We start from the raw sequence: 144,179 nt of genomic DNA, 5'->3' as shown, positions 1-144,179 counted from the left end.
AGATCTCATGAAGGAGCTGGTCCTACAGATCCAAAGTTACAGGATCTCCATAACATGGGGCAACAACAGGATACCTGAGAGGAGTTCCAATGAGGGCCCAATATTGATAGGTGGAATAAAACCAATCCACTTCTCCATTCATTGGAAATTTCCTGAATCTTTTGTTCTAAATAGCTACTTTCAAACAAACAAAGAAGTCTCAACTTTAAACAACCACAATGGCAAACGTAAGAAGCATGGCATATGTCCTAACCCTTGTAGAAAGGGACAAAAGTGTTATTAAGAGGGAAGTATTCTCACTCAACCTAGAATGAGCAGATAAGCCTTATCCTGGCTATCATAGGATAACTTACAACATTAAACCTCACTTTGAAAAGTTGTACTCATTAATATGTAATACATAATACATAAGAAAATAATCACCAATAAAGTTAATATAAGCATTATGTAAAATATTGCAAATAAACTGACTACATTCTGACCTTTAACACGCCAATCTCACCCATTATTACCAGCAAATCTGCCTTCTTTTAACACAGATCCATATTTGAAGTAATAGCATGATACTCAAAGAGTTTAGGAATTGCCTAAAGGTCTTGATATGGCAGCTTTGTTCAAACCCATGGGAGGCCTGACACTTTCTGAATGGAGCTGGAAAAGTGGATGGGGAGAAGAAAGATGAGAGTCAGGGGGGTGGACAGGAGGAGAGGAAGGAGGAGAAACTATGGTCCATATGTAAAATAAATTTTAAAATGTAAATAAAATAAAACAAAATTCATCGAGACTCCAGCAGAGAGGGTAACTAAACACCTGCATGGCACTATTTTGGTTTATGGATGATTGTTCTCATAATTTACATTTATTTGTGTCAGGGACCATTGTCCCAAGGATGTTTGCAGAAAGACCCACTACCTTGAGAGCTGTTTGCTAATGGAACCTGCCTCACATCCCAACTATCTTGATAGCAGGGACCATTGTCCTAAGAATGTTTGCAGAAAGCCCCCACATCCCAACTCAAAGAAAGTCCTTCCATTGTTTACTGCCGAATGTATTGATAGGTAGAAGGTCTAGACAAACAGATTGCAAAACAGATGGAAGACCAGCAGCTCTTTAGAAATCTTCTGTGACTCCAGCACCAGATTGGGACTGCTATGGCATCCAGTGTTTGTGGACCAAACGACAATGGAATCCTTGGCCTTTCCATCAGGAAACATCCATTATTGGGCTACTCAAATTACAGCCTGTAAGCCCCTATAATAAATCTCATTTACGATTAAAGAAAAGAATTGCCTAAAAGTGCTCAGCCAAAGAATAATGAAATCCCTCTTCCCACTGAAGATTCTGTAAGTCGTGATTTATCTTCCTTTGATCGGTCATCATTTAAAACAGCTGCCTTAAGGTATAAATCAGACATCTAATTGCTAAAGTACATAAAGAGAATGAAAATGAGTTCAACTCTGTGCCAGGAAACCTCATGAAGCATTGCTCTTTTGGGAAGCCAAGTGTCAGGTGCAATCTGTGTCACTGACTTCAGCTGTCAGCCCCAACCTGAAGCTGAGGCTTGGAGCTCCTAGTTTATCCTGATGCTTTGTGGCTTCTCTGAGAGAAATCTTTCCCAAAAGCTCCCGATCTGGCCCTCCTCTCTGTTCAAGGCCTTCCTTTTCTGGGGGGCCTAGAAAGTAAGAAAGAAAGTTGGGCTATCAGAAATGATGGAACAACTCTGGAACTCCCTCAGCTGGCAGGCAGAATCAGGACAACTGTGAGGTCCAGGCCAATTTGTCTTAAAAAATGCAACAAAAATATAAATAAATAGATAGATGTACAGATAGATAAATGATAGAAAAATACACCAGACACAGAAAAACAAATATTGCATTTTTCTCTCATATTGGCAACCTAAATTTAAAATTATGTGTGCAGACACACCCATGTATATTTATGTTTGTGTATAGGACATGAAATCAGAAAGGGAATCACAAAAGGGGCAGAAGAGATATTAAGGAAAGTGGGAAATAGGAACGGAAAGAAAATTTCTTGAGTGGAGAACTCACTCATAGAATTACAGAGGTGCCCTCTTTTTCCCTAACATTTTTAGTATTAATTATTATCTTGACGTTTGAGCTAAGATTGTCATATATACTTGAAAAGTAATGTAAGGAGCTAATATATTTTAATGACTGTTTTAATTCACTCTAAAATATTTACCTAAAACCTAAATAAGAAAAGAATAATATTATTATCAATTTCTTTCCAAGAGCTTGCCTGTTATTCCATGTTAATAGTTCACTGTAGCTAGGTGGTGGTGGAGCCACATGCCTTTAAACCCAGCTCTGTGGACACAGACACAGGTAGATCTTTGTGAGTTCAAGACCAGCCTGATCTACAGAGTGAGTTCCAGACAGCCAGGCCTACACAGAGAAAAACCATCTTTAAAATAAATAAATAAATACAAAAAATTAATATAGTGTCATTAGCTCATGATAGTAGAGCTAAATAGAAAAATAGTTTCCATTTGACCAAGGTTAAATATTTCCGGTGGGGAGGAATGGCTGATAGGCACTCTGTTTTACCACTGTTACTCTGTCAGGAGACTGCACACAGAAGTGTGTGCAATCTGGAGCAGAGTTCAGTAGCGCAAGAGTATGGCTCTTTTAAATCCCCAGAAACAATGGGGAAGTGGGCAAGTTTAGCGATGATCATGAGATATTAGTTTGATTTGGTTTGGTTTAAAAGTGTTCCTTTGCAAATAGATATTAAAACCAAAAGTAAGTTCACAGAGTCAGGATAATCACACTTGCTTATCATTAATAAATGAATTTCCAACAACCCATAGTACTGGGAAGGAGGGGAAACAGTATTAGCCCAGAAAAAATAAAGAGATGGAAATTCATAGTGACTGAATTATTGGCTGTTTTTAATGATCAGGACTTGAGGCCTGGGTCTCACTAGAACTAATGGACAACATTTGAATAAGTAGAAATAAGAACAGTACAGTAAAGAGCCAGCTAGAAGCAAGCAGAAATAGGGCTGGCAAAAAGGAAGGATCTTGGGAAGGTTGATGTCTTAACTAGGGTTTCTATTGCTATAAGAGATGTCATAACCATGGAAACTTTTATGAAGGAAGGTATATAACTGGGCTGGCTGACAAGTTCAGAGGTTGAGTTCATTGTCGTCACGGAGGGAAGCATTGTGGTATGTAGGCAGACATGATGCTGGAGAGGTAGCTAAGCTTTCTACAGCCTAATCTACAGGCAGCAGACACACAGGGAGAGAGAAAGGGGGAGACTGGCTGGGCTTGAGCATTTGAAACCCCAAAGCCTTCCCTCAGTGGCACACTTCCTCTAACAAGACCACATCTCCTCCAACAATGTGACACCTCCTCATAGTACCACTCACTGCTAACTAAGCATTCAAATCTACGAGCCTATGGGACAATTTTTATTTAAACCACCACGGTCCATTCCTTGCCCATCCCCCATAGGCTTGTATAATATAATACATATAATAAAGAAAAAAATGCATTCAGTCCAACTTCAAAAGTTCCCATAGTTTGTAACAGTCTCAACATTGTTTAAAAGTCCAAAGCCCAAAATCTCTTCTGAGACACAGGCAATCTCTTACTATGACACCCTATAAAATCAAAAAATGTAGATCACATACTTCCAACATGCAATGGCACATAATATATATTACCATTTCAAAGGGGAGAAAAGGGAGCATCATGAGTAAATACTGCACCAAAACAAACCAAAAACTAACTAGGCAAACTCCCCACTTCATATCTCCATGTCTGATGTCAAAGTACTGTTCAGATCTCCATATCCTTTCAGCTTTGTTGATGACAACACTGTTCTTTCTCTTGGGCTGACTCCACACCCTGTTAGCATCTCTCCTCAGCAGGTATCCCATGACTCTGGGATCTCTAATAACTTGAGGTCTTTAAAGCTTCACAGCTTCAAACTATGAACTTCCTAGGGTTCCATGTAGGAATACCCTGGGCATATGTCTGGCCTCAGTAGCTTTCCTTTGTCAAGGAAGGAGATTCCATATCCCTTTCTTGTATTGACTGTAAAGCCAGAACCACATGGCTGAAGCTGCTTGCTAAGCCCAGAACAAGGTCTTTTTTCTTATTTTCACCAGCTCTCTGTTTTCTATGGTTTCCTTCATATTGCCAAAGCTTGACTGTCCTAGAACTCACTCTGTAAACCAGGCTGGCCTTGACCTCAGATACCCTCCATCCTCTGCCTCCTGAGTGCTGGGATTGAAGGTGTGCACCACCATACTAGGCTCTAAATTTTTATTTAATTTGCCTTTACAAGTTGGAAGCTTATTTTGATGGGGTCTTGCCTATTGGTGACCAGCTTTGACAAAAATATCATTTACCAGGGTAGGGGCATGGGGGTCAGAAAAATAGTAAAGAAGACAAATACATTAGTGAAAATAACAAAACAGAAACACAGGATAGTATCAGGAAGGAGTTCCAGTGAATACTGAAATCCCTTGCATTTAATTTTCCCTACACTTTTATACCCCAATACAAGAGGGAAGAAGACAAAAGACTGCTTTAACATGATACAAAGGACAACTAGAACAGTTGTTTGCTTCAATGCTTTGAGTTATCAAGTTGTTAGCATTCTACTGTTTAGGCAGTGAACCCACCCTAAGCCAAGTATCTTGAAGGCAGCCACTCCCATGATTAAACCTCCTATTTCAAAAGAAGAAGCAGAAGTATTCTTGAATTTCCTGACCATTGGTCAGGGTTGAGTGGATCTACCTGACTGGGCCATCTTAATGACAGAAACACCAAGTAACCACACCTTAGGTCAGGGTGTATAGCCCTAGTTATTGTCAACAATTATGAGCAACTTCAAACACTCTGACCTCCAGACAAGGTGAAAATAGGCTCACATTTTTGGGCCTCCACACTTGCCCTTAAGCCACCACTCCCTTTATTCCACATAGAATCAGGCCTTTCTTAAAACTTTTCTCTGATGTTCTTTTTCTCCCCAAACTGTACATTTTGTATTTTCTTTGCTCAGCCTGCTCCTTTTCATTATAGCTCTATATAATATTGGCCACTATTAACCAAGCAATTTATCCAATAACTAGATTTTCTTCTCTGAAAATTCTCCAATTTAGCTTCAAGCAGATTTATTTTGGACAAGGGGAGAAAACAGCCGCATTCTTCACCAAAAGTTTCCAAGAAAAGTTTCTAGGCCACATACTAATATTTTTCTTCTCCAAAACCTCTTGATCCAGGCCCCACAGTTCAAATCACCCAGTGGTGGTTTCAATTAAAATGGCCCACATAGACCTATAGGGAGTCACACTGTCAGATGATGTGGCCTTGTGGGAATAGGTGTGGCTTTGTTGGAGGTAGTTGGGTATGGGCTTTGTGGTCTCAGATGCTCAAGCCAGGCCCAGCATCTCATTCTCTCTGCCTGCTATCTATGAATCATGGTATAGAACTCTCATCTGCTTCTCTAGCAATATGCCTTAGGAGTTTTCTTGCTGTGAAGAAACACTATAACAGTAACTCTCATAAGGAAAGCATTTATTTGAGATGTAGCTTAGAGTTTCAGAGGTTCAGTCGATTAGGGAACATGGTGGCCGGCAGGTAGACATGTTATTGGAGAAATAGCTGAGAGTCCTACATCTTGCAGTGTTGTAAGTGGAGCGGTGGACTGTGTTCCTGCCTCACCGGTTCCCAGCCACCGGCTAGCTTTACCTGAAATAATTACACAGAAACTGTATTCTTTTAAACACTGCCTGGCCCATTATCTGTAGCCTCTTATTGGCTAATTCTCACACCTCGATTAACCCATTTCTGATGTGGGAGTGTCATATATCAATCTGTTGATTTCATTGGTTAAGCAATAAAGAAACTGCTTGGCTCTGATAGGTTAAAACATAGGTGGGAGGAGTAAACAGAACAGAATGCTGGGAGGAAGAGGAAGTGAGCTCAGAGACGCCATGCTCCCCTCTCCCGGGCACATGCGATGAAGCTCTGACCCAGGATGGACGTAGGCTAGAATCTCCCTGGTAAGCCACCTCGTGGGCTACACAGATTATTAGAAATGGGCTAGTCCAGGTGCGAGAGTTAGCCAAGAAGAGGCTAGATATAATGGGCCAAGCAGTGTTTAAAAGAATACAATTTGTGTGTTGTTATTTCGGGGCATAAGCTAGCCAGGCGGCCAGGGTTCCAGGGACGCAGCCCCGCCACTCCTATTACTACACATTTCTAATAATCTGTGTAACACCACAAGGTGGCTTACCATGAAAGATTTTAACCTGCATCTTTCTGGAGTGGGAGAATCATGGTGACTGCCTGACTCGGCTTCTTTCTCCTAGCATTCTGTTCTGTTTACTCCACCTACCTAATTTTCTGTCCTATTAAAGGGCCAAGGCAGTCTCTTTATTTAACCAATGAAGTTAACACAAAAACAAAAGACTCTCCCCCATCATTGCAGTCAACAGTAAGTCAAATGACAGTCCCACTGAGGGAAGATTGAGCAAAAGAGACCTCAAATCCCACCCCTACAGTGACACACTTCTTCCAAAAAGACCACATCTTGTAGCCCAAATAATAAAAACCCAGAGACTGATATTGGAGTTCAAGTTGAAGATCAGAAAAGCAAAGTAGCCAAGCCATTAAAGAATTCTACCAAGGCTCAGACAAACAAACGAGCTATCCTGTCCTGAGAGTGACTGTAGACTGCAATGCTCTCCATCAAACTTCAGACTACAGACTGAGATCCTGAGTTCCTGTCTCCTCCCATTTTATAATGCTGTCTAGTGCTGGGATTAAAGGCATGCACCACCACCACCACCACCACCACCACCACCACCACCACCATCACCACCCAGCCTCTATGGCTAACTAGTGTGGCTTCTGGGATTAAAGATGTGTGCCACCACTGCCTGACCTGTATGAATGACTAGTGTGGCTAACTCTTCACTCTGATCTTCAGGCAAGCTTTATTTATTAAAACACAAATAAAATACTACTATAACATCTCCTAATAATGGTATTCCTTTTGCTGGCCATTTTCCTTAAAACTACCACACACTATGTGTACCTGTATGCTGCCATGCTTTCCACCATGATGACAATGGACTAAACCTCTGAATTGTGAGCCAGTCCCAATTAAATACTTTATATTATAAGAGTTGCCATGGCCATGGTGTCTCATCACAGCAATAAAACTCTAACTGAGATACTCTCAGCACTGGCCCATTAAGCCCCACCTAAAGCATCCAACTGCTTTTCTAATTGTAAATCCAAAAGTCCACATTCCTCCAAACAAAAACATGATAAGGCGTATCACAACAATACCCCACTACTGGTACCAGCTTCTTTCTTAGGTTTTCTATTGTTGTGAAGAGATGACGATAGCAAATCTTATAAAGGAAAGCATTTAACAGGGGCTTGCTTATAGGTTCATAGGTTTGGACCATTGTTATCAGGGCAAGAATCATGGTGGTATTCAGGCAGACATTGTACCTGAGAGTTCTACAAGGAATATATATATATATATATATATATATATATATATATATATATATATATATAGAGAGAGAGAGAGAGAGAGAGAGAGAGAGGAAAGACTGGGCCTGGCTACAATATTTGAAACCCTAAAGTCCAACCCCAATGGTACACTCCTTTAACCATACCACACCTACTTCAATGAGGCCACACTTTTTAATAGTACCATCATCTGGTGACAAAGTATTCAGATCTATGAATGAATGACAGCCATTCTTAATCAAACCACCACAGGTGGTGGTTTGGTGGTTTGTAAACAAAGTGAAATCTCAGGGAAAATTGTGAGAACCAAAGTTAAGACCTGGAAGCTATTTATGTTTTTGTTCCCCTAAACAAATTTATTTGACCAAACTGAAACAGATGTCAGATGTGCTTGATCCCACATCAGCAGGAGGTTCTCATGCAGGAAATACTTCAGGATATATGCTTGAACCTGATTGAACCTGATATGGTGGCCTTGTGATTTTTGCCTATTTAAGACTCTGGAAAAAGTGATCATAGTTATTTCTTGTGAACTCTGAAAGAAACTTGGAATGAACAGAGTCCATCAATCTGGCCAGTATGTAATTAAAGCTTCCTTCAAATTTAGCTCAAGGATTGTGGTAGTGAACGTATTATCTATCAACTAGTGAAACTAACAGAATTAACTTTAGGGTACCCCTTGGTTAGAGACTGCCATCAAAGAGCATGTCAAAGATAGCCCAAAAGTCACACAAAATTCTCACTTACATAAAACTCAAGCAAAAGTTAACAAGAACACATCCACAGTAAAATTTTAGATCATGTGACCTGAGGGAACTTTCTGTTGAGGAGTCTCATTAGAACCCACTCTATTTTGGTGTGGTGGGGGATGGGAGGAAGTTTCAAGACATCAGCTGAGCCCTAAGATGAAAGATGCACCTTCTTCACATAAGCTGAAATATTGTCAATCAATAACATTCTCTCTTGTTTGTAGATTCTGTAATTGCAAATAAGGTTTTATTGTTGAAAAATATCTGATTTTTGTCCTTTATGGAGTGGGTCAGAATGACAGTAATTAATCACATAACCAAGTAGAGAATGATGTGAGGTGAGGCTTTGGATTTTTGTCTGGAGGGTGGCTTTGTCAAACCCAAATGGGCCACAGAAAAAAAATGTATTTGCCAGGCATAGTGTAATTAAACCTGTAATTACAGCACATAGGATTTTTAAGAATAATCGTGAATTTAGGTTCAGCCTGTCAAAATAATTTTTTCCCCCTCAGGAGACAGAAGTAGGTAAATCTCTGTGAGTTCAAGGCCAGCCTGGTCTACAAAAGCTAGTTTCAGGACAGCTAGGACTATTACACAGAGGTTGTCTCAAAAACCAATAAATAAGTAAATATTTTTCCTTGTTTATTATTTTTCCTTTGTAATGAAAATCATTGGGAGTTTTTTTTTGTTAAGAACTATCTGAAGACTAAGGATATAATTCAGGGATTAAAAAATCTGCTGGCATGTAGGAGTTTTTGTATGTGTGCACATGTGTTACACATGTACATATGTGTATCAACATGTTGATACATTTGTGTGTGTACAGGTGTACATGAAAGCCAAACATTAACATCAGATGTCTTCTTTGTTTATTCTCTACCTTATATGTTAAGGTACGAATTCTCACTTGAATCCAGAGTTCATCTATTCAGTTTTCCTATATATTCCCCTATCTCCACTCTCAAGTGCTGGGGTTATAGGAAAAATGTTTCTTCTGTCCCATGTTTGCATGGCACTGGCTATCTAAGCGCATGTCTTCCCTAAGCTACCACTCCACCAGCACTTTATTTTACCAGCTGGAGAGATGACTCAGCACTTAGCCACAAAGAGCATGTACTGATCTCAAAGAGGACTTGAGTCTACTTCCCAGCACCCATGTTCAGTGCCTCACAATCACCTGTAACTCCAGCTCCAGGGGATCTGATGCCCTCTTCTGGCATCCATGAGGACTGCACTTACAGACACACATACTCATAATTTAAAATAAAAATAAAATCACATGGTTGTTTTCTAGTATAAACCTATCTAGCACCAGGCAGTGGTGGTGCATACCTTTAACTCCAGCACTCAGGAGGCAGAGGAAAAATCCATCTAACTACAGCTACACTGTTCCCTTCATACAGTAAACAACATGTCCAATCACTGTTCAAATCTCTGGAAATCAACTAATGAGCAAGATATGTGCCATGTCCACTGCCATGCTGGATTTTATGTCTGAATAGTTTTTAAAAGACAGCCATTCTGAGAGCAATAGAGGAAAACCAGATTTTAGGCCATTTTTTTTCACTTCAGCTAGGGCTTCCTTGCACAGTGCAATGAATACAATATCCATAGTGTCTCTGATGTGGGAAGGTCATTTGTTATCTGTTGCTTTCATAGGTTAATTAAAAAAAAAAAAACCCTGCTTGGCCTGATAGGTCAGAACATAGGTAGGCAGAGTAAACAGAACAGAATGCTTGGAAGAAGGAAAGTTAGGCAGACGCCATGCCTCTCCTCTCCAGGTCAGATGCAATGGAGCCAGCCTCCAGGTCAGACATGCTGAATCTTTCCCGGTAAGCCACCACCTCGTGGTGCTACATAGATTATTAGAAATGGGTTAATCAAGATGTGAGAATTAGCTGATAAGAGGCTAGAACTAACAGACCAGGTAGTGTTTAAATGAATATAATTTGTGTGTTGTTATTTCTGGAGCAAAACTAGCCAGGCTCCTTCTAAAATGCCTCTAAACAAATGAGTTGACCTTAAGGGGCTTGCCTTTTAGTGGAAGCAGAAAATTAATAACCAAGCTATGGTTGTTTGAATGAGAATGGTCTCCATAGACCCGCATATTTGAATTCTTGGTCCTTAGGTGGAAGAGGTGAGTCACTGGGGGATGGGCTTTGAAGTTTCCAAAGTCCATGGCAATCTTACTTAGCTTTCTTTGTTTCATGGCCTGCCTGCCTGCTGCCATGTGCACCATTGTTAAGTTTTCAATTCCTAGGTTTTAAAAAATCCAGCCAAGCAGCGGTGGCACATGCCTTTAATCCCAGCACTCGGGAGGCAGAGGCAGGCAGATCTCTGTGGGTTCAAGGCCAGCCTGGTCTACAGCCTGGTTCCAGGACAGGCTCCAAAACTACAGAGAAACCCTGTCTTGAAAAACCAAAGTAAGTAAGTAAGTAAATAAATAAATAAATAAGTAAATAAATAAATACACCCACCCCCCAATGTAATAAACCAATCAAACCAAATTGAGCAGAGGATTCTTGGGAAACCCCAAGGGAAGTTGAGGAAACCACAAAGGGAACCCACAAGGTGGGGACTTTTAATGCCCTCAGAGGTGAAGTCACCGATGGTGGTGGGGCTTTCTCAGGGGTGGAATCCATACTGAGGCAACTCCAGGGTAGGGGCTTTGGGTGGAGCCTCTACCAGAACACCTACCATCATGGAAATAGACCCAAACCCTCTGAATTGTGAATTCCCAATACTTTTCTTTTCTATATTACCTTGGTCATGTTGTCTTATTGGGGAAGTGAAGAGAAGAAAATCGAGCAGCGTCTTTGGAGAGGCTTAATTTTAAGAAGCAAGTAAAAATGATACAATATTGCCTCAGAGAGCAAGAGCTGCCCCTCCAAACACTCAGGACCCTGGGACTAAATCTGCTCCCTTGCTGCTCAATATATTTAACCTCTCTGAAGGTTGCATTGGAAATGCAAATTACCTGTCTCACCAGGTTCTATTGTGGCATGGGTCTGGATTCACATGGGTCCATGGTAGAAAATACAGGGCATGTTAAGGATGATTTCAGCCTTTCCAGTTGCAGAGGGACTCAACTTCTCACAGACTGAGACACCTTCCCTTAGTCAAAGGCCTTTTTTGTTGTTCTCCAATTTACACCTTTAGCAAGTTGATTTCCATATTCCCAAAACTTCCTAACTAAGCTTTCAAAGGGACAATGCCAAATACAAATTCTCAACTAAGGATTATTGCAGTGTGTGCGATTCTTTCCAATCAAGTTTTCCATAGGCCTTGTACCCATTGGGAAACTCTTAGACACAATTTACATATTAACACATATGGCATATGCACAGTTCTCTGAATGTAAACTGATAAGGACTAGATAAGAGTCTTAAAAGGTCAGAATTGAAGAGACAGCTAAAGAACAAAGATGGCCAGTGACAGCAAATTCCCAAGAGGGGTCAAGGAGAAGGAGCCAGAAAATCGGCCACTGACTTTGCCAATCTATCAAGAATAATTTCAACATGATCATTGTTGTGGAAGCATAGTGATTAGCCTTTGAGGAAATACAAGCTATGGGAATAGAGACAGAGTTGACTCTACTCTGGGATGAGGTTCAGCTAAGAGAGGAAAAAAAGAGACCTCTACTAGAGTGGAGAACAGAAGTACTCCTGCTTCTTTTCCAAGGTCAGATCATTTAAGTATGTTTACATTTCAATGGGAGTGGGAGTGGGAGTTGAGGGATGTTTGAATGGAGAATAGAGGTGCTCATTGAGAGGGTAGAGGTCATAGGATCTAGAACCCAGGTGGTGGGAACATACCTTTTGTTGTAAGGCTATGTGGTGGTTTAAATAAAAATGGCCCCCCATAGGGCCATGTAAACTGTATGTGTTGAAATCTGAAATCTGAGGGGCAGGCTGAACTGGCCCTGCCCTTTGCTGGCTCTGGGAGATCGGGCCCTGCCCCTTGATAGCTGCTATAGCAGGAGAACTGGTCTCAATCCTTTCCACAGGCACAGTAGAGCTAACCTACAGTATGGATACAAAAAAAGATAGTTTTGTCCCTTGCATGAAGGGATAGTCCCAGTGTAGGCTCAGACTGACCAACTCACGTACCACTCAGGCCCACCTCAATATCTACCCCATCTATGACCTGCTGGAGCATGTGAAGGGAGTGGTCCTGTGGAACCAGAACTACAGGATTTCCATGACTCAGGGCAACAGCAGGGTACTTGGAAGCAGTTTTGGTGAGGGTCCAGTATTGATGGTGTACGAAAAACTAGAGGCCTTGAACCAGACCAACAACTCATTACAATGAACAATTGCAAGTAAAGCTATTTGAGTCTACTGTGTGATACACTGCACCTCCGAATGCCAATAAGAAAAATGAAGAAATGACAGGAAAGATGGAACAGTGAAATGTTTTGTTTTCTTAATTAATTTAAAAAATTTTTCTTTTGGTGGGAAAACTGCAAATATGAAGGGTAGATATGGAAGGACTGGGAAATCCATGGGATTGGGGTGCTTCATGTGAAATTCCCAAAGAAACAATAAAAAATTATGTTTTAAAAAAGGACCTCCATAGACTCTTAGGGAGTGGTGTTATTGGAGGTGTGGACTTGTTGGAAGAAGTGTGTGACAAAAGAGTAGGCTTTGAGGTCTGAGATGCTCAAGCTAGGACCAATGTGTCATTTGCTTCTTATTGCCTGCCAATCCAGATGTAGAATTCTCAGCTACCTCTCCAGCACCATGTCTGCTTTACCACCCCTGCTTCCCACCATAGCAATAATGGATTAAACCTCTGAACTGTAAGCCAGCCCCAGTTAAATGTTTCCTTATAAGAGCTATCCTGGTCATGGTGTCTTTTTACAGCAATAGAATGTAAATCAAGACTGCTCATTCATTTCCCGGCCGCCCAGACCCAAATAATCACACAGAAACTATATTTATTAAAATTCTGTTTGGCCAATGACTCAGGCATATTTCTAGACAGTTCTTATATCTTAAATTAACCCATTTCTTTTGACCTGTGTATCACCACAAGGCTGTGTTTTACTGGGTAAGGTTCCATTCTGGTACCTTTCTCCTTCAGCAGCTACATGGCTTCTCCTTGACTCAGCCTATTTTCTCTATATCTCTGTTCGGATTTCCCACCTAGCTGTATTCTGCCCTGAAGCAGCTTCTTTATTAACAAATGGTAATAAAACATATTTACAGCATACAAAGGGGAATCCCACATCAATAGAAACTCTAAATAAGACAGATAAGAAAATATGAATGAGGATTTGTGATGGTTAAGCTTCAATGTCAACTTTACTGGATTTTAGAAGCAACTAGGAAACACAATTCTGGGTATGTGTGTAAGTTTTTTGAGAAGTCTAACTGAGATGGTAAGACTAACTGTGAATGGAGGCAGCACTCTCCCATGGACAGGACCCTAAACTGTGTATAAAAAGAGCAAGCTGAGCAGCAGCATTCAACTCTCTCTGCTTCCAGACTCAGGAAAGAAGAAAAGGAAAATAAAGAGAGGAGGTAGGGGGGAAAATCGAAGGAGTAAAATGTTTTTAAGTATAAAGGAACTAGAACTCTTTCAAACAGTTCTTAAAGCTACCTTTTTAGAAAGTAAAATTTTAGACCCAAGTTTTTCTGACAAAAACAAAAAGAAACAAACAAACAGAAACTGTTAATACACACATGGAGGATGCTGTCCCTGGCTAGGGACCCTGCATCTCTGTTCAAGACTGAGCTACAGAAAAACCGCCCTCTGACTTCCGCTTTAGTCAGTTTGCTTTGTGACAGCCTTTGCTGCAGACACCCTTATGCCCTTGGGTAGGAAATTCGTAATCCAATGCCATATCCAGAAAATTGTTCTGAGAATCCTTCAGTACTGCTAATCAACCCTCTTAAAGGTCATTTTAAATTAAGAGTCTGTCATGGCTCATTGTAAAGTGACCCTGACCTCATCTCTGCTCAGCAAGGGCTCTTAAGTAGTGCATAGGCATCAGAGCATTTTATAACCACATTGGGAGACTCATGAGCTGGATAGAAATATGAAGATGTAGTCATTTTCAAGGTCATTGTTATAAAGAAAAAGTATAATTGAAGAAAGCTGATTCTTAGAAAGTTTTGATGATTCTTATGGTCCTTCTCTCTAACTGGCTGAGCAAAACATAAATTATTCACGTGTATCAATGAGATATTCTGATTTTCCTGATGAGATGTTGGCTATCATATCATGCCCAGCTCATCCACATCTATTCTAGAAAGAGCACTCTGGACCTCATGTGCAAAACTGTAGCTGAGCTTCATTACAGCACTCTTTCTTTCTTTTTTATTCTTTTTTTTTTTTTTTTGGTTTTTTCGAGGAAGGGTTTCTCTGTGGTTTTGGAGCCTGTCCTGGAACTAGCTCTGTAGACCACGCTGGTCTCGAACTCACAGAGATCCGCCTGCCTCTGCCTCCCGAGTGCTGGGATTAAAGGCATGCACCACCACCGCCCGGCACAGCACTCTTTCTTTAAGCCACAAGGTGTCGCCTGCAAACTTCCTTGGTGCTGAACAACCTGGTGGCTGAATCACAACCCTTGGGGGATTCTAAATCAAGAGATGTCAGAGAAAGATCACCTAATCCAATTGATGTATTTTGCAAACGAGCGCATTGAAGCCTAAAAAATGTAAATTACCTAATCCAAGTCACACTTCCAGTTCAGAGGAGGCAGAATCCACGTTCAAATTCTCAAACCCACTTTCATTTCACTAAGAGGCAGTGCTTCCAAAGCAAAACAATACACTATTTTTTTTCTAACACTCTTACAAATAAAATCTACTGCCGCTATCCCTTCCACCACCCTCCATCAGGAGCCAATCTGATAGAATTGAGCTTGTGGCATTGCTGAAGAACCACCAGATTCACAGACAAGCTTGAAATGATTGATGAGTAGCATAACCGATGTGGGAGTCCTAACACATGCTTGCCATCCTGACTGTCCCTTCCCGCAAACCCCCATGGCATATCCATCTAAACCTACCTATAAACGTTCACAAGGTACTTTAGTTCAGATAACTGGGAACCTTTAATGAACCCCTAATCCGGCAGCCCTTCCCTGGACCAAAATTAAATAGCCTCAATTATGAATGTATTTGGCCTTCTTCAGCCACTTGTTCCATCTCCAATTTTATGGCCGTCCTCTGCTTCTCCAGCTGCTGAATTCTGCCAAAAGAATCAACAGGAACATTTGCTTCTACTGTAAAATCATGTCCAGCTTTCACTGACCCTGACCCTCATCGACAGCTCCTTTGCAGTTCTGGTGGCCCACATCCTACAGAGGATGCCATGCTATCAAGCCCTGTCCTTGATTCTATTATTGCTGACTCAAAACAGAGATCTTACCGCTGTCAAGGGTTGTTCTGGAATAGTCCATGTACTAATAAAGAATTATTATGTTTAGTCTTCACCATGGTCCTATAAAGATTGGAAGGGGAAAATCCCCATTTTGTAGATAAGAATCTTAGCAACAGAGATCAAGAGCTGGAGAATGGCAGAAGAGATGGAATTCTAGCCTAGGTGATCTGGCTCCAAATCCTGAACTCCTGGTCAAAAATGTGTGTGGCCTTCAGTGGGTATGCTGGCAGCTTGACTTAAAAGCAGAAGCCCAGGCATCAAGCTCTTCATTCTCACCCATGTAGCTAATGATTTGTTTCTATTCCCAATTGTACTTGTTAGTTTCTCAAGTGCCCCATTCCCTTCTATATAATGATGGTATCTACATTCCCAAAGTATTAGTTACTTTCTCCGTGCCATGACAAAAATCACTGATGACAAACACAACTCAAAGGTTTAAGAAGGGATACAATCATAGCAAGGTGACTGTTCACACTGAGTTAGGAATCAAAATCCAGACAGGAAATAGGACCTGGCTTAAAAGCACACCCAAGTGACTAACTTCCTCAAGTAAAACTCTACTTCCTAAAGTTTCCATGACTTTTGAAAATCATGCCACCAGTTGGAAACAGAGCATGAGATACTTTACATTTACCACTATTGTTTGGAGGTATTTTGTTTTCAAGTGTAGGAATGGAACCCAGGCCGTGGAGCATAATGGAATAGCCCCTTTACCAACAGTTTTGATCCCAATTTCTCTACCATTCCAGAGGACTTATTCTGCCAGATTCCTCTTTTATTGCTGCATGGGAAATGCTTTGTCAAGGCTTCTTATAAAATACCACTTTCAGATCCCATGACTGCCCCTTGATCTTTGTCCTTCCCCACTGGAAGCTTTTATGTTACCGTGCACACTTATTCTTTCCTGTGCTTTTTACAGCAAAGATCCTCACGTGCTACTTTACTTTTAATAGGTTGATCTATTTTGCAACTGGCAGGTAATTACATATTTATAAAAATCATATGATTATTTTGGTATACGTACACTACATAATATCAATTTGAGCTAGTCAGGTTATCTACCATTTCAAACATCTTTCACTTCTTTGCAATGAGAACATCCAAAACCCTCTCATCTATCTTGATAATTGTAACTACATTCTGTTATAGAGCATGAGAACTATCTAGCAGTCACTACTCTCCCAACTTGCTTTTTTTTTCAGTGCAGGTGTTTGATCCTATGGTGGTTTGAAAGAAAATGGTTTCCCATAGGCCCATAGGGAATGGCGCTATAAGAAGGTGTTGGGTGGCCTTGTTGGAAGACTGTGTCAGTAGGGACAGGCTTTGAGCTTTTAGATGCCCAGGCTAGTCCAGTGGCTCATAATCTCTTCCTGATGCCTTCGGATGCAGATATAGAACTCTCAGCTATGTCTCCAGCACCAAGTATACTGGCATCCCACCATGATGACAATGAACTAAACCTCTGAACTGTTTTGTTTTTTTTTTTTTTTTTTTTTTTGGTTTTTCGAGACAGGGTTTCTCTGTGGCTTTGGAGCCTGTCCTGGAACTAGCTCTGTAGACCAGGCTGGTCTCGAACTCACAGAGATCCGCCTACCTCTGCCTCCCGAGTGCTGGGATTAAAGGCGTGCGCCACCATCGCCCGGCCTAAACCTCTGAACTGTTAAGATAGCCTCAGTTAAATGTTTTCATTTATAAGTGTTGCCATGGTCATGGTGTCTCTTCACAGCAATAGAAACCCTAACTAATTCAGAAATTGGTACCAGGACTAGGGTTTTGCTGTGATAGACTATTTTTTTTTTTTAATGAATGGGGACTTTCAGATTTTAAATTAGGAAAGCTGTGAAATGGTGGTGCATGCCTTGAATCCCAACACTTAAAAGACAGAGGCAGATGGATCTTTGAGGTCAAGGCCAGTCTGACGATGCTAGCGTCATCATCATGGCTTACCATTTTGGTTGGTTTGGTTGGTTTATTGGCTAGCTAATTGGAAAGCTGGGATAGAGTATTAAGTCCAGGAGTTCCAGATCAGCATGAGCAACACTGAAAGATTGTGGAGGGAAAGATGGGGAATGAAGAGGACAGAGGCTTAGAGAGGAAGAAGAAAGACAGAACTTGCAGAAGAGGAAGGGAGAGAGGAAAGAAGAAAAAGTGATATATCCTTTCTACTATGAAGCAGGTAAAGTCTCCTCTATCTTTTTTTATGTCATGGTGATAAGTCAGTAGATATTACAGTACAGTGATATTTATTTGTGTTTTAATAAATAAGGCTTGTCTGAAGAACAGAGTCCAGAGCTAGCCACACTAGTCAGTTGTATAGGCCAGGCAGTGGTGGCACACAACTGTAATCCCAGCAGCTACACTAGTTAGCCTTAGTTCCACACCAAAAGTCCCTATAGTCTATAAGCCTCAACAATGTTTAAAAGTTCAAATTTCAAAGATTTTCTGAGATTCATGCACTCGCTTAGCTGCAATCCCCTGTAAGATCAAAATAAATAAAACAGATCATACACTTTCAACATATAATGGCAAAGGGTATACACTGCCATTCCAAAACACACTAAAGGGAACATACTGAAGAAATACTGGACCAAAGCAAGATCGAAAGTCAATCGGACAAACTCTGAATTCTGCATTTCCGTGTCTGATGTCAAAATGCTCTTTAGATTCCCAACTCCTTTAAGCTTTGTTGATTACAACATATTTCTCTCTCTTGAGCTGGTTCCACTCTCTGTTAGCAGCTTTCTTCAGCAGGCATCCTATGGTGTTAGCATCGCCAGTATCTTGGGGGTGTCCAAGGCAATCCAGGCTTCAACTTCATAGCTTTATGCCTCCACTGACGAACACCCCTAACACATGCCTGGCTTCAACCATTTTCCTTAATCACAGAAGGCAATTCTAGAATCTTTTCCTTCTATCTTTAAAGCAAGAACCACAAGGCCAAAGTTGCCAAGTTCTTCTACTTACTGGGGCCAGAATAAGCACCTTCCCTTGCTCAATTACATCTTTACCAACTTTCTGGGTTTTTTTTTGTTTGTTTGTTTGTTTGTTTTTTTTTTTTTTTTTTGATTTTCGAGATCCCAACACTTAAGAGACAGAGGAAGGTGGATCTCTGAGTTCAAGGCCAGTCTGGTCTACAGACTGGGTTCCAGGACAGCCAGGGCTACTCAGAGAAACCCTGTCTTGAAAAGCAAAACAAAACAAAACAAAAACAGTTTCTGTGTAGTTTTTGGTGCCTGTCCTAGAACTAACTCTTGTAGACCAGGTTTGGCCTCGAATTTACAGAGATCCCCCTGCCTCTGCCTCCTGTGTACTGGGATTAAAGATGTGTGCCACCACCGCCCAGCTAACTCTCTGTTTTCAATAGTTTCCTTCATTGCTTAAATTTGGCTGTCCTGAAATTGGATCTGTAGACAAGCTGGCCTCAAACTCAGAGACCCACCAGTCTCTGCCACTGGAGTGTTGGTATTAAAGGTGTACACCACCACACTCTAAGCTTTTCTTTAATTTCTTCTCAAAAGTTGGAAACTTGGCTAGGTAGGATCTTGCTCTAAGGTCACCACTCTCTTTATTCTATTTCTTAATCCGTGTATCTCTTTGAACACAGGATTTAGCTCCATTCCTCCTCCTGGTATGCCTTTTCTTCTCAAATTATACATTTTGTATTTTTTTCTTGCTCAGCTTGCTCCATTTCGTTTTAGATCTTTACTAGCACTAACCCGAATAGCCACATGACTGAGTCCATACTCTGGAATTAATCCAAAACTCTTCACTTTAGCCTCAGGTAGACTCTTCGGACAAGGACAAAAAACCAGCCACATCCTTCACTAAAATATTCACAGAAATGATCTTTAGGTAATATACTAAAATTCTTCCCCTCTGAAACATCTTGAGCCAAACCCCCACAGTCAAATCTTCCCTACTTCTACTAGTATGGCCCATTAAGCAGTGCTTAACACATTGCACTGCTTTCATTACTCAAAGTACCAAAGTCCAAATTCCTCCAAACAAAAACATGGTTAGGCCTATCACAGCAATGCCTAGTCCCTGGTACCAACTTCTGTCTTAGGGTTTCTATTGCTATGGAGAGACACCATGACCACGTCAACTCTTATCAAGGAAAGCATTTAATGGGGTGGTTTATAGTGTCAGAGGTTTAGTCCATTAAAATCATGATGGGAAGTGGTGACATGTAGGCAGACATGGAGCTGGAGAAGGAGTCAAAATTCCTACATTTGTTCCTCAGGAAACAGGAAGTAAACTGTGACATTAGGTGTAGGTTAAGCATAGGAGACCTCAAAGTCCAACTTGTCAGTGACATACTTTCTCCAATAAGGCCATAGCTACTCCCAACATTGTCACACTTTCTAAGAGTGCCACTTCTTACTTATGGTGATCATTGCATTCAAACTACCACAGAAGCTAAAAGACAATGACTTGAAAATTATTAGCTCTACCTGTAACCACTTCCTAAAACTCCAGAGTGGGACAAGTGCATGGCTCAGCTGGTATAGGCACTTGCTGCCAAGTATGAGGGTATAGTTTCAATCCATCCTGGCCCCATACAGTAGAAAGAAAGAAGCAACTTCTGCATGTTTCCCTCTTACCTCCATACACGGAGATCTGCCCATGCTTGTGTGAGTGTGTGTGCATTACTGTACACACACACAAACACATAGAAACACACACATACACCCCACACATACACATATATGCAATTTGTTGTAAGTTGTTTAAAACCTCCAAAGTGGCCTTTACTAAATAACAAGGACCACTAGAGGGCACAACTGAGCTTTAGCAAACAGGTCAAGTGAGAATGCAAGAAACATTAAAATAATTAAACAATGCAACATAAAATTATTAACCTTGAAACAATTTTTTCTGTTAGTTCACTGGTCATCTTTTGAGATAATTAAATTAAAATATATTTTGCACTTCAGTTTTAATATAAAATCAATATTTCAAAGTACATAAAGTAATAAAAATAGGATTTGTTGGATAGAAAAACAAGTGATGTTTACAGTATAAAAGGAGAGATTGTTTTTTTTCCACCTATATTTTTGCTTTCTTTAGACTACCCAGTCTAGGGACAATGGCTTCTTGGTGGTAGGATTCTATTGTGTCTTATTTGGTCAGTCGAGAAACCTGAGATTTCTGAAGAGTTGAGACTAGGAGAGGGGACCAGATGTTCCAAACATCAAGCTGTTACAGGAAGCTTCCCACCCACTCCCAATGTCATGCTGAATTCTTGACAGACTTCCCTTTCCTGTTTCCTTTTCCCCCTTTCTAATTTTTTTCTTCAAAGTATATTCAACGACTACTGTCAAAACCATCTTCCTCTATTGTCCCGATGATGATGTCATTCCCTTTCCTTACTGGAGTTTGCCTTCTTCCCATGAACTTTGCCTATTTGTCCCTTACTTCTTGCTGCTGCTCACCAATTGCTACATTTTGCTTTGTTTGCTTTGTTTGGAGGGTTTGAGGGAGAGGGACAGGAGGAGTGTTCCAACCCAGAATAGTATAATTTTAAGTTTTAAAATGTTTAAGTCTTAGATTGAAGCTAGAGACACGAAATTGCAACACTTTCTTATTTCCACAGCATTCTTTGATGCTATTTTCAAATCGTATCTTTTAAGTGAGCTTCAAATAACTCAGTAATAGCATTGCATCAACAGAGAGACTGTTCCAGTCAGAACAGTGAAAGCAAGAACTTCCAAGGGTTCTCCTCAGCCTTCAACTTGCCATAGAAGTACTGGTATTATAAATACACACAATACTCTGCCAGACTTTACATGGGTTCTGGAGACACGAACTCTTGTCCTCACATTTGTGTAGCAAGCACTTGAGCCACTGGGCCAGCTCCCCTACTCCCACCTACAACTTATCACATCTTTAGACTCTACCTAAAACTGTGCTATCTGTTCTCCAGATCTGGTCTCTGATTTGATAACCCACAGTGTATAACATCCCAGCTACGGTGACTATATGAATCAATTCCTTATGATATGTGCCTATGTGCATTGTGTTGGATCCATTTATCCGAAGAACCTTAGTGGAAGCTTCTTAAAATTCACCTATGAAATTGTCCAAAAGCCAAAAATGAAAAAATAATCACTGTAGCACTCCATACTTCCTCTCAGAAATAATGTTTTTTGCCAGTCGTAACTTCATCACCCACCAAATGTTTGACTTTGAGTAACTCACTCAATCTACCTGTCCTCTTAATTCTTAATTTATTCATTCATGTATCCATTCAACAAACACTGGCAGAATTCCTTTCTTTTGCCAGACACTGAAAGTATTGGGATAGACACAAAAGCCATACGAGTTGATAAAATAAAGTTCATTCTTTAGAAGTTCAGTGCAGTGAAAGCAGAAGGTATTTTATAAAAAAATGTCACATTCAGTGTGAAAGGTTTCATGCTCACTTATTGAACACCACTCCTTCCTACTCTCCCCCTATACAAACTTGAGATTTCTGATATTTTAAACATTATATTTTATGCACATTTGGGACTCAAGCTATACCTATGCCCCCACCATAGGTCTTTCTGGAAAGACCTTTCCAGATTATATTCCACTGCCTTTCAACACTCCCTGCTCTTTCTGCCTAAAATCTAACCCAACACTAAATTACCAATGTTTATTTTCTAGTCTAGAAAAATTAGCTATTATTCATCTTTGTATATATTCTATTGTGGACTGTCTGAAAGTAGGATATATTCCTACATTTCATCCACTTTAAGAATTTCTTAAGTAATAAAAAATTTGCCTTAGCAAGAGAAACTAGGAAATCACTTTACTTCAATGTTCTTTTTTGTTTGTTTTTTGTTTTTTTTATGTGCGTCATGCTTTTATTACTTTTTTATTATTATTATTTATTTATGTGTTAAAGATTTCTGTCTCCTCCCCGCCACCGCCTCCCATTTCCCTCCCCCTTATTTCAATGTTTATTGTCATAAGCTAGACAATATTTCATAATGGAGGTATTTAAGATGTTTATAATTTCTAAGTATGAAAAAGAGCTACTATGTTATAAATATAATTTTATAATATTCTCATAATAAGAAAATTACCATTATTTTGCAGAGAATAAAAATCGGTTCATAATAAACAGTCAAAAGTATTCCATTATGTGAGAATTCAAATTCTCTCCTCTCTTTGGTGCAAGGGATTGAACCCAGGGCCTTGGATATGTTAAGCTAGAATTCCACCACTGAGCTACATTTCCAGGAAGGATCTGGCCTATAGTTAAGACTTAAATTCTCTCTCTCTCTCTCATTCCTCCCCTCCTCTGTCTCTCTCTTCCCTTCCCTTTATCCTTCTCTCAATAAACTGCACACTCAAAAAAAATTAAATTTTAACTTTAGCAGAACTCCTAAGCCACATATTACTTATAGTTACCATTTACTAGTATGTAGTTAAGAAAGTAGGTGCCGGGGTGGCGGGGAGGGACACAACTGCATGGCTGGGAACAATCTATCAGTTAATAGAGGTCATCTTGGTTCACATCCCTAAACCTTTTCCTCAACTTAAACATTTATAAATTAGAATGATATTCCCTTTGTAGTTGTAACAAACGGAATTTTTGACTCTTCAGGCTTTCACTTTTCATTGTTACCTGAAAATAGGATCGGTATAAGGGAACTAAAGTCATTAAAAACTTGCCTGATGTGTGTCAGTTGTGAAATGAATGGTACTTGCCTTTATTAAGAAAAAATAAATGATCAGGAATTCTCTATGTGGCTGGTCACACAGGTTCTGCATACTTTCTACTGGCTAATATCCCTGTGAAATGTGCTCAAAGAAATCTGTAATCTGATTTCCCCAAAGAAGGTTTTACAAACCAGAAGTTCATGTCTCATGATATGCTTTATACAACTTCTTTTTCTCTACATTACTTACACTCTTTGCTGGGATCATTATCTTAAACATAATTCCAAGGAAATACTTATGGAAAATGTGTGGGCGTGGGGAGGGATCCACCTCAGTCTCAGCCAGGAGTCACCATTCCTTTTTAAATTCTGCAAAGGATTTGCAGAATTCTTTCTGGTCTCCTAGACATTAGCAGCCAGATTTAAATTTAACAATTTATAGTGTAGCACTATAAAGGGAATAATAAAGGTTGGAAATGTAGCTCAGTAGAGTAAATGCTTAGTACCCACAAGACCCTCAGTTCAGTCCCAAGCAAACAGAAAATGAAATTAATAAAATACTGTGAAACATTTGCAATTGTTAAATATAAAGTTAAATATTCAAATTTGAGCTGAACCAAAGTTAGATTACATCTTCTAAATGTATAATAGCAAAATCATGATTGCAGGATGAAATATCTAGGTAAATATCTTACATGTGCTTCCAGTAATGCTAACAATCTAAGTGTAGTAAACAAATGCATACAATGTGTGATGGTGTATTCAGAGAGGCTTCAGAGTCCTGAAACAAAGGGAACTGTCATGCATGGCTCGGAGAAACCAATTAGTGGAAGCTAGACTTTACAGTGTCAAATAATTTAACTGAAATTCAGTATGCTCTTGATGAAACAAGAAAACAAAATCTCAGAGTGAAGCCTAATTTAAATCCATCAGTTTTAATAAAGAAGACTCAAGTAAGCTTCTTTTAATTTTTAATTTTTGAGTTTTTGACACAGGGTTTCTCAGTGTAGCCCCAGTTGTCCTTGAACTCATAAATTCACCTGTCTTTTTCTTCCTAAAGGAAAGCAACATCATGCCTGGCTAAGCTTCCAACTTTCAAAACCTCATTATGGAGCCGGGCAGTGGTGGCGCACGCCTTTAATCCCAGCACTCGGGAGGCAGAGACAGGCGGATCTCTGTGAGTTCGAGACCAGCCTGGTCTACAAGAGCTAGTTCCAGGACAGGCTCCAAAGCCACAGAGAAACCCTGTCTTGAAAAACCAAAAAAAATAAAAAATAAAAAAAATAAAAAAAATAAAACCTCATTATGATTTATGTATTATTATTGGTGGTGGTGGTTGGTCACAGATGGAGATCAGAGATAACTTCCTGGGATATGTTCTCTCCTTCTATCATTTGGGTCCTAGGATTAAACTCAGGTCATCAGGCAGGAAGTACCTTTGCTTGCTGAGCCATTTCACCAGGTCAAGTTTCAATTATGATTGCCAAGGGACTGGAAGGGTTGTTGTTGAATCATTACAAGAGGAGGGACATGTGTGCACACTCAATACAGGTATGATTAAAAAGAAGGCAGAGAATTAGGTATTTGTACTTTAAAAAATGTTTCAGTCATTTACCTAAATTTGGTTTTCAATTCTCAAGTATGCTATCATTTGCTTTTTTTTTTTTTTTTTAAAAAAAGCTAATTAGAACAATTCTGATCTCAGTACACACACTGAACTTGCTTGTTGCCAAATTCAGCCAAACTAAAGTTGAAGGGAAAGAAATGTTTTTGAGACAGGTTCTTTCTGTGTAGTCAAAGCTTCACAGCCCTACCTTAACCTCCTAAAGTTCTCAGGTTAGAGATGTATCAGTGTCCAGCTCCTTTTTCTGTGCTAGGGACTGAAGCCAAGGTCTTTCTTTCATTGCACATGATAAGCACACATTCAAATCTTGAGCTCAAAGAAATATACCAACCTCAAAGAAATCTTCATATTAAGAAAAACAGAATTACAGAAGTTGTACTTTTTCTTGAGGAAGAATTCCTTAATACAGAGACACCTGTCACTTTTTTCTTTTTTCTTTTCTTGCTGCTGATTCTCAGTGGAAATCTTAACCCCACAAAGGGCTGATGGGCTAAACTGACTTGAAGGCTATACTTTCTGCATCGCCTTTAGTGGTCTCTCTAATGAGATTTATTGTCTATTGGCAAAATATTGATTTTTTTTAAATAATATTCACCACCAAGCACATGAATTTTATAGGAGAAAAAGGGCTAAACAATTGTATGCCAGTTTTAAACTTAAAAAATATATTGTGAGAACTCTAGATAGAGATGTCACAGTAGTTGAGTGGTAGCTCTAAAAAATGATTTCAGCTCAATTTCAGCTCTCTCCCTTTTGGTGGAATGATTTTTGTCTTAATGATTAATTTTTCTTTCCCTCATTTCCCTACTTCTTGAATGAAGCTTTTTAAATCACTTTCTGCTTCCTAGACTATTGTGAAGATTGACTTAATACATAGAAAGTTGAGAACAATGTCTGATTCATTGTTTAAAAAAATGTTACGTGTGAGCTTTACAAAATACAGTGGAGAATTCAATACTTTCAAATTGTATGTTAAGATAACTAAATTATATAGGAAGTACATCATAAACCAGGTGATATTCTTGGTTTCTAACATTTTTACTGCAATCCATGGTAGAAAAGAAATTACATCATAACTATTACACATATACAAAGAAAGCTAATGTTTTTTACAAAACATGGCATAGAATATAGTTCTTTGCTTCAATCTTCAAAGGATTTTAATTACCACTAAATAAATTGATTTTTTATCATTCATTAAGAAATATTAACATAGTTGCAAAGAATATTTGCCTTGTTCTATCCCTTCATTTTAGAGTAGAAAAAGTGACATTCTAAGAACTGGAACATTTACTTGACATCCTAGAGACAAAGCTACACAAGGGCTATGGATTCTGTGATCAGAATGATTTCAATTGAGATATACAGTAAAATTTACCTTTAAAATTTATAGCTGAGTGACTTTCTCAGTATATTCATAAAGCTAGTCTCATAATATTTTCCTAACCCCAAGAAGCAACTCTGTGCCCACTACAGTGGTACCAAAATTTATTTTACTCAGAATCCAAAGATTTTTTTTCAATGTCATAACCTGCTATCGCTATCCAAATAGATAACCCCAGAGGTAAATAAACATGTCTAAAATATCAAATTTTAATTCCTGTACTTGGGAGGCAAAGGCAGGTGGACTTGTACCTCTTTAAGTTCCAAGATAGCCAGAACTACAGGGAGATATCCTGTCAAAAAACAAAACAAAACAAAAAAACAAACAAAAAACACAAACCAAACAAACAAATCAAGTTTATCAAATAGCTCATAGGATTTTGAATAGCTGTGGGCTAAAAACCATTAAAGATGTCTGTATTTTTCTCCCCCAACCCCATTCCTTCCAATATCTCAAGAGGATGTGGTCAGCACTTAGGAATGGTTTTTGTGTACTTGAAACAGACTCAGGAAATGCTTTGTCCTTTCGACATATATAATCTTAAAGGAATGAAACTGGTACTTTTTACAGGGAATGTGTGAGGTTTTGAGAAAAAGTAGTTTATTCTGGAAACTTTTTATGAAAAGTTTTTTTTCCTGTATTTTAGGGCTTTTAAATAAAATGTATTAGACAAAAAACCCGTAAGAGATTTGAGGGGAACCAAAACGTTTTTTCTGGACAGAAATTCAAATGAATTTTAAATTACTCACCATAACAAAAACTGAGTTTCTAATCTGTGATGATTTTTGTTTTATTTTTCCAAACTATTCATTCCTTTGTCTCTTCTTTTCTTCAGTTTAAACTTACTGGAATTAATTTTACGAGCACAAACATCAATGTCTTTTATGTGCCAAAAATTGTAGTTTTCACAAGACAAATCTCTTATGTGAAAGCCTATCACATCTATGTTATTGGAATAGCATCCTCCAAATTGTGATAGCCATCACATGCAGTTTGAATTGTCAGTACATAGCTGGTAATTCTTTAGAATACAGTTTTGAGAATTCATAAGAATACCTGTTGAATGTGGCAAGGGCCTTTAATCCTAGCACTCAGGAGGCAGAGGCTTGTGGATCCCAGTGAGTTCAAGGCCAGCCTGGCCTACAAATGATTTCCAGAGCAGCCAGGGATACACAGAGAAACCCTGTCCCGAAAAACAAAATATCTAACTGTGAAAATTTGAGTTCAAATAATGTGAAAATTTGAGGATTAGGTAGCCATAAAGACATGAACCATGATGGTAGTAATAAGACTACAGGGCAGTTGAGAAATAATGGCTAGGGTTTTTTTCTTCTTCTTAAAACATAATATTTAAATCATATTCATTTTTAGTGAGTACTTCAAAAAGAAAGCTTTTTGGTTTTTTTGTTTTTTCTGTGTAGCCTTTGGTTATCCTATAACTTGCTCTGTAAACCAGGTTGGCTTACAGAAATCCACCTCCCTCTGTTTCCTGAGTGCTGGGATTAGAGGTGTGCACCACAGCCACCTGGCTCAAAAGAAAAGAAAGTTTCTGCCAGGTGGTAGTGGTGCACACCTTTAATCCCAGGACTCAGGAGGGTGGCAAGAGGCAGGCAGAGCTCTGTGAGTTCTGAGTTCCAGGACAGGTTCCAAAGCTACAAAGAGTTTCGAGAAACTCTGTCTTGAAAACTTTAAAAAAAAGACAAAGGAAAAAGAAAGCTTCTAATGGTCTACAAGCATAGGGTATTAAGTCCTTTTTCTTAAAAAATCTGCTAATTCTTGTTGGTGGTGCCACACATCTTTAATCCCAGTACTCGGAGGCAGAGACAGGTGGTTCTCTGAGTTCTTGAGTGTCTGTCTCACTATCTTGTTTCACTACATTACCCAAAACCACAAAATGGCCGGTTGTGGTGGCACATGCTGGTAGGATTTGCTGAAGAAGGCAGAGGCAGGAGGCTCATGAGTTTGAGGCCAGCCAGGGCTTAAAAAAAATAACTCACAAAATGTTTAATATAGACTAAAATATAATGCAGTAGGTGGTGCTTTGTAAATGTTCTATGAACGAATAAACTGATCTTAAGATATTAATAATATTACTTCATGGGCTGGAGAGATGGCTCAGAGGTTAGCACAGGTGGCTCTTCCAGAGTTCAATTCCCAACAACCATCTAGAATAAGATCTGGTGTCCTCCTTTGGCATGCAGGCAGAACACTGTATACATAAATAAATATCTTTTTTTTTTAAAAAAGAAAATTGCTTCACATGATATTATTAACTGTTATGGGGTCTTATCATTATGGTTATCATGCAAAGTTTAACTATAATCATCTCAACTTGACAGACTAACATGGAAATTTTTAACATTGTATAAAACTGTATATTTTATATACAATTGCTTTTCAGGTATTTGGTTTTTGCTTAAAAAATATGGTTTATGCAGGTTTCAGTAGACATCTGAGTGAATAACTGCAAAATACTAGTAATCAGTCTTTTTTTATTAAAAAGAAACAAACTTTTTTTTCATTTTACATACCAATCTCAGTTTCCACTCCCTCCCCTCCTCCCATTCCCTCCACATACCCCCCTCCCACTCCACCCCCATCCACTCCTCAGAGAGGGGAAGGCACATTGCTTTGGGGAAGGTCCAAGACCCTCCCTACTGTATCTAGGCTGAGCCAGGTATCCATCCAAAGAGAATAGGTTCCCCAAAAGCCAGTACAAGCAATAGGGAATAAATCCTGGTGCCACTACTAGTGGCCCCACAGTCTGTCCCAGCCATGTCAATCACATTCAAAGGGACTAGTTGGGTCCTACACTTGTTCCTTCCCAGTCTGGCTGGTGTTGGTGAACTCTCATTAGCTCAGGTAGACTGTTTCAGTGGGTGTTCTCATCATGGTCTTGACCTCTTTGCTCATATTCTCACTCCTCCCACTCTTCAACTGGACTTTGGGAGCTAAGGCAGTTTCTCAGAAAATTGGGAATCAATCAATCAGGAATCAGCAATAACACTCCTTGGGCATATACCCAAAAGATGCTCAATCACACTATAAGGACATTTCATAGTGGCATTATTTGTAATAGCCAGAAAGTCTTATCTAATATTTTTTAAAAAATATTAGATAACAAACTATAGAAATGATCCCTGAAAGTATAGTCTTTCTAATATTTTTTTAAAAATAGATTTATTTATTTATCCAGGCTGAAGCTTCCTCTCCCTCCTCTCCTCCTAGTCCTTCCCACACCCCCTTCTGATTTCCCACCCCAATTAATTCTTTTAAGATTAGTCTCAGACATTTAAGTTTGTCCCAACCTTTTCTTAGGGATATAGTATCATAACAGAATTTTCAATGAATTTATAGAACCTCACATTTTTCGCTTGCGCATTTATTTTTAAAATCTCGTTTATATTTAAGAGATTTCACTATTATCCCAGACCGGTCCCAGTTGCTGGAATTACAGATGTATGTATCATACTCAGCTTCAGCTATGTACTTTTTTTTTTTTTTAATGAGCAATTTACCTTTGGTTCTAGAATTAGGGAGAAATAATTGTGGTTTTACATGGTCCTGGAAATACTGTAATTCTTGTGAGAATATATTTTGAAATCATTAAGATTCTCAGTACATTTTAGAAAAGCTCCTCTCATTGTGTTTAAGTCCTTCTCAGACTTGAGAGCTCCAAACTGAAAATAAGCCTGCTCACCTCCAAAGGATATTCTGAGGATTCAATGAAAGCTGTAGTCAAGTCCTGTGCGGATAGTGCAGGGATCAATAAAAGACAGCCAATTGTGTGACATTTTATTCTTTTGGCTTTTGGGGAGTCTACCACTCAGCTCTCAAATAAATCACACATGGAGGCTTATTCTTAGTTGTAGGGCCTGGGTCTACCCTTGTTCTTGGGGTTCATCTTGAGGACAGTTTCTGGTTAGCCAGCTAAAACATTTTGTTTGTTCCTGTGCTCCCCCTGCCCAGACTGGTGATTAGCTGTAGGGCATTGCTGACTCCATCTTTGGTGTGGTAATTTCCCATCTGCCTGGGCGGAAATCCTTGTGCAGCAGCTAGGTCTGTAAGGATTTTCCCCAAGGTTAAATAAACGACACTTGGTTGATCTCCTTTTGAATGATCCAGGTCTCTTTCAATCTCCAGGCCCTTGCCCGACTAGCGTAAGGTACAGTGGTGCGCGAACTGTACCGAGGGGGTAACAAAGAATCGGGTGTTACACTTAGTTATGAATGCCTGGCCTTCCCTTGGCTTGTTTCTTGCTAGCTTTTCTTAATTTAAATTATCCCACTACCTTTCGCCTCTAGGCTTTTTCCTTTTCTTACTTGTTTATGTCTTACTTTCCTTCTCACCCTGTGGCTGTCTGGCTGGCTGGGTCGAAGGGCCCCTGACATCCTCCTCCCCTTGTACTTGCCTTCTCCTTTCGTGGTTTCTCCTTCTATTTATACTTTCTGTGTACCAAGCATGCCTATTCTTGTTCTGCTTTGCTATTGGCTGTTCAGCTCTTTACTAGACCATCATGTTTTAGACAGGCAAAAAATAACAGCTTCACAGAGTTAATCAAATGGAGCATAAACAAAAGTCACATGCCAGGCGGTGGTGGTGCAGGCCAAAGCTACAGAGAAACCCTGTCTCGAAAAACCAAATAAATAAGCAAACAAACATCACACACCTTAAAATAATATTCCCCATTGTGTTGCTGGTGTTTTATCAACTTTATTATCTGCATTGCTGATCTGATTAATACATGCATTCACATGACTTAAAACGCAATTCACCAAATATGGGTCTTACTGTAAATAGTTAATATAAATCGATCTCTCTCTCTCTCTCTTTTTCTCTCTTTTCTGAGACAGGGTTTCTCTGTGTAGCCCTGGTAGATTTCTGCCTCCTAAGTGCTAGGATTAAAGGCAAGCACCACTATGTGTTTTAGTAAGAAAAAAACAAAAAACAATTCAACTAATCAAAAGCCCTACTCACATACAAGTCAGAGTGAATACATTTTGTTAAAGGATTAAAGACATTGTAGTTTATGATGAGCCAAGTTTTAAAATTTGGTCAGTCACCAATGAAAAAGTGATCTTTGTAGCTAAAAATGAAATAAAATGTTCAGATTTAGAAAGATTTTTTTTAAAAAAAAAAGTTTGAAAAGCTTAAACACAGTATAAAACCCAAGCTGGCATCACCTAGTAAAACATATTATTATTAAAGAGCTTCCTAATATCAATATTTCATGCTTCATGGTCACATTTAATCAACTTAAAAGACATTGCTTGATTTAGTTTCTTTTCTAAACTATCAGTTCTGGTAAACATTCTAACTTCAACATCTTACCTTCAAGCAAAGTTAGATTCTACTTCTCCTAATCCATGTGTAAAGATCTCCAGAAGTAGCAAGCTGGTACCAATTTAAAGGAGTTTAAACGCAAGGCCAGAAACACTGCCAATATGATTACATACCAGCTAAAGGGATCAGAAAAGCACAGGCCCAATACTCAACAAAGGCTACTCATTCTAGGAATGAGTTGTTATAGGAACTGCAAGTACAGGTTATGGGAGGAGATGATGTCTTTCAACATATTTCAGTTTAGGGTAGCTGCTGTCCAAACTGTGCTGAGCAGGAGTCTGGGGTTGTCATTAGTGCTCAGGGGAAGAGTGAGGCCATGATCTCAAAGCCTTGACTGCTTCAAGTAGGTAAGAGGACTGATGTCAGCTTTATGCCTGGCTAGAAGCACATCAATCTGTGCTGGGGCTCCTGCAAGCTCCTATCTCTACTGGCTGTGCAGCTCCTTTATCCCTCTCTGTGAAAATCCCCTTTAAGTGCCCCACTTCTAGTCTGTACAGAAAGCAGGAAATCCTGCCCTCACAGAGCTGAGGTGACTGACAGAAATACAAAATTGTGTTTTGTTTTCTGGGATTTTTTGTTTCGTTTGAGACAGGAGGAGCCTAGGTTAGCCTGGAACTCAGTATGTAGCTGAGGGTGGCCTAGAACTCCTGACGCTTTGCTTCGGTCTCTCAAGAGCTAGGTTCTAAATTGGGTTTCTCACTTGCAAAGAACAGACTCTGTACTTAACTTAAGCCGAAAGAAATTTATTAGAGTACGTTTAGAGAATTAGCAGGAAGACTAGAGAAGCAGGCTTAGTCAGGAAACAAGGAAGGTATGGGGAATCCAAGTCCAGCTCCAAGAATAATCTGAGTTACTTTCAAAATTCAAAATTCTAGAGGACCAAACAGATGCCTCAGCTGGTAAACATGTTCGCCACAAAAAGTGAGAACCTGCAATCAATTTCCAGGATCCACATGGTGGAAGAGAAACCAACTTCCACAAGCTGTGATCTCACCTTCCAAAGTACCACAGTGCATATCTCTCCCCAAATTAAAAATAAATACTCAAAATTCCAGATTGAAGCCTGCTATTAGTAGTACATGTATTCAGAGAACAGGTTTAAATTCCAGTTACTAGGTAGAGAACTAGTTTTCAGAAAATCTTAGATATACTTTTCTCCCCATATCCTTCTCCTCATCAACCAAGTCTCCCTTACAAGAGGAACTCAAAGACAAAGCAAAGGATGACCTTGAACTCCTCCTCAGCTGCTTCTACCTCTGAGATTATAGGCACACAGGGTTTACCTAGTGCTGGAGATGGAACCTACAGCTCTGTGGCTCTGTGTAGACTAAGCAAGCTCTCTATCAACTGAGCTACATTTCTAGATCCATAGATTCCCTTTTTCAAAAAGCATCAACAACCACTACTTTCTATAGATCACTCTGCAGAGGACACACATAGGATGTCAAGTGTAAATTCAGTGTAGAAGTTGCAGTTAAATGAGCAGAATGAAATGTCAACTTGGAATGAGTTTGAAAATGTAGGCAAGACTTCTGAGAAGAAGCAAGCTGCATGAATAGTAAGAGCTAGAATTGAAAGTGGGGATTTTGTTCTAAGCCTAATCCAAACTAAAAAGAAACTACAAGGATTCAAGTCAGAGACTATGTCAATGGATCCCAAAGAAGATGTAAAAGCAAAAACTAGATTGTTACAAAACAGCCCTGGATCGGAGGAGGTACCACATAACCACAAAGTTAAAAGCCAGAGAAAGCAATAAAAAGTATCAAGAAGACAGGGTGGATTTGCTGAACTTCATATAAATGTGTATTCATTGTAGGGCATGTTCACATGCCTGTTATTCTAGTTCTCTTAGACAGTGGAGAGGAAACAAAAACAAAACCACCAGGTCCAGTACAAGGTAATGAAAATACAAGGTTTAAGAAAATGATGGATCACTGTACTGCTTCAGAGAGCTCAGCACAATGAGCCTCACACTCAAGAAGAAATGCCTGATCCTACAAGTCTTAGCTCTTGTGCTCTTTCTAGATGGGTCCTTGGAGTAGGCATGGCCAGCTGGAAAAGACAAAGTCAAGGTGGTATAGATAACAGCAGGTGCCATGTGGTTACAAGGATATCCTGCTTCTAATGGATAAATGACATCTTGAAAAATCTGTCTGGTGTTTGAGATCATACACTGCATGCACCTTATGCAAAGCAGCTGGCCTTTCAGTTACAGGAAGAGAAAATGACATCATCAGGGCCTTAGTGTGTGTGTGTGTGGGGGGGGGGGGGGGTCAGATCTCTCCTTGAGAGCAGAAGTTTAACCTAAACAAAAACATTTCCAGGCAGAATCACAGGTTCCATTGTGTATCAGTTCAATTACTAATAATTCAAATTTCCAACCAAGTAATTTTAAGCACTAAAAAGCTTTAATAAGAATATCTTAGTTTTAGAAATACCTAGTATAGTTTAAACTTTCCCCTGACCTCCCCTTCTTCCCTAGGGCTCACTTTCCCGGAAGCTTCAAGATAGGTCCTTATCACACCACAACACTGTGCGAGAGGGAACCAGGGACTGAAATCTTTCACTTGTCCATTTCACAAACAGGTTTTTAGCTCAGACTAATTTCTGTAACACCAAACTCAGCAAAACTTTCCAGATTCTGCCACTTTCTTAAAAAATAGTTTTAAATATTTCTAAAATTAATAACCATTAAATGTAATACATAATTTGTAGGTGTGATTTTGATGCCTTCTCCCTACCTTAAAATACAGAAATTGTGTGCGCTGGCACCTACCTGCAACCCCAGGACTGGGAGGTGGAGGTAAAGCAGGGGCTCAAGGCCATCCTCTACACAGCAAGTTCAAAACCAGCCTGGGCTAAACAAGACCCTGTATCGGAAAAAAAAGTAACAAAGCATACAGAACAAATTCAAAGCAGGTTAAACTAACATTGGGAAGGGTTTTTGTTTGTTTTGTTTTTGAGATTGCGTTTAGGGGTACACGTATTTCTACTATACCTGGAGGTTTAGAAACGGAACAGCTCAAATAGGTAAAATTCTAGTTTTAAGAAAAATGGAATAAACATCAATATGAAAAACTTAATGCCCCAAACAATGGCAAAATAAAGCATCATTCTACATTACATGTAGTTGTTCATGTGAACTCCAATACCTTTGTTTTGAAACTTTCAAAAAAAACTTTTTAAGTTTTTTTTTCCGTTTAAGTTCCAAAATACCAGAACAATGACACAGTTGGTGGTGCTATTGAGAATATGCCGAAGATGATTCTGAACTTTGTTGAAAGCCACAAAGGAAACCACAGCAATACTTCGGATATCCCCACCAAACAGGAAATACAAAAGGGAAATCAAGGGTTTGACAAGGCTGAAGTGGCTTTAGCAGGACGCGTCTAGATTTCAGTCTCTTGACCTTGCCTCTCATCTTTACCCCAGTTCCTTCTGAACCCTTCCTTTTCTACAAGGCAAACAAAAAAGATGCATGGCCTTCGGAAAGGGAAAATCCTTTCATCATGGCTTCTCCCCTTTAAGGGGCCCTCGCCTCAGTTTTAACATCTGTCTGTCAAGCAGAGCTATAGTCTGGGTTCCCTCTTAGTAGGATCAAATAATATGCTGTCCCGCACCAAGTGAAAGCCACCATTCCTGGGAGAGTTGCCAACACAACTCAGCTTCGGTTCCTCTCCCGGCAAGGCTGGTTCGACCTACAGTCAACAGGAAGCTTCTGGGGCAGGGACAGGATCCCAGCTTCGGAAAGAGGCCAGACGAGAACGTTTTTGGATCCCGACCAGGGTGTCAGCACCGCCCCGCTGGCTCACGCGCTTGGGCTGAGATTTTACTATCACTGACAAAGACTGCGCAGACACAAGGCTGAGAAACGAAAAGTCAAACTCTTCAAAGAACCTCAACCCCGGCCACCCCATAAAACAAAGCCCCACGCCCCTCGGCGCAACGGAGAACCGGGCCGAGCTCCGTTGTGCCCGTCGCGGTAGTTGGCGCGCGGGAGGGCAGGGCGCCGCAGGCCTGTGCAGCTTTCTCTTCACGCCCCCTCAGGAGCCCGCCTGGCCCCCGCCGCCATGTTGGGCCGGCAGGCGTGACACGGCCTGGCCTCCTGGCCAAGCGCGAACCCCGCACAGAGATCCGGCGCCGGAAGGCGCTCGAAGCAGGCAGCGCGGCCAGGCGCGAGTTCCGGTGAGCGGGCGCGCGCAGGTAGCCGCAGCCCCCGCCCCGCGCTGCCGCCCCCGTCGGGAACGGAGGGGCGGGGCCGGCGGCTAGAGGAGGAGGAGGAGGAGGAGGAGGAGGAGGAGGAGAGAGGGAGGCCGTGGGGTGCGGGCGCCCGGGAATTCCCTCCTCCTCAAGTAACGCGTCCCGGGCCGGCTGTGCCGTCGTCGCTGCCTCCCGGCGCCCCGCGATTAGGAGACGGAGCACGGAGAGAGGGCCGCGCGGGAGTGCGCCTCGGCCGGCCACCGTCTCCCCCAGCGACCCGTGCGAGTGCGGCCAGACGGCAGGTAGGCTCGCGGCGGGCTCTCGCGACGGAAGCTGCTGACCCCGGCCGGGCAGCGCTAGGCCCCGGCGTCCGTCCTCCCGCTCCCCGGCTTCTCGAGGCGCCGCCGTTCCTGCCGCTGTCTGCCGGCGGGGCCAGGAGTCGGGAAGTTGTGGAGAAACTTCTCCCTCCTGCGGTCCGGCGGGCGGGCTGGCGGGCGTGTCTCCCGGGCGCGCTACCTGCTGGCCCCCAGCCTCGGTCCCCCTTCCCGTCTAGTCCTTCCCGATCCTGCGAGAGTCCGACTGGTAGTCTAGTCGACGTCGGGGCCGCTGTTGCACCCTGCGTTCTAAAGGGCTTCGGGTCACTCGCGAGTGAGGACGAGCGGGAGGCAGGGGAGTGGCCCCTTCTTGTCCTAGCGGCTAGAGGTCTGTGTCGCCTGACGCCCGCAGCAACTTTCCGGAGAGAGGACTGGGACGTGGGGCTGGGGTGGGGTAGGGGTGAGAGTTGGTGAGCATCCGTCTGTGCAAGGTTTGATTGAAAACCGCGACGAGTTTATAAAGTTTTCCTTTGTTTGGGGTTGAAGGTGATGGGAATTATTATATTCAGAGGCCTCTTTTAAAGGTGCCCTGACACTCTGCCTCGTGTTGGGTTCGGCTCTTTATTCCGTGTTAATGAAAATTTTGTCTGAGAGTCTGTTTTTCTTTTTGGTAATTATTTCCAGCATTTGCTTTATTGGACACGCGGAAGAGCTGCTTTAAGAAAGTGGGAATATCGTTTCTGGAATAGGGACTTCTGTAGTGAACGGGGCATAGTGTGGGCTTTTTTTTTTTTTTTACATAAGTGATCGAAACAGTCGTGAAATGGTTAATGACAGTTATAATAAAATAAATAAATGAAAAGTCTGCAGTACACCCACAACTTTGCAGCTCTGTCGTTTGTCATGTATGTGTGTCCCACAGCTGTGTTTTCATATAGGTGATTTCCCAGGACACCATGTTGTAGTATATTTTGTGCATTATACTGTAAGATTACTGTACCAAAAGTATCTTGACAATTGAAAGTGTATATTAAAATTCTGTTTAATTTCTAAATTTAAAATGTTACAAAATGTGCATTTGTCATATGAACTTAATGTGAAATACTTGTTCAACTCTATTAAGAAGTCCAGTGACTGTGGACAGAAAACATTTTGAGTGGACAGGTAAGAGGATGTTAAATTAAAAGCCGAAGTTCTTGTATGCATCACATATGAGAGAACACAAACTGCATGAAAGTTGTACACCAGAGGAATATTTCCTTTCTTCTAGCCATGTCAACATTTAGCTATATCTTATTTTTTGAGTACCAGCTAAACCACAGTGAAGAATTTAGATACTGGTTAACATTTCAGAGGGTCCTAAATTTGAAAAAAACCGAAACTATTGCCTTTGATTAAAACAAGACAGTTTGTATTCATGTCTCTAGCATAAAAGCTAGAAGGGCTCTTAAAATATATACTTTGCCATAACCATGGTAATGTTAACATAGCTTTAATTTTGCAGCCTGTTTTTGCTGACTTCACAAACCACAAAATTGACTCCTTTCTGTTAACTGAAAGTGAAATTACAGCCCTGACCTGTCTTCCTGGGAGAGGTATAGACTTTTGTCTTATGGTCAAAGGATAATATTAATATATAGTCAAAAGTTTGTTTTTAGTTGAGGAAACTCCAGAAAATCATTGTCTATGCAAATAAATTTTATTTTTGTGTTTATAAGTGCTGAAAGAAGATTAGTGACCCAGCACAAATGAATTATTACTAGTCTTTATTTATTTGTAGTTCTAAAATTGCATAGTACTAGTGGTAAATAGCTTATTATGGGTAAATTAAAAAAAATACATTTAGCTCCTGTTGCCATGATTTAGGAAAGAGGCATAAACAGATTTTTTAAAAAAAGGCTCTGACATCTAGAAATGGTCTAGAAATGTAAACTTAAGTGATAAAACTAGTATTTAAAAAGAACTACAAGGAAGTAATTTGCATAAAAACAAAGACTCTCGAGAGGGAGGGAGGCAGCTGTGATAAGCATCCCTACTTCTGTAGTAGTAGGAAAAAATTCCCCCTCTTCTCCACAGGGTTTCTCTTTGTAACAGTGATGGCTGTTCAGAAACTGCCCTGTAGACCAGGTTAGCCTGGTACTCACAGTAATCCACCTGCCTCTGCCTTCCCAGTGTTGGAGTTAAAGATGTGCGCCACCATGTGCGCCACCACCGCTTGGTTAGGAAAGTTCTTTTAACCTTGGGGTCGTGGATGTGTTTATCTTAATTCATCAAGTCATATAGTTGTGTGTTTTTCTGTACGTAGGTTTTATATTTTACGTGAACATTTTTAAGATGCCTAGTGTAATGCAGTATAGATGGTGTTTGGATTAAACTAATAATTTGGGAGGATAACCTGGTTTCTTGTCACATCCTTCAATCTTTCCCCTTTTTGTTAAAAAATTTAATCATTGGTGACTCCCTGGGCTCTCCTTTGCTAACAGGTTTAGGCTTTCTGCATCATAACTGTCATGTACTAGCCTGTATCTATAACTGCCTTGAAAATACCACACATTTCCAGATGTACAATAATGAGATAATTTTGAAAAAAAGTATTTTTCATAGAAATACTCTTAGTTTTTGTTGTTATATTGATATTTTGAGAGAAGGCAATATACTTTACTATTTTTAAATGTAAGTAATAGTAAGTAATCAAAATGTTTATTGAATGAATGGATGTTGTTCTGTTATCAAGTACCTACTTTTGAGAAAATCAGGTACCATAACAAAAGTGATTCAGCAAGTCTTGACTTTCATTCTGTTTTTTCTCCAGAGCAGTAATGATTTAACTAAAAAGTTCGTCGGTTAGTTTTGATATTCCCATGAGATTCTTGTTATGTAGTAATTTTTTCCTTATTGACACTTAATGAAGTGGGTAGAGTCTGAAGAAATAATACACTTTTGTTGCAGACGAAAATAGTGACCGTTTGGTTGCGTTTCAGAGACAGTGTAGTTGCTAGACGCTGCTTTATTTGTTCTGTGTAGTCGTGTGCTGTTTTAGCTGTTGATTTTGTTGCTTAACATTATTGTAATGGAGCACTGACAAAGAGATTGCATCTGTGCCAAGTTCTTATGTCACAGGAACTTTGCCTTGTTGTAAAGGTGATGTTTGTTACTCTGGCCCCGTGTGAATATTTACAGGAAGTTTTAGTAAGATCTTCTATTGTTCTGAGGGCTACATGACTAGGTCACCTTTGTTTCACATTTAAACTGGTTTATAATATAAATACAAGTCCTCTAGCAAGATCCAGTTGCTGCTTCTTAAAGGAAATACTTGATTCCTATTAAGGTATCTTGGTGTCTTAACAAGTACTGTGTACAGCCGTTTGTGTGGCTGTGGTAGGGTATATATTTTCTTTTTTCTTTTCTCAGCTGCTCCAGTGCCACAATTAGCTGAGTATTGCTCAGCTGCAGCTGCTGGGTGATTATGAGCCATCTAGCTCCTGTCTAAACTCAGAGGCGGATTTAGCAAAAGGAGCTATAGTAACAGTCGAGATAGAAAAAGAAGAGCCAGTGCTGCTGCCAGTGTCATTTGAGCAAGTCTGTGCCAAGGAATTCTTGGCTGCCGTAGCACTCACTACTATTGTCTTGGAACCAGCCAACTTGATGGCAGCATATCTTGATCTGAGTTGAGATTTACCCTTTAGATTTGGAAGTATACTCCAAGAAAGGTGGAAAGTCCTGTGATTACAAAGTATAGCATCATGTACTGAAGGCCTGAATTACAATGATGAGACCTCAGTGTCTCATCTCCTTGCCTAGCAGCACCCTTTGGTGTCTCTTCTTGGGTTTCGAGAAACATTTAACATATTCCACTCTACTTTAACTACTGTTACTATTTGGGGGAATGACTGGATTTCTGATGTACCAATCTACATTTTTCTTTTCTAATAAAAAGTGGAAGACCCTCAAGAGGAGTTAGTTCTAGAACCAGCTACCCATAGCTTGTCCCCTGCTGTCTGAAATTTGGAAGTAAAAATCCAAAATTCTTATTTATTATTGTTGGTATTTCAGAACATAAGCCTCAACAAGTACAAGTACTAGCGATACATGGTAGTCTGATTCCCACCATCTATTGGGGAGAAGGCTGAGATGGGAGGATTGGGAATTTAAGGTCAGCCTAGACCATTTAGTAGTACCTTATCTCAAAAGTAAAAGAAAAATATCAGCATGCAAATACACTATCAGCTATGTATGGAAAATTTTAGACTGGAAGATGCCATTGGCAAATTTTGTTGCCTCTGAAATGATATTCGTAGCATCTTATACAGCTATCTACTGAAAATGCAGGGACAATCAATTCCTTTTACTAATCCTGATAATACTGGGTAGTTCAGGGTTTGGCTAATTTGAGGTGGGGATTAGAATTCAAACTTTAAGGAAGAAATATATAGAAGACTGAGCATGCTTAAGTGTATGTTGTCATAAGGTCATTTAACAAGAGACTGGTAAAAAGCTCATATGACAAAGATATTTCTTCTAAAATTGTAGTATTTCTTTCTGTGGTTGTTGTTGTTGACAAAATGTTTCTGTAGCAAGGGGCTGTTTCTATAGTAGTCCACAGTAAAGAATTTTTAAAACTTTTACATTTATTTGTTTATTTAGGTGTGTGTGTGTGTGTGTGTGTGTGTGTGTGTGTATGAGAGAGAGAGAGAGAGAGGGAGAGGGAGAGGGAGAGAGGGGGAGGGAGAGAGGATAACCTGCAGGAGACCATTCTCTTCTATCATTTGGGTTCTGAGATTGAACTCACTGTTCAGTTTTATTCACTAATCAGACATTTTACCAGCCTAAGAAATAATCTTTGAATTGTATCAAAGATGTGGTTTGCAGTATAACCATATGACTATAACTGTGGACTTTTTCTTTTTTCTTTTTTTCTGTTTTGGTTTTTCAAGACAAGATTTCTCTGTGTAGCTTTGTAGCCTGTCCTGGAAATAGCTCTTGTAGACCAGGCTGCCCTTGAACTCACAGAGATGTACCTACCTCTGCCTCCCGAGTACTGGAATTAAAGGTGTGTGCTCATAATAAATATTTTTTGTATATCCTTACCAAAATTAATAAAATCAGCTTAGTGCTTTTTTATAGATTAAATTTAAATAATATCAGCTTTCTTTTGCTCTCAAAGTTTTGTTCTACATTATATAAAATAATTTAAAATAATCTTTCAAATGAGAATTTTAAAGGTTTTCTTTATAAACTAAAAATCAGTTGAAGTTAAACTAGTCTTTAGGAACGTTTATTTTAAAGAAATACTTTTTAAAGTTTTGGCATTTTGGTTGTGAGCCTAGCCTTTAATGGAAGAACCACCTCTCGAGACCTATTTTTTACAGTTTTAATGAATATAGATTATTCTTGAGTTATAAAAAGAATCCCGTTTTCGTTAAAATCTGAAGTACATTTGATAATTTATTATACACTAAAATTGACAATATTGTAATTTAGGTTTATCTCTCCCTAGGATGAAAGAAAAGAGATATACTCATTTGCTGTGATGTGTTTGAAGGAATTTATAGTACTTGGGACACATTATGCTGTGGTTTTGGCAGGGTTTAGGAAGTGCAGGAAGGAAAGTGCTGACCACTGAAACTTCCAATGTATATCTAGAGGCTTAAGTTGTTTCAGTAGTCTGTCTGTCTTCCCCTCCCCTCTTTGTGTTTTAAATAATTTTCAGTTCCTTAACATTCAAGAGCAGTTGGAGTGAGATAGGGTTGATGGCTCACATATATAAGTTAATACTTAGGATTGTTCTGTGGCAGACTTATTGAAGTCTAACCTTTGTTCTCATCTCTTTTACAGATAAGGATACCTTAAAGTAATGGCAGTCAGGCCTATGGAAAGGAGCAGAGAAGGAAATGCGGTATAATGAGGAAAGAATAAAAATACATCAACTTTTATAAAGACATGCTTCTTTTTAATTAGTGTACAGGATTCCATTTATAATAGTGACCAATTCCATAGCTTCGTCAATTTAGTAAACTTCTTAGGTAAAAGGTTGTCGAGCCAGATGGTTCCTGATTTTAGTTTGGCTCTGCTGGACTAGGTGTGTCTTTGTTGGAGAAAGTATGTCACTGGGGACAGGCTTTGAGGTCTCAGAGGCTCAGGCGTGGTCAGTGGATCAAGTCTTGCTGCCTGAGGAACTCTCAGCTTCTCCAGTAACCGTGTTTGCCTGCATGATGATAATGGACTAAACCACTGATCTTGTAAGCCATCCCCAATAAAATGGTGTCCTTTATAAGAGTTGCTGTGGTCATGATGTCTCTTTACAGAAATAGAAACCCTAACTAAGATAGTGGTATTAAGTGTGTGATACTTCTGAAACTTTTTTGTTTGGTTGGTTTTTGTTTTTTTGAGACAGGGTTTCCCAGTGAAGCCCTGGCTGTCCTGGAGCTCACACTGTAGACCAGGCTGACCTTGAATTCAGAAATCTTGCTTGCCTCTGCCTCCGTGATGCTGGGATTAAAGGCCTGTGCCACCACCACCCAGTGGAAATTGATTTCTTAACTGACCTTTGAAGCAGTTAAGTTATCAAATAATTCATAGTTATTTGGATGAGGACATTGCCACACTGTAACAGGAAAATATCTACTATCATTATAATTCAGATTTAATTTTTAAAATTTGGTTATTGTGTTTATGTGAATTCATGATGGGAGGAAGCCTGCCTGCCACAGCATGTGTCTGGAGGTCAGAGGACACCTTAAGGAGTGGGTTCTTTCCTCTCACCTTTAAAGGGGTTTCAGGAATTGAACTTAGGTAACTAGGTTTACATGGCAAACATCTTTACCCAATGAGCCATCTTAATTGACAAACACTCCTTGATAAGGGTATTTATTTTTCCTTAAATTAATAATTAATATTTGGAACACAACAAGCATGGGTATTCGAAATCTTCACCTTTCAAGACTTACTAGGGAAAAATAAACCTAAAATTGCAAGTAGGATGTGTTCTCAATTTATTAGTTTTATGAAATTGGAATGTTTCTCCAGAATGCCTTTTCCTGTAGTGTAACCTTTCTGGTTAGATTTCTATGTAGCCCATTAGAATTATCCCGTAAAACTGTAAAAAAACAGTTGTAATAGTGTTTTTCATTTTTTTTGTTTTTAAATATGTACTCTTTGAATTAATAAAATGCTTATTTATAAATATTAAGTATGAGTAGATAAACCTATTGTCTAGCCTGTCACTTCTTTGTACCTTTGCAGCCCCTACTCTTGTTAAGAATCACTAAGAATTCTAGTGAACCTTGAGTAAAGAATTATCCGTAGTCTCTCCCACCTGCTTAGTAAGCTTTTTGATACCTACTGTTCTACTTTTGATGCCTCGTACTCTAGCCCTACAGGATGGAGTGGAGCTTCAGAAAATAAGACGGGGGCTTGGTGTGACTCTGGGTTTTCTAATTTTCCTTTTTATTTTGTCCTTTTCTTTTTTCTATCCATTCCTAGTGTTGGATGTTGAGTGATGACAAAAGCTTGTTCTATAACAGGTTGTTGGGATACTAATATTTAACATGGATTACCATATTTAATATGAATGTTTTTAATATGTTTCCAAATACACAGGAAAATCATGGAGGACATAGTCATTATAGCTGGAGCAACTGATACTTGACTTACTACAGGTGTATGCGCATGATTTAGCAGAACTAGGATTTGAATCTAGACCTTTATTCCTTAGGAATGAAACAGTGGCAGGAAAGGAGAGTCTTATCCTTTTCTATTTTAAACCATACATTTGAATTTGGTAAAAACAAAAATTTTCACTTGAACATTTTTTGTCTTTGTATCTATGGTTTTACAGTGTAACCAGACTGGCCTTGAACTAGTCTGTAGCCCAAGCTAGCTTCAGGTTCTTAGTCTTCTTGCCTTTGCTTTCTGCTTTCTAGTAATGGAATTAGAGACATCTGCCACAGTCTTGACTTTTACACTTTTCTTTTTAATGGAAGAAGCGTTTTGTAGCAGATATGATATAGGAGGGTCATCTGTCTATATCTTACTTTCATTGATTAATAAAGGACTGCCTTGGCCTTTTAATAGGGCAGAAAATTAGGTGGGTAGAGTATACAGAACAGAATGCTGGCAAGAAGGCAATGAGGCAGACACCATGATTCTTTGACCCGAAACGGATGTAGGCTAGAATCTTTCCCGGTAAGCCACCACCTCGTGGTGCTACATAGATTATTAGAAATGGGTTAAGCAAGATGTGAGAGTTAGCCAAGAAGAGGCTAGAGCTAATGGGCCAAGCAGTGTTTAAATGAATACAATTTGTGTGTTGTTATTTTGGGTGTAAAGCTAACCATGCGGGAGCCGGGCGGGACCAAAAGCAGGCCTGCTCCATCATCACTACACAGATACTGTTGTTTGTGGATTTACCATGGAAAATGATTCAAGGATTCTTTATAAATGTCTAGCTCAGGTTAACAGAGACAGTTGTTAGCATGTTTTCCCAATCATTTTTTTTCCTCTCTAAATTTAATTTATTGAAAGAACAAAGAAGCAAGCAAGAAATGATTTATTTTCTCATGCTATCCTTCATGTAGGTTTAGGCCTACATAATTAATATATATGTGTATATATATATATATTTGTGTATATCTGTACGTATATATATACATACACACACATATATGTATAGTCTGTTTATAGTCAAGCTCCCATCATGTGTAATTGTGCATACATAAAATACTTACGTATGTGCACATAGGCTTGTATTCAAATTGAGTCTCTGACTCATATTGCTAATACTCAATGTTGCTTTGGTGGCTAAAATGTATTATTTATTCTTAGATGAGTTAGTAGAAATAGATTGTACAGGCCTCATCACCTCCATGTTTTAGATCATGCTACACAAAGAGGTGCTTGCGAGGTTACCAGTTTTTGGATGGTGATTTCCTATTGTTAGAGATTTATCAAGTGGTCAAGCTACATTTGGAGGAAGCAGTAGTTCTTTTCTACTGGCTCATTATTATTATTATTATTATTAATTTTTTTTACTGTCTTCCATGTAGTTTGTTTCTATAAATAATATCACTATACAAATTCTTCACTATCTTGAAATAATTTCCCATCTAAAGGTCTAAATGGAATTTTTGTTTGCTAACTTCGGCCATGTATTAAATTCTTATGTTGACAGCTTCCTTCACTCCTTTAGAAGTCTCTTTTTGGCTTCCTTTCATGCCTTAAGTTGTAGCTGAGATTATATCTTTGTCCCCCCCTCATAAGCTAGAGCATCGTTTTCTGGTGGGAACACCAGCCAGACTCTATAACATTATTATGCCACAGAGAATACATGCATTACAGATCCGTTATAAATAACTTCAGCAATTCATCACTGCCCATGCTTAGTGAGTTTTCACATGAAGAGTGACAGCTTTTATTTTGTTACTGTGCCAGCTCTAGTTTAGAATGGAAGTTTTATTTTAGCTCCTCAAAGTTTTCATGAGCCCAAGACAGTGCCATGAACCCAAGACAGTGATACTTATGAAGTGTTTTTTTTTTTTTTTAATGTGGGATATGCAGCTGGCAGTGTCTACTTATTACAGACCCATCAACAAATACCTCACTAAAACTCATGCAGCAACCAGATTTTTTTACTTTTTATTTTTAACTTTTTGGCTTGGCAGACTTAATGTAAATTATGGAGGAGACTTTTTCTTTGTGCCACCAACTCACAAATAATGACACAGAGAATTGTTAATTATGAAAGCTCAGCCCTAGCTTATGCTCGTTCCTAGCCAGTTATAACTTAAATTAACCCAGATATTTAAATCTACATTCTTTTACGTGGCTTGGTTATCTTTATGCTGTACTGACTATCCTGTTTCCTCCATGTAGGACTAGCGACCTTGCCTTTCTTTTTCCCAAGACCACTCTGTTCCCAGAAGTCCCACCTAACCTCTTCCTGCCTAGCTATCAGCCATTCAGCTCTGTATTAAACCAATGACAGTGACACATGTTCACACAGTGTAAAGGAATAATCTTAAACAAATTAGTGTCATTGTTTGTTTTCTTCCAAGTAAGTTATTTAACTTGACTGACGTTTGAATTGGCAGGGAGATGTAAAGAGAAGTACTTAATTATTGCTAAACACAGTTGCCCATTTTCAATGAGAGCATTCCGTTTATGTCTAGTGACTGCTTAAAAATGATAACAGGTTCTGTTAAGTTACATTAATGTAAACAAGTCATGATAAGGAGATTTGGGAAAAATAAGTCTGTCAGGCACTCTTAACTGCTCATAACAACTTCACACATTGAAGGAGATGAAATTTTAGTGGACTGATACTTATTTTTGCCTCAGAAATGACCCAGTAATTAAACAAGTTGGATATTGTCAGGTCCCAAAGAAATCTAGGATAGGTCTCACTCAGTACCTGTGGCTCCTCCCAGCAGTTCTCCCTGCACCACCCACTCTAAACTTCTCCTTCCCAGTGGCTGCTGGTCTTCTGTTTCCTTCACCCTTGCTTCAGATTCCTGTATATCTCAGACATGTTGGTTGTGTTGGTCTTCTGGCTCACTCCTGGCCACTTGTTCCATGCCTCTCTTCTTGTTCTGCTTGCTACCTCTTTTCCTCTCTTGCTCCCCTTCCTCACCCTACTCCTCTCATGACCCCGTTAAGTTTCCGTCTGCTGGCTGTACTCAGTCTAGATCCTTCAAGATGCCTCTGGCTGTTCCTCCCTCAGATCTACAATAAACGTTCTCAACCATACCTTGGAGCAATCATGTCCTCATGTTTTTCATACTGATTATCTGTTTAGTATTTGTGGCTTTCTACCTAGAAACTTCGAAAGCTTTATGTAACAGTTTTGATAATCAGAATGTTTGCATTTTTTTTCTCTTTTTTTTTTTGGCCAGGCGGTGGTGGCGCATGCCTTTAATCTTAGGTCTCGGGAGGCAGAGGTAGGCAGATCTCTGAGTTTGAGGTCAGCTTGGTCTACAGAGCTAGTTCCAGGACTGGCTCCATAGATACTGAGAAACCCTGTCTCGAAAAAAAAGTTTGCATTTTTAATAAGAAAGTGTTGACATATATATACAGTTAATACAAATTTTATTATATTTCTTGGTGTGTGTGTGTGTGTGTGTGTGTGTGTGTGTACATGCACCCAGGTAAATACCTGCTAAACTATGTGTGTGGTAACCAGTGGCTAACTTTAAGGGGTTGGTTCTTTCCTTCTACCACGTAGACATGGATCCCAGGGGAATCAAACAAACTTAGTCATTAGGTTTGGTGCCAAGTGCCTTTATTTGCTAAGCCATCTCATCAAGTTCGTTATTCTAATTTTTGGATTCACTCCCTAACACTGCAAAAATTAAAACAACAGCAATTAGATTTTTCCTTTAAGTGCTTATTAGAGGGGAAATTGTTGATCATGTATCACACTTAAAACATTTGGAGCTAGGGGTTTAACTTGGTGGTAACTGTGGTTATCACATGAAGCACCAGGTTCAATCCCCAACATCAAACAAAACATTTAAATAACAATATTTCCATCAAAATAACTATATATACAAAAAACCCTAGTTAGCTTTAACTGTTAACCTGACAGCATTGGCTCTCTCAAAAAGAGATTCTTCCTTCAGTGAGGTATTGCTTAGATCATATTGGCCTGTAGTTTTGTATGTTAGGTATTGTCTTGGTTGTTGATTGATGTGAGAGGACCTCGTCCACTGTGGCAGGTGGTCCTGGGTTATTTAAGAAAGCTAGCTAAACTTGAGCCAGCCAGGAAGTAGTGTTTGAAATGGTTTCTTGTTCATGTTCCTGTTTGAGTTCCTTCCCTCACTTCCCACAGTGATAGACAATGATTTGTAAGCTAAAATAATGCCTTTCATCTCTTAAGCAAATTTGGTGTTTATCACAGCAGCAAAGAGCTAGAATACAAACTATTTCTGGTTATGTTCTATAAAATCACTATAACATTAAGTTACTAGTCACTGAACATTTACTCCTTAGGGGGAAACCCAGAGTTAGGTTTATAGATGCTTTTGTACATACACTGTAACTGTTGCATGCATGCTTCCGTCCAAAAACACCTTAACATGCATTATTAATTTGGTAACATTGAACTCGACACAACACTTTAACTCATGCCTAAATGCTGGCCTTGAACTCACAGAAATCTGCTTCCTGAGTGCTGGGATTGAAGGCATGTGCCACCACCACCTTGTTTAAATGCAGCTTTTCTAACACCTGTGTTTTCTGTTAGACACAGCCTAGACTTCTTACATTTGTATACTTATTTATTCTGAACTTTTTAGACAGGGTCTCTTTCACAGCTCAGTGATTGATTAAATTGGCCAGCAAGTTCTCAGGATCCTCCTGTCTCTTCCTCCATGTTGTATATCAGTTTCTTCTGAGATCAAAGCCTTCCATTTTGGAGGAACCTTAAAATGTAGGATGTAAAAAGGAAAGTGAAACAACAGGATGTTTTAAGAGGAGGTGAAACACTCCATCCTGGAGGGAAGCTCCTTAGCTAAGTAAACTCAAAATAGCAACCGGAATTTCTTGAAACTGACCAGATTCTCTAGGAGTACATAAACACTAAAGTTTCAAGACAAGCCAAGATACTTTATACTGCTAGCTGGGCTGTCTTGAAGAGACTCACACCAACCTAGCTGCCTGAAAGAAACAGACCTACATAGTTGTTTGTAAGAGGCTCAGACTAGTGGACTACCAGGAAAGGACACTTGGTTGAGCTGCCTCTAGACTACGCAGTGTGCTTCAGGTTTCCAGCTTTCTAGCTGGGGTGGACTTTTGGTGATGTAGCTGTCTTTAAGTCATTTCTGGTCTTACCCATAGTTCTATAAGTAACCCCAGTACAACTTATTAGTTTACCAAGTTGGACTTTGATAGTACCTGGACTTGGTTTGTCATTGATTCCCTATTTGGGGTAAGTAGACTTTTATTCCCGTCTTCCCAGGAATAATGCCACACAATACTCCCCAGCACTGAGTGAGATTACAAGCAATGTTCTGCTACCCTGGTTTTTTACATTGATGTTAGAGATCATCATTCGGGTCTTCATGTTTGGGTAGCAAGTACTTTACTGAGTTATTTGAGTTATTTCATAGCCTCATTTTGCACTTATGCATACTTCAGTATTAACCCTAAACACCAGGACATTTAAATTGCAAAATCAGTAAAATGCACAAAAATGTAAAAAAAAAAGCACCAAAGACCACATAAAGGACACTCAGGAAAGCAGTGGGTCACCTTGTTTTACCTGTGCTAGGCATATATGAATCTGTCAACTCAGTTTTTGCAGTCCTTTTGAAATGCCTTTGAGTGAGTGCCAATGTATTTTACTAAGAGAATGGATGACCATGTGTGTGTTAATGACATTTATAGTAGTGAATATTATAGAATGCTTTCTGAGCTAACCATAACAAAAGACAAAGATCCTATTTCAAGTTTCCTAGTTCTTTGAGTGCATTGCTTAAACTTAGCAGTCATCTAGCATCTCTTCTCCACTGTAGGACAAGAAGAGAAGAAGAAAATGCTTCAGTGTTTAGTGGTGTGTCAGAGAAGGAAATCATTCCCACTTCCTCAAATCTCTCATCCTTGAATCATAGTGGTTTGGGTAATTAATTGTTCTGTAGAGGGCAGCCCCCTGCCAGTAAGGGGAAGAGGAATGTGCCATCTCTTACTGACTTATTTCTTCTATGACACATTAAGAAGATTTATAATCTTCTTCATCTCTTGACTGGTGCTCATTGATTTACCTTGAGAGTTAATCAATGAAAGCATCCAAATCTGGACAGGTTGTATTACTTAGTATATAGAGTTATTCATGTCATGGCACATTTTGATTCAAAACATGGTGTCTGGCCCCTAACAGCCCTATGTTATCATTGGGCTCTGTATCCTCAGATACACCCAACTATGTGTCCTATAGGGGCTAGGGATATATCTCAATGGTGGAGCACTTGCTGACATCACCTAAGTCTGGGTTCAATCCTAGTATCACTGGGTGGGAAGTGCTGAAACAAACTACAGCTGTACTGAACATGTGGACTTTTTTTTGTCATTATTATATAAACATATTTTAAAATTATTTATATAGCACTTGCATATTGTTAGCTAATAAAAGTAAAGATAACTTAAAAGTATATGTGAGAAAGTCTATAAGTTAAATGTACATGGTTCACCCTTCTTTTTATTTTATAAGAATAAAGACTTGAGAGCCCATGGATTTTGGCATCCTGATTATAATTTAGATATATTGGTACCATTCCTCCATGGATACTGAGAGACTATATGCTGATTGCTTCTCTGGGCATGGTGGAAGGCAAAATCATGGCTCTGCAAGATGATCATATTCTGTGAATTCCAGGAACATGTGACTATATTACATTGTCTTAATCTGTTTTTGTCACTTTGTTACTAACGATACATTGACTGGTAGTTTATAGGAACTAAGAGTTTAATCAGTGCACTGTTTTGAAGGCTGGGAGTATCCAAGGATGAGGGTTTGTATCTGATGAGGCCTTTGATGATGACCCTATAGAGTTCTGGGGTGGCCCAGAGCATCACATGGGGAGGGGTTTATAAGAGATGAATTGAAACTGGTTCTGATAAGAGACTCACTCTGGGAACAAACCATTAGTTTATTAATGGAGGAATAGTTTAATTCATTCAAAAGAGGAACCTTTTATGGTTTTTCTCAAACATGGTCCTTCTTGGTCTGTACCACCTCTTAATTCCTCACAATTTCAACATGAGCCTTGGTAGAAACATTTAGATATGCTATTTCAGTAACTTTTCCTGTCTATAAAATACCATTACAAAAACAACTTAAAGGGTGTTTATTTTGGTTCATAGCTCAAGGGAACAGTTTTGTTTCAACAGGGAACTCCTGACTGTAGGAGCTTGAGGCAACTGGTCACATTGCATTTGCAGTTAGGAAGCAGAGAGTGATAATGTTTGTTCAGCTTGATTTTTCCTTTTTGAGTCTAGGACCCATGGAATGATACTGCACAGTAGATCATCTCACCTCAACCCGATCTAAATAGTATGCCACTGACATGTCTGGAGGTTAACCTAATCTAGGTAATCATTCACAAAAGGTAGGGTGCAGGCACATGTGTTTGCAGATGCAGGTAAGGTTGCTAATAAACTGAGAGTTTGCTTAAGTTTTGAAACAGTGATTGCCTCCTGGGATATCTGAGTGGACCCAATATTAACAAATATTTATTAACAAAGATTTTATTCAGTGTGTGCGTGTTACCATTTTAAGCTACCTATCAAATTTATTCTTTCATTCTGGAGGTGTTTTTGTGGATTGTTTGTTTGTTTGTTTTCCTGACAGGGTTTCTCTTTGTAGCCCTTCTGGCCTGGAATTCACTGTAGACCAGACCATTCCAGAACTCACAGAAATCTGCCTGCCTTTGCCTCCAGAGTGCTGGCACTAAAGGCTTGTACCAGCATCTGGTTTATTCTGGAGTTTTAATGTGTGATGGGTTGCTTTGCTTTTTTTTTTTTTTTTTTTTTTTTTTTTGAGCATGATAAATTTGAAATTCCTGAGAAAGACTCCAGTGGATGCTTAGTAGACAACTTTACCAGTTTCCAGAGAGCCTTTTGGTTTCTGGAAAAGAATGTCTGTAGGCATTTTTTGTGAATCACACTTGTTTTCCGTGTGTCAAAATACCTAAACTAAATCAACTAAAGGAAGAAAGGTTTGTTTTGATGTATATTTTCAGGAGTTTTAGTTCATGGTTGGCCAGCATTTCTACTTTGGGGCCAACGTGAGGAAGAATATCATGTCTGGAACATATGGTAGAACAGAGGTGCACTCCTTATGGCATCCAGGAAGGAGGAAGAAAGATAAGGAGGGGAGGAGGAAAGAATGCATGTCTAGGAACAAGATAAGTCCTTCCTTGACATTCTCCTTCCTGCAACTAGACCATAGTCGGTTTCTACCCCACTTCTAGTGATATCCTCAAATTATGAATCCATCATTGAATTGATCCAAGATCAAGAGCCAGTCACACAGATTATCTATTAAAACCAAAGGTAAAATTTTAAAACTTTACTGCCAAGCACTCAGAAGTGCTACTACTGATTGCTCAGAATTTTCACTCTTCATCTCATTCCCATGAAGCCTGTACCTCACAAGTCCTCCAAAATCCAAAGGATAGGAGTAAATAGTGTTTATAGTCCTAATGAGAGGAGACTAGGGAAAAAGCCAAAAGCTACATACCCAATATAGAGTACCCTAAAGATCTTGGTCTTCCAAGTTTCTCCAGTAGTAAAAAGTTTGAAAGCTATATGCCCTGCAGGATACATCCACACTAACACAGTGCAACTAAAGAAAACCCAGTTTAACAACAACAACAACAACAAAAAAAAAAAGCATGGGTATGGGAGGGAGAGGATTGGTAGATTAAAATAACAATAAAAACATCCTAAAATGTAAGTTACTTTCCATATCTGTCTCAGCAGGCAGCTAGGCCTTTAGCAAATGAGCCTTCATGGAACATTTTAGATTCAAACTATGTCTTAGTTTTGTTTCCTATTGTAGGGATAAAATACTCTGACAGAAACACATGGGAATAAAAGGATTTATTTTAGCTGACAGTTCCAGGTTATAGTCTATCATAGCAGAGAAATCAGAGTGGCAAACTTGAAGCAACTGACCATGCTATAGTCAGGAACAGAGAGTGGATGTGTGTGTACTTCAGCACACTTTCCACTTTGCCACTCTTTAATCTCTTTTTGTTTCTTTCTTTGTTTGTTTTTTTGAGACAGGGTTTCTCTGTGTAGCCCTGTGACATGGGATTTCCCTCTGTTTGCTGTGAATATGTTTTATTACCATTGGTTAATAAAGAAACTGTCTTGACCTATGGCAGGGCAGAATATAGCAAGGTGGGAAATCCAAGCAGAGATAGAAGAGGAAAGAAGGTGGAGTCTGGGAGAATGTAGCTATCAAAGGAATAGCATGCCAGCACCAGTAAGCCACAGTCTCATGGCAATACATAGATTAATAAAAATGGGTTAATTTAAGATGTAAGAGCTAGCTAGGAATATGCCTGTATGATTATTTGGGTCTGGATGGCTGGAAATGAAGTGCAGTCTCCGTTTACAGCCCTAGTTGCCCTGGAACTCACTCTGTAGACCTGACTGGCCTCAAATTTAGAGATCGGCCTGGCTCTGCCTGGTGAGTGCTGGGTGATAAGTATTGGATCCTCAGTTATTAGGTATCCTTCACCAGTGCAGTAAGCCAGTCAAGTTGAATTAATAAGTCCAGGTTTAATAAACAGAGCAAAGCAACTCCCCGGTGACTCTCAGAAAGGCAGGAGAGGAAATCACATGGTGGGTCTTGGTGTAGGAGGTTCCTTTGTCTATGTGTTGCTTTTATTGGTTGAACAAGTTTCTAGACACAAATACAGAGTTTAACATGGCTTTTTGCTGTTTGCTGGCAGTGTGCCGCACAGAGTTTTTCCCGACTCAGCAGCAGTACCAAAAAAAAAAAAAGCCGCGTAGTTTTAAAACCCAGCTTCCTGGGCTGTACTGCCGGGTGTTTCTGTGCCTGGGAGGAAAGTATCTGAGATCATGCCCGTGGCTGAGCTCTGCCTGCCTGGGCAGACTGCGGGATCAGGCTTGGGCAGGCGGGAGAGCATGGCGGATTCCTGCCACCATACATAAAGATGTTTCCAGGCTGTCCAGTGCTCTGTGTGGCAGATTTGGCTGTAACTCAGAAAAAAAGAGGTTATAAACTGCTGAGCATGGCTCCTACCTGGCAGCCCCAAAGCTAGCAAAAATGTTATGTCCACCATTTTGAAATTGGAGAGAGACAGAGGCAACATCCAGAGCAGCTGCAACCAAGCTGCTTAGCATTTTAAAAGCTCTCCAAGACAGTAGAGAATTACAGACAATTCAATAGGACAGATTCAGACATCAGTGACCTCTAAATGGATCACAATGTTGTATAAATGTATGTAGGCTTGTGAGAGAAAAGATAAAGAGTATACAGAGTCATAGAATAAAGTTAATGCTTTAAAAAAAAGGGTAAAGTCTTTAAAGAGACGAGACACAGTACATACAGTCATAGATTAAAAGGAAGTAAAACAAATAAGCCATGTAAAAAATGAAAAATTCACAGAGAGTCTGGATTCTGTGTATTCTTTAAATTTTTTGACTGTGAAGGAGCTAAGTACAGAGAGATGTTTCATTGTGTGGGCTGCTAAGCCAAACCAGAATGTATATTAAAAAGGTATTATGTCTTCAGAATTTGGGCCTAAGGATATGATGCTTTGAAAAAGAGGTTCTTCTGTTTTCACAGAGAATGAGACCCTGTGGATTGCTTCTAGACCAATAGGGTATGATAGACCACGCCTTCCTGAAAGGTTGCTGTAAACACCCTCAAAAATTTCTTTGCCCAACTGCTGACTGAGATAAACCTAACACACAGGATATACCATAAAAGACCCGATTAACATCGCATACAGCACAAAGCAGTTTGGAGAGAAAAAACTGTGCCCATATTCCCAAATATTGTTTATAAATGTTCTTTTACATTTAAAGGGGGGCATGATATAGATAGGAATAATTTGCATTGATATGAATCTTAATTTACTGATACTAATTTAAGGTCAGTCTTGTTATATGTATATTTCTGCTCTTGATTAAGGTATTGTAATTGTGTATTCATTTAAAAATGTATAATTAGGAAATATAGATTAATAGATAATCATCTATAATAGCCAAAGTTGGTAGTCATGTTAGATTTTCTAGATGTGCATAGATATATTTTAGATAGACATTCTTCATATCTTTCAAAGACTACAGAATATGGCATTTAAAATGTTTTAATAACCTAGGGCTTTTCATGACAATGAGACACATCTGCTCCTGGCAGCACCAGATACTTCAAGAGGAAGATGGGCATCAAGAAGGCTCCTTATGGAGTTTGATAGCCATTTCGGCAAGAAACTGCTCTTGCTTGGACTGTTGCATAAACTGGACCTAAAGAACCCACAGAGAGAGGACTGCTGAACTTGCCTAAAGGTGAGATGGTCCTTTGGAGTTCCTGTTTCATAAAAGAGTCTGCGAGACATTCTGCAGAACACAAAAGAAAGTGACTAAACTGTCTTTGGAATTTCCTGCTTCATGGAAATGTCTGCTGGATGCTATGGGCCTGTAGGCTGAAGATGGATACCTCAACGGTACAAAAGAACTTTGGGTGACTGTCCAGGCAGCGAGATGTCTCTCTCAATTCCAGAGTTTTGGAATTTGCTTACAATGTACTTCCTGTTTACATAGGTAATATATCCTTCTGGAGTCTTTGATGGAGTTATAGAATTTATAGTTACAGATTTCGTTAGTTATAAACTGTAATTCTTGCTTGATAACTGTTTTGTTGTGTGTACTTTTACTATGTTAAAGTTAAAGCCTTCCTTTTGTTTAAACAGTAAAGGGGAAATTGTGTAGGAGGTTCTTCTGTCTATGTGTTGCTTTCATCTGTTGATAAAGAAACTGCCTTGGCCTTTTGATAGGGCAGCACTTAGGTAGGTGGAGTAGAGAGAACTGAATGCTGGGAAGAAGGGTAGATGGAGAGCTGCCATGGAGCTGCCAGGTCAGACACGCTGAATCCTTCCCAGTAAGCCACGACCTCGTGGTGATCACAGATTATTAGAAATGGGTTAATTCAAGATGTGAGAGTTAGCCAATAAGAGGTTAGAGATAATGAGCTAGGCAGTGTTTAAGTGAATACAGTTTCTGTGTGATTATTTTGGGTGTAAGCTAGCTGGGCAGGACGAACAAAGGGCACCGATGCTCCCATCAACGAGGTCTGGCAACCAAGTCTTAAATCCTGTAGGTATGCTCTTAGCAGCCCCAAGAGAGGATCTTTTCTTTTCTTTTCTTTTTCTTTTTCGATTTTTTTGAGACAGAGTTTCTCTGTAACTTTGGAGCCTGTCGTGGAACTAACTTTTGTAGACCAGGCTGGCCTCAAATTCACAGAGATCCACCTGCTTCTGCTTCCCAACTGTTGGGATTAAAGACATGTGCCACAACCCACTAGCTGGAAGTCTTTCTTTGGGCAAGGTCTGGAGAGGGCAGATCCGGGAGCTGCTGTTTGGCACACTGAGGGTAGGATTTGTAATGGGCCCTCCCAACACTGGGCATGGCCCTGTGCCACAGTCTCTCTACTCTTAGAAAGTTCAGGATTCCCTACTGTGCTGGATAGTTTTGTATCGACTTGACACACACTGAAGTCATCTGAGCAGAGGGAAGCTCAGTTAAGAAAATGCTTCCATAAGATTGGGCTGTACACAAGCCTGTAGGGATTTTTTTTTTATAAGGGAGGTTCCCAACCCATTGTGGGCTGTTTTGTTCTGGGTTCTATAACAAAGCAGGTTGTGTAAGCCTTGAAGAAGTAAGCCTTATAATAAGCAGCATGCCTCCATGGTCTCCGCATCAGCTCCTGCCTCCATGTTCCTGTCCTGTTTGACTTCCTGTCCTAGCTCCCTGTGATGATGAACAGTGATACAGAAGTATAAGCTGAAATAAATAAACCTTTTCCTTCCCAAGTTGCACAGAATAAGACACCTATGTAGGAATGCTTGCCTCTCATAGTAGGTAGGTCTTCCCACTATTAAGGCAATCCTCCTATCTCCACCACCCCAACTTGCACTTGCTCTAAACAGTCTTTCATTGAGATTCACTTCTCAGGTGATTTGAGATTGGGTCAAACTTTGAATTAAAACTAACCATCACGAACAAGAACATCTAATAGATTTTGATATTTTAAGTGATCTGAGACTTTGCCCATTAAAGACTAAAGTTGTTTTCTAACAAATAGTTGGAAAATCACTGCTTTCCTATGCTATTCTGTGAACTTTGCTTTTAGGAGAAACTTAGGAGGAAACAAACCTATTTAAAAAGCAAAGTTGAAACTTGCTCTATTTTTTCATTTGTAGGTATCTATAGAATTGTATTAGCATTGATAAAAGCTAAAGAAATTGAACAGTAAACATTTAATGAACACCTATATATAAACCCCAATTTATTATTATTATTTTATTGCTTTAAAAAATACCAATCCAAATTCCCACTCCCTCCCCTCTTCCCGTACCCTCCCACTCCTCCCCCTGCAATCCTAAGAGAGGACAAGGTGATCTGCCCTTGGCAGGTTCAAGGACCTCCTTACTACATCTAGGTTGAGCAACGTATACATTCAAAGAGAATAGGATCCCCAAAAGCCAGTACATGCAGTAGAGACAAATCCCAGTGCCACTGTCAGTGACCCCTCAGTCCGCCCCAGCTGTCAACCATATTCAGAGGGACTAGTTTGATCCCATGCTCATTCACTCCCAGGCTAGTTAGAGTTGGTGAGCTCCCATTAGCTCAGGCACACTGTCTCAGTGGGTGAACCCCTCATGGTCTTGACTTCCTTGCTCATATTTTCCCTCCTTCTGCTCTTCAATTGGACCTTGGGAGCTCAGTCCAGTGCTTCGATGTAGTTCTCTGCCTCTGTTTCCATCTATTGTTGGATGAAGGTTCTATGGTGATATGTAAGGTGATCATCAGTCTTGACTACAGGACAAGGCCAGTTCAGGCACCCTCTCCTCTATTGCTTAGGGTCTTAGCTGGGCAAACCCCAGTATTTTATGTGTTTAATTTATTGATAACAGGACAGAACTTTTTATTTATTTATGGTTTTTTGAGACAGGATTTCTCAGTGTAGCCTTGGCTGTCCTAGAACTTGCCCTCTTAACCAGGATGGCCTCCAACTCAGCGATCAGTCAGCCTCTGCCTCCTGTGTCCTGGCATTAAAGGCATGTGCCGCCACCACCCGGCTAGGACATAGCTTTCTTAATGGAATTTTTAACTTGAGAAAAACAACTTTTAGTATGTTTGGCTATTAAAGTGTCAAGAGATTTCAAAACTCATCCGGTGGTGGTGGTACATACCTTTAGTCCCAGCATTAGGGGAGACAGAGGCTGGTGGATCTTTTGAGTTTGAGGCCAGCCTTGTCTACAGAGTTCCAGGACAGCTAGGGCTACACAGAGAAACTCTGCCTCGACACCTACCCCGTTCCCCCCAAAAGATAGGGTCGTCCTATGTAGCTCATGCTAGCCTAAGATCTTCCTGTGTTGGTAACCCTTTCTGCCAATAATAATACATACATACATAAATATAAATAATTGTACACATATGCACAGTATAACATGAAGAAAACAAGAAAAACTAAATATAAGGGGAAGCAGGACTGAATGCAGGTACTAGATGTAAATTACTGAAGGGTATAAAGTTGATTGTTTTTCTAATTCTAGTTCTGTCATAGACTTTGATTTTGGTGGTAGATAAGTACATGAAATACATTTGGTGCTGAAAAGTCTAGTGGGAAGCTTCACAGTTTCTGTTTCAAATGCCAATTCTAACTGGCTAAGTTCACTAAATTGTGTAGACTACGGTTTGGTTATTTTGGTATGTGATATTTTTATTTGCAATTTTTTTTTTTTGATTTTTCGAGACAGGGTTTCTCCGCAGCTCTTTTGGTTCCTGTCCTGGAACTAGCTCTTGCAGACCAGGCTGGCCTTGAACTCACAGAGATCCGCCTGCCTCTGCCTCCCGAGTGCTGGGATTAAAGGCGTGCGCCACCACTGCCCGGCATTTGCAAAATTTTTTAAAAATGAATTTTTAAAAGGTTCTTATTATAGATGTCAAAGTAGCTTAAATTCTCAAAAATAGGATAAACCTGATAGACTGATACCCAGAAGTATACTAAGTTGTTTCTAATGATTGAAGTTTTACTGAAGGTAATTTACTTTGTTTTCTTAGTTTATCAAATCCATTGTTTTAAATTTTCTGGGTTTTTGTTTGTTTGTTTTTGTTTTTTGAAACAAGGTTTCTTTGTGTATTCCTGGTTGTCCTGGATCTCAGAGATTTTTCTGTCTCTGCCTCCTTAGTTTGGGATTAGCGTTCTATGCCACTCCCCCCCCCCCCCCCCCCCCCCCCCCCCGCTCAGCATGTTGTTTTAAATGTATTCATTTTCTTCTTATTTGGAAATACTTTTTTACACACTATGTTCTAATTTCCATTTCCCCTCCCAAATCCTCTCTACTTTCTCACCCTTCTAGATCCATTCCTCCTTTTTCTCTCTCTTAAAAAAGATAGGCCAGAAAACCAAAAACAAGCAAACAAAAATAAAACAAAATGAATATAAATAGCAACAAAAACAAAGAGGACAAAAAGCATACAAACATGAAACATAAAATTTCAAAATGACCAATAAGGCAACAAACACCCAAATGAAACAACAAAAGATCTCCAGAATTACCTTTCAGTTCATTTTGTTGTCCATCTACTAGTAGGCATGGGACCTACCCTTAAAGTGTGGTTTGTATATCTACACTAATTTTTCATTTTTCAGCAGTTGTCAATAGGTGATGGCTTCTTGATTAGGAATGGGTGCTGATGTCTACTTTCCCTTCTCAGCACTGGTACCCTGTCTGCATTAGACCTGTGCAGGCCCCTCACATGCTGCTGTATTCTCTGGAGTTCATATGTGCAACAGTCCTGTTGTTTCCCTTGGTGGCATCCAACCCCTCTGGCTCTTCTTCTGCATAGTTTCCTGAGTCCTGAGGGGAGGGTTTATTTGAAGACGTCCCATTTAGGACTGAGTGTTCCAAGGTCTCTCGCTCTCTGTGGGTTGTCTGGTTGTGGGTCTCTGTATTAGTTTCCATATACTGTAGGAAAAAGCTTCTCTGATAATTGAGTGAGACACTGATCTGTAGGTATAACAATGTTACTAAGAGTCATTTTATTGCTTCTTTAATTGTTCCTTTATCAGAACAATAATCAAAATTTTAAATCTTTTAAGCTTTACATTAATTTGAAATTTAAAAAATTATATCCCTTAAAATGACCATCAAAAAAGTTGTATCCCACAGCAGAAAATAAATTATGAATTATTTACAATTCTTTGCATCAGGTCAGGTCCTTCTCATGGCAGTCTTCTTTAAAGAAGCTATGAGCTGGGCGTGGTGGCACTGGGCTGAATCCCAGTGCATGGTAAGTTGCTGCAGGAAGATCAGAAAAGAAACCAGAAAGTTCCAAGGACATAGCAAGTGAAGGCTTACTTTTTCAAGGTCAGTTTGTGTATCTGGTGTGTGTGTGTGTGTGTGTGTGTGTGTGTGTGTGTGTGGTGGGGTAGTTCCCAGAGTGAGCCCTGCAAACTCAGTTTTCAGTAGACCATGTTTTCTGTTCTTTGACTCTTGGAAAACTAAGTTCTTTGTTTTTAGTAGACACAGTACATACCCTATAGTAGTCTGCCACTTCTCTCTTCCTGTGTTTTCTGTTTTATGGTCCTGTCTGTCCTTTGTGCTTTGTACTAAAGGAGGTTTTAAAATGAAATCAGAGAAAAATCATTGACTATTTATAACCCTTTGAATTGCTTGACTGGTAGAGATTTCTTGTTTATACTTGTTTTAAAAGTAAGTTTATAAATTAATTTTTTTAACAGTGCTGGAGACTAAACCCATTACACATGTTAGGCACATATTCTACCTAATCTCTAGCCTTCTGAAGGCTTTCTCAAACATTAGAACGTTGTTGTAAACTGGAGCCATCTGGGCAAAATGCCAAACTACAACTTTGTCCTTTAGCTGGTTGCAATATATGATGTCACAATTGGTTAGCTTGCTGAATTTGGAAGGAATGTACATATAAATCCTTTTTAAAAATTCAAAAGTTGTTAAGTCTGAGAGTTTTTAGTCTCTACTAATAATAAAGGGACAAGTTACTGGTGAGAGGTGGGAGGCTGTTTTCAAAGTGAGTGGATTTGTGTTGATTAAGTAGTGAAGATGGCTGTCAGTAATGTTACCCTATTTCTAAAGTTTTGGAAAGAACTAATATTGAATACCTTATCTATGAACATTATGCACATAAAATGTATACAAGGCTTTCCTAGAGAGTGAGGAAAATGTAGTTTAGAAGGCAGTAACCCTGGGTTCCACTGAGCCACATCTTTAAGAAGACAGCTTTTCCTCAGCTCCAGGTTCCTCACATGAAAAATATAGTAACTATGTCTACTCCTAGTAACAGGTTAGGATTGTGTGGGAAATAAAACTGGGAAGATAAACTACTATCATCTGTTTTTAAATGAACTTAACATATTGTATTTCATGATAGTCTATTCTGTCTGCAAGGCCTAGCCAGATGCATTAAAAACCCTACCTCAGATTCATTCCAGCTTTACCAAACAGTTATAAAGCAGGTTCTATTTTTTTTTAAGATTTATTTATTTATTACGTATACAGTGTTCTGCCTATATGCATTCCTGCAGGCCAGAAGAGGGTACCAGATCTCATTACAGATGGCTGTGAGCCACCATGTGGTTGCTGGGAATTGAACTCAGGACCTTTGGAAGAGCAGGCAGTGCTCTTAACCACTGAGCCATCTCTCCAGCCCCATAAAGCAGGTTCTAATAAGTGAATTCTTTAAAAGAATTATTTTTTGAGACACTATATAACCCTGACTGTTCTGGAACTCAGAAATCCACCTGCTTCTGCTCCCTAGTGCTGGGATTAAAGACATGTCCGACCATGCCCAGCTAAAAGTAAGGAAGTTCTGATATTTATAGTTGGAAAGTTTTGAGTTATAAAATCGATGTAGGAAAACTATTTCTAAAACTCTTTGCTATGTTTGAGTCTAGGAGAAATCAAATATGAGGTTGTTTGTTCTGTAAAATTGGTTAGAACTAAGCTACAGTTGATTGATTTTCTTTTAAAAGAAAGTTTAAAAAAACATATAAAATGTTATTTGTGGGAGGAAACAAAAGATCTTTTGAGACAGGATCTCCAGTAGCCTAGACTGGCCTTTCACTCCCTGTGTAGCTGAGAATGACTTTGAAGTTTTGATGTTCCCACTTCTATCTCCTCTTGAGTACTGAGGCCTGGTTTTATGTGATGCCAGAGATAAAACACATGCAAGCACCAATACATGGTGCATGCAAGGCAAATCATCTTAACAAACTGAGCTACATCCCCAGCCCCCAAATCAGCACCTTTATTAGTGTGGTATATGGCTTCATTGCTTCTCTTCCTAGTCTTATGTTGTACTTCCAGTCTGAATTACTTATGGTTTTAAAAATACATTGTTTTTTTCCTTTTCCATGGCTTTTCAACACCCTGTTGTCTCTCCTTACAAGACTCTGTATCTCTGCATCTTTATTTTTCTCAGATTTCTTACTGGTCTTTCACTCAACCCCAAGACTATTTTTGGAAAATAAGCAGGTAATAGGGAAGTTACCCTGAAATGCCAGGTCAAGGGTTGGGTTCTGTTGTCTGGTTTCTAGGAAGCCCTGTGGAGTGTTAGAGAGAGAAATGATGAACAGGGCCCCCTCAATTTTAAATTAGCAAGCAATAAAAAAAATTGGGTTATATTTTAAGTAAAAGTGAGAAAGGAGGAAGTTGAATTTGCTAGAATAAATGTTGGGAGGTGGACAGTATTAAGAGGCTAGAAATTTGAAATCAAGTACTCGGCCATTTTAGTGTCCAGCAACATTTTGTACTGCTACAACTTTTTTCTTACAAGATTTTGAAACAAGACAGATTATTAAATTTTTTTGATCTATTCTTTGAGAAGTTTAAACATGCATATAATGTATTTGATCCTATTGACTCGTGGTCCCTTGTACTCTCCGCATTTGTCCAGTAAGAGAAGAACTGTCCCTGTGCATTTGGGTGTAGGGCCATCCAATGAACTATTGCTAAGCTACTAGAGGCCGCATACCTGAAGAAACTTGACTCCTATTCACAGTGGGAGTTGACTCGCAGTCAGCTGCCAATAGCTCTCAGCTAGGGAAGGAGCATCATAAGTGCATCCCCATCAATGCTGGAATTTGCCTCTCTTGATCTTGTACAGGCAGCTGCAGCTATCAATGCCCCAGTCATGTCCAGAAAACACTATTTCACATGAGCCCTTTCCAGCCTCTGTCTCTTTAGTCTTTCCAACCCCCTTATTCCTTGATAGTCTCTGAACCTTGCAGGGAGGGGGAGTGATGTAGATACCACACTTGGGACTAAACATTCTGTGGCTAATTTATTGTCTACAGTTTGACTAGTTGTGATTCCCTATATCAATTGTTGTCTACTGCAGTAAAATAACCTCTCTAATGAGGCAAACTAAATAGTGGTAAGATTGTTTGGTAGTTATTCAGGTCCTGACCACTATTTCCACCACTAAACTAGAACTCAGTGATTAACTTGTAGTTCTGATGGTTTTATTTTCTTTCTTTTAAAAGCAATTTTCTTTTTTTTTATTACTTAAAAACATACCAATCCATATTCCCACTCCCTCCCCTCCTCCCAGTTCCCTCCCTCTCCCTCCACAGACTCTCCCCCACCCCTCCAACCCTAAGGGAGTGCCATGCACTGATGAAGGAAGGTCATTGGCTAATAAAGAAACTGCCTTGGCCCATTTGATAGGCCAGCCTTTAGGTGGGTGGAGTAAACAGAACAGAATGCTGGGAGGAAGAGGAAGTGAGCTCAGATGCGAGGCGCTGCTCTCCAGAGCAGACACTACGAAGCTCCGACCCAGGATGGACGTAGGCTGGAATCTTCCCGGTAAGCGCACCTTGGGGTGCTACACACATTAATAGAAATGGGTAATCAAGATGTAAGAATTAGCCAGTAAGAAGCTAGAGCTAATGGGCCAGGCAGTGTTTAAATGAATACAATTTGTGTGTTGTTATTTCGGGGGCATAAGCTAGCCAGGCGGCCAGGAGCCGGGCTGTGGGAAGAGGTCCGCAGCTCCCTCACTACAATGCACCCTGCCCTGTGGAAAGTCCAAGGCTCTCCCTACTACTTCTAGGTTGAGCAAGGTTTACATCCAAAGAGAATAGGATCCCATGAAGCCGGTATATGGAGTAGAGACACATCCCAGTGTCACTATCAGTGGCCCCTCAGCCTGCCCCAGCTGTTAACCCTCTTCAGGGGGGCTTGGTTGTTCCCATGCTCATTCACTGCCAGTCCAGTTGGAGTTGGTGAGCTACCGTTAGCTCAAGCAAACTGTTTCAGTGGATAACCCCCTCATGGTCTTGAATTTCTTGCTCATACTCTCACTCCCTCCACTCTTCAACTGGATCTTGGGAGTTCAGTCTAGTGCTCCGATGTGGGTCATTGCCTCTGTTCCCCATCTGTTGTTGGACGAAGGTTCTATGGTGATATTTAAGATAATCATCAGTCTAACTACAGGGTAAGGTCAGTTCAGACATCCTCTCCTCTGTTGCTTAGGGTCTCTGCTGGGTTCATTGCTGTGGATTCTTGGGCATTTTTCTAGAGCCAGTTTTCTTGCTAACTCCATAATGGCTCCCTCAATCAAGATACCTCTTTCCTTGCTCAAGTTCTCCTCCATCCCCCCTTTTCCCCGCATCCCTGCCCCCCTGCTCCCAAATTATTGTCTGATTCCAATTTCCAGGTGGGTCTATATATATTTTTCTTTGGGTTTACCTTATTACTTAGTTTGTCTAGGATCCTGAGCTATAGGCTCGTTGCCCTTTGTTTATGACTAGTATCCACTTATGAGTGAGTACATACCATATTCATTTTTTGGGGGGGTCTGAGTTACCTCACTCAGGATGATGTTTTCTAATTCCATCCATTTGCATGCAAAATTCATGTCATTATGTTTTACTGCTGAGTAGTACTCTAATGTGTAGATGTGTCCCACTTTCTTTATCCATTCTTCAGTTGAGAGGCGTCTGGGTTGTTTCCAGGTCCTAGCTATTACAAATAATGCTGCTATGAACATAGTTGAACAAATGCTCTGGTAGTACGATTGAGCATCTTTTGGATATATTCCCAAGAGTGGAATTGCTGGATCCTGAGGGAGGTTGATTCCCAGTTTTCTGAGGAACTGCCACACGGATTTCCAAAGTGGTTGCACAAGTTTGCATTCCCACCAGCAATGGATGAGTGTTCCCCTTGCTCCACAACCTCTCCAGCATAAGCTATCATTAGTGTTTTTGATCTTAGCCATTCTTACAAATGTAAGATGGTATCTCAAGGTTGTTTTGATTTGCATTTCCCTGATAGCTAAGGACTAAGAACAAGTCCTTAAGTATCTTTTGGCCATTTGAAATTCTTCTGTTGAGAACTCTCTGTTTAGTCAGTTTACCACTTTTTAATTGGGTTACTTAGAATTTTAATGTCTAATTTCTTGAGTTCTTTATATATTTTGAAGATCAGACCTTTGTCTGGTGTGGGGTTGGTGAAGAATTTTTTCCCATTCAGTAGGCTGCCTTTTTGGCTTATTAACTGTGTGCTTTGCTTTATAGAAGCTTCTCAGTTTCAGGAGGTCCATTTGTTGAAGATGCTTTCTTTTTTTCCATTGTATAATTTTTGCTTTCTTGTCAAAAATCAGGTGTTCATAGGTGTGTGAATTAATATTCAAGTCTTCAATTTGATTCCATTGGTCAACGTCTCTGTTTTCATGCCAATACCAAGCTGTTTTCATTAGTGTAGCTCTGTAATAGAGTTTGATGTCAGGGATGGTAATGCCTCCGGCAGTTCCTTTATTATACAGGATTGTTTTAGCTATCATGGGTTTCTTGTTTTTTTATCTGAAGTTGAGTATCCTTCTTTCAAGGTCTGTGAAGAATTGTGCTGGGATTTTGATGGGGATTGCATTGAATCTATAGATTGCCTTTGGTAAGATTGCTATTTTTACTATGTTTATCCTTCCTATCCAAGGGCATGGGAGAGCTTTCCATTTTCTGGAAATTTCTTTCTTCAAAGACATAAAGTTCTAGTCAAATATGTCTTTCACGTCCTTTGTTAGTGTTACACCTAGATATTTTATGTGATTTGTGGCTATTGTGAAAGGTGATGTTTCTCTGATTATCCTCTCAGCTTCTTTATCCTTTGTGTATAGGAGAGCTAATGATTTTTTTGAGTTGATCTTTTATCTTTTATCTTTTATCCTGCCACTTCACTGAAGATATTTATCAGCGTAGGAGTTCTCTGGTAGAATTTTTGGGCTTACTGATATACACTATTATATCATCTGCAAATAATGAAAGTTTAACTTCTTCCTTTCCGATTTGAATTCCCTTGATCTCCTTATTTTGCCTTATTGCTATTGCTAAAACTTCAAGAACTGTATTGAAGAGATATGGAGAGAGCCTTGTCTTGTTCCTGATTTTAGTGGAATAGCTTTGAGTTTCTCTCCATTTAATTTGATGTTAGTTGTCGGCTTGCTATATATTGCTTTTATTATATTTAGATATGATCCTTGTATCCCTAATCTCTCCAAGACCTTTATCATAAAGGGGTTTTGAATTTTGTCAAATGCTTTTTCTGCAGCCAACAAAATGATCATGTGTTTTTTTTTCTTTCAGTTTGTTTATATGACGGATTACATTGATTTTCGTATGTTGAACCAGCCCTGCATCTCTGGGATGAAGCCTACTTTGATCATAATGGGTGATTTTCTTTGATGTGTTCTTGAATTTGGTTTGCCAGAATTTTATTGAGAATTTTTGAATCCATGTTCATGAGTGAGATTGGTCTGTAATTCTCTTTCTTGGTTGAGTCTTTGTGCAATTTTGGTATCAAGGTAACTGTAGCTTCTTCAAAAGAGTTTGGCAGTGTGAAACACATTAAGGAGTATAGGTATTAGCTCTTCTTGGAAGTTCTGGTAGAATTCAGCACTAAAACCATTTGGCCCTGGGCTGTTTTGGTAGGAAGGTTTTTTGATAGGAGCTTCTATCTCCTTGTGGTATATAGGTCTATTTAAGTTGCTTACCTGGTCTTGATTTAATTTTGGTAGGTGGTATCTGTCTAAAAAATTGTTCATTTCTTTTACTTTTTCCAGTTTTGTGGAGTACAGATTTTTGTAGTAGGACCTAATGATTCTCTGAATTTCCTCAGTATCCATTATTATGTCCCCCTTTTCATTTCTGATTTTGTTAATTTGGATGTTCTCTCTCTGTCTTTTGATTAGTTTGGATAAGGGTTTGTCAATCTTGTTGATTTTTCTCCAGGAACCAGCTTTTTGTTTCCTGGATTCTTTGGATTGTTTTCTGTGTTTCTATTTTGTTGATTTCAGCCCTCAACTTGAATATTTTCTGTCTTCCTCTGCTTTTGGGTAAGTCTGCTTTTTTTTTTTTTTTTTCTAGAGCTTTCAGGAATGCCGTTAGGTCATTGATGTGAGCTTTCTCCATTTTTCTTATGCGGGCACTTAGTACTATGAACCTCTTAGCACTGCTTTCATAGTGTCTCATAGGTTTGGGTATGTTGTGTCTTCATGTTCTTTCTTTCTTTCTTTTTTTTTGGTTTTTCAAGACAGGGTTTCTCTGTGGTTTTGAAGCCTGTCCTGGAACTAGCTCTTGTAGACCTGGCTGGTCTCGAACTCACAGAGATCCGCCTGCCTCTGCCTCCCGAGTGCTGGGATTAAAGGCGTGCACCACCACCGCCCGGTGTGTCTTCATTTTCATTGAATTCAAGGAAGATTTTAATTCATTTCTTTTTCGACCCAGGAGTGGTTCACTAGTTGACTGTTCAATTTCCATGAGTTTGTAGGCTTTCTGAAAGTATTGTTGAATTCTAACTTTACTCCATGGTGATTTGATAAGACACAGTGGATTACTTCAATATTTTTTTATATCTGTGGGTGTTTGCTTTGTTACCGAAAATGTGATCAATTTTAGAGAAGTTTCCATGAGATGTTGAGAAGAAAGTATATTCTTTTTTGTTTGGGTGGAATGTTCTATTGATGTCTGTTAAGTCCGTTTGATTCATTACATGTTAGTTCTCTTATTTCTCTGTTTAGTTTCTGTCTGTTTGACCTGTCCATTGTCGAGAGAAGAGTGTTGAAATCTCCTACTATTAGTGTGTGGGGTTTGATGTGCAATTTAAGTTTCAGTAATGTTTCATTTACATATGTGGGTGCTCTTGAATTAGAGACATAGATATTCAGGATTGAGACTTCATCTTGTTATGAGTATAAAATGTCCTTCTCCATCTCTTCTGATTGATTTTAGTTTGAAATCAATTTTGTTAGCTATTAGGTTTAGCCACATCTGCTTGTTTCTTAGGTCCGTTTGATTGGAAAACCTTTTCTCAACCCTTTACTCTGAGGTAGTGTCTGTCTTTGAGGTTGAGGTGTGTTTCTTGTAAACAGAATGCTGGATCCTGTTTTCGTATCTATTCTCTTAGCCAGTGTCTTTTTATAGGTGACTTGAGTCCATTGATATTAAGCGATATTAATGACCAGTGGTTGTTAACTCTGGTTATCTTTTGGTAGTAGTGTTTGTGTGTTTCCCTTCTTTGGGTTATGTAGAAGGAGCTGCAGGCAGGCCTGCTTTTTGTCCTGCTTGACTCCTGCTTGACTAGCTTAGCCCCAGAAATAATAACACGGAAACTGTATTCATTTAAACACTGTCTGGCCCATTATTTCTAGCCTCTTTTGGCTAACTCTCACATCTTGATTAACCCATTTCTAATAATCTGTGTTGCACCACGAAGTGGTGGCTTACTGGGAAGATTCTAACCACCATCTGTCTTGGGTAGGAGAAGCATGGCATCTGCCTCACTGCCTTCTTCCTCACAGCATTCTGTTCTGTCTTCCCCGCCTACCTATGTTCTGACCTATCAGGCCAAGCAGTTTTCTTTAATGAAAGCAACAGATAGATAGAAGACCCTCCTATATCAGGGTTATGCTGGTGGGGAGGGGTTATCAGATGGCTGAGTTATTGTGGGTATAGTTAGCTTCTTTGGGTCATGGCTTTCCTTCTAGTACTTTCTGTAAGGCTGGGTTTGTGTATATGTATTGTTTAAATCTGTTTTGTCATTGAATATCTTGTTTTCTCCATCAATGGTGAATGAAAGCTTTGCTGGGTACAGTATTCTGGGCTTGCATCCGTGGTATCTTAGTGTCTGCAGCACATCTATCCAGGACCTCTGGCTTTCATGGTTTCCACTGAGAAGCCAGGTATAATTCTAATAGGTTTTCCTTTATATGTTAATTGACCTTTTTCTTTTACAGCTCTTAGTATTCTTTCTTTGTTCTGTATGTTTTGTGTTTTGATTATTATATGGTGAGGGGATGTTTTTTTTTTTTAATCCAGTTTATTTGGTGTTCTCTAAGCTTCTTGTACCTTTTTAGGTTGGGAAAGTTTTCTTCTATAATTTTGTTGAATATTTTTTCTGTGCCTTTGAGCTGGAATTCTTTTTTTACCCCTATTATTCTCAGGTTTGGTCTTTTCATGTTGTCTCAGATTTTCTGAATGCTTTGTGTTAAGAATTTGTTGGATTTAGTGTTTTCTTTGTCCACTGAGTTTATTTCCTCAATAGAATCTTCAGTGCTGGAGATTCTTTCTTCAACTCTTGTATTTTGTTAGTTATACTTGTCTCTGTAGGTCCTGTTCATTTACCCAGATTTTCCATTTCCAGAGTTCCCTTGGTTTATGTTTTCTTTATTACCTCTATTTCAATCTTCAAATCTTGAACTGTTTCCTTCACCTGTTTTATTGCTTTTTCTTGGTTTTCTTCTGTTTCTTTGAGGGATTTATTCATTTCTTCCAGCTTTTTGTTTATCTTCTTCTCTGTTTCTTTAAGGGAGTTTTTCACTTCCTCTTTAAGGGTCTTCATCATTTTCATTAAGTAATGTTTAAAGTCATTTTTTTTTCTATATCTTCTGGGGTAGGATGATCAAGTCTTCCTGTTGTGTGTCCGCTGGGTTCTGGTGGTACCATGTTGGAGGAGTTCTTGGATTGGCGCCTTTCCATTTCTTCCTTCAAGTCTTATGACTCTTATGTTCACCAAGAATTGTCTCCAGGGAGTTAGCAGGGATGGATGCTTTGGGGTGGGGTAGATGGCTGTCTAGCAGACTAGCTCCCTGCTGGTGCTCCTATGTCTACCCAGTATTGGTCTCCATGGAGCTCGCAGGGAACAACGCATTGGGGATGGGGTAGATGGCTGTCTAGCAGATCAGCTTCCTATTGGTGCTCCTATGTCCACCAAGTATTGGTCTGCAAGAAGCCAGCAGGGAAGGACCTGTTGGGGCGGGGTAAATGGCTATTTAGTAGAACAGCTCCCTGCTGGTGCTAGGAATGCCTAAGGCACCTGGGGAGGGGGGCCCTGGCCTTTCTTTCATGTCTAGGTTTTAGGGAGTAGGCGTCTGTGATCCCAGGGCCACTATTGTCTCACCTTCTATGTCCACCAAGTACTAGTCTTTATGGAGCTCGCAGGGAATGACATGTTCTTTTGATGGTTTTAATAGTTTTGTGGTAAATGTATTTAACATCAGCTCATCCAGATGCATTTTGTATTGTTGGCTTCCTTTTGATATCAGCAGATGTCCATTTTAAAGCTTCCTAAATAGAGTGAAATGATAGCTATATTGATGTTTAGATGTATCCAGATCCAAGTAAACATACGACTTTTTGAGAAGGAAGTGTTATTTTTGTAAAGCAACTGGAATACACATGACTCTCTGAGGGTTTATAGTAGAACAGATTATATAGAAAAAAGATAAATAGCTTCATAGAGCAAAGGCGTCTTTAGTTTTATCTCATAAGGCCAACCAGTTCCATTTCTAGCTGTTGCTGAGGCTGGGGAGGAAAAAAAAGCCCAAAGATTTGCAGGAATAACCCTAAACTGGAATAAATAACTCATTTAACAAAAATGTCAACAAAAATTAATGAACTGATTATAACACTGTGGAGCTATCTCAGATTCACACACAGTATTTATTTGACTTTTAGAAGATACAAAAGATTGCTTTTGTAATTACCTCTATGTAAAACACTAGAAAAGATGAATCCGTAATTAGAAGCAACCAATTAGTGGTTACCTAGGGCTATGGTTAGGAATTGTCTGAGGGATGTTAAAAACCTTGTATGTTGTGATTATAATGTTGTTTGTGAAGTTTGACCTGTTCACCAAAACACAGTTGAAACTCTCATGAAATGGGTACATACCTCAGTTAATGGGGGGGGGGGGGGGTTGGCATTTTATGTAAAAACTTTGATAGTGTCTAAGAGGAAGGATTTCCATAATTTTCATTTTTAAGTTCATAGTCTACAAGAATCTTAAATTGCAGCAACACCCACTTCCTTTGCACCACTTTCTTTCCTGAGCATGCAGGGACTTACTTAAACACTCTTGTGTTCTATGGTATTTTGTACCTCTTTCCCCTCTAGCACTTTGCAGATTTAACAGTATTTTGTTTCTTACACTTTCTGTGGGACCTTTTGTAAAAAGAGGAGGACCCCCCTCCTTCCCTTGCTCCTCCTGTGTTCTAATAATTTATGTTAACATATACCTAAGTCAGTAGCTTAGAACTCAAAGCAATCTATAAAACAGTCTGATCTTTCTAAAATCTGCATTTATTGTGTGTGTGTGTGTGTGTGTGTGTGCATCTGCGCCATGACATACATATAAAGATCAGAGGATAACTTTCAAGAGTTTGTTCTTTAAAAGAAACAAACAAACAAAAAAAGTCAGGTATTTGGCTAAAGAGTGGTTAAGAGCACTGGCTGCTCCTCCAGAGGACCTGGGTTTGATTTCCAGCATCTACATGGCAACTCCCAATGCCTATAACTCCAGTTCCAGGGCTTCTGTGGGTACCAGGCACACACATGGTACACAAGCATGCATGCAGACAAAACACCCTTATACATGAAATTAGCAATTTAAAAAATTATCTTTTTAATTGCAGAAAGTCAGTTCTTGCCTCCTGCCTTGCTGAGGCAATGTCTGCCTTGTTTCTTTTGTACTCAGTATTCCATGTTAGCTGGCCCACAAGTTTTCAATCTTTTTTTTTCTGCCTTTTCCTCCCATTTTACAGTCAGAGTGCTGGGATTACAGGTATATACCACTACCTCCAGCTTTTTATGTGAGTTCCTGGAATGGAAGTCTGTTCATCACGTTTGGGACAGGGCTTCTCTGTGTAACAGCCCTGACTGGCCAGAATTCACTTTGTAGACCAGACTGGCCTTGGACTCAGATCTACCAGTACTACCTCCCTGCGGGGATTAAAGGTGTTCTCCACCACGCCCAGTTTTACTGGCAGGTTTGTTTACCCACTAAACCAGTAGTTTTCAACCTTCGTAGTGCTGCGACCCTTTAATATAGTTCCTCATGTTGTGGTGACCCCCCAACCATAAAATTATTTTCATTGCTACTTTGTAACTGTAATTTTGCTACTGTTGTGAATAGTAATGTAAATGTAAATATTTGCCAAAGTGGTTGCTACCCACAGGTTGAGAACCACTGCTTTCAACCATGTTACCAGCAACCCCTTCCTGCCCCTGGTCACCACCAAATGTCTTTTAACTCTTGTCTACACCTGACAGTTACTTTAAAATAAAACCACACTGCATTTTTAACATTTGAAATGAGATGGACAGCAGTAGGGCTTCTGTGTGTCAATGCAGGGTACTGCTGGAACTGATCTGACAGCGGTAGTCTCGCCTGTGCTATTGAAGAGGATAAGTGGGTGAGTGGAAAGAGGAGGAAAATAAGAGGTATATAAAAAGTAGAATAATCAGGGTTTAGATGATTAATTTGGCTAAGGAAGAGGAGATTTTTAAAAGAAAATTATCTATATTTGCTGTGAGGACCAAGAGAATATTAAGAGGAAAGGGGAGACAAGTCAGGAGTACTAATAGAAGACTTCATAGGTAAGCAGAGGAAAATGCCTGTGGCTCTTGAAGGGATGTGTGTAATGAGTCTTGTTGGACTTTCTTTGTACTGCCAGCCCCTAAGTAATAACTTGGAGACTTAAGTCATACTGTATGAAGAAGGTAGGAAAGTAATTAAGGAAACTGTGAGAGGAAATAGGTAGTAAGTAATTACAGTCACTTTTTTTGAACTGATAGGACATTTCACCATGAGCCTACTCAGAATTAAAATTGTGTTTTCTTTCATATTTTAAACTCTTTTATATGACTGCTGTTCTTTCAGACTTTAGTTATTAATATTTTAATACTTAGACTTTGTATTTAGATAATTTTGTAAACTTGTTATACTAATATTTAGTTCAACATATGCAGTTCAACATATTTTGTGGGTATTACATATACCCACAGATAAATTTTAGCCTTAAATATTGACTTAGAATTTTCCAAAGTAATAATCAAAAGTGTAACTTAATATTTGTGTTGGCTGGGGGATTGAACACTTGTTGTTAATTGCTCTTTCATATATTTGTTTTGCTTTGTTTGTCAGGACAGAGTTTTTGTGTGTATCCCTGGCTGTCTTGAACTAGCTCTGTAGAGCAGGCTGACCTCAAATTTAGAGTTCAGCCTGCCTCTGCCTCTGGAGTGCTAAGGTTGAAGGCATGCACAACCACTGCCCAGCTCAATTTTGTCTTTTTGAAGTTCCCGGTATGTTAACTAATTCTCAAATATTGCCTTATTGCCTCTGCAGGTTTGATAATGGGCTGCATTAAAAGTAAAGAAAATAAAAGTCCATCCATTAAATATACACCGGAAAACCCTCCAGAGCCTGTAAGCACAAGTGGCAGTCATTATGGAACGGAACACACTACAGTTGCCCCAACCTCTTCCACAAAGGGAACATCTGTCAATTTTAACAGTCTTTCCATGACACCATTTGGAGGGTCATCTGGAGTGACTCCTTTTGGAGGAGCATCTTCCTCATTCTCAGTGGTGCCAAGTCCATACCCTACAGGTTTAACAGGTGAGATTTAAATTGTCAGTTGCAGAAAATATAACCTTGGACTTTACATACTTCAGGTATGGCCACTGTTAGGAAAAATTTCTTATTAGCAGATTTTCAAAAAAGTTGGATGAGCAAATAAAGCCTTTAACAAAAGGCAGTCTGACTGTGTAGCCGCATTACTCTCAATGTTTTTGGGTTTGTCTTCCCTTCCCTTCCCTTCCCTTCCCTTCCCTTCCCTTCCCTTCCCTTCCCTTCCCTTCCACGGAGCTGTATCTCCAGCTTTGAAGTTTTAATATATACATGATAGGGTTCTGGGAAGTTTGATCATCAGTGTTGGCAGCAGACAGCCTTATTAGCTAAGTCATCTTGCCGTGCACTGCGGCCCCGGTCTGCGCTCTAGACCCCAGTTCACGAGCTTCGGGAAAGGGGTCTGGAGGTTGAGAATATAGACATAGAGACAGACTGACACGCAGACCTTTTAACACTGGTACCAAAAGCCCCCCTTTAATTAACATCATGTAGGCTTAAATACACGTCAGTCAATGGCCAACAGGTGATAATCCCATCCTCTGATCCTCTAAGCTAGGCACAGCTTCTAGTAACTTCAATTAGAAGGTTCTAGCAGGGTAGAACAGCTGAAAGCCAGTACTCAATTAGTCCCAACATCCAGCTGAAGGCCAGGACTTAATTGGTCCCAACACCATCTTACTGGCCCAGGTACTGATTTTAGGAAGGAAAATTCTGAAGCTCAATGTTCAGATTGTTTTCCTTCAGAGTGACAGTTGATAAGCAACAGATTTAGTACTCTAGTCCAAAACTCCATTTATTACATTGTTACTGCCTTTCAGGGGATGGCAAGAAGTGATAATTGACAATCTTGCTACAGAATCATGTAGTCTTAAAGTGTAGATTTTAAAAAGAAAGAAAATAGCTCTTTTGCTCAAAGCCCCACATGAGGATGCTTTTTTTCTTAAAATGACAAAGCACAACTGTCTTAAAAAAGGGTGAGTTCCAGGATTTCCTGTTGTGAAAGTTCCATGATGTCAGCAAGGCATGGTGTTACTAATCTTTGGAGTGCCCACCCTAACCTTGGGTGTAAACAGGTGCCAAGGACAAATGGAATGGCTCATGACCTTATTAATAATCAGTGGAGACAAAAAGTAGAAATCTCTTCTACAAGCGTGGCCTGTATAGTATATGCATTTGTCTTCCTCATTCTGCTCATTTCTGGACCAGTAGAAATAGCCAGAGGTCTGTAACACACTAGATCTATTAGCATTTGGACAATGCTAGATATTATTGATCACAGTTCTAATTTCAGCCACCCAGTGACCAGGGTGCTATTTCTGATAGTTAACACAAGCCTTGACATTACTTGGGAAAGGTAGTGATTAAAAACGGCTAGAGTAAATAAATGTTGATACAAAAAGGCATTTCTTTAGTTACTTAAAAAATTTTTTAAAAATCACTATTTTTATTTGTTGCAAATTATGTGCATGCATACAATATATTTTGATTCTTTTCACCTCCCACAATCCTCCCCCCAACTCTTCGCAGATCTGCTTTCAATACTTAAAGCAATTTACTTATTTGAAATATTCCATTTATGGGTGTTCATATAATAACTAAAAAAAGGGGGGGGGGGAGAGGACCAGAATGTCTTATATAAGATATAGAGAGGTGAGCAATATAAACAAAGCTTCTGTACCTAGTTAAATTTATATTATAATGATTGAATAATAATTAGTTAATAAACAGCTAAAGAGAGTGATTAGTAGTGTTTAAGTATTTGAAGGCAAAAACAAGATGATTGATGAAGGCCCTATAGTTGCCAAAGAAAGCCACCTTGAGAAGAAATCACTTGAACTGATACTTAATTGATAGATATGATCTGTTTGTAGAGCTCAGGAAAGAACAAGCAAAATAACAAAATTAGCAAACACAAAGTTCAAGAAATACAAATGCACTTAGAACTTTTGAAGACCAAAGAACATAAATGGGAGAATTGTACTAGACTAAACAGTTGGACAGGACACTGTAATTGCTTAGGACCATAGACTGTAGGAAAGGGCTTGGGTGTTATTCAAAGCTAGAAAGAAGCTTTGAGATTTAAGTAAGGGAATTTGCTTGTTGGGTTTCCTCTTTAAAAATACTCTAGGGACTGTAGAGATGGATCAGCAGTTTAGAACACTGGATGTTCTTCCAGAGGACCTGGGTTTGGTTCCAAGCATCCATATCAGGCCTCTAGCAACTACCTGTAACTCCAGTTCAACACCGTCCTCTGGCCTCCTCAGACACCTGTACATACATGGCTTACACGCATAAACACATAAATGAAAATAAAACTTGAAAAGTAATTAAAACTGACTCTAGTAGCTGTGTGAAGAATGGGAGATAGTAAAGCAGAGTAGAAGTAAGTTAGGAAGGTAATTTCTGGTGCCAGCTTTCCTAGTGAGAGGTGGCACCACAGTAGAATGAGAAATAGGTAAATTATCAATGTTAGAACTAGAACTAACAGTCCCAACCATATCACACTCCCTTTTGCTTAGAGAGAGAGGAGACTTGAACAAATATAGATTAAAGAAGAAAAATCAAGAGCTTCATTCGTTTATAATAAATTTTGAGTACTTACTAGACAATGAAGTAGAGATACCAAATAAGCAAGTGGATTGATGACTAAAGCTTAGAGTGAGCTGATGCTATGTATGAACGTGTTCCTATACCTTTGTTTTTCTTCTGCTTTGTATTTAGAGGCAGTAAGTTTTATTTTCCATGTTATTTCCATGCATTTTCCATGTCACAGTATTTGCATTTATCACTCATTTGTAGTTTTACTACTACCTACCTTTTCCCTCTCCCATTAAAAAAAAAAGATGGATAAATAATAATGGATGCAGCAAACCAATTGGACTATACTAGATAGAGATGATAAATAATTGAGTTAAGACTATATTGGTCAACCGGATGTGGTGGCACAACGTCTTTAACTCCAGCACTCAGGAGGCAGAGGCAGGCAGATCTCTTATGATTTGGATGCCAGCCTGGTCCATAGAGTGAGGCCTTGTCTCAAAAAGAATATGTTCCTCAGAGGTCTGATCTTGCATGTAGGAGACTAAGGATTTGATCCTCTCACACCCTTTTTGGAAAAGAGTTGGTTAAAAAAAAAAACCATAAAATTTCAGTAGGAATAAGATCAAGAATTCCATTGTACAACCTTGTAACTACTCTGCTTAGTAACAACAAATTGTATTGAAAATTGGTTAAAGTAGATTTTAAGTTTCTTGCCAAAAAAAGATGAATAATGTGACTTGATTTAACCATTGCATAATTTGCATGTGTTTCAAAATCTTATTATTCTTGATAAATATATACATTTATAAAAATGATATAATAGACTTTTAAAGCTAGAATGCCTTCCTTTAAATATTTAAACACTGCATTGTCATTTTTTATATATATGTTCTGTTATTCTATTTGCACATAATATATCAGATATTAAATGTGTTCATCTTTTAAATATATTAATACATTAATAAATCTGATAACTATTTTTTTGAATTTATACAGTATAATTCATATTGGCCATACACTTAACTTTCAGGACAAATATGATATTTTTAAGTATAAAGTGAGCTTTAAGAAAACCTTAATGATTGCTTTTAATGGATTTAGATGGAAATGCTTTCATGTTAAGGAATTGAAGACAGGTGCATGTAGTTTGTGTGCTTTCCGTCCCAAAGAATTGATATGCAATGTGGCTTCTTTTTCAAACCAGACATGTTGCTTCAGAAGTGAAATTATGTTTATTTCAGAGTTTATAGGATTTTAGAATTTATACAGTTTCACAGGAAGCCTTAGAACTTTTTATTAAAACCCAGCTTCTAAAAAAATACTAGAGGAAGATGGAAACTGAACCTAAGCTTTTACCAGCAATAATTGTTTATTTCTTTCATTGTATTCAGGTATATCATTTACCTTGGTCTTTTTTTCCTGTGCCAGGTGGTGTCACTATATTTGTGGCCTTATATGATTATGAAGCTAGAACTACAGAAGACCTTTCCTTTAAGAAGGGTGAAAGATTTCAAATAATTAACAATACGTAAGTTTTGTGTATATTTTGTAAGAGAGGAGCCTGGTCTCTACATGGACCGCTGATGGAATTGATGATATGGAAATGAGAGTGGTGGGGTATGGATCTTTGTTTCGGGTTAGATGATGCCTTTGATTACATTGGATAATATATTGCTACCAGCAGAAGTTATTACTTTTACAAATTGTACTTAGGGTTAATCTGTGAACACAGATTTTAGAAGAAAGAATTCTAGGTGTGGTGGCACATACCTGTAATCCCAGCACTAGAGAAGATCTTGAGTATGAAGCTAGCCTAAGTTGCATAGTGAGTTCCAGGTAAACATGGGCTATATGACTTCCTGTCTCCAGAAATGATGCCCTTTATAAAAAGATCTTTAGAAAGTAAAATCTGTATTTATATAAATACCAGATGACTTTACAACCTTATGTGTTGGGGATGGGAGAGGTAGATATAGAACCCCTGTACTCTGAAACTTACCAAATTGTGTTTTTCTTAGTTACTCTTAGACTTTGTCATTTAGCAGTCTGCCATAGAAAATTTGATGCTTGTTATGCTGCAGATTTCCTAATTTCATTAGTAAACATAACAACCACCTTGTAACTTCTCAAAGCATGTACTTATGGTCTTCTGCTTCTTGTCATGTTTCCCTCTGTCCTCATTTTACCATATGTTATCACTTCCTGTTCCAGAACATAAACTGATTGTGTCTCTCTGCCTTAAGATCCTTCAGTAGCTTACGTTAGTTACAAAGATTTAAAAAGAGCAACAACAACAACAATAATCATCATCCATCAAGACTTTGCCCTGTATTTCTATCCTTTCTCATTCTGCTACCCAACAATATAATTGCAATATTTGGAGTACAATAGTTTCTCACCCTCTTCTTGCCTTCATACATACTATTTCTTTTTCTGGAATAACTTTTGGTCTGTTTCTTTTTTTGTGGGGTGGGAAGGGTGCTTGTTTGAGACGGGGATAGAATCCTGAGCCTCAAGCATGCAAATTCTGTGCTATGTCACTAAACTCTACTTGATTACTTGCTTCTTTCCCCTTTCAAGTTAGCTTTCCTCATCCTTTAAAAGGTATTTCCTATATCCTTTTCAGTGGTTCATCTCCTTGTCTTCTTCCTCTCCTGCCTGGCTCAGTTCGCACACCTTACTCTATGAATGTTTCTCTTAGGTGTTTACATGATGTTCTACAAACCTCAGTCATGGCTATCATCATATTGCAAATTACAATTTTTAATTTAGCCTATCATTTTTTTCTTTTGATTTTTCGAGACAGGGTCTCTCTGTGTAGCTTTGGAGCCTGTCCTGGAACTCACTCTGAAGACCAGGCTGGCCTTGAACTCTCAGGGATGCCTGCCTCTGCCTCCTGAGTGCTGAGATTAAAGGTGTGCACCACCATTGCCCGGCTGATTTTTCATTCTTTTAGACCAATGATTTTCAGCTTGGGGCAGAATCACACAGAAGGTATTTAGCAGTGTCTGGAGATATTTTTGTTTGTCACAGTCAGGGAGAGTGTGGCAACTGTCATCTTGTACCTGCTAGGGATATTGGTAAAATTATGCTATGTACATGACAAAAGATTCATCAAATATGAAGTGTCAGAGTGTTAGTACCATTATAATTGCTGTCCCTGCTCCAGAATCAGTTCTTGACCTTACAGACTGCTGTTTGTCTTACACTTAGTGACGCTCAGTGAATGACTCAGGGAATTCTTAGGAAGGTCAAATACAAAGTTTTAATAAGAAAGAATCATCACAGGTTCTAGGCCAACTAGGGCTACATACTATATATATGAGAAAAAGATTTAATGTATTCTAGGGCTCCACTAATCAATGTATTTGTTTGCAAATAGTTAAATTATCAAAAGTTTTCTTAATTTTTTCTTTAGAGATTAAATTCACTTCGAACATTTATAAAAGTTTCAGTTCAGACAATACATGTAATCTTCAGTAGTGAATCTCTCACACACATCTTGTTAGAGATACTTTCATAGGAATTTTGGAAAAGCCAAGGTTAATATATATTCTAAACAATATGCAGCCTCATATTTTGAAATATATTATTTTTGCTGATGTTTGGATATCAGTTTTTGAATAACATTTTAGAACCATACATGTTTGTTTTACTTGAATCAGGTCTTGCTATATGGCCCAGTCTGTTCTGCCCCCACCTCCTGGGTGCTGGATCATAGGCTTATGCCACCACCACTAGAACTTCAGCTTTTTTTTAAAGAAATAGTTTTGCCTATTGTGAGAGAGACAGGCAAAGAAATATTTTTATTTATTGGGAGAGAGACAGACAAAGGAATAGTTGTACTTATTGTGAGAGAAACACACTCCACACACAGTGTGGGTATGTACATGTATCATGGCATGTGTATGGAGGTCAGAAGACAACTTTTAGAAATAGGTTCTCTGTCGTTCTCTCCCCCAGCCCTGTAGGATTGGGGATCACTTAGGTCTTTAGATTTGGCAACAAGTGCCTTTACCCACTAAGCCATTTCACCAGCTCCAGAAATTCAACTTTGATTGTCAAGTTTGCGTATAAGAATAGTAAGACCTTTGATTGTATTTTTAAGGTGACTTTTATAAATGTTAGAATTTTATTTCTTATTAAAATAAAGCATTTGGTATCAAGAACAAAAAAATTAGCATGACATAGGCTAAAATGTAGGTAAACCTTAATATGATATGTGTGTAGGCACATATATGGAGCCTAGAGGACAACTTGGTGTAGTTGATTCTCCCCTTCCTCTTTTACACTGACTCTGGGCATTGAATTTAGGTCATTAGCTTGCGTGGCAAGTGCCTTCACCTGCTGAACTATCTTACCAGCCTAGGGTTTTTATGATAGCAAAATGTTCTAAAATGTATTATTTTGATGACTTTACAATTCTGAATATATTAAAGTCCTTAAATGTTATCTTTTAAATGTGAGAGGTGTATATAGCATACAAATAAAATCTTAAACTTCTAAAATTGTATTTAAAATTTAGTAAATTTCTTTATTCAGCATAGTTTATTAGCCTTAGTTGAAAGAATTCACATGAAAAAAGTAAGTAGAATTCAAATGTACAGTATTTAAGGGTTTTCTGTTATTACTGTTGGTTTAGAGCAACAGTTGTGCTTTTGCGTGGTCTTAATTCCCTTATTCATCTAACCAGCTTTTAAAAATAGTGTTTTTTGAGCTCAGCTCTTTGTGTATTAATCCAAGAAAAACTCCAGATTAAATATGGAAGTGGTTTCTGTTATTTGCATGAGATAAGAATTATACCTTGGGTAAGTGTCTGCATTATAGTGATTGTTGTTTTTTGTGTTGCAGGGAAGGAGACTGGTGGGAAGCAAGATCAATTGCTACCGGAAAGAATGGTTATATTCCTAGCAATTATGTAGCACCTGCAGATTCCATTCAGGCAGAAGAGTATGATGCTACTTCATATTTTATTAATTAATGCACATTCTTCTTAACACAACTTATACACTATTATATTCTAGTCTTAATACAGCTAATGTATCTTATTAATAAGTGCTTTTAAGAATGATTAATATATCTACTCAGACACACAATAAGCAAATCTTTATTAATCATTTTACATTGTATTCTCTTTCCTTTATTTTCCCGTTTATTTTTAAAACTCATATTTTTGCACTCCATAGGCCGGAATGATGCATTTGTGTTGCTTGCTTGTTTTTACTGATACAAATCATCACATCAGTGTTCTTTTTCTACTATGACTCTTTTTTACTTTGTTTGGTTCTTTGTCTTCAGTATTCTGTGAACTTTCCCACAGTAATAACTGTCATTTTTTTTTTGTCACTAAGCTTTATTAAATCAAACCCACACATATTTGGAGTTTCCTATGATTTTGGTATGATCTGCTTGCAGCATTTTACTGAATACAGGTGATCATATTTGTTTCTAAAGAATTAATTCCCCTCACTGACATATTGTTTTGTTTGTATTTTTGTCTTTCCTTCTCTATTTACTGATTTTCTGGTTGGTAAGGGGAATTTAGAGACATGGTGAGAGTAGTTAGTACATGGAAAAACTGTTTCCATGTTTTGTTTGTTTGTTTTGCTTTTTGATTCTTTGTTTTTTCATTTTTTGAGACAGGGTTTCTCTTTTTAGCCCTGGCTGTCCTGAAACTCGCTTTGTAGACCAGGCTAGACTCACAGAGATCTGTCTGCCTCTGCCTCCTGAATGCTGGGATTAAAGGCATTCACCACTACTGCCTGGGTCACAGTTAATATTTTTATACTTGAGCTAACATTAATACTTTGTTTGCTTATTTCTTTTTCAAGACAGGGTTTCTCTGTGTAGCCCTGACTGTCCTGGAACTCACTCTGAAGGTCAGGCTGCCATCAAACTCACAGAGATCCTCCTGTATCTGCCTGGAATTAGGGGAGTGTGCTACCGCTGCCAGGCTATTGCACTCCATTCTTATTGATACATTTATGTAATTTTTTTGATCCTCATACCTTTTATCTCAAAACATCATTAAATTCTTTTTCAGATGGTATTTTGGGAAAATGGGGAGAAAAGATGCTGAAAGATTACTTCTGAATCCTGGGAATCAGCGAGGTATATTCTTAGTCAGAGAAAGTGAAACCACTAAAGGTATGAATATTTTATTAATATGTGCACAATATGCATTAGGCATAGGTTGAGGAAGCTGGAGTGAACATGTCCCTCTCCCCCCAGGCGCCTATTCCCTCTCGATTCGTGACTGGGATGAGGTAAGGGGTGACAATGTGAAGCATTACAAAATCAGGAAACTTGACAACGGTGGATACTACATCACGACCAGAGCTCCGTTTGATACTTTGCAGAAACTGGTGAAGCACTACACAGGTAGGTGAGCACTTCAGGGGTAGGAATTAATCCCTTACATTCTATTTTGTGAGGACAGTTCTTTATCTTTCTTAAGCTTTAATATGCTCATTTATATTTACACACAGTCAATCACCAATAGATGTTGATGTTCTGGGTTGAATTTTTTTGGAAAAGTATTTATTTAGTGTTCGTGCATGTTAATGTGTGTATGTGCACACTCATGCTATGATGCTATGATACATGGTGTGAAGGTCAGGGAACAACGTAGGGACTCACTTCTCTTTTCATATCCTCTGGGTCCTGGAGATGCAATTTAAGCTGTCAGGGTTGGCCACAAGTACCAGCTGAGCCATCTTGCTGGTGCTGTGCTCTAGTTCCAAAATGAGGAACAAGAGTCACATGTGACCCAGGTAACATAGCAGGACCATGAATTGAGCTATTGGATAGCATGCTCAAATCAGGCTATAATTGGAATCCTTATGCCTTATTGGCAAAGTGTTTGCATTGGAGTTCTAGATCATAATGTATAAATGCTAAGATTGATTGTGATAATAAATTATAGAACATGATAGCAAATATTTATGTATATTAAATAGCTAAAATTAAACTTGTAATATAAAAAAGCTTTCTCAGAGCTAAGATTATAGCTTGGTGGTAAAGTGCTTACTAGCATGTGCCATGTTTCCCTCCCCAGCACTTCAAAAAAGAAAAGGAAAGGAATAGAGTCAAAAGCTCTCAGATATCTTTATTGATTTTATTCTGTAGAAGCTGAATCTTTGAAGGCTTTCTAAAATAAAAACCCTACAAAATCCAGTTTGAACATGCTATTTCTTTCTTTTTGGTGTTTGAAACAGGGTTTCTCTGTGTAGCCTTGGCTGGCCTGGAACTCACTTTGTAGTAAACCAGGCTGGCCTTGAACTCACATAGCTCCACCTGCCTTTGCCTCCTGAATTCTGGGATTAAAGGTGTACATCAACACTGCCCAGCTGAAGGTGTTATTTCTTATCCAAGCAAATGAACCTATAGGAAATATAGACATTTTTGTCTTTTCAAGGACCTTTGAAAAGTATTCTGTTTTGCGGTCTTGTGTCTTTGGAGCCTGTCCTAGAACTAGCTCTTATAGGCCAGGTTAGCCTTGAACTCAAAGAGATCCACCTGCCTCTGCCTCCTGAAGGCTGGGATTAAAGGCATGCGCCACCACTGCCTGGCCACTTGTATATACTTCTTATAGAAAGCTTCTTGTTGTATATGTAGCTTTAGAGTAAAGCTGATTAGAGGTTTTAATTCAATAATTTAAGCTTTTTTAAAAAACCAAATAATAATCCAGGTATGGTGGCATACCCTTTAATCCTAGAAGAAGAGAAATCACTAAGTTCAAGGCCAGCTTGGTCTACATAGTAAGTTCCAAGCTAGTCAGGACCACCTACTAAGATCTTGTCTAAAAAACTAATTAAATAATCAATTATGTGTGTGTATGTATATTTGTGCATATATGTAAATATATACACATATGTATATACACACACTAATTGTCTTAACTTTGAAAGTAATTCATTTACAGTGTACCTTGTTCATTTATCTAGAACATGCTGATGGTTTATGTCACAAGTTAACAACTGTGTGTCCAACTGTGAAACCTCAGACTCAAGGTCTAGCAAAAGATGCTTGGGAAATCCCTCGAGAATCTTTGCGACTGGAGGTTAAACTGGGTCAAGGATGCTTTGGTGAAGTGTGGATGGGTAAGAAACCTGAGCTTTGTTGTTACTTCATTTGGTTATTGTGAAACCATAAATTACAATAGCAAAATATGATAAAATATGTATAGTATGTATTTAATTATATGTTGGATAATTGTTATTGTTGATTGAATTTTGGTCTAAAATCCCTTGAAATACAGACTCAGATACAGAATTACAGATACTGAAAGAGTAAAATAAATTGTTTTCCTAGGAACATGGAATGGAACCACAAAGGTAGCAATCAAAACCCTAAAGCCAGGTACAATGATGCCAGAAGCTTTCCTTCAAGAAGCTCAGATAATGAAAAAATTAAGACATGATAAACTTGTTCCATTGTATGCAGTTGTTTCCGAAGAGCCAATTTATATTGTCACCGAGTTTATGGCAAAAGGTATGTAGATATGAGTTGTGTTTTACATGGTTCTATTGCAATTAAATGACTTTATTTCTGTTCTTTCTTAGATTAAAAAAAAAATCATACAATATATTTTGCTCATATTCTTTCCCAGATACCCACTCAGCCCAGTCAGCCACCCAACTTTATATTCTTTCTCTTAAAAAAAAAAGAAAAAAGAAAACACAAAAAATATCCAAAACAAAATTAAAACAAGACCATGGAGTCTGTTTTTTGTTGGCCAGTTATTCCTGGGCATGCAGCCTTTCTTGGGGTATGGTTGATATACCCATTGTCTCTCCGTTGGAAAACAAACAAACAAACAAAAAAGAACAACAACTGAATTTTCCCTTTCCCTGAAGCTGTCAATTGCGAATAGGGTCTTGGTAAGGAGTTGGATTTTGTGCCCACTTGCCCTTCTCTTTGTTGGGAACTTGTCTGGTTTGAACTTGTGTCTTTGGGAGTTCATATGTGCATCAGACCTGCTGTGTCTGGAAAATACTGTTATTGTGGAGTCATCCACCACCTCTGGCTCTCGCATAGATCTCTGAGCCTTGAGGGGAGGGCTTTGATAATAATTAGGGTGTGATCCCATTTAGACCTCAGTGTTTCAGTCTCTTACTCTCTGTATTTTGTCTAGTTGTGATCCATCTACTGCAAGAAGTCTTCTCTCTGGTGAGACTCAGTGATACACTTTTCTGTGTGGGTATAGCAGTATTTTGGTAGGAGTCCTTTTGCTTTGTTCATTTAACACAATAATTGGAGATTTTCTCTGGTGTCTATGATCTACCTCTCAGAGGTATGGGTTCCATCTCATGAAGTGGGCTTTTTAAGTCCAACCAGAAGATGGATGGTTACTCCTGTAACAGTCATGCCCCATTGCACCAGGGAGTATACCTGGCAGGCTGATTGCTAATGTAGCTCACAGAATACACGTTTGTCCTTTAAAATTATGTTTATTTATGTATTTTGCATGCATATATGTATAGGCGTCGTGACACATATGTGAAGGTCAAAGTATAGCTTGACGGAGTGGACCGTTTTCTTCTACCATTCAGGTCTTGGGGATTAAACTCAGGTTACCAGTCTTGGCAGCAGACATCTTTCTTTACCCACTGAGCCCTCTTGCAGGCCCTCTATACATACAGATTTTTGTCATAGTATTTTCTAACTTAAGATTTTTTTTCTGTAGACTTTTAAAAGAGGAAATGTTAGGTTTTTTTTTTTTTTTTAATGGAATAGTGGTTTTTTTTCTAGTTCTCCCAGAGGACCTTATGAAACTATAAAGAAAAATTAGAGTGCATCTTTTGAAAGTAGATTTAAGTAAAGGAAATGTAATTGCTAGGGCAGTCAAAAAGTAGACAAATTGAATTAAAGTGTTAAACTGTAGAAGGCAAAGATATTGAAGGGAATCATTTTTATCTCATTTTACATAAACACAGTTCTTAACACACTGGACTTGCAGAGGCTGTTCTCCCTTACTGTCAATTGAAATTTCTCATCCTTCCCACCTTATAGGAGCACAGGTGAGCTCTTATTTAACGGTGGCGTGTTAGAGTCGGGCAAAACGAGGCAAGGTTGATGCTCTTCCCTCTTTATATCTATGCTAATGATGCTGTAGAAGAGGAGCCAGTAAGTGATTAAACGATGCTGATTAGTCTGAATCTACCTATTTTTAATTGGATCTATTTTAAAATTTTTTATTTTTGTACTATGTTTTGTTGTTATTTGTTTTTGTTTTTTTGAGACAGGGTTCTCTGTGTAACCCTGGCTGTCAAGGAACTTAGTCTGTAGATCAGGTTGGCCTTGAACTCAGAGACCCACCTGCCTCTACTTCCCAAGTGCTCTAATTAAAAGCATGTACCACCACTGCCTGATTTATTTTTATTTTTTTTGAATCAGACTAATTAAGTTACTATTATGTCACCTTCTCTAGTAGTTCATGTTGGCTGATAATGTAGTTCCTATTAATGGTGATAGAGAAACAAAAATCTCTCTAAAAGGACTAAAACCAATAACCTATTAATTGATAGCTAAAATATACCTAAAGTTCCAAAGTATATGTCTTCTTTGGAAGGCATTTAGGCTGCAAACAACTGCTACCTATAGCATTTGAATGAGTGCATTAAATGAATTAGAAGAGGAAGTGAGAAAAGGAAAAGAAAGAAATTTAAATCAACATATTGGTAGCATGAAAAAAACAAATGGAGGTAAGACTAATGGAGCATCCATATAGTTCAATATAGCAGTCTTTTAAAATGTAGAGAAAATGCTAGAATTCCGTGTTGTTACATAATTTGGTTAAGATTATTTCTAGGTAAGAGATTTCAAATATAAAATAATAAAAGTTTCTGGGTTTAAAATACAATTATTCCTCAGTCATTAATATTTAGTTGCTTAACAGTAAACCTTGTTAGTCCTTTAAAACTTATTGTCTCATGTGCTTTATCAGAAACCTATTGTTGCAAACAGATTTTCTTGTTGTTCTTAATTTCCATATGTGTTTTTTTCCTACTGTTGTGCTGACAACCAAGCCCAGGGTCTTGTACATTCTAAGAATACACTCTGCCACTGAGCTTTGTTGGCCCCAGCCCTGCACATGAGTTTTCATATTATTCTCAGCCTTCAGAATTTGTTTCTTCTATTTGTGGGGTCCCACTGTGAACCCCAGCGCAGAATTGAGCCAGCCGCCCGCACGACTGGCCCTGGCCGAGGTGGGGGGGCGTTCACAGCTCATAAGTCGGATCTCCCCCCTTGCTCCCCTTCAGCACTATCTTGGCTGGGAGTATTCTTCACCGGCTTTGCGATGTCACCTTTTTTGAATTTAGCACCTTTTTCTAACTGTCACGCTTTTGGCATAGCTGCAGGTTCTAGGCGCCAACTGCGCCCCAAAAGAAAAAAACAAATAAATAAATAAAATAAAAATAAAAAAAATAAACTGTCACTTTTTTTGTGTGCTAACTTGGCCACTCCGGCCTTCTATATACTCATGCTCGATTCAACCCACATCTGTCTTTACCAGTTCTACCAATTATATTTTCCTGATCTAATGTAGAATCCATGGTCAAGCCCAGCATTCAATTGCCATCTCTCTTTTGTGTCTTTTAATCTGAAATTCTCAGCCTTTCTTATGAAAATGAGTATTTTTGTTGTTTTGTTTTTATAAAAATGTGTCTTGTTTTGGGTTTATCTGATGTTGTATGCTTTTTACTCATAGTAGAGAGAGAATAACCAGACCTCCCTTTTAACCTTCCACTTTGCTGAATTCATCATACTTTACTATGCCCCTAGTGCCATCTTCTGACACCAGGAGCTGTTCATCATACCATCGTGAGCTGCTTGTAATTGTAACTACTCCATGATATTCTCAGTTGGCTGTATACTAGACTCAAACTGACTTTTAAAATATATAGCTTTTTTTTTTTTTTTTTTTTTTTGTCACAGAATCTTGATCAAAGTGTGTGGGGGCAATGACTAAAGTGGTGATGTTTTCTGTCAGAATGGGAAGTGGTACTTTGTCCCTTTAAAATCTGTAATCAAGAGAAGTTTTAAACTTTCAGTTTGAGGCTCCACTGGAGTCTTTGATACTTCCAAAAGTGTCCAAAATACATAAAAAAAAAAAAAAACACTGAGAAGTTTTTCTGGTTTGATGATTTGTTTAAGGTATTGAAGACTATTTGTTTCTATTTTAAAGTAATGTTCACATTTTCCCCCCGGATACCTTTCTGTCTCTTACAGGGAGCTTGTTAGATTTCCTTAAAGAAGGAGATGGAAAATATTTGAAACTTCCACAGCTGGTCGATATGGCTGCTCAGGTAGTTGCATATATATGTATCAATTTGAATTAAAAGCATATGTTTAAAATGCAGAAAAATCTTAGCATAATATTAAAATTTGTGCAGTGAAATACTGCAGTTTTAGAAGAAGAGAGAAGGTTAGAGGTAGTTCAGTGTGAGCCCTTAAGTATACTGCAGCTCTTGTGGTTGCCCAATATCATACGACCTTTGACATAGAGCTTCCACGAATACAAAGTCTGTATTTACATTTCAGCAGATAAATTTAAGAAAATTAAGACAGGCTGAGTGATGGTAGCACATGCTTTTAATAGCAGCATTCAGGGCGTAGAGGCAGGTGTTTGAGTTCCAGGATAGCCAAGACTACACAGAGAAACCCTGTCTCAAATAGATAGATAGATAGATAGATAGATAGATAGATAGATAGATAGATAGATAGAGATAGATAGTTAATAAATAAATAATAAATAAATGGAAAAAATTAAGATGGATATGGGTTATTCCAAAATTTAAAGCCTGAAAGTATATGCTATTTTTTTGTTTGTCTAAAATAAGTTTATGTGCTTGCTTCTGTAGCTCTTACCTGTTAGTGAAAGTCATTTGATAATGCCAGCAAATTTCAGAGGAGACAGGAATATGCCAGGCTATACATTCAAGGCTCTTAGGCACTTTCTTTTGGAAAAATGGCAAGCCTTTTTAATAAAACAGTTAGATAAATGGCATGGGCTTTGTGAGCTACATACAAACCCTATTGGGCCTCATTAGTTATACAGCCCTTTAAATGTAAAAGCCATTTTCTTTTAACACTTCTCAAGTCATATGAAAACAGGCTGTGGGTACATCTGACTTACAAGCTATAGTTTGTTCATACTTCAGGACCTTAGATTGTGTCTGGTATGGACTGTGTGAGTTTTTGTCCAGAGACTCCAGACTCCATCCTCTTGTGATAGATTTCTTCTGACCATTGACAAGAAGACAATAGGACTTTGTGCTGGTCATGTGACTGGATGTACTCTGGGCATAAAATATTGATCTTCAAAATATGTGTTGATTGATTTTTACTTGCAGTATTTGGGATATAAAGATTAATCATTTTTTAAAACTTAAGTTTTGTTCTATTGTCTTCTGGATTGTGTCTGTTACTGTAATTTTTTTTTGAGATACCTAATTCTTCAACAGTCCCTTTAACCAAAAGTATCCTCCCTTTGCATCATATATTTTGCATCTTTTTTTATATTTTGCATCTTATTGTGCTTCCTCTCTTAAGATTGCTGATGGTATGGCGTATATTGAAAGAATGAACTATATTCACCGAGATCTCCGAGCTGCTAATATTCTTGTAGGAGAAAATCTTGTATGCAAAATAGCAGATTTTGGCTTAGCAAGATTAATTGAAGACAATGAGTACACAGCAAGACAAGGTAAAATAACATACATAGATGCTAATACCCTATGCTTGTTTTACTTAACACCCAGGACTTTATGCAATACCAATAATTCTAGTGGATAACGAGGTTCCTGCCTACCTGGGCTGTCAAAGCACATCAGGGTAGGATGTGGATACAAGAGCCTTTTGTGGGAAACAGGGCACAGCTAGATACTGCTTTTTTGCTCAGCATGTAACATGCATTTTCATGTGGACCTGGCATGAAACCATCGGTAGACTAAGTGCTTCTGTGTGAGCATTTCCCATGTAGCAAAGCTGCTCCATCTATGAAATCTGTTGGCGATCAACAGGATTTGGGGGGATAGGAGTTTAGGAAAATGGCTCAGCTGGTAAAAAACACTTGGAAAGCAAAGCCTGGTGGCCTGTTTGACCCCTGGAACCCATGTCATAAAGTTGGATGTTGTAGTCTGCACCCTTAATCCCAGCACTCCTGTAGGGAGACATGGAACATGAAGGCAGAAGGCTCACTCAGAAGTTAGCAGGCCAGCTAACCAGGAATAGATAATACAGTAGCAAAAATGAGAGCCCCAGTCTTGACAAGGCACTTTTTCAGGTGGTAGTGGCACACACCTTTAATCCCAGCTCTTGGTAGGCAGAGGCAGGTGGGTCTTTGTGAGTTCAAGGCCAGCCTGATCTACAGAGCAAGTTCTAGGACTTGCTCCAAAGCTACAGTGAAACCCTGTTTTGGAAGAGAGAGAGAGACTTCTAGATTGCTTCAGAGGACTCAGAACCATTGATATTATTCAAACAATTATATACAAGAAATAATACTTTGACTGTTTAATAGCTAATTCCTAAAGAAGAACTTGACGAGATACTTTTGTATTATAAATATAGCAGATAAAATGTCCTTGGTACTTCCTTTAGGATGGCAGCAGTAAATTTTATTTATTCTTTGTGTTTTCATGTGTGTTTGTTTTTGGGAGTACAGACACACACATGACATAGCAAACGCCCAAAGGTCAGAGGATTACTTTGGGTATTACTCTCCCATCTTGAGATTGGGTTCTTGTTTTCCAGGATAAGTACCAGGGTTAGCTGCCTGCAAATGCCCTGACATTTTTCTGTTTCCATTTACCTTTTCACTGTAAAAGCACTGGAGTCATAGACACAAGTTACATGGGTTCTGGAAATCAAAACTCAGATTCATAGGGGCAGCAAGCACTTAACACACTGAGCTATCGCCCTTGTCCCAGATAAATGTTTTCTCATTTTTTTAAAAAACAAACTTGATAAGTTGTTATTTAAACTATTTTCTTAGATTGGAGGTGGTTCCCAATTAAACATTATCTCTTTCTACTCCAAGGAGATATCAACAATGTCTAGAAACATTTTTGGTTTTCTAATTTGAGGGCTACTGTCAGCATCTGATGGGTAGAGGCTAAGATACTGATAATCATGCTGTAACATACAGCGTAATAATCACACATTCACAAAATAATTCCATCCCAGAATAGTTAGCATTGCCAAAGTAGAAAGCCCGTGATTTAGCTACAGTTTAAAAAAAAAAAAAGATTTATTTTATTTTATGTGTGGGGGTCTTTTGCTTGCATGTAGTACCTATGGAGACCAGAAGAGGGTGTCATATCCCCTAGAACTGGAGTGAGAGATGTTAACTGCTGAGTCACCTCACCATCCTTCCACTTCTTTTCTGTCTCTGTCTCTATATATACTTACCTCTAACTAGTCATACATTCTTGTAGTCCTTACTTAGAAAATCCTAACCATTTGTTAAAGGCTAAATTTATCTGCCACTCTTTAATGAAGCCTTGTTATTGTAAAAGTTGAACTGTTTTCATACTTAAGAACTTCTTTAAAACATATATATATATATATACATATACATATACACACACGTATATAATCACTTTGAGTATATACAGCACTTAAAATTTTACTAGCATAAATACACAAATTTCATGAAAGTTGTGTTGTTTTTGTAGTTATATTAATTAGCAAAATGCTTGTATATTAAAGTCATAGACTAAATATTTTTATAAGTTAACATATATTTTAAACATGATAACCCAAGGGATGGTACAATGGCTCAGCTGACAAATGTGCTAGTTACTCAGACCTGGTGACCTGAGTTTGTTTGATGGAACCCTTAAAGTTAGAAAGATAGATCCACTCCACAGAGTTGTTCTCTGACCTCCATACAAGTGCCAAGGCACATGAGAATGCAAACACACAATAAAAAATGTGATAGCACAATAAAAGCTTCTGTAAAGATAGCACAGAAGTACAGAAAAGATTACGAGCCAGTAGCCATTAGTCTTCAACCATAAATGGCTACAGCCTCTGGACATCAAGTGAATTTGAAGTTATATATTTTATAATAGTGTAGTGTCTCGTGTCTCTAAACCTAGCAGTTGGAAATTAGAAGCAGAAGGATCAGAAGTTCATGGTCATTCTCTAATAGATAGCATGTTAGAGACCAACTGACCCTCTCTTAAGAGGCCATACAGAGGGAGAGAGGGATGCACGTATGAAGTTTAGTCTTTGTTCATTACTTATTTTACATATACAGACACACACATGAAGTTTTAGTCTTTGTTCATTACTTATTTTACATATACAGACACACACATGAAGTTTTAGTCTTTGTTCATTTCTTATTTTACATATACAGACACACACATGAAGTTTTAGTCTTTGTTCATTACTTATTTTACATATACAGACACACACAAAACAGCAGCAGATTGAGCAAAAGTTTGTAATCCTAGTTTGCAGGAGGCTGACATAGGATTGTAAGAATTTTTTTCTTTCACGACAGGGTTTCTCTGTGTATCCCTGACTGTACTGGAACTTGCTTTGTAGATTAGGCTGCTCTTGAACTCAGAGATCACCTGCCTCTGCTTCCTGTCTACTGGGATTAAAGTATGCACTATCATACCTGCCCGGCCACGATTATGAGAATTTAAGACTAGCCTAAGATAAATACAGCAAGATCAGAATCCCATGTGCTCTTCCTCCATGTTTCCAATGTTATAATCCATGTATTTGTCTTATTAAACCTTCTACTGCTGTCTTATTGGATCATGTTCTATTCCTACTAGCAATGTTTTATATCATTAAATATAAGAAAAAAACAGATTTAACATAGAAATTTAAAGTCAATGAAATTTTCCACATATTTTCTATGTTTGAAGACTTAAACTTATGACACCAAAAATTGGGATATTGATAGAGATTAGACTTTTGACCTTACATTTACACAAATAGGCTCTTTTAAAACATTTAACATTGCCAACATTATTTTTAGGTGCAAAATTTCCAATCAAATGGACAGCGCCTGAGGCTGCCTTGTATGGTCGGTTTACTATAAAGTCAGATGTGTGGTCATTTGGAATACTACAGACAGAATTGGTAACAAAGGGGAGAGTACCATATCCAGGTAAGCTTCCGTTTTTCTAATTTTTTCGTTATCTCGACATAGACTTTAATGAGGGGTACACTTAGCAAACATGTAAGGGAGAGAGACTATTTCTTCTTTCCTACCCCTTTATTTTGGCACTGGATATGTAGCAATTCATGAAGTCTGGAATCCTTGAGCAAGCACAGGAGGTGTGTCCTACATTCACTTCAGTTTTCTCATCTAAAATGTTTTCCAAAAAAGCCTTTTATATCTGTTCTCTCACATCAGAAGCATATCTTAAATATGCTAGGTTATATCTGCCCCCCCCAAGTAATTCTTTTCTAGAAGTGTGATATTCTAGACTCAAAAGATTGTTTTGAGAAGCATTGTACCCTCCTTAGTAATAAGAGGAAAAAACAAACTATTTTACTCTAAAAATTAAGACATTGATATAGGTTTTTGGGAGCCAGAAGAAATTTTAGCCTAATTGAAATTCAGCTATAATTGAATATTATTACTTCAACCTGTTACCTCTCAAACATGCCCACTGAAGTGAAGTATCCTAACAGTTGAAGAGTGTGAAAGCATAGAAAATACAATTTTTGGAAAGAATTGCTATAATGATCTTCTCTTACATGCCATTCCTTAATACTTGCAGATGTAGATCTATGTTGTCACATTCTCTGATTCACATCCCTTCATTATGTGTTGACATTTAACCCATACAAGTTCTCCTCACCTAATGGTCATTCCTTATCACTCTGTCCAGTAAGACTCCACTCCTGTCTTAATTCATGGTCATGTTTATTTTATTTTATTATATTCCTATGATGACATTTTGTTTGTGTTTTAATGAATAATGCTGGCCTAAAGGTCAGAGTGCAGAACTAAGCCAAGCAGTGGTGGCACACACCTTTAATCCCAGGACTCAGGGAGACAGAGGCAGAGGGGTCTCTGTGAGTTCAAGGCCAGCGTTGGCTATACTAGATTGATCCAGTCTCAAAGAGAAATAGAGATAGGTAGTGTTGGCTCACTCCTTTAATCCCAGTACATGGAAGTCACATGCCTTTAATCCCAGTACTAGGGAGGTGGAGACAGGAAGGTATGACATAATTAATAAAAACCCAGAGACAGATATTGGGGTGTTGGACTCTAGACTGAGAAGGAGTTGCCCCCAGAGATCATCTCACACACCACAGCTGATGCAAAAGCATGAGGATTTTATTAATTTTGTCATGACAGGGTCCCCCAGCATTCGGGAAGCCGAGGGACCTCTAATTGCTGGTACAGCCTACTTTTAAAGGGGCCACAGAAGCAAGGGGGGTTGTTCTTTGACTTTTCTGATTGGCTTATTTGAAAGGGCTATTACCAATAATTGACTGGAGAGCTGTTGCCAGATCAGATGAGGTAAGAGGTCATTTTGACCCCGTTTCCCAGGGGACTGAATCAAAACATACGTATATGGGTAATTGTTCAGGAACTAAGTACGTGCGAGTGTAGCTGTTAGGTCCTTGGTTCCCAGGGGAGGAGGGGAAGCACTATGGCACAGAGGCTGAGAGGATTCAGAATTGTCAAAAATGGTTTCAGGATTGTCTTAAAGTCTTACGGGGTTCTGCAAGAAGGTCAGAAAAACAAAACAGCCAGCCATTGGCTCCTACGATTTCTACCTGAAATGGTGATCCTGCCTCCAGGAATCTCAGAATGAGTCTGTGTCTGAGAGCTGTCTTCTCACATTTCTGTTCCTCTCTGTGGCTGTAATTACCACTCAGTTTCTGTGGCAAACTAGTATGGCTCCTGGGATTAAAGGTGTGTGTCACCACTGCCTGATCTGTAAATCTGACCAGTGAAGCTCTTTTACTCTCTGATCTTCAGACAATCTTTATTTATTAAAATACAAATGAAATATTAGTACATATGGCTGGATAGAAAGAGGAATATAAGGCAGGAGGAGATAAGAGCTAAGAGCAGTCTGGAGATACAGTCTTGATAAGTCAGTCAGTCAGAGCATGCAGTATGAGAGAGGACCGCCCTCTTGGTCTGAGAGTTCAGTAGAGGTAAAAGGTAGTCTCTTTAGTAACTGGCTGTTCTGCGTCTCTGATCTCTCACCTTTTACCCCCTAATATCTGACTCTGGGTTCTTAGTAAGAAAAATTAGAATTTTGCTACACACACACCTCTCTCCAACCATCCATAACACTCTTCTTTCTACGTCCCTAGTGCTGGGATTAAAGGCATGTGATCCCAAGTGCTGGTGTCACGTTTGTGTGAGCTGTTTCTTTTTTAGACAGAGTCAATCTCCTGTAGCTCAGGGTGGCCTTGAACTCACAGAGATCCATCTGCCTGGGATTAAAGGTGTTTGCCACCACTGCCTAGCCTCTGTGACTATTCAGTGGCATTGCTCTGCCACCCTGATCTTCAGGCAAGCTTTATTTGTTAGGCTACAAACAAAATATCACTACAGTAGTATCTGCCCTGGAGTGTGGTTGATACACAAAGTGACACTCCATAGAGAAAACTGGTGTTTCTCTTTGTTTTCAGGTCTTCAGTTGAAAATACCTTATTGATTAGAGGTGGAATGCCCTCTCTACTTTTTCCTTTCAGGGACCCCATCTGTCTTGAACCTGTGAAAATCTTGCATGTTACCTCAGTCTCTGAGTGCGTATGTGCATCAGTCCTATTGTGTCTGGAAGACCCTGTTTCCTTGGAGTCAACTATCTCCTCTAGCTTTTACAATTTTTTTTTCTGTTGAGTATTTTCTTCTTTTTTTTATTTTCCGTTTTAAATTTTATTTTATATTTCATCCACAGTTCTTCCATTCTCCCCCAGCTCCCTGGTTTATACAGTCTTTCTTCTTCCTTTTCCACATCAATTCCTGAACCTTAAGGGGAAGGCTTTAATGAAGGCATCCCATTTAGGACTGAATTTTCTAAAATATCTCAATCTCTGCAAATTATCCAGTTGTGGGACTCTGTTAATTCCAATGCAAGAAGAAATATCTCTTATATGGCCTAAGTGAGATGCTGATCTATGGGTATAGTACTATGTCATTAGATGACTATGTTCCTTTAGCCAAATAATAATAGAAGTTTTCCCCCTAGGCCTATGGCTTTTCTAGTCTTAGTTTCTTGGCCATTTTAATAGTGTCAGGTATGGGTTCCATCTCATAGAGTGTGCCTTAAATCTGCACAAAAAGTGTTTATCCCCAGAACATTTGTGATACTGTTGCACCAGTGTGTCTTTCAGGCAGGTTGCAATTGTAGATAGTTTGGTGACATTGATGACCTTTCTCTTCTGGCACATGCAGAGTACCATCCAGCACTTTGAAAGTAGGGGTAAAGCTTCTAGTTAGGCACCAGATTCTCTGTATTCAATGTCATAAGTGTTTTCTTTAGCAATAGGCCCTTACCATCAGGTTGTAGAAGACAACCAATAGCCTTGGCAGTAGTAGCCTGTGATGTTTGGCAGTAGTGTTTCTATGGGACCCCTTTGGCCAACATCAATATTCCTGGCACTAGTGGTTTTACTTGGTAGTATAAATTGTTTAGTTGGGATACTCTCTCCCTAATATTCGGTGACTACTTAGTTTTTGTTTTGAAGACCGCAATTCCATATACCTACAGACACCTGATTTCTGACAAAGAAGCCAAAGTACATACTGGAGAAAAGGCAGCATCTCCAACAAATGACACTGGTCAAACTGAATGACTCCATGTAGAAGAATCCAAATAAATCCATACATATCACCTTGTATAAAACTCCAGATGGATTAAGGATCTCAACAGAATATCAGATATCTTCACTCTGATGGAATAGAAAGTAGGGGGAAGGTTTGAACTCATTGGCGCAGGAAAAGACTTCTAAATAGGGCAGCCATAGCATAACCACTAAGAACAAATAATAAATGGGATCTCATGAATCTGAAAAGCTTGTATATAGCAAGGATACAATATTCCTTTTAATACATATATATATATATATATATATATATATATATATATTTGTTCTTCTTATACTACGTTCTCTCATGGCTTGAGTACTTTCCATCTGTGTTCTTATTTCTCACTTTAAACCTTAACAATACCTAAAACTGCTTCCTCTCCTCACCACAATTTTGTGTGCCCCTTATCTGACTCCTACTCTGCATCTTTCAATCTTTGTCTACTCTAGCTTTAACAAGATCTTTAATGTTTTGGTACCAACTTTGCCAGATCCTCATCCTCTTCATGAAACCCCTCTTAAATTTTACAGTCAAGCAGTATGAGTACTCCCTTGGGTTTATCTTATCCTTTGTCCTTCTTTTATTACTACTTAATCATAATGCTGGATAAAATCTAGTTCTATCCTTTCTGTATCGGCAAATATAGCCAGAGAGGTGAAAAAACAATTGTATTGAATCATTTTCCTTTGAAGTTTTACTCGTGGTGTACTTTTAGTTTGGCCACAATAGAGAATTTAATATCTACTATCTCACTACAGACAATCACAGAATTAGATAGATACATAATACAGTTGTTTTTATGTTTCACAGCCACCAAGGAAGAATACAGGCTTTTTTTTTTATTGACACCTATGTTAATAATATGTTTCTTCTTAACATTTTCTAAGTGCATGTAGAAGGAGCTACAGGCCGCTTCCCGCCGCCCAGGTCCCGGCCGCCGTCTAGCTTTACCCAAAACAATTACACGGAAACTGTATTCATTTATACACTGCCTGGCCCATTTAGCTCTAGCCTCTTATTCTCACATCTTGATTAACCCATTTCTAACAATCTGTGTAGCACCACGAGGTGGTAGCTTACCGGGAAAGATTCTAGCCTACATCCATCTTAGGTCGAAGAATCATGGCGTCTGACTCACTTTCCTTCTTCCCAGCATTCTGTTCTGTCTACTCCACCCACCTATGTTCTGACCTATCAGGCCAAGCAGTTTCTTTATTAATTAACCAATGAAAGCAACACATATAAAGAAGATACTCCTACATCAAGTGGGAATATTGATGAAGTCCAAATGAAGACATCAATTTTGTTTTGGGGAGTTTTTTGTTTGTTTGTTTATTTTTTTTTTCTGAACAAAGGAGAAAGAAGTACAGGTACTCCCAAAAAGGAAGCTCCTAAAAAAATAACTTCAAAATTCTGCATTAAAAAAAAAAAATCCCTTTAGGCCCTTTCCAGTAGGTTCTCCTAACCTTCACCTATAGAGGTAAAGGCTATGGTAGGATATTTAACAGAAAACAGGCACTCAGGGTCTGAAAGCTGAGCTGAGCTAAAAGCAAAGAGTGCTAGAGAGTTCCTGCCTAGCCACAATGAACATTCAGGAACATTTTAGGCTTTTTGTTGAGATCCTAAAAGGCAATGTGTCACAACTCTAGAGGTGGTGGATCCAAGGGGAATGGAGCCAGTACTAAAGTCTCATGTCAACTTTATTCAGCACCACAGACAATTTGTACACTGTGGCTTAATAAAGGTCACATGAGTAAAGTTCTCATGAGTTCAAGCTGTATAAAATTTCCATAGAGGCATGGTTTAAATATTTAATTCAATAACAGCAGCAAGTGATAATGAGTTATCTGAAGTAAACTCACCCTTGTGCTACACCTGACAGGAGCAAACCCAGGAGTAGCACAAAAACATATTCCAAGAATAATTTTGTTTTTGAAGAAACTGAGGTCCCAAGACTCTTGGTCTTATTTTGTGTTATCACAAGCACTCAGAATTCTCCTCACATTCCTGGACTGTGTTCTAACAGCAGTGCTCTAGTAGGAAAGGCAAAACTAAAGAAAACCTAAAGCCAAGTCTTGCCAAGTAAGAACTAGGTGATTTGACAGTACATTTACTGTCAAAACAAAAACAACCTAATGTCTTGAAGAAAAAGAAATAATCTATAATGTGTGATTAAGAATGTTAACATAAAGTAGATCTATGTTTTCTGTAAAAGAAAAATAAAGCTGCAATTATTTAGTGCAGTGGTTCTCAGCCTTGCTAATGCAGTGACCCTTTAGTACAGTTCCTCATGTTGTGGTGACCCCCAACTATAAAATTATTTTATTGCTACTTCATAGCTATAATTTTGCTATTGTTGTGAATTGTAATATAAATATATGATATGTAGGATTTCTGATATGTGACCCCTATGAAAGGATCTGAGAACTGCTGATTTCGGGGTGGGGAGATGAGCCATGTCTTAATTATTGTTCTATTACTATGAAGAGACAGCATGACCAAGGCAACTCTTATAAAAGAAGGCACTTAAGTGGGGGCTTACTTAAAGTTTTAGAGGGTTAGTCCATGGTTATCATGACAGGAAGCAGACAGGTCTGGCGCAGGAGCAATAGCTGAGAGCTTTACATCTGAGCATCAGGCCGAGCAACATTAGGTTTGGCTTTTGAAACCTTATAGCCCATTTCCAGTGACATAGTCCCTTCGACAGGGCCACACCTTCTAATCCTTTTCAAACACTCCAATTAACTGGTGACGAGTGTTCCAATATTTTAAGCTATGGAGGTCATTCTCATCCAAACTGCCACAAACCAGGTGTGGTAGTGCATGTTTTAATCCCAGCAGTTGAGAAGCAGAAATAGGTCGATATTTGTGAGTTCCAGGCCAGCAGAGTACACAGTAAGACCATGTCTCCAAAATATAAATAAGTAAATAGATGACTCATTCAGGAATTGAAAATTGCTAGGTCCTAAAGTGAGCCCCAGTCATAAACTAAGTAAAGAACTTCAAATAAGCACTTTGTGTGTGTGTGTGTGTGTATGTGTGTGTGTGTGTGTGTGTGTACGCATAGGTGTAGTATGGTGTGTAGGGTATAAGTGCATGGTATGTTTGTATAGTATGTGCACATGGTGTATATGCGTGTGCATACACACACGTGTATTTGTTGTCTAAGTCAGTGCATCCTTTTGTCACCCAAGCTTTCCTTGATCTTACTATTTAAAATAGGTAGGCTGGCCTCAAACTTGAAGTGATCTTCCTGTCTCAGCCTCTAAACTGCTGGTCCTATAGGTGTACATGACCAAAGTTAACAATACTTGAAAGAAGTGGTTAGCAAAATAATAAGGAAAACTGTGAAATAATCAAAGCTGGATGTGGCAATGCACACTTGAAGTCCCAGCAATTAGGAGGCTACAGCAGAAGGATTAAAGTTCAAGGCACCTTGGGCTGTTTAAAAAGACCCTATCTCTAATAAGTAAATATCACGTAAGAGCTGTAAAACATGGAAGACAAAATTAGTGGATTCATAGGTTCATTATTAGAAGAATTCTCAGGACAGTGTTTAGATTAAATGCCTGGGGATGTGTGGGGATGGACAGTGTATGAACTAAGTGGAACACAGTGGAAAGGTCTAGTTTCTCTGTACCTGGAGTCCTAGGAAATGGGAGAGTGGAACAGTAATAAGTATTACTAGGAAAGGACTAGCCAGAAAATAGCTTTTCTTTAAAAATAGTTTTTGTTAACTCTGAACTTGAAGCAGGATAAAGGAAATTCGGTGTACTTCATTCAGGTATAGCATTACTAGCATTACCACACTATAAAAATCAAAGCCAAATAGCCACAGGGAGTTGGTATATACTTGCCTTTTCCTCACTGCATACAGAAGCTGGAAACAGGTGAAATATCTTTAGTCTTCCTTCCTTCCCTCCTTCCCTCCCTCCTTATTTATTTGTGTGTGTGTGTGTGTGTGTGTGTGTGTGTGTGTGCGCGTGCGCGCGCACGCACGCACGCACACCTGTGGAAAGATCAGAGGACAACCTGTAAGAGTTAGCTGTGTCTACAATATAGATTCTGGTGCTCAAACTCAAGTCACCAGATTTGGTAGCAAAGCACCTTTACCTGTTAAGCCACCCTGGCAAAAATTATGCTTTTAAAGTGCTTTGGAAAAAATTTTTAGAAAACACCAGTATTGTCTTACCACATTTATAGTACATCTAAAAATAAATTCAATGGGGCTGGAGTGACCACTCAGTGCCCTTCAAGAGGACCTGGATTCCATTCCCAACACCCACATGGTGACTGACAACTGACCATAACTAATTCCAGGGGAAACAACATCCTACTCTGGATTTTGTGCATATTACATGCATGTGGTAAATGGGCATATATGCAAGCAAAACCACCTGTATGCTTTACATTTTTTTTAAAAAAAATTAAAGAGTAAAGAGGAAAAAATAAATTACATGATAGTAACACAAAGGTCACAGGGTGTAAAATAGTAGTAGGAGATAGTTCTGACCTTCTGTTAATACTTACAGATTATAAAAATACTCCTTTAAAGTAAAAGCCCCAGGAAAGCATATTGCAATTGCAGTAGAATGTGGCTCAGTAGAAGACTCTGGAGTGTAGAATGCTCACTTAACATGCACTTAGCCATGGGTTTGATCCCTAGCACAAAAAACAAAATCCAGTAGAATGTAATGATGAGCAGTGATTTTTTTTTTAAAACAAACTAAAAAGAGGACAAAAGAATAGATGGGGAAAACAGCAAGTAAATGAGATGATAAACCTAGCAGTGGTGGATACTTTAACCCCAGCACTCAGGAGGCAGAGACAGGTGGTTCTCTTGAGTTTGAGGCCAGCCTGGTCTACACAGTGAGTACTAGGATAGCCAGGACTACACAGAGAAACCAGATCTCAGAAAAAGAGGAGGAGAGGGAGTGTAGAGGAGGAAGAGGAATAGTTAAACCTTTACCCATAATTACATTGTGTGTAAATGCACTAAATATTTCAGTTAATAGATAAAAACCAGATTTTAAAAATATGCATAAACACATACCTCTAATACACTTTGATCACTCCTCATATTTCTTTTGAGGCAAAGTCTTTCATTGGACCTAAGGCTCATATATTTTTTTCCTCTTGGCTAAGCTAGAAATGAGCAGACCCCAGAAATCCTTCTGTTTCTGCCTCACCCCTCATCCCTGCCCTTGGAGCTGGTACAAGTACGCTTTGACTACCCAGTTTATTACATGAATGCTGGAATCCCAATTCTGGATGGTCCTCATGACTTTGTAGTGCTCTTAACCATTGAGCTATCATTCCAGCTCCTATAGTAAGTACTATTTTTAAGAGATTCACTTTAAATATATAAGCTGTAAAAAAAGATTAAAATTTAGAGATTGGAAAGAGATATACGATGCAAAATACCAGCCAAAAGAAAACCTGTGAGCTTCAAGGCAAGAAATACTACAAAAATGAGACAAAGTTCAATGAATATTGATAAAAGAAAGGGTCAGTTGAACAGGGAAACATAAAAGTCCAAATGTTTAACTAACTACATGTCTGTAAATATACAGTGCATAAATAAACATTCAAATAAGCAGGATATAAACAGTTTGTAGATTTTTTTTTCTTTTGGCAGAGGAAGTGCTAGGGATTGGACCTAGGGTCAGGTATGCGCTAAGCCAGCACTCTCCCACTGAGCTACCATTTGAGCCCCCAGATTCCCAAGCTTCAAAAGAGGAAAAGATTATATATTGTCCATCTTTGATTACTGAAGAGGATTAACATATAGCATCAACCAACTACTACTATTTTACCAAAATAATGTCAACAAATATAAGCAATAATGAAATACTTCGTTGACAGAGTGCAAAGCCATTATTACTATCTGTTTTAAGTATGAAGTGTTACAGTCTTTCATCTTCTTATTGAAGAGCAGGCATGAAAGAAATGACTTCCTGCCATACTCCAGAGTTAATGTCTTACTCAGAATCTTAGAAGTGCTTCTGAGGAAGTGATTATTTTTCTGAAGATTGAGGGGAGGTCATTTCTGCCATGCTTTACTTTTAAATTTGTTGCCATAAAACTCTGAATAGTTCTGATTATCAAAAAATTCTGAAGGGTCAAATCTTGAATGAAATTTATTAGGAAAGAGGACTGAAGTATAATTCAGTAGTAGAGCATGTGTTTAGTATACGTAAGACCCTGGGTTCAGAGACTGGAGAGATAGCTTAACAGTGGTAAAGAGTACACTACTCTGATAGAGAACTGGAGCTCATATCCAACTTCCACATTATACAAGACACAACTGCCTGTAAGTTCAGCTCCAAGAGTGCCAATGCCCCATATATACTCTGCAAGTTCTTGTTCTTTGCCTCTCTTCTTCTCCCCATCCTTTCCTCTTCTCCTCTTCTCCCATACACATACACACACATACACACACACACACACTTACACACACTTAAAAATACAACAGATCTTGTAAAAGTATAAGGCCCTGGGTTCTATCTCCAGTACCCCCACACCCCAAAAGGAGAAGTGATTGGTACTTAAAGTTGGTATTGTAAGTTTAGGCTTATTTAGACTAATTAATGTTAGTCTCTTAACTCCAAAAGCTGTAGGCATATATGATCAATAGCAAAAGGTTTCCAGTTTAAAGACCCTCAGAGAGGACCTTCCCTCAGGAGGAGACCCCTGAGCCAAAGGAACAATCCGAGACCACTGGCTGCAAACTGCAAGAGGTTTTTTATTGAGAGTACACTGGTACCTGCGGGTGTCAGAGTCTCTTTGGAAGACTTGCACGCCCTCAGGCTGGGCAGGGGGTCTTTTATATGGAAATGTGCGGCAGAAGCATGCTGGATACAGGATGAGGTGAGGGTTTCACTTGGGGACAAGCTCCTCGGGGACATGAAGATATGATAATAGCTGAGTTGGCTCTATCTAGGGCACATGTAGTTTTTCCCAGAACTTTTTGTTCCCCTCCTAGGCCTGATGTCTGACCATAGATATCCTGTTTGGCAGCCTAGGAGTACCGACTTTACCTTGAACTTATACTCGTTTGTGTGAAAGCCTTGCAAAATGGCATTACAGAAGCTAAGCTGGGGTCTTTCACAGTTACAGTATGGTTTCATTGAATGTTAAATATTTAGTCATTTTTGCATGTGTCTAACAACTTCTGGCTTTATTTCTGTAGCAGAAAATATGTTGGATTTCACTAAAAAGTGATATGTTCTTTGATGAAAACATTGTCTTTCAATTTTTAAGACTTAAGTATTTTGAGGAATCAGTTATTCTTTAGAAGGTCATAAATAAAAATGGAAATAGTTTTTTATCATATTCCATAGGGTTTTTTTTTTATCATATTCCATTGTTTTAAAGCAGTCATAGTCAGTGAACAATCTCACTGCTGGTAAGGGTAAGGCTGGCAGTGAAGGTGATAATGGGATGTGGGAAAGAGTCAAGGTTTTGCTGTATTAGTTGTTTTATATGTTGCTAGAATAAAACACCTGAGTTAAGGAAGGAGGGAGGGAGGAAGGAAGGAAGGGCGGGCTTATTTTAGCTCACAGTTGAAGGTACTATCCTATCATAGAGTCATAACTGTAGAAGTGTAACATTGTGTCTAGTCAAGAAGCAAAGAGAGATGAATGCTGGTGTTCAGCTTTCTTCTTTATATTCAGTCCAAGACCCCAGCTCATAGAATGGTACTACCGACAGTTAAGTGGGTCTTCCCACCTCAAATAACCTACCCTAGATAATCCTTCCTAGGTATTTCTAGAGACTATCTTAATCTAGATAATCCTTGACAGCCATGCTGACATTTTCTCCTAGATGATTATACCATCACAGTCAGTGTCTAGAAGAGAAATTTAGGAAGAGTCCACTTGCTAGCTTGGGACAGTGCACATGGGAAGGAATTTAAAAAAGAATAGAAGAAACTGAATTGTGTAATAAGACAAATCCAAATATGTGATATAGATAAGGAAACTCAGAGTAGTGAAATAGTTATGTGGTTAGTATACACAAAAATAAAGCTAGAATTCTCTCCTAATTTAGTTTCAATTCCTTATTAATTAAAGTTGGGGTTATTAAATGGTAATAGAAAATACCAATCACCCTAAATTCTCAAATTTAGTTGGCACATGAAGATACTGTGTTATAAGTAAAAGTTTAAGTGGAATGAATAATTGGTCATATATTAAAATATAAATTATCTCTGGGCAGTGGTAGCACACTCCTTTAATTCCAGCACTCAGGAGACAGAGACAGGCAGATCTCTGCCAATCTGGTCAACAAGAGCTAGTTCCAGTTACAAAGTTACAGAGAAACCCTGTCTCGGGGGGGAAATATAAATATAAACATTATACACACACACACACACACACACACATATATATATAAATGATTATCCATATAATCATTTCTCGGCTTTTCTTTGTATAAATTGATATTTAAATTTTATTCTATTCTCTGTTGAAAATGTCTTTTCACTAGATAAACTTAGTATGTCTTTAGTTATTGGCTAGGACACTTAATCTGTTTTGCTATTTGTAGCTAGGACCATTATTTTTAACGTTTGAATCTTAACATTAGGTATGGTAAACCGTGAAGTACTGGAACAAGTGGAGCGAGGGTACAGGATGCCTTGCCCTCAGGGCTGTCCAGAATCCCTCCATGACTTGATGAATCTTTGTTGGAAGAAGGACCCTGATGAGAGACCAACATTTGAATATATTCAGTCCTTCTTGGAAGATTACTTCACTGCTACAGAGCCACAATACCAACCAGGAGAAAATTTATAATCCAAGTAGCCTGTGTGTGCAGATCTTCCAAAACATAAAGACCTTTGGGAGTTTGTCACGCACGGGAATGAGAAGATACTTTTCACTCTGCATGTTTCTATGGTAAACTGGAATTCCAGATAATGGTTGCACAAAGCAGTTTTTCCCCCTAAGTGTTAAACTCTAAAGTACCAATGATATATCTTATAACTTACTTCATGGTCCAAAGAGCGTCAAGCTAAGATATTGTGACTATGTTGGTGATAGCATGGTAAGAAAGAGCAACAAGACTACTGTTTACTAGTCACTTCCTTTCCTTCCCAAAACTCAGAGAAAACTATTTATTGAAATGGACAAAATTTGAGCTATTATACCATAGTAAAATTTAAAATCAAAAAACTCTATGGGACCAAATAATTCCATTCCAGTCTTTTAAAAAAAATCTCTCGCATTTTTTTTTCAAAAGTTAGGTTTTTGTTTCATTTTGTTTTTCTATTTGACAGTTGCCATGCAGTCTTAACACAGATCTCCTTTTGTGTGGAATGGGCCGAGTCTTCCAGAAGCAAAAAGGAGATTATAAACAACATCAAACACTTGATTTAATGGTAGACCACAGCAATGGAATTTGGAAGCATAATACCCTATGTTCACACTTAGTTCATAGAACTGGAAAGTAGAGACAGCTTTTTTACTTTCGTCATTTTGAATTGTTCATAATGAAAGTACCCAGAATGTGAGCTTGTCATTTGCAAGGTTGTACTGATTGTCTTAAGGCAATGTACAATTGAAATTATATCCAGTTCCAGAGAAAATTCTTAATATTTACATAGCATAAAAATAAAAGCCCAGGGGGCTGGAGAGATGGCTCAGTGGTTAAGAGCATTGCCTGCTCTTCCAAAGGTCCTGAGTTCAATTCCCAGCAACCACATGGTGGCTCACAACCATCTGGAATGAGGTCTGGTGCCCTCTTCTGGCCTGCAGGCATACACACAGACAGAATATTGTATACATAATAAATAAATATTTAAAAAAATAAAATAAAATAAAAGCCCAGCATTTAAGCAGTCCATTTTAAAAAAATAGATGGAGCACTGTGAAGCATTGTTAAGTGTGCTTTTATGGTGATTGACTCCACACATAAAAAACATCACTAGATCAGGGACTTGAATGCACTTTGCTTGTATTAAGTATAGAATAGGAGAGAGGAAAATGTATTTAAATAAGTATGAGAGAAGAAAATGTGAAAATTTTACAGATACTGGGGTGGGATGGAGTGTTTAATGTTGGCGTTGTGGAGTGACATCATGGCTTTGCTGGCACTCAGAGCTCCTCATTAGCTGTTTCTGAGACTTTAAAAGTTATCAAGTATGACTGTAAAACTAATTTTTCTTAACATATATACTAAATAAGTTTTACGGCCTCAAAATAGTGAAGATAAAGCTTAACACTAATTTCAGTGACGCTATTTTATACAGAACCTTTTTAGAACTCCAATTTTCAAATTTCTGAAACTTCACTTACATTTCCAATATACTTGATGATTATAGTTTCCTTTCATAATATATTCAATTTGAGGAAGAATACATATCCTGAGTAATAATAATTTAAAGAGGGGATTTTTGCCAGTTTAAAGTACAGAAGTAAAACTTTAAAAATGAGTTTTTCTAACTCAAATTATGAAGTATTAATTTGAATTGAGTAGTGCTAATGGTTTAAAGGTCTAGCAAGGAAAAAACTGAGTCTGCTAAATAAATTAAAAGTTGAATATTAATGTTTTTTAAATACTGTGTTTTATAGTTACACTTTAAAGCATTGTATCAAGTTCTTCTATTTTCAGCATATAATTTTAAACTTCTATCATTTTAATCACTAAATTTAAAGTTCTGTGCCATGGTAAATTATGTTCAAATTTAACTTTTTAAATGTGACAAGTGAACTTTATGCAAGTTGGCAAAAAGTTCTGGTACTAAAAGTTCTATTTTTTTTTCCAATTAACCTATTCAGAGGATCTCCTGAGAAGAATGTAGTCCTTATTTGCCCTGATGTCTGCAGTTTGTGTCATGAGTGTTTTAAAGGGCTTCATGTGATCTGTGGTATTGTAGTTTTTCTAAGCAGTCTTCAAAGGGTAAATATGTTTATGTACTAATTCTGGTCAGAAAAATAAGGCAGGAAAAGTTGATGGCATTCTTTAGATTTTAAATGAATTGAATGAGGCAGTTCTTACAATAACACTTGTAAGAATACAACATTAACTTAATGTGTATTCAGTTTAAATTGTTACGTATTTTTAAATTGTCACAAAAAGAAACAGTTTTGTACATTTGGAAGATTTTTTTACCAACAGTTTTCATCTTTATTGTCTAAACTTGGAACTTTAACCCTTACCAAAAAAGAAAAGTTGGCAAAAACAGCCTTCTAGCACAGCTTTTTAAAATAAATAATGATAACCTAAGACTTAATATTTTTATAAAATGTTGTGATATTGTTTTGTGGATAATTGAAATAAAAATCTTTGTTGTATGCATCTATATATCTTTTCAGTTGCTCATTAACTTGATTATTCTGAATTTATTCTTCCATTGGAAAAATGTTGTTAGAAATTGTACATCCCAACCAACTAGAGTTAACATCAGTTCTTTCTTTCTTAAGTTCAGAACACTATTGAATTTATTTCACACGATTAATTTTCTGTGTATAGTAATGACATTTTCTAAAATTGTATCCGCAAATACAGCCACTGTGTCACATAGAGAAACCTGGGTGATTTAAGGGAAGGTATTTCCAACTATGCAGGAGTTAAATAGGATAGACGCTTTGTACAAAAGTCTCTGTGTTCTACAAACCTCTTTTCACAGGTTTAAGGAAAATAAAAATTTAAATGCCTGCTCAAAAGCTTTTGTGATTTTCAGTATTATAATTGTATTAACTATTTTTTACTACTACTTCATATAAAATTGTTGCCCCCTTTCATGATTTCAAAAAAAAAAAAGAAAACCCAAATAGCAATCAGTACAATGCTTCCTTCAATTCATTGTTGATGTTGTTTATTAATAATTCCTTAGAATGTTTTTCCAGCTGGGCATGTTGTACATGCTTCTAATCTCAGCATTTGGGAAACAGAGGAAGGCAAATCTCTTATTTCCAGGCCCAAACTGTATAGGTAGACAGTTCCAGATCAACCAGGGTTACACAGCTTACTTTTTTTTTCTAGTTTCACAATTGACTTTTAGTGTTATATGTGCTTGATTAACATTTAAATTGTACATTTGTACTTTGCCAAGTATTTCTTTTTATGCTTAGAAAGCATTCTTCTGCCCCAATATTAAAAATTCATGCCACCTATTTTATAGTTTTTGCTTTTTAAAAATATTTTGATTTATTTAGAAAGCTATTGGAATATGAAACATGACTTTATAGTATATTATCTCTTATTTTTCTTTGGGTTCCCAACACAGTGAAAACTCAAATCAGTCTTATGTGGGGGCAAAACTTAACTTGGGTCTCATTGGTGTTGCTATGTATTGGTATTGGAAGATGATTGTCATCTCACTGTAATTCCTCTGTTCTCAGGATGTCATTGCAGAGCTTCTGAAGGCCATTGTATTAGGGTTCTCTCGATAACAAAACTTATAGAATGAATCTCTATATATATCAAGAAGGGATTTATTATAATGATTTTTAAGCTGTGGTCCAGCTATTCCAACAATGACTGACTATGAAAGGAAAGTTCAAAAATAGTAGTTGCTCAGTCCATGACGCTGGTTATCTCATCTGGTCTTCAGTATACCCTGGAAGCCCAAAGTCATTGGCTCTAATGCCATTGAAGGAATGGACTTGCTCGCGAGGTACAAACAGGCAGCTTCCTTCTTCCATGTCCTTAATTGGCTTCCAGAAGAAAGTGTGACCCAGATTATATCTGGACTAAAGGTATGTCTTTCCACCTCAAGATCCATATTAAATCATATCTCTTCTCAGCTCAAAAGACCTGGGTTAAAGGCATATTTTCCTGCTTCAAAGATCCAGAGTAAATATAGTCAAGTTGACAGTATAGTCACTACTTCCTTTCTTAAATCTGTTCTTCTGAGCCATTGTGCCAATGGTGGTTTTGTTTTTGCACTTTTTCTGTTGTGGTGTGGGAAGCCCTTCTGTATATGTGTTGCTTTTATTGGTTAGTGAAAAAAGAAACTGCCTTGGCCTGTGATAGGGCAGAGTAGAGCTAAGTGGAGAAAACTAAACTGAATGCTGGGTAAAAGAAGGCAGAGTCACAGGACACCAGCTGGAACCTTGCAGGTAGGCCACAAGCATCATGGTAAAATAGAAAATAATAGTGATATAAGAGCTAGCTAGCAATACACTTAAGTGATTGGCCAAGCAGTGATTTAAATAATAAGAGTTTCTGAGTGGTTATTTCGAGTCTGGGTATCTGGGAAAAAACAAGCAGCCTTCTTCAACACTTGTTTAAACCACGGCTGCTTAAACTTTCCATTTGTGATCCCATTTTTTGCAAGAAATTTATATAACTGGATAAATAGATAATAAAAATAATACTGATGAAGTCATAAATTTATTTTAAGGTAATTCTTCAGTATATCTTTACCATTTATTACAGTTAAAGGTAAATGTATATACTAGTGAGATGGATGTGTCTTTATTTGGGGTTTTTCCATTTGAATGCAAGGTCTTTTGTTTTTTTTTTTGTTGTTTTTTCTCATTATTATTATTATTATTATTATTAAAAATTTCCACCTCCTCCCCCCTCCCAAATCCCTCCACCTCCCCTACCCCTGCACCGCCATCCTCCTCCCTCTCCAGTTCCAAAGAGCAGTCAGGGTTCCCTGCCCTTTGGGAAGTCCAAGGTCCTCCCCCTCCATCCAGGTCTAGGAAGGTGAGCATCCAAAAAGACCAGGCTCCCACAAAGCCAGTATATGCAGTAGGATCAAAACCCAGTGCCATTGTCCTTGGCTTTTCAGTCAGCTCTCTTTGTCCAACATGTTCAGAGAGTCTGGTTTGATCACATGTTCCATCAGACCCAGTTCAGCTGGACTTGGTAAGGTCCCATTAGATCAGCCCCACCGTCTCAGTGGATGGGTGAACCCTCGCGGTCCTGACTTCCTTGCTCATGTTCTCCCTCCTCCTGCTCCGCATTTGGACCTCTGAAGCTTAGTCCAGTGCTACAATGTGGGTCTCTCTATCTCCATCCATTGCCAGATGAAGATTCTATGGTGATATGCAAGATATTCATCAGTTTGGCTATAGGGTAGGGCTATTTCAGGCTCCCTCTCCTCAGCTGCCCAAGGAACTAGCAGGGGACATCTCCTTGGACTCCTGAGAAACCCTCTAGAGTCAAGTCTCTTGCCAACCCTAAAATGGCTCCCTTAATTAAGACATATACTTCCTTGCTCCTATATCCACCCTTCCTCCATCCCAGCCCTCCCATTCCCCCAAGCTCTTCCCATCCTCCCCTTCTCACTCTTCTCACCCCATGTCCCCTTACCCCCCATCCCCACCCCCAAGTTCCCAATTTTTGCCTGGCAATCTTGTCTCCTTCCAATATCCAGGAGGATAACTGTATTTTCTTTGGGTTCACCTTCTTATTTAGCTTTTCTAGGATCATGAAATAGAGGCTTAATGTCCTTTATTTATGGCTAGAATCACTTATGAGTGAGTACATCCCATGTTCATCTTTATGGGTCTGGGTTCCCTCAGTCAGGATAGTGTTTTCTATTTCCATCATTTGCATGCAAAATTCAAGATGTCATTGTTTTTTTTACCACTGAGTAATATTCCAGCGCGTAATTTTTCCACATTTTCTTTATCCATTCTTCCATTGAGGGGCAACTAAGTTGTTTCCAGGTTCTGACTATTACAAATAATGCTTCTATGAACATAGTTGAACAAATGCTTTTGTCATATGATATGGCATCTCTTGGGAATATTCCCAAGAGTGATATTGCTGGATCCTGGGGTAGGTGGATCTGGAATTTCCTGAGAAACTGCCACACTGATTTCCAAAGTGGTTGCACAAGTTTGCATTCCCACCAGCAATGGATGAGGGTACCCCTTCCTCCACAGCCTCTCCAGGAAAGGCTATCATTGGAGTTTTTTATTTTAGCGATTCTGACAGATGTAAGATGATATCTCAAAGTTGTTTTGATTTGCATTTCCCTGATCGCTAAGGAGATTGAGCATGACCTTAAGTGTCTTTTAGCCATTTGAAGTTCTTCTGTTGAGAATTCTCTGTTCAGTTTAGTGCCCCATTTTTTAATTGGGTTAATTAGCCTTTTAAAGTCCAGTTTCCTGAGTTCTCTATATATTTTGGAGATCAGACCTTTGTTGCGGGGTTGGTGAAGATCTTCTCCCAGTCAGTAGGTTGCATTTTTGTCTTAGTGACAGTGTCCTTTGCTTTACAGAAGCTTCTCAGTTTCAGTAGGTCCCATTTATTCAATGTTGCCCTTAATGTCTGTGCTGCTGGGGAAGATAGGAAGCTATCTTCAGTCCCCATCTATTGTAGGGTACTTCCCACTTTCTCTTCTATCAGGTTCAGTGTATTCAGATTGATATTGAGGTCTTTAATCCATTTGGACTTGAGTTTTGTACATGGTGATAGATATGGATCTATTTTCATTCTTTTAGAGCTTGGCATCCTGTTCAGCCAGCACCATTTGTTGAAGATGCTTTCTTTCTACCATTGTATACCTTTAGCTCCTTTGTCAAAAATCAGCTGTTCGTAGGTTTGTGGGTTAAAATCTGGGTCTTCCATTCCATTGGTCAACAGTTCTGTTTTTGTGCCAATACCAAGCTGTTTTCATTACTGTAGCTCTGTAATAGAGTTTGAAGTCAGGGATGGTAATGCCTCCAGAAGTTCCTTTATTGTATAATGATGGAGGTGGGTCTTGTAGTTTATCTGTTGCTCTCATTGGTTAACTAATAAAACTGCTTGGCCCTGATAGGACAGAAAATTAGGTAGGCGTAGTAAACAGAACAGAATGCTGGGAGAAAGAAGCTGAGTCAGTGAGTCGCCATGATTCTCCCACCCCAGACAGACACAGGTTAAGATCTTTCCTGGTAAGCCAGCTTGTGGGCTACACAGATTATTATAAATGGGTTAGATCAATATGTAAGAGCTAGCCAGTAAGAGGCTGGAACTAATGGGCCAGGCAGTGTTTAGAAGAATACAGTTTCCATGTAATTATTTTGGGGCATAAGCTAGCCATGCGGGCGGCCGGGTGCCGGGGACGCAGCCCCGCCACTCCTATTACTACAGTATAAGATTGTTTTGGCTATCCTGGGTTTTCTGTTTTTCCATATAAAGTTGATTATTGTTCACTAAAGGTCTGTGAAGAATTTTGTTGAGATTTTGATTGGGACTGCATTGAATGTATAGATTGCTTTTGGTAGAATTGCCATTTTTACTATGTTGATCTTCCCAATCCAAGAGCAAGGGAGATCCTTCCATTTTCTGGTATCCTCTTCAACTTCTTTCTTCAATGCCTTAAAGTTCTTTTCAAATAGATCTTTCACTTCCTTGGTTAGAGTTACCCCAAGATATTTTATGCTACTTGCAGCTGTCATGAAAGGTGATGCTTCTCTGATTTCCCTCTCTGCTTTTTTATCCTTTGTCTATATGAGGGCAACTGATTTTTTGGAGTTGATCTTGTATCCTGCCACATTATTAAAGGTGTTTATCAGCTGTAGGAGTTATTTGGTAGAGTTTTTGGAGTCGCTTATGAACACTATCATATCATCTGCAAATAACAAAAGTTTGACTTCTTCCTTTCCGATTCGAATCCGTTTGATCTCCTTATCCTGTCTTATTGCTATTGCTAGAACATCAAGCACTATATTGAAGTGGTATGGAGAGAGTGGACAGCCTTGTCATGTTCCTGATTTTAGTGGATGGCTTTGAGTTTCTCTCCATTTAATTTAATGTTAGCTGTTGGCTTTCTGGATATTGCTTTTATTATATTTAGGAATGAACCTTGTATCTCCAGTCTCTCCAAGACCTTTTTCATAAAGGGGTGTTGAATTTTGTCAAATGCTTTTTAGCATCTAATGAAATGATCATATTTTTTCCCTTCAGTTTATTTATATGATGGATTACATTGATAGATTTTTGTATGTTGAACCAGCCCTGCCTCTCTGGGATGAAGCCAACTTGATCACAATGTATAATTTTTTGGATGTGTTCTTGGATTCGGTTTGCCAGTATTTTATTGAGAGTTTTTGTATCGATGTTCATTAGTGAGATTGGTCTGTAATTTTCTCTCCTGGTTATGTCTTTGTGTGGTTTTGGTATCAGGGTGACTGTAGCTTCATAAAAGGAGTTTGGCAATGACTCCTCTGTTTCTATTCTGTAAAACACATTAAAAAGTATAGGTATTAGTTCTTCTTGGAAGTTCGGGTAGAATTCTGCATTGAAACCATCTGGTCCAGGGCTTTTTTTGGTAGGGAGGTTTCTCATGACAGATTCCAATTTATCAGGACTTACAGGTCTATTTAAACTGTTCTCCTGGTCTTGACTTAATTTTGGTATATGGTACTTATCTAAAAAGGTGTCCATTTCTTTCACATTTTCCATTTTTGTGGCATACAGGCTTTTGTAGTAAGATCTAATGTTTCTCTGAATTTCCTCTGTGTCTGTGGTTATGTCCCCCTCTTTCATTTCTGATCCTGTTAATTTGCATATTCTTTCTCTGCATTTTGATTAGTTTGGATAGGGGTTTGTCAATCTTCTTGATTTTCTCTTAAGAACCAGCTTTTTGTTTCATTGATTCTTTGGATTGTTTTCTGTGTTTCTATTTTGTTGACTTCAGCCCTCAGTTTGATTATTTCCAATCTTCTACTTCTCCTGTGTGAATCTGCTTCTTTTATTCTTCTAGAGCTTTCAACTGTGCTCTTACGTCTCTAATGTCTGCTTTCTCCATTTTCTTTATGTGGGCACTTAGTGCTATGAACTTTCCTCTTAGCACTGCCTTCATAGTGTCCCTTAGGTTCGGGTATGATGTGTCTTTATTATCATTGAATTCAATGAAGCCTTTGATTTCTTTATTTCTTCCTTGACCCAGGGGTGGCTCAGTAGTTGACTGTCCAATTTCCATGAGTTTGTAGGCTTTCGGGGGGTTAGAATTGTTGTTAAATTCTAAACTTATTCCATGGTAATCCGATAGTACACAGGTGGTTACTACAATTTCTTTGAATCTTTAGATGTTTGCTTTCCTACCAATTATGTGATCAATTTTTGAGAAGGTTCCATGCGGTGCTTAGAAGAAGGTGTATTCTTTTCTATTTGGGTGCAATGTTCTATAAATGTCTGTTAATTACATTTGGTTCATTACATGTGATAGTTCTCTTATTTCTCTGTTTAGTTTCTGTGTGGTTGACCTGTCAGTTGGTGAGAGCAGAGTGTTGAAATCTCCTACTCTTAGAGTGTGGGGTTTGATGTATGTTTTGAGTTCTAATAATGTTTCTTTTACATAAGTGAGTGCTTTTATATTAGGGGCATAGATACTCAGGATAGAGACTTCCTCCTGCTGAATTGTTCCTGTTATGAGTATAAAGTGTCCATCTCCATCTCTTCTGATTGATTTTAGTTTGAAATCAGTATTGTTAGATTATTAGTATAGCCACACCCGCTTGTTTCTTTGCTCCATTTGATTGGAAAACCTTTTCCCATACCTTTCCTCTGAGATAATGTCTGTCTTTCAGTTTGAGGTTTGTTTCTTGTAAACAGCAGAATGTTCTATTATGATTTCATATCCATTCTCTTAACCTGTGCCTTTTTATAGGTGAATTGAGTCCAGTGATAGTAAGTGATATTAGTGACCAGTTGTTGTTAACTCCCGTTATTTTTTTGGTGGTAGAATTTGTGTGTTTCCCTTCTTTGAGTTGTGCTGGTAGAGGGTTGTCAGATGCTTGATATGGGTGTTGTTGGCTTCCTTGTTTTGTGATTTCCCTTGTAATATTTTCTGTAAGGCTGGGTTTGTGGCAACATAATGTTTAAATTTGTTTTTATCCTGGAATATCTTTCTTTTTTTTTCATTGATGGTGAATGGAAGCTTTGCTGGGTATAGTAGTTTGTGCTTGCATCCATGTTCTCTTAGTGTCTGTAGCACATCTATCCAAGACCTTCTGGCTTTCATGGTTTCCATTGAGAATTCAGGTGTAATTCTGATAGGTTTTCCTTTATATGTTACTTGATCTTTTTCCTTTGCAGCTCTTAATATCTGTTCTTTATTCAGTATGTTTTGTGTTTTCATAATTACATGGCGCGGGGATGCTTTCTTTTGATCCAGTCTATTTGGTGCTCTGTGTGCTTCTTGTACCTTCTTAGGAATATCCTTTTTTAGGTTGGGAAAGTTTTCTTCTATAATTTTGTTGATTATATTTTCTGGGCCTTTGAGCTGTAATTCTCTCCTTCTTCTACCTCTATTATTCTTAGGTTTGGTCTTTTCAGTGTCCCAGATTTCCTGGATGTTTTGTGTTAAGAATTTCTTGAATTTGTTTTGTTCTGTAATCAGTGAGTTTATTTCCTCTATAGTATCTTCAGTGTCTGAGATTCTTTCTTTTATCTCTTGTATTCTGTTGGCAATACTTGTCTCTGTAGTTCCTGTTCATTTACCCAGAATTTCCATATCCAACCTTCCCTCAGATTGTGTTTTCTTCATTACCTCCATTTCATTTTTTAAGTCTTGAAATGTTTCCCTTACCTCTTTGATTGCTTTTTCTTGTTCTTCTTGGGTATCTTTGAGAGATTTATTCATTTCATCTACCTTTTTGTTTGTGTTCTCCATTTCTTTATTTCAGTTTTTCACCTCCTGTTTAAGGTCCTCAATTATTTTCATTAAGTTCTGTTTAAGGTCAATTTGGAGTAAGGTGTTCAATTCTTCTTGTTTCAGGATCCCTGGATTCTGGTGACGACATGTTGCTTTTCAGGTTTTTGGAGGAATTCTTGCATTGGCTCCTGCCCATCTCTTCCTTCAAGTGGAGTCAGGAGAGTCTTGGTGTCTTAGTCCAGTCTTTGCTGTGACTGACTCTCTGGGTGGATCTCCTCATTGCAGGAGCAGGGACTGTTCCTTTCCGTCCGGATGGAACTCCTAAGCATTGAGACAGTGGTGCCTGGTAGCCCAAGGACACTGCGGACAAAAGGGCAAACATAGGGGCAGGGCAGGGTTGAGTAGAACACAGCAGACCTTGTAGCACAAGCTGAAGGTGCCCACACTCCCTTGTGGGAACGTTCAGGTCTGCCTGGCAGGGAGACACTCACCCCTCTGGGTGGATAGCCTTAGTGCAGGAGCAGGAAACTGTTCCTGAGCCAAGAACCTTGCAGACAATAGGGCAGACTTAGGGGAGGTAGGGTCGTGTGTAACAAACCCCTGCATCAGGAGCTGGGGGAGGGGGGCTGTGTTCCTATTGCTTTTATTGTATTTAGGTATGATCCTTGTATCCCTAACCTCTCCAAAACCTTTATCATAAAGGGGTGTTGAATTTTGTCAAATGCTTTTTCCGCATCTAATGAAATGATCATATGGTTTTTTTCTTTCAGTTTATTTATATGGTGGATTACATTGATAGATTTGCGTATGTTGAACCAGCCCTGCATCTCTAGATGAAGCCTATGTGGTCGTAATGGATAATTTTTAAAATGTCTTGAATTCTGTTTGCCAGAATTTTATTGAGAATTTTTGCATCAAAGTTCATTAGTGAGATTGGTCTGTAATTCTCTTTCTTGGTTGGGTCTTTGTGTGGTTTTGGAATCAGGGTGACTGTAACTTCATAAAAAGAGTTTGGCAGCTTCCTGCAGGGGCTATAATCCCTGTCTACTGCTTCTCTCTTCCTACCCCACCCAGCTTGCAACCAGAAACCCCCCCTTCTGCCTCCCTCCCCTCTTCGGCCCTTAACATCACCCAGCTCAGCCTGTTTGGGCGCTGGGACTAAGTCGTGAGTGTAACCGGGCAGGCAGGCGGAAGTCCCTTTTTCTCAATTGTCTGCCTGCAGCAAGCAAGGTAGGCCCTTTGTTTGCGAGCTACCTTCCCAGCAAGGAGATCTGATCTCGGTGCCAGAAGAGACATCAGTGGGGTGAGTGAGTTCCCGACCCTCGGCAGCAGCCCGAGAAACAGAACACAGACATTCCTCATCCCCCTATAGTTCCTGGTCTTTCTGTAGGGGTTATAATCCCCGGCTACTGCCTCTCTTCCTACCCCACCCAGCTTGCACCCAGAACCCCCCCTTCTGCCTCCTTCCCCTCTTCGGGCCCATAACATCACCTAGCTCAGCCTGTTTGGGCTTTGGGACCAAGTCGTGAGGGCAACCAGGCAGGCGGGAGAGAGTCCCTTTGTCTCAATAGCCTGCCTGCAGCAAACAAGGTAGGCCTTTTGTTTGTGAGCTACCTTCCCAGCAAGGAGACTGGATCTTGGTACCAGAAGATCCATCAGTGGGCACGGAGATCTGATCCTGTAAGAGAAGATCCATAGGGGAGCACTCAGAGGAAGAGATGGACAGGTGCCAATGTAAGAATTCACCCAACAATCTGAAAAACAACATGAAACCACCAGAATCCAGCAAATTTACAGCAGGAGGACAGGAACACTGTTGTTCTTAAAAAGTACTGCAAGATCCCCGGTGGCAGTAGGCAGCAGAAATGCTGTAGGTCCCAAATAGTGGCGGAGGGCCATGTGGTGGCAGGCAGCGGGCTCTGGGAGCAGCCAGTCCCAGGCAGAAATGGCTGCCAGTCCCAGAGCGGTGGCCTGAGCAGTGGTGGCAGGCCAAGTGGCGGCAGACAGCGGGCCCTGGAAGTAGCCAGTCCCAGGCAGAGATGGCTGCTGGTCTCAGAGCAGTGGTGGCGGGCCATGTGGCCGCAGGCAGTGGGCCCCAGGAAGAGATGGCTGCTGGTCCCCGAGCAATGGCTTGTTCCAGGCAGGGAGACACATGGTGGGCGGGCAGAAGACAGAAACATGGATAGACACAACATGCAGGGTGAGGTTGAATGTTTATTCAGGGGGTTATGGAGGAGGAAGGGTGAAGGGGGGGACAGAGAGAGGGAGAGAGAGAGGAGGAGGAGGAGAAAGAGACAAGGGGAAAGAAGAGAAGTGGGGAGAGAGGCAGAAGCAAAGCTGCCTCTCTGGGAGGAAGATGGAAAAGAGGACGAGCTCAGGCCGGAAGCTGAATATCAGCCTGCCTCAGAGGATGGGGAGGGGAATGGGTGTGGCTTGTCTCTTAAAGGGACCAAAACCATAACACTACCAGGTCTTCCTTATAATAAAAAGCACGCACATCAAGGAAGCAGTAAAGGAAGGGGCCAAGATGGTGGCAGGCAGGTCAGAGGTAATGGGAGTGGCATGGCTTGTCCCTTAAAATAACAGGAAAGCACAACAAACACCTTAGTCATAAAGTAGAAAAAATTGACTTTATAAAAGTAATAGAGGCCCTTAAACAGGAGGTGAAAAACTCCCTTAAAGAAATGGATGAGATGAATAACAAAAGGTATGAAGAATTGAGTAAATCCGTAAATGATATCCTAGGAAAACAATCAAACAGATAATGGAAACAGTTCAAGACTTGAAAACTGAAATGGAAGCAAGGAAGAAACATAAACTGAGGGCCGGCTGGATATGGAAAATCTAGGTAAACGAATAGAGACTACAGAAACAAGCATAACCAAAAGAATAAAAGAGATATAAGAAAGAATCTCAGATTTTGAAGACATCATAGAGAAAATAAATGCACTGATAAAGAAAACAGGAAACCCAACAAACTCTCATCCCAAAACATTCAGGAAATCTGGGACACAATAAAAAGACCAAAGCTAAGAATAATAGGTGTAGAAAAAGGAGAAGTACAGCTCAAAGGCCCAGAAAATATATTTAATAAAATTATAGGAGAAAACTTTCCCAACTTAAAGAAAGATATTCTTATGAAGGTTCAAGAAGCATGCAGAACACTGAATAGACTGGATAAAAAAAAATCCCCTCACCATATAATAATAAAAATACAAAACATACAGAATAAAGAAAGAATATTAAGAGCTGCAAAGGAAAAAGGTCAAATAACTTATAAAGGTAAACCTATCAGACTTACATCCGACTTCTCTATGGAAACTATGTAAGCCAGAAGGTTCTGGATGGATGTGCTGCAGAAAAGCCCAGGAAAACCAAAACAATCTTATAATTGGAACTCCTGGAGGCATTACCATCCCTGACTTCAAACTCTATTACAGAGCTACAGTAATGAAAACAGCTTGGTATTGGCAGAATAACAGAGAAGTCGACCAATGGAATCGAATAGAAAACCCAGATTTTAACCCTCAATCCTATGAACACCTGATTTTCAATAAAGAAGCTAAAAATATACAATGGAAGAAAGAAAGCATCTTCAACAAATGGTGCTGGCATAAGTGGATGTCATCCTGTAAAAGAATGAAAATAGATCCATATCTATCACCATGCACAAAACTCAAGTCCACATGGATTAAAGACCTCGATATCAGTCTGAACACACGGAACCTGATAGAAGAGAAAGTGTGAAGTACTCTACAACATATGGGCACAGAAGTGTTGTAATAGGAGCGGCGGTGCTCCGTCCCTGGCAACCAGCCCCCTGCATGGCTAGTTTATACCCCGAAATAATTACATGGAAACTGTATTCTTTTAAACACTGCTTGGCCCATTAGTTTTAACCTCTTATTGGCTAGCTCTTACATATAGATCTAACCCATTTTTAATAATCTGTATAACCCACAAGCTCACTTACCAGGAAAGATCTTTACCTGCGTCTGTCTGGAGTGGGATAATCATGGCTACTCACTGACTCAGCTTCTTTCTCCCAGCATTCTTTTCTGTTTACTCCACCCACCTATGTTCTAACCTATCAGTGTATCGGTGCAAATAAATGCAAGGCAAATATTAAAGAATATATACAGCTTTAATGTTTAAATAAACTTACAGAACTGAGGTTCCCGCGTAGCCGTTTCACAGGAGGCAGGAAAAGGGACGAGCCGCCTCCCGTGTGCCCGATTTATCCGTATGCATTCGCCCGAGGCAAACCCGCCCCCTAAAAGGGCTGGCTTAACCGTACATCTCCCCCTTTTGTCTAAATAAGACAGAACTAAACCAAATATAACTATAAACAATAATAACAAATGATAAATATAACAATATTGAGAACAAAAGTTTTGCTAGACATTCTATCTCAAGGAGTCTAAATAATATAGAGAGTAACTACAATTAAATAATCTTCAACTCCATCAAAGATCTGAGAAGGGAATAAATATTACTTAACAAATGAGAGATATCCAAAATGTGCAAGAAATGACAGAGACAACTGACTACCTGGGCAATCACTCAAAGTCTCGTTTGCATTGTTGAGTCAACCAACTTTGGCTAAGGCCTAACATAACTGACATACCATTATCAAATGCAAGGAACTTTCTTAGAATTATCCTACCCTGTCTTGGCAAGATAAGACAATCCTGTTTCATATTTTAGTCAGTAGTTGAGGTATGGGCTTTTCTTAACCCAAAGGCCAGTTCTGCCAAGAAGACAATCTCCCAGTGGAGTGTCTTCGGTGCTCAATGTTCTCTTGGGAGTAGAGTGGTATTGCCAGGAGTAATTGTGTCTCGTTGGCAGAGAATTCTAGGTTAGATTAAAGGCCATTTCCTACAGCTCTTCCAAGAGGCTGAAGATTATACTATCTATACTAAATATAATCTCTATGTATCTAAAAGACCTGATTACTCTTTCGGCACATAACATCACCCAGCCCAGCCTGTCTGGGCGCTGGGTCCGAATCCTCGGGGCACCCAAGCAGGCGGGAGTCCATTTGTTTCTATTGCCTGCCTGCACCAAGCAGGGTAGGCGCTTTTTTTGCGACCTGCTCACCAGCACGGAGGCCTGATCTCTTGGCGCCAGGAGAGCCAGCATTGGGGTGAGTTTCTGGACCCGCAGCACCAGCCTGGGAAGGGGAGCTCAGAGGTTCCTTGGCCCCCTATCCTTCTTGGGCTCTCTGCAGGGCCTCCACTCCCTGCATACTGCCTCTTTCTTCCTAGCCCACCCAGCTCCCATCCAGAACCCTCCCCACTTCGCCCCCACTGCCCTCTTTCGGCACATAACATCACCCAGCCCAGACTGTCTGGGCACTAGGTCCGAATCCTCGGGGCACCCAAGCGGGCGGGAGTCCCTTTGTTTCTATTGCCTGCCTGCACCAAGCAGGGTAGGCGCTTTCTTTGTGACCTGCCCAACCAGCACGGAGACCTGATCTCTCAGCGCCAGGAGAGCCAACGTTGGGGAGAGCCAGCATTGGGTAGGTAAGGAGACCTGATCCGGTAAAAGAAGATCCATAAGGGAGAATTTGGAAGAAGAGATGGGCAGACACCAAGGCAAGAATTCGCCCAACAAGCTGAAAAGCAACATGAAGCCACCAGAAACCAGCGACCTCACAACGGGAGGACATGAACAACTTAATCAAGAAGAAGTAGAAAAGATTGACTTCATGAAAGTGATTGATGCTCTTAAACAGCATGTAAAAAACGCCCTTATAGAAATGGATGAGAAATATAACAGAAAGTTTGAAGAATTGAATAAATCAGTGAATTATACCCTAGAAAACCAAGGAAAAACAATCAAACAGATAATGGAAACAGTTCAAGACTTGAAAACTGAAATGGAAGCAAAGAAGAAAACACAAACACAGGGCCGGCTGGACATGGAAAATTTAAGTAAACAAACAGAGTCTCCAGAAACAAGCATAACCAACAGAATACAAGAGTTAGAAGAAAGAATCTCAGATTCTGAAGATACCATAGAGAAAATAAACACACTGATCAAAGAAAACAGCAAGTCCAACAAACTCATCACAAAATATTCAGGAAATATGGGACACAATAAAAAGACCAAACCTAAGAATAATTGGAGTAGAAGAAGGAGAAGAAGTGCAGCTCAATGGTCCAGAAAATATATTTAATAAAATTATAGAAGAAAACTTTCCCAACCTAAAGAAAGATAAACCGATGAAGGTTCGAGAAGCATACAGAACACCGAATAGGCTGGATCAAAAAAAAAAAAAATCCCCTCACCATATAATTATCAAAACACAAAGCATACAGAATAAGGAAAGAATATTAAGAGCTGCAAAGGAAAAAGGCCAAGTTACTTATAAAGGTAAACCTATCAGACTTACACCTGACTTCTCCATGGAAACCATGAAAGCCAGAAGGTCCTGGATAGATGTACTGCAGAAAGTGAGAGACCATGGATGCAAGCCCAGATTACTATACCCAGCCAAGCTTTCATTCACTATAAATGGAGAAAATAAAATTTTCCAGGAAAAAAACAAATTTAAACAATATGCAGCCACAAATCCAGCCTTTCAGAAAGTAATAGAAGGAAAATCACTAACCAAGGAGTCCAACAATGACTACAATGACTCAGACATCTAGAGACCCTTCACATACACAAAACAAGGGAAACACACAAACTCTACGACTAAAAAAATGACCGGCGTTAACAACCACTGGTCATTAATATCACTTAATGTCAATGGACTCAACTGACCTATAAAAAGGCACAGACTAAGAGATTGGATACACAAACTGGATCCAACATTCTGCTGTCTACAAGAAACACACCTCATCCACAAAGACAGGCACCTACTCAGAGTAAAGGGCTGGGAAAAGGCTTATCAAGCAAATGGACCTAAGAAACAAGCAGGTGTGGCCATACTAATCTCTAACAAAGTAGACTTCAAACCTAAATCAATCAGAAGAGATGGAGAGGGGCATTTTATACTCATAACAGGAACAATTCATCAGGATGAAGTCTCAATCCTGAACATCTATGCCCCTAATATAAAAGCACCCACGTACATAAAAGAAACATTCTTAAAACTCAAGGCAGCTATCAAACCACACACACTAATAGTAGGAGACTTCAACACTCCTCTCTCACCAATGGACAGGTCAATCAGACAGAAACCTAACAGAGAAATAAGAGAATGAATGGAGGTAATGAATCAAATGGACTTAACAGACATCTATAGAACATTCCACCCAAATAGGAAAGAATATACCTTCTTCTCTGCAGCTCATGGAACCTTCTCAAAAATCGACCACATAGTCAGTAACAAAGAAAACATCCACAGTTACAAAAAAATATTAGTAACCACCTGTGTCTTATCAGATCACCATGGATTAAAGTTAGAATTCAACAACAATCCTACCCCCAGAAAGCCTACAAATTCATGGAAACTGAACAGTCAACTACTGAACCATACCTGGATTAAGGAAGAAATTAAGAAAGAAATTAAAGTCTTCCTGGAATTCAATGAAAATAAAGAAACAACATACTTAAACTTAAGGGACACTATGAAAGCAGTCCTAAGAGGAAAGTTCATAGCACTAAGTGCCCACTTAAAGAAAACAGAGAAAGCACATATTGGAGACTTAACAGCCCACTTGAAAGCTCTAGAAAAAAAAGAAGCAGACTCACCTAGGAGGAGTAGAAGACTGGAAATAATCAAACTGAGGGCTGAAATCAACAAAATAGAAACACAGAAAACAATACAGAGAATCAATGAAACAAAAAGCTGGTTCCTAAAGAAAATCAACAAGATTGATAAACCCCTATCCAAACTAATCAAACGGCAGAGAGAGAATTTGCAAATTAATAAGATCAGAAATGAAAAGGGAGACATAACCACAGACACAGAGGAAATTCAGAGAATCATTAGATCTTACTACAAAAGCCTATATGCCACAAAACTGGAAAATGTAAAGGAAATGGACACTTTTTTAGATAAATACCATATAACAAAGTTAAACCAGGACCAGGAGAACAATCTAAATAGATCTGTTAGTCGCGAAGAATGAGAAGAGGTTATCAAAAACCTCCCTACCAAAAAAAGCCCAGGACCAGATGTCTTCAATGCGGAATTCTTCCAGAACTTCCAAGAAGAACTAATACCTATATTCCTTAATGTATTTCACAATATTGAAACAGAAGAGGCACGGCCAAATTCCTTTTATGAAGCTACAGTTACCCTGATACCAAAACCGCACAAAGACTCAACCAAGAAAGAAAATTATAGACCAATCTCACTCATGAACATCGATGCAAAAATCCTCAACAAAATACTGGCAAACCGTATCCAAGAACACATTAGAAAAATTATCCATTATGATCAAGTAGGCTTCATCCCAGATATGCAGGGCTGGTTCAACTTACGAAAATCTATCAATGTAATCCATCATATAAAAAAAACTGAAAGAAAAAAAACCATATGATCCTCTTCTCTGTAAACCCTTTACTTCCAACGATAATCCAAAGACAAACACATAGGCATCCTCAGGAATATTAACCTTCATCAGGCGATGAAAGGAGACAGAGACAGAGACCCACATGGGAGCACCGGACAGAAATCTCAAGGTCCAAATCAGGAGCAGAAGGAGACGGAGCACGAGGAAGGAACTCAGGACCACGAGGGGTGCACCCACACACTAAGACAATGGGGATGTTCTATTGGGATCTCACCAAGGCCAGCTGGCCTAGGTCTGAAAAAGCATGGGATAAATCCGGACTAGCTGAACATAGCGGACAATGAGAAATACTGAGAATTCAAGAACAATTGCAGTGGGTTTTTGATCCTACTGCACGTACTGGCTTTGTGGGAGCCTAGGCAGTTTGAATGCTCACCTTATGAGATGTGGATAGAGGTGGGCAGTCCTTGGGCTTCCCACAGGACAGGGAACCCTGATTTCTCTTCGAGCAGATGAGGGGGGGGGGACTTGATCGGGGGAGGGGGAGGGAAATGGGAAGCGGTTGTGGGGACGAGGCAGAAATCCTTAATAAATAAAAAAAAAAAAAGAAGTGAGAACAGTGTTCCTGTTCTCTGTAGAACCTTTATTTTGAAAGATAATCATGTTCTTTGGAAAGTGTATGAATTTGATGAACTGCTTTTGCGAGAAACGCACATGTGTTTCTCTGAAAAGCGAATCCGTGGTTTGCTATATGTCAAAGTAGTGTTAGAAGTGAGAACAGTGTTCCAGTTCTCTGTAGAACCTTTACTTCCAACGATAATCATGTTCCTTGGAAAACGTATGAATTTGATGAAATGCTTTTGTGAGAAACGTACATGAGTTTCTCCGAAAGGAGAAGCCGTTGTTTGAGATTTGTCAAATTATTGTCAGAAGTGAGAACAGTGTTCCTGTTCTCTGTTGAATCTTTTTTTCGAAATATAATCATGTTCTTTGGAAAGTGTATGAATTTCAAGAAATGCTGCTGTGAGAAACGCACATGTGTTTCTCTGAAAAGAGAAGACATTGTTTGAGATTTGTCAAAGTATTGTCAGAAGTGAGAACAGTGTTGCTGTTCTCTGTAGAAACTTTACTTCGAAAGATAATCATGTTCTTTGGAAAGTGTAAGATTTCATGAAATGCTTTTGTGAGAAACGCACATGTGTTTCTCTGAAAAGAGAAGCCGTTGTTTGCTATATGTCAAAGTATTGTTATAAGTGAGAACAGTGTTCCTGTTCTCTGTAGAACCTTTACTTCAAAAGATAATCATGTTCTTTTGAAAGTGAATGAATTTCATGAAATGCTTTTGTGAGAAACGTACAGGAGTTAGTCCGAAAGGAGAAGCTGTTGTTTGAGATTTGTCAAAGTATTGTCAGAAGTGAGAACAGTGTTCCAGTTCTCTGTAGAATCTTAATTTCGAAAGATAATCATATTCCTTGGAAAGTGTATGAATTTCAAGAAATGCTTCTATGAGAAATGCACATGTGTTTCTCTGAAAAGAGAAGACGTTGTTTGCTATAAGTCAAAGTATTGTTAGAAGTGAGAACAGTGTTCCTGTTCTCTGTAGAAACTTTACTTCTAAGATAATCATGTTATTTTGAAAGTGTATGAATTTCATGAAATGCTTTTCTGAGATACACACGTGTTTCCCAAATGAGAAGTTTTGCTATTCACTGCAGACTCTTTACTTTGAAAGAGAATCATTTTCTTTGAAAATGTATGGATTTCATGAAACACTTTTATGAGAAATGCACAAGTGTTTTTCTGAAAGGAGAAGCCGTTATTTGAGATTTTTCAAAGTATTGTCAGAAGTGAGAACAATGTTCCTGTTTTCTGTAGAATCTATACTTCGAAAGATAATTATGTTCTTTGGAAAGTGTATGAATTTGATGAACTGCTTTTGTGAGAAACGCACATGTGTTTCTCTGAAAAGAGAAGCCGTTGTTTGCTATATGTCAAAGTAGAGTTAGAAGTGAGAACAGTGTTCCTGTTCTCTGTGGAACCTTTACTTCCAAAGATAATCATGTTCTTTGGACAATGTATGAATTTCATGAAATGCTTTTGTGAGAAACGTACATGAGTCTCTCCGAAAGGAGAAGCCATTGTTTGAGATTTGTGAAAGTATTGTCAGAAGTGAGAACAGTGTTCCTCTTCTCTGTAGAACTTTTTTTTCGAAAGATAATCATGTTCTTTGGAAAGTGTATGAATTTCAAGAAATGCTGCTGTGAGAAACACACATGTGTTTCTCTGAAAAGAGAAGACGTTGTTTGAGATTTGTCAAAGTATTGTCAGAAGTGAGAACAGTGTTCCTGTTCTCTGTAGAAACTTTACTTCAAAAGATAATCATGTTCTTTGGAAAGTGTAAGATTTCATGAAATGCTTTTGTGAGAAACGCACATGAGTTTCTCTGAAAAGAGAAGCCGTTGTTTGCTATATGTCAAAGTAGTGTTAGAAGTGAGTACAGTGTTCCTTTTCACTGTAGAAGGTTTACTGTGAAAGATAATCACATTCTATTGAAAGTGTTTGAATTTCATGAAATGCTTTTGTGAGATACACATGTGTTTCTCAAATGAGATGTTTTGCTATTCACTGCAGACGCTTTACTTTGAAAGAGAATCATCTTCTTTGAAAGTGTATGGATTACATGAAATGCTTTTTGGAGAAACGCACAAGTGTTTTTCTGAAAGAGGAAGCCGTTGTTTGAGATTTGTCAAAGTATTGTCAGAATGGAGATCAGTGTTCCTGTTCTCTATAGAATCTTTGCTTCGAAAGATAATTATGTTGTTTGGAAAGTGTATGAATTTGATGAACATGTTTTTGTGAGAAACAGACATGTGTTTCTCTGAAAAGAGAAGCCGTTGTTTGCTATATGTCAAAGTATTGTTAGAAGTGAGAACAGTGTCCCTGTTCTCTGTAGAACCTTTACTTAGAAAGATAATAATGTTCTTTGGAAGGTGTATGAATTTCAAGAAATGCTTCTGTGAGAAACGCACTTGAGTTTCTCTGAAAAGCGAATCCGTTGTTTGCTATATGTCAAAGTAGTGTTAGAAGTGAGAACAGTGTTCCTGTTCTCTGTAGACCCTTTACTTCCAACGATAATCATGTTCCTTGGAAAATGTATGAGTTTCATGTAATGCTTTTGTGAGAAATGTACATGAGTTTCTAAGAAAGGAGAAGCCGTTGTTTGAGATTTGTCAAAGTATTGTCAGAAGTGAGAACAGTGTTCCTGTTCTTTGTAGAATCGTTATTTCGAAAGATAATCATGTTCTTTGGAAAGTGTATGAATTTCAAGAAATGCTTCTGTGAGAAACGCACATGTGTTTCTCTGAAAAGAGAAGACGTTGTTTGCTATATGTCAAGGTATTGTTATAAGTGAGAACAGTGTTTCTGTTCTCTGTAGAACGTTTACTTCAAAAGATAATCATGTCCTTTTGAAAGTTTATCAATTTCATGAAATGCTTTTGTGAGAAACGTACAGGAGTTTGTCCGAAAGGAGAAGCTGTTGTTTGAGATTTGTCAAAGTATTGTCAGAAGTGAGAACGGTGTTCCTGTTCTCTGTAGAATCTTTATTTCGAAGGATAATCATATTCTTTGGAAACTGTATGAATTTCAAGAAATGCTTCTGTGAGAAACGCACATGTGTTTCTCTGAAAAGAGAAGCCATTGTCAAAGTCGTGTTAGAAGTGAGAACAGTGTTTCTGTTCTCTGTGGAACCTTTAGTTCCAAAGATAAACATGTTCCTTGGAAAATGTATGAATTTAATGAAATGCTTTTGTGAGAAACGTACATGAGTTTCTCCGAAAGGAGAAGCCGTTGTTTGAGATTTGTCAAAGTATTGTCAGAAGTGAGAACAGTGTTCCTCTTCTCTGTAGAACCTTTTTTTTCGAAAGATAATCATGTTCTTTGGAAAGTGTATGAATTTCAAGAAATACTTTTGTGAGAAACGCACATGTGTTTCTCTGAAAATGAAGCCGTTGTTTACTATATGTCAAAGTAGTGTTAGAAGTGAGAACAGTGTTCCTGTTCTCTGTAGACCCTTTACTTCCAACGATAATCATGTTCCTTGGAAAATGTATGAGTTTCATGTAATGCTTTTGTGAGAAACGTGCATGAATTTCTCCGAAAGGAGAAGCCGTTGTTTGAGATTTGGCAAAATATTGTCCGAAGTGAGAACAGTGTTCCTGTTCTTTGTAGAATCGTTATTTCGAAAGATAATCATGTTCTTTGGAAAGTGTATGATTTCATGAAATGCTTTTGTGAGAAACGCACATGTGTTAATCTGAAAAGCGAATCCGTGGTTTGCTATATGTCAAAGTAGTGTTAGAATTGAGAACAGTGTTCCAGTTCTCTGTAGAACCTTTACTTCCAACGATAATCATGTTCCTTGGAAAGTGTATGAATTTGAAGAAATGCTTCTATGAGAAACTCACATGTGTTTCTCTGAAAAGAGAAGACGTTGTTTGCTATAAGTCAAAGTATTGTTGGAAGTGAGAACAGTGTTCCTGTTCTTTGTAGAAACTTTACTTCAAAAGATAATAATGTTATTTTGAAAGTGTATGAATTTCATGAAATGCTTTTGTGAGAAACGCACATGTGTTTCTCTGAAAAGAGAAGCCGTTTTTTGCTATATGTCAAAGTAGTGTTAGAAGTGAGTACATTATTCCATTTCACTGTAGAAGGTTTACTGTGAAAGATAATCACGTTCTTTTGAAAGTGTATGAATTTCATGAAATGCTTTTCTGAGATACACACGTGTTTCCCAAATGAGAAGTTTTGCTATTCACTGCAGACGCTTTACTTTGAAAGAGAATCATCTTCTTTGAAAGTGTATGGATTTCATGAAATGCTTTTTTGAGAAATGCACAAGTGTTTTTCTGAAAGGAGAAGCCGTTATTTGAGATTTGTCAAAGTATTGTCAGAAGTGAGAACAGTGTTCCTGTTCTCTGTAGAATCTTTACTTCGAAAGATAATTAGGTTCTTTGGAAAGTGTATGAATTTGATGAACTGCTTTTGTGAGAAACGCACATGTGTTTCTCTGAAAAGAGAAGCCATTGTTTGCTATATGTCAAAGTAGAGTTAGAAGTGAGAACAGTGTTCCTGTTCTCTGTGGAACCTTTACTTCCAAAGATAATCACGTTCTTTTGAAAGTGTATGAATTTCATGAAATGCTTTTGTGAGAAACGTACAGGAGTTAGTCCGAAAGGAGAAGCTGTTTTTGAGATTTGTCAAAGTATTGTCAGAAGTGAGAACAGTGTTCCTGTTCTCTGTAGAATCTTTATTTCTAAACATAATCATATTCTTTGGAAAGTGTATGAATTTCAAGAAATGCTTCTGTGAGAAACGCACATGTATTTCTCTGAAAGAGAAGCCATTTTCAAAGTAGTGTTAGAAGTGAGAACAGGTTTTCTGTTCTCTGTGGAACCTTTAGTTGCAAAGATAAACATGTCCCTTGGAAAATGTATGAATTTCATGAAATGCTTTTGTGAGAAACGTACATGAGTTTCTCCGAAAGGAGAAGCCATTGTTTGAGATTTGTCAAAGTATTGTCAGAAGTGAGAACAGTGTTCCTGTTCTCTGTAGAATCTTTATTTCAAAAGATAATCATGTTCCTTGGAAAGTGTATGAATTTGAAGAAATGCTTCTATGAGAAACTCACATGTGTTTCTCTCAAAAGAGAAGACGTTGTTTGCTATAAGTCAAAGTATTGTTAGAAGTGAGAACAGTGTTCCTGTTCTTTGTAGAAACTTTACTTCGAAAGATAATCATGTTATTTTGAAAGTGTATGAATTTCATGAAATGCTTTTGTGAGAAACGCACATGTGTTTCTCTGAAAAGAAAAGCCGTTTTTTGCTATATGTCAAAGTAGTGTTAGAAGTGATTACATTATTCCGTTTCACTGTAGAAGGTTTACTGTGAAAGATAATCACGTTCTTTTGAAAGTGTATGAATTTCATGAAATGCTTTTCTGAGATACACACGTGTTTCCCAAATGAGAAGTTTTGCTATTCACTGCAGACGTTTTACTTTGAAAGAGAATCATCTTCTTTGAAAGTGTATGGATTTCATGAAATGCTTTTTTGAGAAATGCACAAGTGTTTTTCTGAAAGGAGAAGCCGTTATTTGAGATTTGTCAAAGTATTGTCAGAAGTGAGAACAGTGTTCCTGTTCTCTGTAGAATCTTTACTTCGAAAGATAATTATGTTCTTTGGAACGTGTATGAATTTGATGAACTGCTTTTGTGAGAAACGCACATGTGTTTCTCTGAAAAGAGAAGCCGTTGTTTGCTATATGTCAAAGTAGAGTTAGAAGTGAGAACAGTGTTCGTGTTCTCTGTGGAACCTTTACTTCCAAAGATAATCATGTTCTTTGGACAATGTATGAATTTCATGAAATGCTTTTGTGAGAAACGTACATGAGTCTCTCCGAAAGGAGAAGCCGTTGTTTGAGATTTGTCAAAGTATTGCCAGAAGTGAGAACAGTTTTCCTCTTCTCTGTAGAATCTTTTTTTCGAAAGATAATCATGTTCTTTGGAAAGTGTATGAATTTCAAGAAATGCTTCTGTGAGAAACGCACATGTGTTTCTCTGAAAAGAGAAGCCGTTTTTTACTATATGTCGAAGTAGTGTTAGAAGTGAGAACAGTGTTCCTGTTCTCTGTAGACCCTTTACTTCCAACGATAATCATGTTCCTTCGAAAATGTGTGAGTTTCATCTAATGCTTTTGTGAGAAATGTACATGAGTTTCTAAGAAAGGAGAAGCCGTTGTTTGAGATTTGTCAAAGTATTGTCAGAAGTGAGAACAGTGTTCCTGTTCTTTGTAGAATCGTTATTTCGAAAGATAATCATGTTCTTTGGAAAGTGTATGAATTTCAAGAAATGCTTCTGTGAAACGCACATGTGTTTCTCTGAAAAGAGAAGATGTTGTTTGCTATATGTCAAGGTATTGTTATAAGTGAGAACAGTGTTTCTGTTCTCTGTAGAACGTTTACTTCAAAAGATAATCATGTCCTTTTGAAAGTGTATGAATTTCATGAAATGCTTTTGTGAGAAACGTACAGGAGTTTGTCCGAAAGGAGAAGCTGTTGTTTGAGATTTGTCAAAGTATTGTCAGAAGTGAGAACGGTGTTCCTGTTCTCTGTAGAATCTTTATTTCGAAGGATAATCATATTCTTTGAAAACTGTATGAATTTCAAGAAATGCTTCTGTGAGAAACGCACATGTGTTTCTCTGAAAAGAGAAGCCATTGTCAAAGTCGTGTTAGAAGTGAGAACAGTGTTTCTGTTCTCTCTGGAACCTTTAGTTCCAAAGATAAACATGTTCCTTGGAAAATGTATGAATTTAATGAAATGCTTTTGTGAGAAACATACATGAGTTTCTCCGAAAGGAGAAGCCGTTGTTTGAGATTTGTCAAAGTATTGTCAGAAGTGAGAACAGTGTTCCTGTTCTTTGTAGAATCGTTATTTCGAAAGATAATCATATTCTTTGGAAAGTGTATGAATTTCAAGAAATGCTTCTGTGAGAAACGCACATGTGTTTCTCTGAAAAGAGAAGACGTTGTTTGCTATATAGCATAGTATTGTTAGAAGTGAGAACAGTGTTCCTGTTCTCTGTAGAACCTTTATTTTGAAAGATAATCATGTTCTTTGGAAAGTGTATGAATTTGATGAACTGCTTTTGCGAGAAACGCACATGTGTTTCTCTAAAAAGCGAATCCGTGGTTTGCTATATGTCAAAGTAGTGTTAGAAGTGAGAACAGTGTTCCAGTTCTCTGTAGAACCTTTACTTCCAACGATAATCATGTTCCTTGGAAAATGTATGAATTTCATGAAATGCTTTTGTGATAAACATACATGAGTTTCTCCGAAAGGAAAAGCCGTTGTTTGAGATATGTCAAATTATTGTCAGAAGTGAGAACAGTGTTCCTGTTCTCTGTTGAATCTTTATTTCGAAAGATAATCATGTTCTTTGGAAAGTGTATGAATTTGAATAAATGCTTCTATGAGAAACTCACATGTGTTTCTCTGAAAAGAGAAGACGTTGTTTGCTATATGTCAAGGTATTTTATAAGTGAGAACAGTGTTTCTCTTCTCTGTAGAACGTTTACTTCAAAAGATAATCATGTCCTTTTAAAAGTTTATGAATTTCATGAAATGCTTTTGGGAGAAACGTACAGGAGTTTGTACGAAAGGAGAAGCTGTTGTTTGAGATTTGTCAAAGTATTGTCAGAAGTGAGAACGGTGTTCCTGTTCTCTGTAGATCTTTATTTCGAAAGATAATCATATTCTTTGGAAAGTGTATGAATTTCCAGAAATGCTTCTGTGAGAAACGCACATGTATTTCTCTGAAAAGAGAAGCCATTTTCAAAGTAGTGTTAGAAGTGAGAACAGTGTTTCTGTTCTCTGTGGAACCTTAGTTCCAAAGATAAACATGTCCCTTGGAAAATGTATGAATTTCATGAAATGCTTTTGTGAGAAACGTACATGAGTTTCTCCGAAAGGAGAAGCCGTTGTTTGAGATTTGTCAAAGTATTGTCAGAAGTGAGAACAGTGTTCCTGTTCTCTGTAGAATCTTTATTTCGAAAGATAATCATGTTCCTTGGAAAGTGTATGAATTTGAAGAAATGCTTCTATGAGAAACGCACATGTGTTTCTCTGAAAAGAGAAGACGTTGTTTGCTATAAGTCAAAGTATTGTTTGAAGTGAGAACAGTGTTCCTGTTCTCTATAGAAACTTTACTTGGAAAGATAATCATGTTATTTTGAAAGTGTATGAATTTCATGAAATGCTTTTGTGAGAAACGCACATATGTTTCTCTGAAAAGAGAAGCCGTTTTTTGCTATATGTCAAAGTAGTGTTAGAAGTAAGTACAGTATTCCGTTTCACTGTAGAAGGTTTACTGTGAAAGATAATGACGTTCTTTTGAAAGTGTGTGAATTTCATGAAATGCTTTTCTGAGATAAACACGTGTTTCGCAAATGAGAAGTTTTGCTATTCACTGCAGACGCTTTACTTTGAAAGAGAATCATCTTCTTTGAAAGTGTATGGATTTCATGAAATGCTTTTTTGAGAAATGCACAAGTGTTTTTCTGAAAGGAAAAGCCGTTCTTTGAGATTTGTCAAAGTATTGTCAGAAGTGAGAACAGTGTTCCTGTTCTCTGTAGAATCTTTACTTCGAAAGATAATTATGTTCTTTGGAAAGTGTATGAATTTGATGAACTGCTTTTGTGAGAAACGCACATGTGTTTCTCTGAAAAGAGAAGCCGTTTTTTACTATATGTCAAAGTAGTGTTAGAAGTGAGAACTGTGTTCCTGTTCTCTGTAGAATCTTTATTTCGAAAGATAATCATGTTCCTTGGAAAGTGTATGAATTTCAAGAAATGCTTCTATGAGAAACGCACATGTGTTTCTCTGAAAAGAGAAGACGTTGTTTGCTATATGTCAAACTATTGTTAGAAGTCAGAACAGTGTTCCTGTTCTCTGTAGAAACTTTACTTCGAAAGATAATCCTGTTATTTTCAAAGTGTATGAATTTCATGAAATGCTTTTGTGAGAAACGCACATGTGTTTCTCTGAAAAGAGAAGCCATTTTTTGCTATATGTCAAAGTATTGTTAGAAGTGAGAACTGTGTTCCGGTTCTCTGTAGTACCTTTACTTCCAACGATAATCATGTTCCTTGGAAAATGTATGAGTTTCATGTAATGCTTTTGTGAGAAACGTACATGAGTTTCTCCGAAAGGAGAAGCCGTTGTTTGAGATTTGTCAAAGTATTGTCAGAAGTGAGAACAGTGTTCCTGTTCTTTGTAGAATCGTTATTTCGAAACATGATCATGTTCTTTGAAAAGTGTATGAATTTCAAGAAATGCTTCTGTGAGAAACGCACATGTGTTTCTCTGAAAAGAGAAAACGTTGTTTGCTATATGGCATAGTATTGTTACAGTGTTCCTGTTCTCTGTAGAACCTTTACTTTGAAAGATAATCATGTTCTTTGGAAAGTGTATGAATTTGAAGAACTGCTTTTGTGAGAAACGCACATGTGTTTCTCTGAAAAGCGAATCGGTTGTTTGGTTTATGTCAAAGTATTGTTAGAAGTGAGAACAGTGTCCGGTTCTCTGTAGAACCTTTACTTCCAAAGATAATCATCTTCTTTGGACAATGTATGAATTTCATGTAATGCTTTTGTGAGAAACGTACATGAGTTTCTCTAAAGGAGAAGCCGTTGTTTGAGATTTGTCAAAGTATTGCCAGAAGTGAGTACAGTGTTCCTCTTCTCTGTAGAATCTTTTTTTCGAAAGATAATCATGTTCTTTGGAAAGTGTATGAATTTAAAGAAATGCTTCTGTGAGAAACGCACATGTGTTTCTCTGAAAAGAGAAGACGTTGTTTGCTATATGGCATAGTACTGTTAGAAGTGAAAACAGTGTTCCTTTTCTCTGTAGAACCTTTACTTCAAAAGATAATCATGTTATTTGAAAGTGTATGAAATTCATGAAATGCTTTTGTGAGAAATGTACAGGAGTTAGTCCGAAAGGAGAAGGTCTTGTTTGAGATTTGTCAAAGTATTATCAGAAGTGAGAACAGTGTTCCTGTTCTCTGTAGAATCTTTATTTCGAAAGATAATCATGTTCTTTGGAAAGTGTATGAATTTCAAGAAATGTTGCTGTGATCAACGCACATGTGTTTCTCTGAAAAGAGAAGACGTTGTTGCTATATGTCAAAGTATTGTTAGAAGTGATAACAGTGTTCCTGTTCTCTGTAGAAACTTTACTTCGTAAGATAATCATGTTCTTTTGAAAGTGTATGAATTTCAAGGAATGATTCTGTGAGAAACGCACATGAGTTTCTCTGAAAGGAGAAGACGTTGTTTGCTATATGTGAAAGTATTGATAGAAGTGAGTACAGTGTTCCTTTTCACTGTAGAAGGTTTATTGTGAAAGATACTCACGTTCTTTTGAAAGTGTATGAATTTCATGAAATGCTTTTGTGAGGTACACACGTGTTTCTCAAATGAGATGTTTTGCTATTCACTGCAGACGTTTTACTTTGAAAGAGAATCATCTTCTTTGAAAGTGTATGGATTACATGAAATGCTTTTTGGAGAAACGCTCAAGTGTTTTTCTGAAATAGGAAGTCGTTGTTTGCGATTTGTCAAAGTATTGTCAGATTGGAGATCAGTGTTCTTGTTCTTTGTAGAATCTTTACTTTGAAAGATAATTATGTTGTTTGGAAAGTGTATGAATTTGATGAACTGTTTTTGTGAGAAACGGACATGTGTTTCTCTGATAAGAGAAGCCGTTTTTTACTATATGTAAAAGTATTATTAGAAGTGAGAACAGTGTTCCTGTTCTCTGTAGACCCTTTACTTCCAACGATAATCATGTTCCTTGGAAAATGTATGAGTTTCATGAAATGCTTTTCTGAGAAACGTACATGAGTTTCTCCGAAAGGAGAAGCCGTTGTTTGAGATTTGTCAAAGTATTGTCAGAAGTCAGAACAGTGTTACTGTTCTTTGTAGAATCGTTATTTCGAAAGACAATCATGTTCTTTGGAAAGTGTATGAATTTCAACAAATGCTTCTGTGAGAAACGCACATGTGTTTCTCTGAAAAGAGAAGACGTTGTTTGCTATATGGCGTAGTATTGTTAGAAGTGAGAACAGTGTTCCTGTTCTCTGTAGAACCTTTACTTTGAAAGATAATTATGTTCTTTGGAAAGTGTAAGAATTTGATAAACTGCTTTTGTGAGAAACGCACATGTGTTTCTCTGAAAAGCGAATCTTTTGTTTGGTTTATGTCATAGTAATGTTAGAAGTGAGAACAGTGTTCCTGTTCTCTGTAGAACCTTTACTTCCAATGATAATCATGTTCCTTGGAAAATGTATGAATTTGTTGAAATGCTTTTGTGTGAAACGTACATGAGTTTCTCCGAAAGGAGAAGCTGTTGTTTGAGATTTGTCAAAGTATTGTCAGAAGTGAGAACAGTGATCCTGTTCTCTGTAGAATCTTTATTTCGAAAGATAATCATGTTCTTTGGAAAGTGTATGACTTTCAAGAAATGCTTCTATGAGAAACGCACATATGTTTCTCTGAAAAGAGAAGACATTATTTGCTATATGTCAAAGTATTGTTAGAAGTGAGAACTGTGATCCGGTTCTCTGTAGAACCTTTAGTTCGAAAGATAATCATGTTCTTTGGACAATGTATGAATTTCATGAAATGCTTTTGTGAGAAACATACTTGAGTTTCCCCGAAAGGAGAAGCCATAGTTTGAGATTTGTCAAAGTATTGCCAGAAGTGAGAACAGTGTTCCTCTTCTCTGTAGAATCTTTTTTTGGGAAGATAATCATGTTCTTTGGAAAGTGTATGAATTTCAAGAAATGCTTCTGTGAGAAACGCACATGTGTTTCTCTGAAAAGAGGAGACGTTGAATGCTATATGTCAAAGTATTGTTAGAAGTGAGAACAGTGTTCCTGTTCTCTGTAGAACCTTTACTTCCAAAGATAATCATGTTCTTTGGAAAATGTATGAATTTCAAGAAATGCTTTTGTGAGAAACGTACATGAGTTTCTCCAAAAGGAGAAGCCGTTTTTTCAGATTTGTCAAAGTATTGTCAGAATGGAGATTAGTGTTCCTGTGCTTTGTAGAATCTTTACTTTGAAAGATAATTATTTTGCTTGGAAAGTGTATGAATTTGACTAACTGTTTTTGTGAGAAACGGACATGTGTTTCTCTGATAAGAGTAGCCATTGTTTGCTATATGTCAAAGTATTGTTAGAAGTGAGAATAGTGTTCCTGTTCTCTGTAGAACCTTTCCTTCGAAAGATAATTATGTAGTTTGGAAAGTGTATGAATTTGATGAACTGCTTTTGTGAGAAACGCACATGTGTTTCTCTGTAAAGCGAATCCGATGTTTGCTATATGTCAAAGTAGTGTTAGAAGTGAGAACAGTGTTCCTGTTCTCTGTAGAACCTTTACTTCCAACGATAATCATGGTCCTTGGAAAATGTATGAATTTCATGAAATGCTTTTGTGAGAAACGTACATGAGTTTCTCCGAGAGGAGAAGCCGTTGTTTGAGATTTGTCAAAGTATTGTCTGAAGTGAGAACAGTGTTCCTGTTCTCTGGAGAATCTTCATTTCGAAAGATAATCATGTTTTTGGCAAGTGTATGAATTTCAAGGAATGCTTCTGTGAGAAACGCACATGTGTTTCTCTGAAAAGAGAAGACGTTGTTTGCTGTATGGCAAAGTATTCTTAGAAGTGAGAACAGTGTTCCTGTTCTCTGTAGAACCTTTACTTTGAAAGATAATCATGTTCTTTGGAAAGTGTATGAATTTGATGATCTGCTTTTGTGAGAAACGCACATGTGTTTATTTGAAAAGCGAATCCGTGGTTTGCTATATGTCAAAGTAGTGTTAGAAGTGAGAACAGTGTTCCAGTTCTCTGTAGAACCTTTATTTCCAACGATAATCATGTTCCTTGGAAAGTGTATGAATTTGAAGAACTGCTTTTGTGAGAAACGCACAAGTTTTTTTTCTGAAAGAGGAAGCCGTTGTTTGAGATTTGTCAAGGTTTGTCAGAATGGAGATCATTGTTCCTGTTCTCTGTAGAATCTTTACTTTGAAAGATAATTATGTTGTTTGGAAAGTGTATGAATTTGATGAACTGTTTTTGTGTGAAACGGACATGTGTTTCTCTGAAAAGAGAAGCCGTTGTTTGGTATATGTCAAAGTATTGTTAGAAGTGAGAACAGTGTTCCTGTTCTCTGTAGAACCTTAACATCGAAAGATAATGATGTTCTTTGTGATAAACGCACATGAGTTTCTCTGAAAAGAGAAGCCGTTGTTTGCTATATTTCAAAGTAGTGTTAGAAGTGAGTACAGTGTTCCTTTTCACTGCAGAAGGTTTACTGTGAAAGATAATCACGTTCTTTTGAAAGTGTATGAATTTCATAAAATGCTTTTCTGAGTTACACACGTGTTTCTCAAATGAAAAGTTTTGCTATTCACTGTAGACGCTTTACTTTGAAAGAGAATCATCTTCTTTGAAATTGTATGGATTACATGAAATGCTTTTTGGAGAAACGCACAAGTGTTTTTCTGAAAGAGGAAGCCGTTGTTTGAGATTTGTCAAAGTATTGTCAGAATGGACATTAGTGTTCCTGTTCTCTGTAGTATCTTTACTTTAAAGATAATTATGTTGTTTGGAAAGTGTATGAATTTGATGAACTGTTTTTGTGAGAAACGTACATGAGTTTCTCCGAAAGGAGAAGCGGTTGTTTGAAAATTGTCAAAGTATTGTCAGAAGTGAGAACAGTGTTCCTGTTCTCTGTAGAATCTTTATTTCGAAAGATAATCATGTTCTTTGGAAATTGTATGAATTTGAAGAAATGCTTCTATGAGAAACGAACATGTGTTTCTCTGAAAAGAGAAGACGTTGTTTGCTATATGTCAAAGTATTGTTATAAGTGAGAATAGTGTTCCTGATCTCTGTAGAACCTTTACTTCAAAAGATAATCATGTTCTTTTGAAAGTGTATGAATTTTATGAAATGCTTTTTTGAGAAACTTACAGGAGTTAGTCCGAAAGGAGAAGCTGTTCTTTGAGATTTGTCAAATTATTGTCAGAAGAGAGAACAGTGTTCCTGTTCTCTGTAGAATCTTTATTTCGAAAGATTATCATATTCTTTGGAAAGTGTATGAATTTCAAGAAATGCTTCAGTGAGAAACGCACATGTGTTTCTCTGAACAGAGAAGCCATTGTCAAAGTAGTGTTAGAAGTGAGAACAGTGTTTCTGTTCTCTGTGGAACCTTTAGTTCCAAAGATAAACATGTTCCTTGGAAAATGTATGAATTTCATGAAATGCTTTTGTGAGAAACGTACATGAGTTTCTCCGAAAGGAGAAGCCGTTGTTTGAGATTTGTCAAAGTATTGTCAGAAGTGAGAACAGTGTTCCTGTTCTCTGTAGAATCTTTATTTCGAAAGATAATCATGTTCTTTGGAAAGTGTATGAATTTGAAGAAATGCTTCTATGAGAAACGAACATGTGTTTCTCTGAAAAGAGAAGACGTTGTTTGCTATATGTCAAAGTATTGTTATAAGTGAGAATAGTGGTCCTGATCTCTGTAGAACATTTACTTCAAAAGATAATCATGTTCTTTTGAAAGTGTATGATTTTTATGAAATGCTTTTGTGAGAAACTTACAGGAGTTAGTCCGAAAGGAGAAGCTGTTCTTTGAGATTTGTCAAATTATTGTCAGAAGAGAGAACAGTGTTCCTGTTCTCTGTAGAATCTTTATTTCGAAAGATTATCATATTCTTTGGAAAGTGTATGAATTTCAAGAAATGCTTCAGTGAGAAACGCACATGTGTTTCTCTGAACAGAGAAGCCATTGTCAAAGTAGTGTTAGAAGTGAGAACAGTGTTTCTGTTCTCTGTGGAACCTTTAGTTCCAAAGATAAACATATTCCTTGGAAAATGTACGAATTTCATGAAATGCTTTTGTGAGAAACGTACATGAGTTTCTCCGAAAGGAGAAGCCGTTGTTTGAGATTTGTCAAAGTATTGTCAGAAGTGAGAACAGTGTTCCTGTTCTCTGTAGAATCTTTATTTCGAAAGATAATCATGTTCCTTGGAAAGTGTATGAAGTTCAAGAAATGCTTCTGTGAGAAACGCACATGTGTTTCTCTGAAAAGAGAAGACGTTGTTTGCTATATGTCAAAGTATTGTTAGAAGTGAGAACAGTGTTCCTGTTCTCTGTAGAAACTTTACTTCGAAAGATAATCATGTTATTTTGAAAGTGTATGAATTTCATGAAATGCTTTTTTGAGAAACGCACATGTGTTTCTCTGTAAAGAGAAGCTGTTTTTTGCTATATGTCAAAGTAGTGTTAGAAGTGAGTACAGTATTCCGTTTCACTGTAGAAGGTTTACTGTGAAAGATAATCACATTCTTTTGAAAGTGTATGAATTTCATGAAATGCTTTTCTGAGATACACACGTGTTTCCCAAATGAGAAGTTTTGCTATTCACTGCAGACGCTTTACTTTGAAAGAGAATCATCTTCTTTGAAAGTGTATGGATTTCATGAAATCCTTTTTTGAGAAATGCACAAGTGTTTTTCTGAAAGGAGAAGCCGTTATTTGAGATTTGTCAAAGTATTGTCAGAAGTGAGAACAGTGTTCCTGTTCTCTGTAGAATCTTTTCTTCGAAAGATAATTATGTTCTCTGGAAAGTGTATGAATTTGATGAACTGCTTTTGTGAGAAATGCACATGTGTTTCTCTGAAAAGAGAAGCCGTTGTTTGCTATATGTCAAAGTAGAGTTAGAATTGAGAACAGTGTTCCTGTACTCTGTGGAACCTTTACTTCCAAAGATAATCATATTCTTTGGAACGTGTATGAATTTCATGAAATGCTTTTGTGAGAAACGTACATGAGTTTCTCCGAAAGGAGAAGCCGTTGTTTGAGATTTGTCAAAGTATTGTTAGAACTGAGAACAGTGTTCCCCTTCTCTGTAGAATTTTTTTTTCGAAAGATAATCAAGGCCGGGCGATGGTGGCGCACGCCTTTAATCCCAGCACTCGGAGGCAGAGGTAGGCGGATCTCTGTGAGTTCGAGACCAGCCTGGTCTACAGAGCGAGTTCCAGGACAGGCTTCAAAGCCACAGAGAAACCCTGTCTCGAAAAACCAAAAAAAAAAAAAAAAAGAAAAAAAAAGAAAGATAATCATGTTCTTTGGAAAGTGTATGAATTTCAAGAAATGCTTCTGTGAGAAACGCACATGTGTTTCTCTGAAAAGAGAAGACGTGGAATGCTACATGTCAAAGTATTGTTAGAAGTGAGAACAGTGTTCCTATTCTCTGTAGAATCTAACTTCCAAAGATAATCATGTTCTTTGGAAAATGTATGAATTTCAAGAAATGCTTTTGTGAGAAACGTACATGAGTTTCTCCGAAAGGAGAAGCCGTTTTTTGAGATTTGTCAAAGTATTGTCAGAAGTGAGAACAGTGTTCCTCTTCTCTGAAGAATCTTTTTTTCGAAAGATAATCATGTTCTTTGGAAAGTGTATGAATTTCATGAAATGCTTTTGTGAGATACACACGTGTTTCTCAAATGAAAAGTTTTGCTATTCACTGCAGACGCTTTACTTTGAAAGAGAATCATCTTCTTTGAAAGTGTATGGATTACATGAAATGCTTTTTGGAGAAACGCACAAGTGTTTTTCTGAAAGAGGAAGCCGTTGTTTGAATTTGTCAAAGTATTGTCAGAATTTAGATTAGTGTTCCTGTTCTCTGTAGAATCTTTACTTTGAAAGATAATTATGTTGTTTGGAAAGGGTATGAATTTGATGAACTGTTTTTGTGAGAAACGGACATGTGTTTCTCTGAAAAGAGAAGCCGTTGTTTGCTATATGTCAAAGTATTGTTAGACGTGAGAACAGTGTTCCTGTTCTCTGTAGAACCTTTACTTGGAAAGATAATGATGTTCTTGGAAAGTGTATGAATTTGATGAACTGCTTTTGTGAGAAACGCACATGTGTTTCTCTGAAAAGTGAATCCGTTGTTTGCTATATGTCAAAGTAGTGTTACAAGTGAGAACAGTGTTCCTGTTCTCTGTAGAACCTTTACTTCCAACGATAACCATGTTCCTTGGAAAATGTATGAATTTGATGAAATGCTTTTGTGAGAAACGTACATGAGTTTCTCCAAAAGGAGAAGCCGTTGTTTGAGATTTGTCAAAGTATTGTCAAAAGTGACAACAGTGTTCCGGTTCTCTGTAGAATCTTTATTTCGAAAGATAATCATGTTCTTTGGAAAGTGTATGAATTTGAAGAAATGCTTCTATGAGAAAGGCACATGTGTTTCTCTGAAAAGAGAAGACGTTGTTTACTATATGTCAAAGTATTGTTAGAAGTGAGAACAGTGTTCCTGTTCTCTGTAGAACCTTTACTTCAAAAGATAGTCATGTTCTTTTGAAAGTGTATGAATTTCATGAAATGCTTTTGTGAGAAACGTACAGGAGTTAGTCCTAAAGGAGAAGCCGTTCTTTGAGATTTGTCAAAGTATTGTCAGAAGTGAGAACAGTGTTCCTGTTCTCTGTAGAACCTTTACTTCCAACGATAATCATGTTCCTTGGAAAATGTATGAATATCATGAAATGCTTTTGTGAGAAACGTACATGAGTTTCTCCGAAAGGAGAAGCCGTTGTTTGAGATTTGTCAAAGTATTGTCTGAAGTGAGAACAGTGTTCCTGTTCTCTGGAGAATCTTCATTTCGAAAGATAATCATGTTTTTGGAAAGTGTATGAATTTCAAGGAATGCTTCTGTGAGAAACGCACATGTGTTTCTCTGAAAAGAGAAGACGTTGTTTGCTATATGTCAAAGTATTGTTAGTAATGAGAAGTGTTCCTGTTCTCTGTAGAACCTTTACTTCGAAAGATAATCATATTCTTGGAAAGTGTATGATTTCATGAAATGCTTTTGTGAGAAACGGACATGATTTTCTCTAAAAAGTGAAGCCGTTGTTTGCTATATGTCAAAGTAGTGTTAGAAGTGAGTACAGTGTTCCTTTTCACTGCAGAAGGTTTACTGTGAAAGATAATCACGTTCTTTTGAAAGTGTATGAATTTCATGAAATGCTTTTGTGAGATACACACGTGTTTCTCAAATGAAAAGTTTTGCTATTCAATGCAGACGCCTTATTTTGAAAGAGAATCATCTTCTTTGAAAGTGTATGGATTACATGAAATGCTTTTTGGAGAAACGCACAAGTGTTTTTCTGAAAGAGGAAGCCGTTCTTTGAGATTTGTCAAAGTATTGTCAGAAGTGAGAACAGTGTTCCTGTTCTCTGTAGAATCTTTACTTTGAAAGATAATTATGTTGTTTGGAAAGGGT

The 144,179-nt window shown here is 38.5% G+C and overlaps 1 protein-coding gene and 1 pseudogene across 3 annotated transcripts; one reads left to right on the top strand and one right to left on the bottom strand.

Annotated features, from left to right (window-relative positions):
• Positions 1 to 29,407: 29,407 nt before the first annotated feature.
• Positions 29,408 to 29,485, bottom strand: LOC121434815 (annotated as a pseudogene).
• A 6,501-nt stretch (positions 29,486 to 35,986) lies between these two features.
• LOC121434740 (tyrosine-protein kinase Yes) lies at positions 35,987 to 106,969 on the top strand. Of its 3 annotated transcripts, none has more exons than XM_041633680.1 (12): positions 35,987 to 36,174; positions 73,599 to 73,871; positions 77,853 to 77,952; positions 81,276 to 81,374; positions 82,468 to 82,571; positions 82,656 to 82,805; positions 84,371 to 84,526; positions 84,738 to 84,917; positions 88,659 to 88,735; positions 89,982 to 90,135; positions 93,430 to 93,561; positions 105,829 to 106,969. In XM_041633680.1, the coding sequence occupies exons 2-12, from the start codon at positions 73,607 to 73,609 to the stop codon at positions 106,035 to 106,037; spliced, it is 1,626 nt and encodes a 541-aa protein (XP_041489614.1). In that variant the 5' UTR covers positions 35,987 to 36,174; positions 73,599 to 73,606; the 3' UTR covers positions 106,038 to 106,969. The 3 variants fall into 3 exon arrangements, with proteins under 3 accessions (XP_041489614.1, XP_041489615.1, XP_041489613.1); XM_041633681.1 differs by lacking the exon at positions 35,987 to 36,174 and adding an exon at positions 55,439 to 55,479; XM_041633679.1 differs by lacking the exon at positions 35,987 to 36,174 and adding an exon at positions 66,624 to 66,647.
• Positions 106,970 to 144,179: the final 37,210 nt, after the last annotated feature.

Source organism: Microtus oregoni, unplaced genomic scaffold (assembly GCF_018167655.1).
Source record: "Microtus oregoni isolate MIOR12 unplaced genomic scaffold, Mior012 000044F_ref0000062, whole genome shotgun sequence".
NCBI classification, from domain to species: domain Eukaryota; kingdom Metazoa; phylum Chordata; class Mammalia; order Rodentia; family Cricetidae; genus Microtus; species Microtus oregoni.
Note: the sequence above shows the minus strand (reverse complement) of the source record. Positions and strands in the feature narration are given on the sequence as shown.

What these genes read in the sequence shown, in the direction of transcription:
- LOC121434740 (XM_041633679.1), top strand. An exon ending in TGAGTACACAGCAAGACAAG is followed by an intron (nt 90,136 to 93,429) that starts GTAAAATAACAT and finishes CATTATTTTTAG; the next exon opens with GTGCAAAATTTCCAATCAAA. An exon ending in GGGGAGAGTACCATATCCAG is followed by an intron (nt 93,562 to 105,828) that starts GTAAGCTTCCGT and finishes TCTTAACATTAG; the next exon opens with GTATGGTAAACCGTGAAGTA.